The sequence below is a fragment of the Ixodes scapularis genome, unplaced genomic scaffold (genome assembly GCF_016920785.2).
Source record: "Ixodes scapularis isolate PalLabHiFi unplaced genomic scaffold, ASM1692078v2 PGA_scaffold2__306_contigs__length_199485367, whole genome shotgun sequence".
Taxonomy (NCBI): domain Eukaryota; kingdom Metazoa; phylum Arthropoda; class Arachnida; order Ixodida; family Ixodidae; genus Ixodes; species Ixodes scapularis.
Window position 1 is genome coordinate 82,570,036 of NW_024609857.1, and position 144,179 is coordinate 82,714,214.

At 45.0% G+C, this 144,179-nt stretch overlaps 1 protein-coding gene, 1 long non-coding RNA gene and 1 pseudogene across 2 annotated transcripts; 2 read left to right on the forward strand and 1 right to left on the reverse strand.

The window, feature by feature from the left end:
* Positions 1-16,686: 16,686 nt before the first annotated feature.
* Positions 16,687-17,724, forward strand: LOC120844307. Its single transcript, XM_042291464.1, has 2 exons — positions 16,687-17,303; positions 17,355-17,724. The coding sequence occupies exons 1-2, from the start codon at positions 16,687-16,689 to the stop codon at positions 17,722-17,724; spliced, it is 987 nt and encodes a 328-aa protein (XP_042147398.1).
* Positions 17,725-61,998: 44,274 nt separating this feature from the next.
* Positions 61,999-64,526, reverse strand: LOC115309085. The gene is made up of 3 exons (XR_006077907.1): positions 64,442-64,526; positions 63,663-63,737; positions 61,999-62,066 (listed from the first exon to the last, which is right to left on the reverse strand). It is a non-coding gene; the product is annotated as an uncharacterized LOC115309085 (long non-coding RNA).
* Positions 64,527-66,164: 1,638 nt separating this feature from the next.
* Positions 66,165-101,611, forward strand: LOC120844308 (annotated as a pseudogene).
* Positions 101,612-144,179: the final 42,568 nt, after the last annotated feature.

A 144,179-nucleotide genomic window follows, 5' to 3' on the forward strand; every position in this document is an offset into this window, starting at 1 on the left:
AGGCAGGCATTAGTTTAACTTTCTGAGGATCTTATCTTGAGGTGAGCTACATATTTAGACAAATATCTGAATATTTCTTTTTTCATTTGCTGGAAAGTGAAACGTGTTTTTTCATATACATGCTTTATATGCAAATCTAAGTAGGTTTTAAAACTGTATATGGTTTCTGTGGTGCACAGAAATATGTAGTTATGGCACTACGTTAACCAGATATAATTATATCGAAGTTATTCACCTTTAACTCAACTAGCCTGTGGTCTTGAAGATGTTTCACGTTGTACGGGATAGAATAAAAGTATAATGGAAAGGTAGACGACATCAATAAGATATAAAAAAACATCACTCGAAGCGCATATAAAATCATTCATATGCATTATAATTTTTTTTCTAGACACAAAGCTCAAGATATTAACAATCAAGTAGCAAACATAACTAACAAGGCATTATGTACGCTAGTTTTTATTTCAAGGTAAATTTTACTATATATTGATTCTCAATCTCAATCACATTTCTGTATTATAAATGTCAGTCGAATAGTTTCACTAGTTTCGCCCCCCTTTTTTATTGTTACTAATATAATATTCGGAAATATTAGAACACAAACTTTTCATGAACCGATTCCATCTATTTCTGACGTAATTTTATTTATCTATTCATTGATATTGCTCTCTCCTTCGGGAGATGTGGTAGGAAGGGGTATATAATGTTTGTATAAAATATATACATTTCTAGTCATTTTAAGCACACGGGAAAAAGACAATCAGTGTCATCATTATGCAGTATCGAATAAGAAATAAAGCAATACAAAGAAAGAACCTACAAGAAATACCGTCAATTGCAGGAGCATTTTTTATATGACTGCGTAGGGCATTCCAATCATGAACGGTCCTTGGTAAAAAAGAGAGCTTAAATACATCGACCCGACAACTGTATTCTTATAATGATCTACAAAGAAAATTTCGCGTGTGGTAATTATGAAGAGCAGGTCAAATATATATAGAGGTGTCAATATTAAATCGGTTGCTTAGTAGGTGGAGCAAAAATTTTCATCTTTGAAATATGCGTCTATGGATTAATTGCATGTTTTGTTGTACGCGTTGTGGCAATCGAGTTTAACTTTTTTAGTAGAGGAACGCGAAAAGAAAATAATTTTCGCTCGCGCCAGAAGCAGAGAATTTTCCCGTCTCTATCTTCAACGATGTTCATCCATTCCCCCGATTCTACACCGCTCTCTCGACGAGAGTATCCAACCAAAATTTATTTCGATTCATTTCGCGTTCGGGCTCACGGCTTTCGGTTCAGTTCCAGGGATCAAAAATAACGGTTCAAATCGGTTTGAACTGCTAAATTTAGAATATATTTTGGGCGCCATTTAGGCAATCGGCACTATTTCTGCTGTGAAACAAGTGACTATATAGCTTGTTTATTGTTCATACAATCCACTTTCAATTTCAAGCGCCAAAAAGAAGAAATTACTGTATTTAATTTCGACGCAACAGTAAAACTAAACCTATAGATTAACATACAAAACGTCGTGTTTATACAACTCTACGAAAATTTGGTTACCTCAGTCACCTATATTTTGCCGGAATAGAAAGGGTCTCACGAAGTTTGGTATGTCGCCCAAAATGCTCATGATTGGTACAACTTTGCATCGCAGTATTAAAAACTGAATCCTAGTTGTGGTTCTGAACTAAGGAATAAATTGCAGTGCATAAAATTGTGGAATGGGTACATCGGTCGTCATACATATATAATGAAATATTGTTTACGAAATAGGCTTTACAATATACAGGGTGCGGTCGTAAGGACCAACACATTTGGCACGCTTTACAAAATTAGAATTGGAAACGTACATACTTGAACTTTCGCACTCGAACAAAGCTGAGCAAGAAGTTTTATGCCCATATTTTTACAGCTCAAGTTTGAGGTAGTGAACTCTCAGAAATAAAGCAAAATTGGAGGCCGTGTAATTGCAATGGCCCATACCAGCCAGCCTGATTGTCATCTGCACTCAGGTTTATAATCTCGCTCCCCCGTAGCTTGCTGAATGAAAAAACGCTAAACACCAAAGGCAGAGGCTGGTGATGAACAAGATAATCGCGATAATTAATACTTTTAACGCATTCATGCAGTCATAAAGCTTACATGACTTCATGACTGCTTCTAGCAGTCATGAAGTTTACATTTCCGCTAGAGAACGATACGAAAGGACAATGCTCGAAACTACGCCAGCGGTTGAGTTTGTGGTAACGAGCTTTTTGTTCGCTGTATGGCAGCGTGAAACACCTATCACGGGATATGCCAGAATTGACTTTTGGCTCACATGGTGGATCTGAAGCCAAAAAGACTAAATAGAAAGAAAGAGAAAGATAATAAATAGTTTCCTTTCCAACAATCTGATATTTGGCTCGAGATTCGATCGGCACGGCTCATGTGGTGAAAAGCATAACTGTGCTTCGCTTTACACATTTATGTAGAAAAATGAATGCCACGCGCGCAAGGCCGAAGCCATGGAAGGCACTAATGCAGCGGTTCGGCACTTGAAGCTCGGGTTCTTTACCCTTGCCCGTGCTTTGGGCACTTATAGTGTGGATGCTCTCTCTCCACCCACATTGTAAACAAAGAGAATGACCACGCGCATTATAGAGAACCATGGATAAACAAAAGCACACTTCCCCTAATTTCAATCTTTGCCTCGAAGCCAATACTGCGCAACTTTACAAATTGGGCATCTACTTTTGCTAGTGAACATCGCATTTCACCAGGAAAGTGAAGTGTTCCCTGGTGACGTCATTCCAGTATATGCACGTGGTAATTGCCGTTTGTTCTTGCGGAGAAAATCAAACCAGGTAGTCAAAAATGCGCGCTGCAAAATCTTCGAGCTCAGTGCAAGCCATGCATTTGAAAGACACAAATTATGCTTGGTTAGTGCCGCATCGCGTAGAACGCCTCCAGCGTCTGGAACCAGGAGAAACTCGCTTTCAGGAAATATTCTTGTTGCAATGAAAGTAGATTCCGGGCCATGCTTTCTGGTCTTTGCCGAAGATGCGGGCAGAGAAACCTTTACAAAACAGAATCTTACTAAACCCCCCCCCCCCCCCCCCCCTTTTTAAAATTTTTCTTGCTCCTCCAAAGAATACTTTTTATTCCTGGAGGACTCCCTTTTGCGTTTGAGGGTGCTAATTCAACAACTAAAATTGTGCCACTTGTTAACAGTAATCTTACATTTCTTTTATTTCGCACCCACAAACTGAAGTTTAAACAAAATACCGAGGTGCTCGAAGCTTGGGGAAGAAGTTGAGAACGACACTCCTGTGAGAATTGGAGCGGCTGGTAACGGTCCGGTGTCCATCTGAGACCACTAGGATCTTGCTTTTTAGGTATCCCTCCCATATAGAGTGTCAATTCTATGTAACGTCAGATTAATAAGTCACATTTAGTCATTTCAGTGCTTCTATTCTCGGGGCCAACTATCTGAAGCAGCGCAGCAAAAACGAAAACATATTTGGGTGACTCATGATGTGTGCGGGTAAAATTGGTCGTGTAACGATTTTCGTATTTTCAGTAAATACCGCTAAGAACTAATCCCTTACATCAATAAATTGCAAGAACACCCATTATTTTCTTTCTCTGCGCAATGGCACACACAAAAAAAAATTAAAAGAACGAAACAGCTTCCCCTTGTCAACTCGCAAGTAGAATAAGCGGACACGTGAAGTGACGCTAATTATTTACTCTCAGTGTTCATCACAGTCATGCGCTGGGATTGGCAAAGCATAGGCCATGGGTTGAGCTTCAAACGTTGCTATAGTTTGGCTATTGTCATCTTTTATTGAACACGAGATATTATGCGAATGTCTGGCGATGTTGATTGTCATGAACCCGAGCATGCGATCAATCGAGTACGTCAGGGTGCAACACGACTTGCGGTGCGAAGTCTTTATGTCATGTGACGTTACGGTGTCGACAACGTGAATAAAAGTAGTGACGTTTTCAATTTTAATCGCCTTAACGCAGTGAGTCACATGAGTACTTCGAGTGACATGACGGGGCCACGTCGCGTGACATCACAGGACACCATGTCTTGACGTCACGTCACCACGTGGCACATAATTATTCATAGTGCTAATGCAAAAGCGCCATGAAAAACCCACAGTTTATCATGCATTCCAATTCTGTAGGTAGACGAATTGATCAATGCATAGAAATACATCTGTCATTTTTTTATTTTAAAATATTCATTTGTAATACAAAAAAAACAACGTTAATTATTTTGAATTGACTACCTTTACAATTCTTTCCGGTTCAGTTCCAAGATGGCGGCAGGGATTTCGGTTCGGTTCCGTTCCGGTTCCGCTAAAAACAACTGCTCGGATCCCGTTTTCCGTTCGGTTCGGTTCCAGTTCGAGACACTGCTCTCGACGCGCATTCACCGCCAATTTATAAAGGGAGGAATTGGGGAATCGCTGAGGAATAAAGACTCCGTTCTTAAGTGCATTTGTCTCGCTAAGTGCCCCTCTAAAAGGATATTTTCGAGCTTAGAGGCCTGAGCACATCCTTTTGATAAAAATATTAAAATAAAGAGGCAGATGGGTTCGGCGGTGGGGGGCTTTGGTTTGCGACGGATCCAATTTGAATCTGTTTCTTGCTGATTCGCCAAATCTCCAATGTGAAAACCCTATTCTCCGTAATATAATCTGCCTTCGAGGTTCTGGGCTATTTAATCGTGAACACTTGCTCGTTCCGTTGCCTGTCACAAAAGCGTGAATTGTCCGCTAAGTAATTGGAAGTATTAGTCATCCTACAACCGCTGAAAGAAGAGGCAGCTGTGCGAGAGAGATATTAATCACGCAGACGTTTAGCGTGGGTGTGACAGGCGTGCATGCGCAATTCATTTCGCAGTTCCCCTGTCTTGCATATAAGAATAGCTACTGGCTTGTCAGAACGCGAATATTCTGCTGAAAAGAAGATTCAACAACATCTTTGCGGATGAACATCGTGAGCAAGTCTCTTAGTTTTTGAGAAGCTTTGGCTGTTGTTGACAGAGTCATCGAAGAGAGAAAAAAAAAACATATTTTGGATTGAAAAATGTGAGTGGGTGGTGTCTGTTTTGGCTTAACTTATTTTATCAAAAGGAAAGAGTTCACTTGAGCATTTTTCGAGGGTTCGATAATTTTATGATACAGCGGGTCATACTGAAACTAAATATAAATGAAATAAACTGTTCTTGGAAGGCTTGGTGGTAACCAGCCGCACTACGGAGAGTTACAAGGAAGTATAAACGCACCGTTTGAAATATTCTTTCCGTATTATTAATGAGATTTAAATACAATATATTCTCTGACACTATGTGTTAACGCAAACGTAAGTGTCGATTCTTAAAAAAAAATTAGCTTCAATATGACGTGGAATTTACTTGTAATAAAATATTTTCCGGTTCAACTTGCTAATTTAAAAAAAAATAGGGTGTTGGCGAAGAAATATGGGGCTTGAAAATGTATTTAATATATAGTGTCATCTAATATAATTCACGCAACACTGGGATGTTATATAATACAGAAATTTCTTCGCAGATGTCACTTTAACAATGCCATCGTAATTTAAGAACAAATAAATCAGTGCATGCTACTAAGCGAAACAAGATATAAAAAAATGAGGTAACATTAATAGTGTTGTCCATTCGAAAATGAAGATTACTCGGTAATATTTGAAGGCTCAATAAGCACACCCTACACGAAAATCAAGGAGGCTTGCAGTGGTTGTGTGAGCTTCTCGAAATTAGGGTTGCTAAAAGATGTATCTTATTAATGTGTTCGTTCGAAAACAAAACATGCAAAGACCTGTCAACAGTAATTTTCAGCACAAGTGTTGCAGCGGCTTGTGCTTTTTATCGCAAAACAATAGCATCAACAGCCCCATGGAGCGAGCCGACGTTATCAGCGTTCCAGCCGCGAAAAAACTGATCCTCAAAAAAAAAAAAAACGGCACCGAATTGAGGCACAAATTCCCATTGGGTGCCCCGCGTCGTAGTTTCAAGGAACGCCACCGCGCATAGAAGCCCCCTCCCTGGCGCTGCGCCCTGTCCGCCGGTAAAAGGGAGACGGCCGCTGCTCTCGTGTCAGGTGTGCCCAGACGGACCGGGGCGGGGGGTCGCATAGTTTGCGCGGCGCTGTGGCCCCTTCTGCTCCTGTAGGAGTCGAGGAATATTGCGTCGCCTGAGGCATCTCTATTTCGTCGGTGGCCGCAAACTCGGCAGTAGTGAAACAGGGCCGTCCATGCCTCTACACCGCAGAAGAACTAAGGGAGCGGGCGATAATTCTTTTCCTTTCACAACTCATATTTTATTATATACTAACAACAACAGTATTCACCTTCAACAAATCTTGCTACTCTGCCAATAAGAAATTTCATCATTCTGTGTGAAACAAAAGAAGGTATCGTACTTGCTTTGAAAAAAACGTACGATCTTCGTTGTTCTCCTATATGTTAATTGCACTTCCAGTTCTTTTTTTCTTCTTATTTATTAACGTTGACTAACCCATATAATTTTACCCGCATTGGCTGATGACAAACCTCACATCGCCTATTTAAAACGGTGATGTGAATTTTCGGGGACGATTATAATGGCAATTTAATATGCTTGAACTTTGCTAAAGGTAAAATCAAGTGAGCATTTGACTTTTGCTTTTTATAAAAGAGAACATTATTATAGAAATTCGATCGAATAGTTTCGACCACCCCTGCTTCCGAACCCTGCCGAACAACTGCAGACTCGGCTCTGAACCCCGGATAAGCCTGCTTAGAAGTATGTTAATTCAATGTGATTTGGCACGATATTAGAACTGTGCATCAAGTAACCACCATGAAACGAAGTTCAAGAGCTATAAAGACATATACCACAATTTATTTGGGTCCATGGAATACATGTTTAGCAGCAGGTTGTGAAAACATTAGGCTGTGAAAGGGGGTTCGACAGGTGCTATTCTAATTGCTGATGCGCTTGACGGTGAGTTGTTTATTTTCCGAGGTTTCAAACAGACAAGTTCTTATCATAGGCTGCACTATAGGGTCTTGTGAATATTGCAGTAGTTCGTACAATGCACTAAAAACAAGCGTCGTGAGAACGCGGCTTTACTCCTGAAATTGTTCTCGCTTATGAAAAACCCGTTCCAAGGATACCTCTATAGCTATGGTGTTTAGGCAAGAACTCGACATACTATTAATGGCATCACACAGGATGTTAAAAAAAAAGCAAACCAAAGCGTCAGCGAAGTCATTGTGAAGCGAGTGAAACCTGATCATCACAGAGTGACCCGTTAAGATCGCTTTAAGCCACACAATTGAAAATGCGTGATTTATCCTATTTCGTTGTACTATCGCCGCTTACAAAACACATTAATAGACAACAGATGAGCCTTACTCTTTAAAAGGAAAAATTTATACGCTGGAGATATGGGCTGTAATGGCATTGGTCTGATTCATTTTGGAACACCTCTTGGGGAGGCCAATCATTTATTTTAGAGAAGCAAAATATTTGGAGCATAATCACACACTTAATTTTAATTCGAATCACTGCGAATATTATTTTCTTATTCATGTATTGACCTGTTCAACTAAAATACTGTCTGCTTTGCCTTCCCACTTCCGTGGAACCTTTTGCTAGTATAAGTTGCACGGCCGGTTTGATTACCTCAAACGCAGAAGATGTTTAGTTGGATGCGGAAGCACCAATGCGCGGCAACAAGTGGCCGAGTAATGAAGGACATTGTGTAAACTGCTCAGGATGGCTATTTTAGGTACGAAATGAAAGATAAACATAATATAGTTACTGAAAGAGCGATAATGGTAGGGTGTCCTTTGAAAGACCCGACCTCCACCACGCGCTCCATGCATTCCGCAGTGCTTTGGTTTCGCGCGCGCGCTCCAAGGTCACGGGAGGAAGAAGCGTTGTCGAAGCTATGAAGCTAGCGACGGAGGTGCGATAACAGTAGCTCCTCGCTGCCGTTCTCACCTTGCCAGCGACTACAGTTGATTCCACTGTAACGATGTTGGAATATGAACATTTTAAACACCAAAATGTTAGTATCGTTCCAGATCAGAACAATTGTAGTAAACTGCGATTCTATAAAAAAAAAGCTTTGACCATTTGACTATAAAAATCAATAACGTTTTGTACGTCAAACTTCAGGAAAACACACATCGCCATTTGAATGATAAATATTCCCTTGTAAACAATCCAGTGGAACAGGTTAAGATTATCCCCAAGCCTCCATTCACTTCACCTTACACCAGTGATGTTTCGTTAATGTGAACACCCTACGTTCCTCCCCCCAACCCCCCCCCCCCCCCCTCCAAAAAAAAAGAAGAAAAGTTGTTTGAAATGAGTTGTTTATAATAACGAGACAAACATTCATGTATTTCCCCAGTTTGTCCCCGAAAATGGTATCCATATAACGGGGTATCCATATTAACGAGATCCATATTGTCGAGGTATGACTGTATACGTTTAATTTACTCTTTTCGCTGTGCCATAGAACAGATGGAACCGGTATAAAGACGATAACTAAACACCAGATTTGACATAAAGGATAAACCTATCGAGCATATATATTTACCAATGGCAATAATTATCCTTGCGCAACTTAAATTCGAAAACGCTGATTAAAACAAAATTTGTTTCCTCTTTATGTCTATACAGCCTTGATGGAGATGCGCCTCAACGGGTAATCGGTCTCTTAGCTGTAGATGAGAAATTTAGCCAGTGCAGTACGACCGCTGACCTGGGGTTTTTAACGTGCATCACGCAGTAGTGATCACACGAACGCGTGCCGGTACGAAACTCATCCAGATCGAAACGGGCGGGGGCGGCGGGGATCGAACCCAGGAGGTTCCCAGCGCAAGCTTTCGCTCCACGCTCCGAGCTGAGACGCGTTAGCCCACTCGGCCACTTCCTCCCGTAAAAACGCTGATTATTTTTTATTTTATTTTTATATTCCTTTGCAGCTACCTTTAGCGGCGGTGGTGTGAACTTCGGGGACAAGGGGTGACGCGGGGCGTGCCCGGGCGTTGACGTGGCTCGCCGCGAAGATTACAAAGCCTCCCCGACGTTTTCTTTCCCGCTTTCGTCTAGCGCAGGAGACGCTACGGTGAGCCTGGTCCGGCGCCTCTCTGTCGCATCAAATTAAGGAAAAGGTGCGAAATTTCGGGAGCTTTTAGTATGGGTGGAGTTCGTTGCAGTAGTAATTGAAAGCCTTCACCGTGACTCGTCCACTCCCGGCCAGGGGAAGAAGTCACATTTTAACTAATGGGTCGTAAGGTCCATAAGAAAGAGAAAGGTTGAATTTTGAAGAAAAGAACGCGAAAGATGTAAGGGGACTTCGGCTTAGACTGCGGACGAGTAAGGATGGCCACCAAAGTTGTGAGTGGTATCTGGTTTATGTAAATAAATGGATATAGTCAAATGCTAACAGCGAGTTGACCCATCACTCAGGGTCGTCTATGCCACCACGCTCCAGACCATCGGAGCGAAACTTGCCTCCCACAACGCTGGGAGGAGCGACAACTTAACAACACTCTAAGAATTGCCTGCTCGTCTACTTACCCGCAAAACGCTCAAAGAGCTAATCTCTGCTGTCTACGAAATCAGCTCAGCGAATGATGAGTCTGAACATCCGTTTAGACCTACAAATGAAGTCTGCACTGTGGCATTACGCAATGCAGAGCGTCATGCTTGCATTGCATAATGCCGCAGCGCAGACTTAATTTCGGGGTCTAAACCGATGGTCCGCCTTATCATCCGCTAAACTGATTTCGTAGATCGCAGAGATCGGCTTTTTGAGTGTTTTGCGGGTAAATAGACTCGCAGGCATTTCTTGGAGTACTCATTTGAAGAAAATAATATATTTAAATAAGACAACAATTTATCGTATCGGATTTATTAAACATTTTACTGTAAGATGCGTTTGTTACATCAGGACTCAACCAGCTTTTATTATTATTTTTTCAATATGATTGGCACTTGCGTTTGTTACGTCCCACTATGAAGGAGTCCTTCCCTCTCAACACGCGAGTGGGCTGCGGCCAAGCCAGGCACACCGAATCATAGTCCCTCTTTTGATGTTGTCGCTTCACTGGAGTACACCATTGCGCGGTGGGAAGTGCACTGAACGAAGCTCACTAAAGTGCTAGAACGGATCACGAGCATGAGAAATATTTCGAAATTCGCGAATACTCTCAGTGTTTGATAAACAAATAAATAAAAAAACTACGCTGTTTGAGACGATCATTGAAAGCTCCGAACATGCGCACAAGCTTATCGTATCGATACGGCAACGTAGCTGGGTCTGCGCTATTATATTTTCAGAATTACTAAAGTTAAACGAAGTTTCGGCGCTACGTATAGGCACAAATGCCTCACATTTTCTCGCGAAATGTAGCATGAAGCACCTTGGCATAGTTTGTCTCAAAAGGCGCAGAAATCGCATTTCTGCACATGGCATGTGTCAACACATTTACACCGCTTCGCGATACCACTTGGCTGCGACTTGTATTAGTGGCTCAGTCCAGCGATGAAAATGTGTTCCACCACTAATATGACGTGTCACTTCCTGAGTTGATATAGCGAAAAAAATGATTGCGCGTGCGAAACATCAAGTGAGATGATTGAGACAATTTTATGGTGACTAACAAGGTGAGAATGTCAAGAAGAAAATAGCCTCACCTGTCCGGCCACCAGCGCGAGTTTTCCTCTTACGACATCTGTTCCGCGGCCCGTGCACCCCGGAAGCACGCACGTAGTCAAATCACGACGGAAGGCATTAAGCCCGTGTTAAAGGCCGGGCGCTCGAATGATACGACCTGCCGTTCTCCCGCTGTCCGTGACATTAGTTACACCAATGACTAAGGCAGCACTCACTGAAGAAGGCACGATACAATATCAAATAAAAAAAAAGGCGGAACACAGACCAACACCCTCAATTTCTCAAAATTACAAAAACAAATATGTGGCAGCGTTTTTTTTTATATTTATTATTATTGAAGACGACTTTTAACCCGGTGTGTTTTACGGATATCGCACGGCTCAAACGCAAGATAGCACGCAGCAGAACAACCATTTGTGTATAAAAAGGTCCAGGTGGGATTTATTTATTTTTATTTGAATAATAATGCCGGCCTACTTTTGTGGGCCAGGGCATGTGAGTACATATATGACATATACAACAGCACAGCTCTAGTTCTACGTGGCTTCAAAAAACATAGTTGAGAAAAAGTAAAATACATATAGTACAAACGTTTCCCAATAAACAGAGGTAACACTTGGCAAATGGTTAGTGACATGGATTTAAAACTCCATCTAGGGCGCTGACAAACGAGTCGAAGGTGGCACTGCCTGTAATGTTGTGAGGTAGGCCATTCCAGTCTCGGAGGGTTCTCGGGAAGAAAGAGTAGTTAAAAATGTATTTTCTACATTGAAACTCTCGAAGAAGATTGTCACGCTTCTGCCGTGTGACTCGACTCAACTTGTACACCAGATAGTCTTCGAACTTTATTCCAATCTTATCGTGTATTACTTTATACAAAAAAGTCAGACGCTTCACTTTTCTGCGGGCCGAAAACTGGGTTAATCCGGATAACGGATAAAGGGATGACACAGACGTATGCATGCGGTATGCATTATAAATAAATCGCAGTGCCTTTTTTTTTTTGCACTCCCTCAAGTTTGTCAATCAATGACTGTGAGCACGGGCCCCATACAATGTCCGCGTATTCCAATAATGGACGAATCAAAGTAGTGTACGCAACAAGCTTAGTTTCCGGGGTACAATGTCCCATAGTCCTTCGAAGACTCCACAGTTTACGAGACGCTTTTGCGATAATGTTCTCTAAGTGAACAGACCAGCTTAAAGTAGATGTTATGGTAATGCCCAAATATTTATGAGAAGTGACATTTTCTAACGGTACTGAGCTGATAGAATGCCAAACAAAATTGGAGACTTCTTTGGTGTTACCGTCATTTGCACGCATTTTTTTACGTTCAAATCCGTCTGCCATGCTTGACACCAGGAAAACACAGATTGTAGGCTGCTGTCTAAACATAATTGATCGGAAATGCATGACATTTTGGCAAACAAAACACAGTCGTCGGCGAAAAGATGGTACTGAATCCCGGGCTTATCTACACGCAGATCATTTATAAACACTAAAACAAAAACAAAGGACCGAGCACATGATATGACTAGCAAATCCAGGGACTCCGCTTTCCCAACAGTCACGTACTGTCGACGGTTCGCAAGATAGGAATCAACCCAACGTACAAGGCAATCGTTATCGAGTGTCTGCCTAATTTTGAACATTAGTTTCCGATGCGACACCCTGTCGAAAGCTTTCGCAAAATCTAAGAAGATAGAATTCACTTGGTGATCGTTATCCACTGTAGGAGCAAATTCATGGAATGTGTGGAGAAGCTGGGTAACTGTTGAGTAACCACGTCGAAACCCATGTTGGTCTTTTACCGAAGATTCTGTCGATTCTAAAAAAAGTTGCAATGTGTTTAAAGAGAAAATGTTCAAGAACTTTGCTACATCTGCCAAGCAGCGAGACAGTTCTGTGATTCGAAACGCACTTTTTATCTCCACTTTTATAAATTGGCACAACTTTCACTACTTTCCAGTCTTTTGGCACTTTGCCAGTTTTTAAGCTGCAAAAGTATATTTCATAAAGATACTTCGAACTCCATTCCGCATACCTATGAAGGAATGCGTTAGGAATCCGGTCCGGGCCGCGTGACTTTTTAACGTCCAGCCGGAGAAGGCTATCAAAAATACCACTTACTGACACTACTAACTCGTCAATGGGTGTAGACGGCATAAAAGCCATTGCAGAAGCTCCCTTTCTTCTTTTTCCTGTCGCCATCTTGGTTTCACCGAGCAGCGGCACAATTTGGCACGAAGTCGCACACGGAAATACAGCGAGTTTTTTTTTTTCACTTCCTTCTTTATCACGTTTGCACCTTTATTCAAGGTGGAAAAACAGGTAGCTCGGCCCGAGCATTAAGACATTAACGCTATTGCGAAAGTTTCTTTCTGGCTCTAATGAGACACTAACAAGGACTCTCTTCGAACAGAGGTGTGTGAATAGCGGCGCCACCCAGAAAGCGACCATTTTGAAGGCATTATTTTATAAGCTCCCATAGCCAGTGTGTTCTGGACGAAGAAAACAACTGTTTGGGCGCAATTTCGCGCAGTACACGTTTACATATAATAATCGACAACGTAAGTTAACGACGCGGCGAAGAAAATTGTTCCATGATGTGGAAAGTGCTGCCTTCCAAGCAAGCTTGTTTTCTTTTGCGTCTCAAAAGTAAGTAAAATGAAAAGTGAAAAAAAAAATATATATATATATTTGAAGCAGAAAACTTTATTACAGCTATATTTATGCGCGTAATCCGCGCAAATGTCTTAAGCACTAATCATGACGTGGCACAAGCGTTTGGATGCCCTTTACTGTGAAAGTTTCCGCCAATGAGATCTCCGTCATTTTATCCCGCGTCTAAATGACCGTCAATCACCACAGACGTGTAATGCCTATGAAAAAAATTACACCAAGTTTCGTGAAATACGAAAAATGGCCTTGACAATGGGCATCAGGGAAGAGCGTCTGCGGCAACTGACGGTCTCTTTTAATGCCAGACAGCCAACCAAGGTCGTGACCTTCTTTAACAAGGATATGCAAATCTTGTGCCACGTCATGGTAAGTGCCTAAATCTATGTATTAATCACGTAGAGGTGTAGCTATTATATGTATCTATATAGGATGGATGCTTTAACATTTTTATCACTCTCGTGCTTCTTTAACCCCTCATTCGTGGTTGAATAAAACATTCCTGGGATTATTAAAGTCTCAGCTGCGGTCAAAAAAATCGGTTAATGCAGTAATAAAAAGCAAACCAATAGCTAATTAATCAGCGACGTTACTTTTTGTGGCATTGAACGCCAGTGTAAGATTCCTCTGCAACTCAGGATATTTTCCCAAACAACATCTTCAGAAAACGGCCTTCTAGGTGTTTCAAGACGGTGTTTATTTCTTGCGATTATGCGACGCAAGGATGGTAGAGTACCTACCATGAAAGCTAACTATGAATGGCAATGCTCCGCTTTACAAACTACTACTAGAATAAAATTCTAATATCTTAAATTACGTTTTGAAGGTTGCATTATACAATTAAACGTGATGGTAGAACGTCTCCTGACTCAAATAATAGCGCATTTTCTTAGCGATATCTATTTTTCTAATATTTCTTATCTATCTTACTTCATTTAATCATAAGTGACACATACATTTTTGTTTACGGTGTTTACACACATAATTTTGCTTTGTATCGTGATACGCATTTTACCTGGTTCTTCGGTTGGGAACACTAAGTTAATTTTATTCCTTTTTTTTAATTTATTGTTTTGTAACTCTACGTGCATATTGCCGTTTCCTTCAGAGGCTTTCATTTTGATATTGCACTTATGGCTGAGACTGTCTGTTAGTTTGACGATGTTTTTAATGCTTAGGTTCCAACAGTGAACTATATGTGACTGGTAATTGTTAAAATGCTTGTGTTTTCCTCTGAATTACATTGTTAGTTTTATTATTCATATAGTGCTTTTGTTTCGCAGCTTTATGTATGGCGACTATGTGTATGTCTGTGTTTCGCTTTGTTCGGTTTGTGTTTTCGTGGTAAGCCAAAACCAAAACGTGTTTTGTGGATTACGTGCAATAAAGGTAAATTCTAACCCGTATCTAAAGCCCTAAAATATTGTGACTAATGATGTGTTCGTTGGGCAGTAACTGGTCTCACCGGTGATTAAAGGAAGAAACACGGCGTTCCCGGTGTTAAATTGACCTTCATAAAAAAGCAGGATCCGCCGTACTCTGTTAGAGGATGTAAAAATGTTTTACGTGAATATATATTTTGTAAAACACACACTCGCACAACTTTAAAAATATCTACGCAGGGCGAGCATTATCCTAAACAGAGGAGGGAAAAGGGTCGCGGGTTTCCAATTTTGCACTACCAAGTTAAAGAGCCACAACTGGAAATATATTAATGACAACGGAGTACGTTCACATGCAGAAAGCACAAAGAGCACCGGTCCAGAGACATCTCGCTAATTTAGAGGAATCGTTTAGTTCATACGGACCGACCAAGGGGTACTTTCTATCAAGACCCCGAACTCTTGAACGTGCTGTGTTTCGTCTTAATTCCTAACTCACCGACACGTGTGTCTGCGTATCTCTTACGAAGAGAAAAATTCGTTTCACCGAAATCCGATCCGGAGGTACCGCAATCAGTTTCAAACGAACCGTACACTGAAGCCTGCTCCCAAAACTTTCCTTATTACATTCGTTGACATATTTGAATAAAACAAATTAGGAAACAAAATAATCGAGCTTTATCCGGCCCGTTTGTGTGAACGTCTTCGCAATTTTAGTGCCACTGAAGACAAAGTAAAATCTTAAGTACCACAGACGTGTTAGTTCTTTAATGCTTAAATTAAAATATTTTCTTCATTTCGAGGGTTCCAAGCTAGCGGGACAGTCACAAAATAGAAATTGTGTGTTCTCGCTTCTTACTCCGTGAGCGAAAAAGATAAGGTTTAACATACTTTCCCCATTTGGGACACGGAACTTTTCCAAAATTTTAATTTAGATTTCGGCAATAAAGCCATTTGTTGCTTCGCCTAAATATTTATCATTTGAATGTATAATTTAGGACACCGTTGAATACGGTTGAGTGTATACTTGTATTTCAGAAGAAATATATACTGTGCCTAAGCAGCTGACTAGTTCGGCTTCCTTAACTTAATTGAAATGGTCATAAAGGCGTTCAGATTTCCCCTGTGCAAGCGTGAGCAGACTTTTTTTAAACTTAGAGATGCTCTTGCTATACCTAATATGCTTTCAGCTGGTCACATACAAAATACAAAGAACTCCGCGACACGGCGACTCGCAGGCATTTCCTTTTCTATCGGCAGCCAATCAAGTGTTTCATTCGCCGATACGAACGCCAAAGAACAAATTACGAGCGTAAGGGGCTCTGAACGGGATGAGCCCCATCTGGCGTTTTTTAAGCCCTCGGGGATCAATGTCAGTAACAACTTCAGAAATGCAAAGCGTTTTTGCTAATTATGTTGACGTTTGTAGACTAGTGGTTCCTGTTGTGTATTGTGTGAATTATTGAACACTGTCCAGTTTCGGTTTCGGATGCTCGGTTGGCAACATGGTGTCCTTATGTGTGTATATAAAGTATTGCGTCCTGAATAAAGTCAAATTTGGGGGTCTTACGTGCCAAACCAACGGCGGGCATCTGGCACGCCCCAGCGGAGGACTGAGGATTAATTTCGACCACCTGGGGATCTTTTGACGTGCAATCGAAAGCTCGGTTACACGGCGTCTTCTCCGCAATAAGCCTCCGTCATATTGCGGGCACCTCGGCCGGGATTCGAACCCGCCACATGGGGATCCGTAGGCCGACGCTCTCGCCTCGGAGCCACCGAGGTGGCTTGGCGTCCTGAATAAACGGTTCTGTTCTGTTTGGCATTCCGTCGGCTGCTGGCTCGTCATTACATGGCGACGAGGATGTCCTCCCTTTCGATATGTAGCGCGTAAACGGCGCCGTCCCCAACGAGCCTCGCCATGGCCTTCGCCGGTCTCGCCCCTCCGGAACCGTTCCTGCCGACACCGGGGCTCCCGTCCGTACCCTGGCCGCAATGGCATGGCATGTTCAACGTGTACCTGCTTGCGACTGGTGCTGCCGAATTTCTACCGGAGCGACGTAAGGCCCTTCTGCTGCACTGTCTGGGAGCCGAAGGCCAGCGAATTTTCAACACACTACCTGACACGAATCCTCCAAGCACCGCCCAGGACACCGGCAAAGACGCAACGAGCAAGCCGGACGTCTACGCCATCGGCGTCACTTCCTTGGCCCAACACTTCGCTACAACCAGCAACCTGGTCATCGAGCGACACCGCTTCCACCGGCGCTTCCAATCTCCAGGCCAGTCTGTTCATGACTTTGTTGCCGCGCTACGTGAGCTCGCAACGCCGTGTTGCTTCGCGTCACTAGAAGAGGCACTTCGAGACCAATTCGTGACCGGCGTGTCTTCTAACCGCGTTCGTGAACGCCTGTTGCTGGAAGGTTCGTCGCTGCCGTTTTCCACCGCAGTCCAGATAGCCCTTCAACAAGGACAAGCGGCCGAACAAATGAAAGAATTTTCCGCGTCTGTACAACCAGTGTCGGCGCGTCCTAGCAAGTATTCCGAGCCCCCTTCACAGTCTTCACGCTCACAGCACGTTACGCGAAGTCACCAGCAGCATATTCCCCGAAGCGCTACCACGTCACGCGCTGCTCAAGGGAACCGCCCCTCATCTCGTGACCGCAGCGACCGCCGTCGCTCGCCTTCAGCACCGCGCGCGCAGTCGCCGCACTGTTTTCGTTGCGGCTCTCGTGGGCACCGCGCGTCATGGACTCGTTGTCCAGCACAGGGACAACGCTGTTTATTATGTGGTCGCATTGGACATTTCAAAAAAGTATGCAACCAAAAACGCTCGCAGTCGACCGTTCGCGAGGTAGTGGTCGACAATTCGTCGGAGGATGATGCCGTTCAGGTCCTTGTTGCTTCAGCGTCCTACAACCTGCGCAATTCATATCGATGTTCAAATCGGGCAGTTTAACTTGCAACTTCTAGTTGACTCTGGGTCATCTGTGTCCATTTTGTCGAAATGAGTATTCGACGAAAACTTTCCGGGTCTAGTTCTCCTGCCTGTTCCGCGTGTCACCGTGGAGACTTCTCGAAAAGGCCCATTTCACTTCGAGGTTGCTTCTTCTCCGAAGTCTCCTTTCAAGGACGCCAGGCGCAACTTTTCTTCTACGTTGTAGAGCATGGAACTTCGCTCATTGGTATTGATGGTATCAAGGCTATGAACTTGCGCATTGAAGGGTCCACTATGCAGTGCCTTCAAGCTTCCTCCGTTCCTGAGGAACAGACCTCCAATGCTGTCGGCCTTCCGCCACTGCCTTCGGCCCTTGTTCACTTCACGCCTCTTTTCACTCAAGACTTAGGCCTCGCCAAAGGCTTTGTTCACAAAGTCAAGACGCGCTCTTCGGTCCAGCCCGTAGCATCAAAGCTTCGTCGCCTGCCTTTGTTTTTGCGACCTCGGGTGTCAGCTGAGCTTCAGCGCTTGGAAAGCCTTGACATCATCAAACACATCGAAGCGTCGGAGTGGGTTTCTCCCATTGTTGTCATTCAGAAGAGAGATGGGAGCATTAGACTTTGTGTGGACCTTCGCGAACCCAACAAGGCCATCGTTCCCGACATGTTCCCCCTGCCACAATTGGAAGAGCTGCTTCATGCACTGGTGGGAGCCACCAACTTTTCAAAACTTGACCTAGCTTCAGCCTACCACCAGGTCCTCCTGCACAAAGACAGCAGAGACTTAACAGCCTTCATCACCCACGACGGCTTGTTCCGCTTCAAAAGAGTTTGTTTTGGGTTGGCCTCAGCGCCAGCTGCGTTCCAACGCCTGATGTCGCAGATTCTTCATGGCTGTCCTGGCGTCCTTTTTTATATTGACGACGTTATTGTCTTCGGCCAGTCGTCGGAGGAACATTTGCAGAACCTGGCCAAATTCCTGCAACGCATCAAGGATGCAGGCCTTAAACTGAATCACAAATGCGTTTTCAATGTCACAGAGTTGACATTTCTAGGTCACAAGGTGACTGCCCAAGGCATTTCGCCCCTCCCAGAAAAGGTAGATTCAATCGTGAACACGCCTGTTCCAACCAAGGCTGCAGAACTCCGCTCCTTTCTAGGTCTCGTGGAATATTATTCGAGGTTCGTTCCTCACCTAGCTGAAGTCGTGGAGCCAATGAGAGCTCTTCTTCGCAAGGAACAACCGTTTGTGTGGACCTCACAAATTGATGCCAGCTTTTGCAAGGTCAAGCTCCTGCTTTCTTCTGACCTGGTGCTTCGTATGTTTGACCCTGCTCTTCCAATTGTAGTCTCGACAGATGCATCTGAATGCAGACCAGGAGCCGTTCTCCAGCAGCGACAGGGCCAGACACTTCGCACCGTCGCTTTTCCTTCGCGCACCCTTTCACCTGCTGAAAGGAAGTGTGCTGTTGGCGAAAAAGAAGCACAGGCCTGCATTTGGGCATGTGAACACAGGCATGTGTTCCTCTGGGGACGCCCATTTACTCTCCGAACAGACCACCAAGCCTTGGTTTCGCTTCTGTCTTCACGTGGTTTGGGACGACGTCCGCTTAGGGTCGCACGCTGGTGTGCAAGACTGCTCTGCTACAATTTTACAGTCGAGTATCAGAACGGTGAACAGAACAGTGTAGCTGACGCTCTGTCTCGTCTTCCCGCCCGACCAGGGACCCAGAGCTGGTTTTTGAGGAGGAAGCTGTCTGCCTTGTTGAGCCTACGTGTGTCGCCATGGAACAGTTCCAACAAGCAGTTCTGAGTGACGCTGTTTTGACTCAAGTGAAGTCCTACGTCACAGATTCTTGGCCTCCGCACAGAAGCCTTCCTGAAAATCTGTTGCCGTTTTTCAGAATTCGAGAAGAACTGTCAGTGGTAGATGAAGTCCTAATAAGAGCAGAAAGGCTAGTTGTTCCCTCGTCTCTGTCGGCCCAGCTCATTGCTACGGCGCATGAAAGCCACCCAGGAATCGTTCGCACTAAGGCAAGGCTTCGCGAAAAATTCTGGTGGCCGGGAATGGACAACCAAGTTGAGACGGCCATTAAGAGCTGCAGTTCTTGCCAGGAAGCCGTCAAGTCAGCCAAGGCATCAACTGCTCCAATGCAACCGGTTGAGTTCCCCGAACGACCATGGCAGAAGGTTGCAATAGACATAGTTGGTCCCCTGGAGAGAGCCCCTCAGAACTGCCGGTTCGTGATTACTCTGATCGACTACCACCCCAAATGGGCGGAAGTCCATTTCAGCTCGGAAGTAACATCAAGGACTGTAATGGAGTTCTTGCTCAACGTATTTTCCAGGGAAGGCTACCCTGATGAGGTAGTATGTGATAATGGTCCACAATTCACGTCCAGGGAGTTTGTCCACTTTCTGCAAGAACGGTCCATTCGGCTCTCGCATTCATCAGTGTACTATCCCGAGGCCAATGGCCAAATAGAACGGTTCAATCGCACTTTTAAGGCATTCATTCAGCTGGCTGTTTTGGAACGTTGACCGCTGCGACTGGCTATAACCGAGTACCTCGGAATCTACACGTGCACTCCGCATGTTAATACAGGGATTGCCCCTGCTGTTCTCCTTCATGGGAAATTGCCAAGAACACGGCTGAACGTCGTCGGTTTTCCATCACCGTTGCTCAAGGAGGAACAAGCAAGAGAGCTGTCAAAGTTGAGACAGCGAGTGAAGCGTCACCAGCTGTACAGCAAACAGCACACCGACAGAAGGAGAGCAGCAAAGAACACAAAGGTTGCTGTAGGAGATCACGTCAGGGTTAAGAAGCCATCCGTTTCCTTCAAGGGTAATCCTGTTTTAAGTCGTCCAAAAAAGGTTGTCAAGCAGCGTGGCCCGTCGTCCTTCCTTCTCGACGACGGACGTACTTGGAACGCCTCCAAGTTGTGCAAGGTGCCTGCAGTTCCGGCTGACCATGACTGCATTCAGCCAAGTGACAGATGGCTGCCCCGCAGTGCTTCATCTCAGGGGCAAGTACGAACTACGCCGCCCGAGGAGAGTGTGCCGTCCCAGGAACCGGTGCCGCCCGAGGAGCCTGTGCCGCCCGAGGAGCCTGTGCCGTATCAGCAAACTACGCCACAGGAAGAGCCTGTGCCGGGCCAGCAACTACACCGCCTGAAGAATCTGGGCCGGAGCGTTGAGTCCAACCCTACAGGGACAGGCGTCCACCTGCTAGGTTCCGGGACGATGCCTAATGTTGCCTTCCGGTTTTTGTACTATGTCTTCTGTTGTGATTGTGAGCTGTAAGTAAGTCACATGCAGTTCTGTAAAAAATTGTATAATGTTGTTTGTAAGAATTGTATGATATATATATGTATATATTTTGGGTATATATCTGATAGGCAAGTCATTTCTAACAAGCCATTAACCAATTAACCTACTTACCAATTGTCACCCAAACAAATTCAAGGAAGAAAATATGTTGTGTATTGTGTGAATTATTGAACACTGTCCAGTTTCGGTTTCAGATGCTCGGTTGGCAACATGGTGTCCCTGTGTGTGTATATAAAGTATGGCGTCCTGAATAAACGGTTCTGTTCTGTTTGGCATTCCGTCGGCTGCTGGCTCGTCATTACAGTTCCTTCTTCAATTTTCTCGTCGGCCTAATGCCGTAACCTCATTGGCGGCGGAGCGATGATTTCCACGCTCGTAACTTCTCGCGTCACTGACTATACGGCGAGCAAGTGTTTTTGAAGATCTAAAAATGCGTCTTCCGCGCATGGGGACGGAAAGAGAAGTGAGCTGATAAGAGGCCGACATAGGGTACGCACAGGGATCACGCGATGACGAAGCAGCCAAGAGCGCGGCGCCTTTGGTTGAGGATTGGGGTGGGGGAAGGGGGGGGGGGGGATAAAAAAACGCACGAAGAGTGCAAGAAGCAGACGATTATCTAATCCATAGTTTCCTTGAAGATACTGATGGAGCAAACTTAAAAGTGAACACTCCGGAAGAACCTTAAAAATTGTACTTGTTTCACTAAAAGACTTCAGAGAAAACAAGGCCTGTAACTGAAACGTTGAATGCTTTTCTGAGCTTTCTCATCAATGTATTGTTTAAAAAGATAAGGGTGCTTTTTTTTTTATTGGGGGGGGGAGGGGGAGAGATTATTTAATGATGTGAGGAGCGAGATACTTTTAAATATTTTGCTCTGGCAGACGGAGAAACCTATGACAGTCATCTTCAGTAGGCACATAGGTAGATAAGCAGCGAATATACAAAGTGTAACTAGAGTTATTGCGATTCTCCAATTAAAACTTCTATAGCGAAAACTCCTAACGAAAACACCGGGAGGGGGCAAGTGAGCTGGTGTGAGTTCATCATTGTAGAATTACCCGAGACTCCGCTGTCGACAGAAAAGCGACAGGTAGAAGGAAAGCTGTTTCAATTTGAGATCTCTTTCCTTCTCTCTGTTGCTTTTCTCAGCATCACCGCAGTCTCCGGTAATTTTACAATTATGAAGGCTATTCGTAATCTAGCAAGAGGCAGTTTACCTGCGCTAATACTCAACCTAAACCAATTTATTTCGACCTCTCGTGTCATCACGTCAAGAGAAGCATGGTCGCTTCACTGGATGTCGCATCGAGAGAAGCCATCAGAGTTCGCCAAATAAAAATGAATACGCCGAATGATACAATATTGCTACAAATTACTCTAAACACCAAGTGAGCGTCGCACGACGCTACCCCGGCTGCTAGAGATGCTACAGAGTTTACAAGCGTTTCTACTCGGTAACGACCAGTGGTGTCAATGCCTTTGCAGACGCAAGTTCTATCCCTCGAAGAACACGGCCATCAAGACTAGAAAAACAAGTTGCAATAATTCTAGAATTCCATTCACTCGGTGTAACACTGGACACATTGAGCAACGGGCTACGTCTGGCGGAAAAGATTGTAACGCTGATTATTTTTTTAATTTCTTCTTTCGAACGAGCCACTTGCCTATCTGGTTTAGGGGATTGCCGCGACACGCCCTAACCACTCCTTGCAGGAATGTGTGAAACATTCAGAAATGTGTGGAACATTCCGCTGTTTGCTCTATGTTATATAAATAAAGTTCTGTCTTCGCAGTGTTGCTTTTACATACGTCACTTGCCACTTTAACGAGCGACAGCAGTACACACCAAACATATCAATGGTTGTTGCTTGACGCCATTTTGCTCAAAGGCGCAGAGAAGCGCGGATATTTCTAAGACAAGTCTTCGTTTTAGTCCTGGAAGTAGTTTTGTTATAATTTTTTTCTTTTCTCTCTCCTGCATATTTTAGGAGTGTCGCAAAAAATGTGGCGGGAGGCGGGTGGCGGGAAGATATATGTTTTAGCTTACGTTTCTTTTTTGTTATATTTATATCCTCATGATGCTCTTCCCAGAAGGAAACAACCAAGCCACCGGTATTTGGATACACACTTCGTTCACCCCATCCTGAGAATGCGGTGGAAGCTCCGTGCTCGTCAAACCAGGGATGCGTCTGTCTTTTGTCACGTGATTACTCTCCCGCCCATGCCAACGCGCAAAAAAAAACGGAATCAGGTGATGAAAGGAAGGAGGTTGATAGATCCTGACCGTGTGTAGCTTTTACAGGGCTATCAGGGTTGGGGCGAATCTAATATAGACATTTACTCCCAGATTATTTTTTTTTACTCTGCCTTTGCAGCAATATGTGATATTTCCTTCTCCCTTCAGCTCTTGAGTCCTTTTTTTTCTTGTAGCCTTGAACGTTACACTAAATGCGCATTCATTTTGAATTTTCTTAAACATAAACAACTCATAAAGTATATTAGTGCATACTTAAATATATTTTAAATTTAAGGAGTATACTTTCTATGTCCGTCGCGTCCGGTGGCTTCAAGTTATTGTGCCGGGTTACGGATCCCCAGTTGGCGGGCTGCAATCTCTTTTTTTTTTCTTTATTGTGGTGGGTTGCAGTCTCTGCCGAAGTGGTCTCACTTTCACGAACACTCACTGCTGACTCACGCCCTGTAACCGAGATTTGGGTTTCACATCAAAGGGTCACGAGGTAGACCAAAATAATTTTCAGTCGTCCGCTGTGTTGTGACACACGCCTTTTTGCTAGCTTACCAGGTAAACTTACAAAATTAACTTTATAAAATACTCAAAACTTTTTTAAATTTCCTTCTTGTTATAGCAATGCGCGGAGTGCCTCCGGTCACTAAGACGTAGTCAAATAAAAATTATATTTTCAATAGAGCATAACTAAACTAAGACCATGTTTTTGAGCTTACCTGTCGTAGTGTCATTAAAGCTTAAATAACGTATGTTAGAGTACGCCTTTTTTTCTGAGAGGTGTCATGACCTATCCTGTCACAGTGCAAGAGATGTTAGTGCAATAGATAAAAAAGTTGATGTCTTACGTCTTGATATGTTAAGCCTGATGTCAGCGGCCCTTGAGTCTCGCATCTCGTACATGGAGGCGACGTTCGAACAATCACTCGTTGAGAAGAAAGCAGGGACACAAAGGTGCGGCACAGATGCTTTCCATTGCACAATAGAGTCTCTCTGATTTCAAGCGTTGCCTGTCGCAGACATCCACTCAGCAAATAAAGTGAACGGCCCACTATTGAGCAAATCAATTAGCAGCCTCCTACAATTTCCCCAGTGTACAGCGCGAAAAAACTGCGGCTTTTTTTTATGCAAAGTGAATTTTCTTAGTGCCAAACTCTCATTATTCGCCAAAGTAAAACATTAACTGTCTAAACCAGATGCCAAAAATTATCAAACTTATACGCGTTATCTCAATCAAAAAAAAATTTCAAACATTTTCTGAAATTTTTTAGGGAATAAGGGTCACGTTTTCGCATGTTTCTGGTAACTTGCGCCATTCAGCCACGTGTATGTGAGAGCTACGGTGGGCTCAATTTCACCATTGAAGATTTCAGGAAGTCACTTTTGAATTTTGGATAAGATGGCGGTAAGTTTTGAAACAGTAAAATCTGGTATGAACCGGAGGGCAAGGGTAAGGCGATCCGTAGTTAATTTTCGCAGTGAGAAAAATCATGTTTTCGATTCCCTGCACTTAACGACTGCGACCTTTGATGCAACTAGAATTGCCCAGCGCGTTACTAAACATAAGGATTACTCCCATTGATATGTATTGAAAAAATTAGATACAAATTCTCAGCTGCGCTTTTAACAAATTGTAAATATCTATGTTTTCACCACAAGGGTTGGTTAGAGTGATTAACTCGGACGTTTGTTTCCGAGGGGCGTCCCGCAAACATATTACCCGTGCTGTAGATGACTCTAGTTGCGAGGCAAACAGAAACTGCCATAAATAAAACATGAAATCCTTTTTAACAAGTATTGAACTGCAGCCTGAGCGTTCAATCACACAAGAGGCCACTGCGGACTTTCCGCAATGCCGACAGTATTAAAAACCTCCCGTTACTAGAGCAGGAAAAACGCGTAATCCTTCGTCAACTTAATTTCCACTATTCTCATTCGTCCGTAGCTAAGCTCTACTTACGTAGAGAGTCCTTGACCCTTCAGCCCCCCAGAAAGTAGACACGAGGTCGGCGACGTGCAGCGATTCTTTTGTTTGCTCAATCTGGCATTTTTATCTTCCTCGGCTGGCCTGGCTGCACTCTCGGCAGCAGCGCAGGGCCAGCAGTCCTACTTTGGCATTCAGATCGTGTGGCGTATCTCGACGGCTCATTGTAGGTCGCATTAAAGGAAACATGCTTACGCACGGCTCGGAAGCGCTTTTGTGGCTATTCGCAGGCTAATTTTGCGCACGCAAGGTCAAAGTTACGCTCCGGAATCGCGAGCCTTCCGCCAACTACGACCAATTATGAAAACACCCTCGCTCACAATTGCGAGTGTTGTCTTCGTTGCAACGAATCTCTAATACGGGGAGGTTCGGTGGCCGCGTGTGTTGACGCACCGCTGCACGGAAACTCACACAGCGCACTGAGAGGTCATAAGTTCCTCCCTGCCGTTGTCGATGCGCATCCGCCGCGAGGATAATCACTGAAAGTAGGTGATTGTCATTAAGAGCTAGAAGTCGCAGGTGCTGGCTCATCACTTTTCCACTTCTGGCAGCTTGCTTCCAGCGTCGTTCTTCGACGTTCTTATCGGCTAATGCCACATTCTCTGCGGCCTCGACCCGGTAATAAGTTGCTCTTAACTCTCACGTCCTCCGTGTCTTAAACTGTCGGCGTCTATGGTAGTCGCATGGACCATTCCCATAACCGCACTCTGCGCATTGCCGTCTTTGTCTTTTAGGCTGTGTGAACGCGTTTAGAATATGCGCAGTAACTTTCCTTCTTAAAATAGCAGACGCCGCGCAATCAACGTACAATCTAGTGGCTCAACATTTTTTACCTTGGTGATAAGCGCCGGAAAGGTGTTTAGCACCGTGCAATTTCTGACCACCTGCATTGGCAAAACGATCAGCCAGGTTCTAAGCGCGTTGTTGCTGCCACGTACCACGGCTGCTAACTGCAGAGTGTTTGTGCTGGTTATGCGTGCTGAGCTTAAATGCGTGCAGAATGTTATTTTGTGTTGTGTTTTTTGCGTGCTCTGTGTAGAGATAAATAAATCACCAATTCGTTGGTCGTCGCACAATTGAGATATCATTCTGGCATATTTAGCACGATTCACCAGTTATGTATAGTCCTTATTGGCAACCTGCAATGCTGTTTGGTTTGTCCCAAGCAACATTGGGAATGTCTTGGAGTGGCTACTGCATTGTTCAAACGTTAGCTATTACTCTGGTGGCTGGAGCAAGTAATGACTGAGTAGGTTAGCAAGCCTTGATCGCACAACATGACAATACGGCGGAAGCTACGGCCCTAGCGGGCCAATCGGAACGTTACTACGTTCGGAGTGGCGCGCAAGTCGCTTTTACTGTGAAAGAGGCTCTTCGCTACGTCATGCTCCAATATGTGTGAGTTGCGTTCGCATAAAAAGCCGTCGGCACGCAATGTGTAGTATCGATCGACGTAATGGCTACACAACATTTGACAAAAATTTCAGCACCGGAGAATCCTTTAGAATGTTATGTGAAAAACTGAAGCTTCCAGGAGAACAAAGTGAAGGCAGTTCTCGCAAAATCCGCAAACCCCCCCCCCCCCCCCCCCCCCCGAACTGGACTTGGCACAGCTGCATCAGCAATTTGCTGCGGACACTTTGGCACAGGCACTTGAGTGGTAATTAGTCGACCCTTTAGCTTGTATCGCCATTTGGGTTTCTTTGATCCTCTGCTCTGAGATCAATGTCGTGCCCTTTCCACCAGAGATTGGGCCGCTTAATTTATCAGATTATTACTTTAAGCCGTACTCTGAATAAGTTGGATTATTATATTAGTCTGTTCTTCGGATTATGTCGACGAAATGTTACAAGTACTAAAAGACCACGTCATTCATTTTTAATAACGCTGATGCAAATATTTGTTAATTGAGAAGTTACATTTGCGGTCTCCACTTAAATATATAACAAATAGGAAGGACAAACAGCCGTCAAGTAAACCAACTTGCCGAATTAAATTTCAACGGTGGACTAGCTACTGAAGTTAAGGAGCAGTGCGCAAGTTATATCATTCTTAAAGCTACACACTGACAGTAATTCAAAAAAAAAGTTTCGGCTTTATATTACTCTTTTCCTTCGTAGTTTTGTGACTGTTTTACAAAACGTATCTTGTCAAGCCCTAAAGGTATGACAGACACTTGAACCATTTTGTAAGGACATACACTGGCACAAATGATCGGGTCATTTTCGTTTCCTTTTAAAAATGCGTCATAGGCCCATAGAGGACTATATATCCTTGACTTACAGAGCAATAAAAGGGTCACTTATCTGTTCATATATTTAACAGCACTGGAGCCCTCTACTGGAAGCCATCGCATAAATGAAATCGACGTTAAGAATGCAGTAAAAAAAGAATAAGCATATAGAGAGTTTTAAGAAAAACGTCGTTTAAATGCATCGGTAAAATATAAAATTAAGGATATTGTTACAATATAAATTTGAAGTGAACTACAGTCTTGTATTGCCGAGAAAAAAAATATTTGACAACATCGTGTTTAAATCCCTATTGCTTCATTAATGTGTTGGGAATTATCCAGTTCGATCCGGTGCATGAAAAGATGATATATTTTTCTACGCTACTTGGACATGAGCACTTAGTGATGTGCACTTAGACCTGCATCTTCTCTGCATTTTCCAGATGAAATGTCTCATAAATATCTTGTCAAAATTAGGTATTCTGTAACCGTATAAGCATCTATTCGTTTTCTTTAATGAGGGATGTTACACCTACCAATCTGCGCAGATATTTTTTTCGATTGTGAGAATTTTACAACTAAGGCGATATTTATTTTTAGGTCGGCAGAGGTTTGACTGGTTTAACCAATACAAACCGTTCTGAGAAATCAAGGAATCTCGTAGAGGACACCTTCAACATAAAATTGCACAAAGGCTTCCTTTTGTACTTCATCACTATCATACCTCTAACTTGTTCAACGGTCTACCCTCGAACATATCTAAATTAGTTTTAATATACCGGCTTTTAACAATACAAAATACAATAGTACAATATTTGAGAATTTTATAACGGTTAGAGTGTAATATGTGCTCGCATGCCACTAGGACTCACTACAAAGGGCCATCGTCAACCAATGAGAGACCCGGTCCTCAGGTCATGTATTTTGCTACTCCTACATTTCTGGGTCTCCGGAGCACAAACGGAGAAAAACTAATGACGAGAGATAAACTTCATCCATATAAACAACAAAAAGCACGCTCTGAGAGACGACTTGCACAGCTAGATGCTTCTCCAACTCCAGATGCACAATGGCGCTACCTAACGAGCCCAGAACTCTTAGATTTTGTCCTTTATTCCGCTGTCTAACGCACGGTAAAGTAACCATGTCTGCCTGTTTCTTTTTATTATTATTATTTCTTTTTTTTTCGATCTCAAAGACTCAGTTTTTTCTCCTTCGTTTCCGGGAACATCAATCGGCCACAAACAGGTCGTCCAACTTCCATTTCAAAATTTTGCTTGTAAGTTATAGCGACAGGGCCAAAATAAACGAAGGAGAGAAACAAAATCGCAGCTTTATTTTAGTTGTTTTCAAGCGCTCTTTTTAAACTTTGCCTATATATTTATTTTTGTATAAACAAACAAATATTGCAAAACTGTTTTTTTTTAATGCAGTTTAGTCTGGGATAAGCTTGACGAACGTTAAGAATTGAGGGCGAGGACTTTTCTTGGAAGCTATTGCCTTCTATTGAATGTACCGCATATGTTATTCTCCTATACCTTTGGGGTGCCATAGTCATGTACAACAACGCGCTAGACAAACTTGAGTGAATAAATTTCCAACGCAAGTTGGAGTTTTATGTTCGGGTTAAAAGTGCGCGAATAAAAACAGAATGGGCGCGCACTGTCATTGCAGTGGATGCATTCATCTTTGTGGATTAATCAAGGGACGGCAGACTACAGAACCCGAAACTTGTGATTTGCAAGCGGGTGCGTTTTTGTCGCATCACACGGAGCTGAAGAAGCAAGAAATCGATCATGAGGTCCCTAACTGTGTTCTTTCGGTTTTTTCTCTCTATAAAAACTAGGTCGCTCGTCAATATATATATAGATATTTTTTTTTGATCTGCTGAATTAACAGTGCTTAAGCACAAAAGGCATGATGCACTGCGTAAATGCGGAACCTGCCGCGAGAGATGTACTTCAACGATCTGTAATTCCTGAATTTTATGTTCTTCGAGTAACTTCCTTTACTGCTCTTTAAAAATAATTCGATGTTCAAGTCACCGATTACCACGTCGAAGTAAATGCAACAAGAATCATATTCGCAGCTACTGTTTTTCCTTGAGGCCAACACTGGTGAATTATGAATTCAAAAGATTTCTTTAAAATAGCAAATTTCAATCAAATTAAATTAGTGCATTTTTTTCTTTAGGGAGTTCAAGGTCAGGTTGTCCACGTGAGCGAAGTATGATTTATTTTAGCCAACCTGCACAAACAAAAATCTCTTTAATGCAAATCGTTCCTGGTGAGCGTTAGAAAAAAAATCTATTACCCGCACCCCCGCTATGGTCACTTGAGTTGACGACAGCAGACTTATGCGCACTCATCTCCGCATACAAACTCCCGCTTTTTTAAAGATTGTTTGCTGATAGCCTCTATATTATCACTCAATTACCCGTTAAGAAGTAGCGACTACTGATGTCTGTTTAAATTACAGCTCACAAAAATGCTCTCCCATTAAAATTGAAGCCTTTATTGAAACGTCTATTGAGGTCCTGTTTTCCAAGCGGGCACCGTGTTACGGTCGACATTTTTTGCCGTCGCTTGACAGGATCCGTGTGTTGTTAAAGTGCCTATATGTAAAGAAATTTGGGTAACACTAACTATGATGCACTTGGTCGCTCTTTACTACAAACAATTGTTAAAAAATATGAAAGTTAATGAATGAGTAAGGTTTATTCAGACGACAATTAATGTCTCGGAACGTGAAGCAAGACGCGACAAAGACAGCTGACAAGCTCCATCCTCCCTTCTAGTTTTGCAGCAGTTGCAACGCGCATATAAATAAATGGTTCACTTGAATACATCGATTCCATATACTTAAATGTAAAAGAAAACGACTGCTCGAATCCAAAGTTGTATGATGAAATAACCACACAAACTACGAAAAGAGTGAGAGAGCGTTCGAACATATATTTAGATAGGCAGCAATGGAAGCAACACTTGACCTTTCGTAGCAAGCTCTGTAGGAGGCGGAATATTGGTTTCAAGCAGCCACTTTCGATTTTTGAGCAGATGCCGACATCAGTTAGCACGAAACTCGAAAACTAAAAAGTGGTTGCTTCGCTAAATTAGTTCGTCTTTGAAAAAGATTAAGGGATCCCCTTTGATAACGAAGCATATTCCTTATTATTTTTGGTCAAAAGAGTACATCGGGGGCAGACAGAATACGGACCCATCTTTTTAGAAATAAGGCACTGGTCAGAGTAGGTTACATTTTCAGTAGGTACAGATATAGTTGAAAAATCAATCAAAGCGCAGCACTACAGTTGGGATAAAGCCTCTTTTTCCTTACACTTTTAAACCCGGTAGTTTATTTAGCATATTATTATAATTTTTGCAAAATTACAACAAAAAAAAAAAAACAGCTTATCCGCTAACACGTGTCTCAATAAAAGTGCGTCCTCAAAATCTTATGAACATAAAAAAACTGAAGAATCTAATATCATAAACTGCAAAAAACTACCACCCACAAGTATTATGAAAACCTATACCTGTGCTTTAAAAGTGACTCTGCACTTTAGCGGCCTTGGAAGCAAAATGAAGTTAAAGGTTTTAGTTCTTTCAATCGACAGCTGCACGGAGAAAATCTTGACTATCGTATTTATTCAAGCATAGACCCGCATTTTTTTTTCTCGCAGCAGTTTTTGTTTTTTTAAGTTTAATTTGAGGTCGACTTGCCTTCAAGATTAAAGAAGGTATACCAGCAATAGTACGGAATATAATTTCCGGGCCTATCGCGCTAACCCAGGCACTCACCCACGAGCCTCTGCTCCAAGCACTCCGGTGCAAACCCTGAAGCTCGCAGCGCGCGCTGATGACAGCCGGCAAGGACGCTGGAGGTAGACATGATAGTCGAGTGATCTTACGAGAAGTACGCGACCCTTTTTTTTTTGTTTGTCGCAGTAGTTGTTTTATCACTTTTTAACAATATTTTCTTGCGAGTCCGAGATGCTGACATCACAGACATCGTGTGAGAATTTAGACGATATCGGTGATTATCCCGCCAGCACATCAACCGGCCAGCGCGTGTGAAGAACAATCTCAATGCTTCGTTTCATCTTAATTTAAAACGCAGTCAACAATACGAGCCGATGGCACCAACCAAACATTATCAATGCGCGACATTATGAAATTCGTCCATCTTCCTGTACGTGTCCTCTTGTCGACTAAACCAACCAAGTAAAGCGAATGTCCGTTGCTTTTCCTGTTTAGCATACATCTGTTCGTGGTTGTATCGGTTCGAGCCTTCGACTGTGCTCTGAGCTAAGATGAAACAGACTATACGGTGATTAGAGACGTTGTGAAATGCGTATGTGTACCACATATTATCCCTTTTTTTCTCTGAATATTAGAATGGACAATTAATTAAATAATTTTATATTTGTCTTCGCTTAAGCCTATCTGGCGGAAGTATGGCACAATTATTAGTAAAATGGCACTTTGGTGCAAGATGCGCCAAATTTGCGCCAAATTGTGTTGATAGCGCAATTCGGCGCAAATATCGCCGCGCTTCCATCACTGCATGTGCAATATCGATACATTAAAATGCTCTGCTCATTTTAAACCCTACAAAAATGGGAAGAGTTCTAATAATGATGAATGTTTTCAAAAGTCAATATAAGCATTTATGTATTAAGAAACTTCCATCTCGCCAATTTTGCGAATTCTTTCGAATATTATATTGTAGACAGTATAATTTTTTGCTGTAGTTTATGTGTTGTACTATCCACAATTACATTTCCAGAACCATTTTCGCTCAGGGTTACATCTGCGTAAATTCATGTATCAACTCTCAAGTTTTCATACTTTCGTATGGTAATAACCTAATAATTATCTGGTATTTTTGGAACATTACAGAAAATTAATATTTTCATGTTATACGATCACAGACTATGCACTAGTGTCGAGCGAGAAAAAAACAACAACAACAAGGGGGACGCGTCTCTTGGAACACTGCTTTGTTAAAAGAAAATATACCGGCGTATCTTACTCGCCATTTGGAGAAGTGGAAGATAGTTACTCAGCGTAAGACATTTAGAGAACAAATATACGCTTCTCAGGTGCTTCAGTTTATACTGCCACATGTGTTAAACAATTGCTTTATTAATAATCTGAATTTTGACTCTCTAACCTTTGGTTAGACTGTTTTGATTGCTTTTATGTTTCGCACAGTGTTCAAGTGTATCTTCAATGTAAATTTGTTTTCTTGTGTATATAAATCTTCACTGTTAAGTACATGCCGTTTGTATAATTTTTCCGTATTACGCATTGGCATTTTCGGCACACTGGTAGTTGACTATTAGAAAAACTCGAGTGCTAGTCGAGCTGCACACCGCAGCTTTTTTCCTCGGGCCCCCCATTATAATTGATGAAAATAAACATTAATATTATTAATAACAGAGTTTCGGGCATTTAACTGTCTCTAAGTGAAACACTGGCTGTTCTAAAAACTCAATGGCTTCAGTTGTTATGCTGGACTACGGGCTAGACTCGCTTGAAGTTTTGTTTTGACTTTCATAACTGCCGAAGCCTTTCCTACAAATCAAATCTGCGCATGTTTACCAATAATAATGACTAGAAGGTTTAGCGGAAAGATCCGTTGTTGAAACTACCTTGACCCACTTTGGCATAAAAACATAAATATCAGCATCATCCTTTCTTTTAAGCACGATTTGCAAAAGTTAGTTGACGTTTCCAAGAATTCTCTATTCTTGCAATATTTTTTCTTCCTTATTATTGTTGGAACTGATTGATTTTTTTTTTTACAGTCTAATTAAGATAGCGGTGAGATGGCGCCGGTTTCCTCTATGAGCTTGTAAAGTGGGGCTTGTACAGGAGACATATCGCACATTTTGCTGTGAATATTAATAAAAGATTACAAACTGCCCCTTTCCGACAACCCGAAAGGAAGAACGCAAGTTATAAGGCTGGCTCATGTCTGATTTAGTCAATATGTGATACCAAGACGCTACTCGGATACTTCACGTCGTCCATAAAGCGTCGAGATTAAGTGTGTCGCAAGTGTCGTTTGCGGCGCCGACCACCGGTGTTCGAGGTGGTGCAATGGTCCGAAAACGCCTTTCGTAAGAATTGAGCACTACAAACGAGGGCGTTCGTTCAGGATATCGCGAGGACGAAATGGAAGGCAAGCGAGAAAACCACGTTTGGAAATTCTTTCAAAACAAAAGAAAACCCGCTTCCAAACTTATTAATGTGCACTTTAAACTTCTGGGTGTTTTGAAAGAGCGGAAATGAACCTCTAAGGAGCCTCGGCGCGGCAGTCAGTACTGCAGAAAAACCTTAAAATTTCAAAAACGCCTGCTCAAAAAAAAAAAAAATGTATGCGAGGTAATGTTTCTGGTGACCATAAAGAGAGTCAGTCACGGCGAATAATAAAATGCTTCCAGCGGATCACGATACTCAGAATACGAGACAACTAGACCTGAACAATGCGAGTGGCACAGGGACACAGAGCATGTGAAACGTCATACGCTTGATACCAGAAGACATTGCAATTTTACATAGTTATTCGTGGGATTCCTTCTTTTAGTTATTTATTTATTTCAAAATACAGCCAATCCCATTGGTATTTTTGCAGGTACTCGGGCGAAAATAATTTACACCGAGAAGCAAATGTCAATATAAAAGAATAGCAAAAATATCGCGTGATTCCTGTAACAGAAAAAAAAAAACGTATCGTTTTATAAATTGGCATGTAGTTGTTTTTCAACTGCATCACTAAGCAATTCAACACTTGCACAACTAACTAAAGTGCCTAGCCTATATAAACTGTTCCAGTCCCTGATGGCTGAAGGAAAAAATTAATTTTGTAAAACTGTTGTAATTAAATGAATACTCAACGAATGTGCCGGTATGTTTATGTCTGGTGGCTGTCGCTTGCGATCGCTCAACGTAGTTGTTTTTTTAATCTATTTTAAATGCATAGTTTAAAAGGAGGAACATCAATTTTAGTCGATTGGGTCTTACAGGATAAACGACCTTCATTTGCTGCCGTGTTTTCCAGGAACGAGAACTCATTGACTTTTTCGCAAGTGTGCGTATCCGGGGACACACATAGGTATAAAAAATGGCACATGGTGTTGGTGAGTGAGACCTGGAACAATGGGCGAATATGTGTGAATAAGCGGGGGTAAGTCAGTGAGAGGAAGAGTGCAAATGGGTAGAAGGAACAAATCTTTATCGCGAGAATGAGCACTGTAGGGAATACCTGTAGCAGCTTCCGAAAAATAAGCAATCGTTTTTCAAAACTTAACATTCAAGTTTTTTTTTTAAGGTTTTGACAAAAGAAAAAGGGTTGTTGGCGCTTTAGACAGAAGCAGGTGAGGGGCGCCTGAAACGAAATCACTCCGGATTTAAATATAAAAAAGTATGTGAAAAATATAAATGTTTTTTTTAAGTTATAAAGGGAAACCAAATATGCAAAAGCCAGAAAAATCGGAATTCATAATGAAATTTATGCGGAATTTTTGGAAAAAGGAAGATAGATTAGTGGTTTCTTGGTATTGGGAAGTCTTGAACTTCATTCACTCTCGGTTTTCATAGAAGGCATCACTCCCATGGGATGCAGGGTATTCAACTTTTAAATATCATAAGGTTAGAGTGTCTCTTGTGTTGAAGCTTAAACTAGTCCACAATTTCTACAATTCAAAAGCATCAAAATCAGGACCCGACTAGTTGAAGAAGAAAGTTGCTGCTCTTGGTAGCATGTTTACTGTATTTTCTAATATGCCTGAGAGCCTTGGGGTTATTGCCATGCCTATTTTGCTGCTCTTTTTTTTAATACGTTGTATTTAAGAGAGTTGTACTGCAAACAGGTAATGCTAGAAATTTGTGAAACCTTCAGATCCGTTCTGACCGCAACATAGGACTAAGCGGTTATCGCGTTTAGTACAAGACATACTGCGAATGGGGAAATCATTCGTTTATGGCACTTTCCGTAATATTGCCGAGACTACATTTGGACGCACGTTGCTACTCTATCAATAATCAATCAGCTCGATATCCGGGACATAGAGTGGCCGAATTACGTTTGCGAAATCGAAAAGATCCCTTTACGGGGTTATTCGTTACAATAATCCGCTTATACCTATTCGAAATTAAAACCGACAAACACGTCTTGCAGTGAGTTTGTCGGTTTTCGTTTAAGAAGTTTACGTATTGCAGACTTCAAAACTCCTCGCGAAACAAAATAGTGTGTACCAGAATTTTGTACCATATTCATAAGTTCAAGAATCTGTGAGACATCGAAGTGAACGTATCAAATAATAATTGGGAGTCGCTAATATAAACAATGCTAGGAATCTATATTGGTATTGAACTCAAAAATGTTGTCCAAAATATGAAGTTAAAGTTAAAATTTTAAAAACCTAAATATATATTTGTGATTTCCAATATCGTCGATAATGTTCTAGGTTTTATTTTAAATAAATACTGACGTCTTATTTTCGCCTGCTTTTGACGAGAGTTGAAGGCCACGTTTTGAAAAAGCTCATTCGTTTTTTTTTAGAAACGGCTTGCGAAGTTTATGGAAGACATACCTTTTTTATATTTGTTTTCTTGGCCCTCTATTTTGCTTACCCCTGCCAACACCTCCTAGTCGAGAGCAGGATTTGCCTATCATTGTTTTCCGTACCTCTCGCTCATTATCTTCTCCCCGTCTCCTTGCGATACCCTATGTATTCCTGCGATGAAGAATGGTCTGGCGCCCACGGGAGGCCAATTTATCTTGCAAACAGTCGACGCCCTTTGTAATGCTCCTTTTAAGACTTGATTTTACGAAATTTGACTACCTTGCTAAGCCGAACTCAGTTCGTTTTCACATTGCCGAATTCAATTTAAAAAAAGGAAAGGTAGCTCCAATTTAGTGTTCCGCATAAAAACGAAAGTTTGTGTGTTAGCGCATACAGGACGCGCAGTGATTGGTTTCGAGGAATTACCTTTGAGGTATACACTTAGAACAGCCATTTACTTACAAAAATGCAATATCCAGTTTTTTTTTCACACTTGACAGCTCGTTGAAGAAGATCCGTGTTCAGAGGTGAATGTTACGGATGAGGGTAATGTAATATTTCGCGCGGAATAAATTATTTGATAGGTGAATAATACGCCATATTTTATTAAAACTTTTCTAATAATAATCACTATATATATTTTTTTTGCTTATAAAGTCTAATAGTTCTTGCAAAGCTAAACGGAAATACGTACGTTTACTCTGATTGATGCAAGCAATTTCCAAAGGGCAAACTAATAATACTGCGATTGCTCAGGTATGAGTACGGGACACAAAAAAATATAGCGTGCTGCCCGGCAAAAAAGGCTATTTCAGTAATTGAGCTTTTAAGATCCACAACTGTTCAAGACCCATGGACTAATTAAGAAGACAAGCGATCTTTAGATAATATTCCTTCGCGATAACCTTCTCGACCACGGCGGGCGTCAGTTTACGAGTGGAAATTTTTAACCATCATATTCATTATCTTAATCCGACTAATTAGCTTATAAAATATCACCCTGAACTGCCACATTCTAAATTAGATAACTGCTGCCCTGTGTCAATGTATGGCATAGCTGTTGCTAAAATTCAGACATTTTAATTTTGATTCGCGCTGTACTCTTGCACATTTAAAGGAACGCTCAAGTGGATTCTGAGACCCTCTCTATATGAGGATAACTCAATCTATGGGATCTAAGCATTCTAAAAACTCGAAATTCCACTCATGGGTGACCGAATGTCCATTTAAAAATCTAATCCAGGATCGTGACACACCCCTCTTCCTGCACCTTGGAGCAGACACCGGAGGGGGGGGGGGGGGGCGTCAGACGGCATTTTCTAACAATTAAAGCTGAAGTAAAAGTGCACGCAAGCTGTTTTAATACTGGCATGGTAACCCATTAGCCGGGGGAAAAGCTGGACGGAAAAAGCAATGATTTGGAGATTCGTGTTGTCCATACCGTTTTCCGCCGATACCGGATTATCCTGTCAATTCTAACAATATTTGTTGTATTATATGCTGCATACACCCAAATATTGTACATTTTTGTCAAATCTTTGGCACACCGCGCCCCAGGCAAATCACTATTTTCATTGGTCAAAATTTACGGAGGTGGTGGAAACACTAGGTCAACCCCCCCCCCCCCCCTCCCTTAAAGAAAATAGCGCCTGTGCATATCTATTGCTGTGAGTTTACTAGCACGCCTTGCCATGTAGAACTTTTAATTTTATTGACTAAAGCCCAACAAAGACTAGGCCATCAAAAACTAGCTTCTACGAAAAGCACTTGAGTGTCTCTTTAAGACGTTATTAGACTGAGATACCCTAACTATAGAGACAAATCAGCGGGGAAGTGTGGTTTTACGTAGAAAAATTATGTCTTCAATTTAAACATGTTTAAAGCAACCCTTGTCGAGAAGCAGTGTTACCACTGACAGGTTAAGATATAAAAAAAAGCAAGACGCTCGAGCATGGTATTATTGCTCCTCGGCTAGTTTTCCGCACCCACGTAATATTACTGCATCCAACGAATTACTTTCCCGTATCAAAGTTTCCATCAATCTTTTTTTATTAAAAGATGTAAACATGTACATGAAATATACAGCACGTCAACATAGTATCGCAATTAGAGGTCTGCCTAAAATTCTGGGGTTTTCAAATATGCAAAGAAGTTTGTGCGAAAAAAAAATGAACATATGCATGAAATGTTTTTTTTTTTGTGGAGAGGAGAAAAAAACTACCGTGGTCATGTTCTCTGAAAAGTCCTTAAATTAAGACATTCCGATAGAGTGGTGTTCTGCACACCAAAGTAATGTTAGTGCCCGAGATAAATTACTGCCCCGAGAGGCGTGTAACCTTCGCCAATCTACACATTAGGAATGATTCACTTCACCAACAAAATTTAATGGCATATAGGAAATGTGCGAATGATTATAAAAGCAACATCTTTTCTTTTTTTTAGTTATAGAAACCGGGAAGTATTTGTCAGGGCACTAAAAATACCTGTTTTTATTTGTACATGTTAGCGACAAATATTTGATTTCTGAAAGATTTTGAGCTATATGTGCGGTTCTCAAGATTGAAATGCCGTCATCAATCAAACTGTTTGTCAGATCTTTGAGGAACTCAATAAAAATAAGATTTAAGCTAAAGCAGTATGACTGGTTCAAGCAACATATACATCATGGAATGTTGTTTCTACCTTTTACCAATCGTTGGACTACGGACAAGTTTTGGTATACCTATTGGTTTTAGCTCTTTTTATTTTCAGGCTCGGTGAACATACAAAAAGCGTGAATAAAGATATAATATAAACATTTAGAGAAACATCCATATTTTTTGTTTCCTTAGCATAATTGCGTGAGTCAAATATTCAGCTCGCTCGAACCCCAAAAAATAATTACTCAGTATAATTCCTTATAGACACTAGATCGAAGCTGCGCCCCCTTATAAAAATCTTGATGGACATTTATTGAAAGGCTTTTCACTAGTAACGATATCGTTATCAAGTTGGATGCCGCAAAATATATGCTTCGTACACTTTTGCTGGGTGTCTATATCATAAGTAAGACTCGTAGCGTTATTCAGGAATGCAACTATCAAAATAGTCGCAAAGACGCAGGAACAAATAAGTTTGCTGCTAGCGATTACTACTATAAATGTGACGGCGGTAGAAATTAACCATTGGGTTGAAAATTAAAAAAAAAATAATATTGTAGCGCCTTTTTAACGTATTACTTAGTTACGAAAGAATGTATTCCAACATAATTTTACAATTGACTTGGCCATCACTGCCCTGTTATTGAATAACAGAAGCGCAGAGGACGTGATCAAACAATGGGAAAAAAGGGGATGGGCGATTGCTATTCACATCTTTCTGGTCAGTCAAAACAGAATCGCCAAGAAGCGCGCGAAATCGTTACAAGGAAAAAGCCTTTCCCCTACTGTGCCGCAAACCTCTTTAATATAAGTTCAAGGTTTAATGTGGACACCGCGCCTTCTAGGAGCCTTAGAAATCCTGTTACCTGATTTTATATTTATTAGCCTAGGTACAGTCCAATACATGTCAGCACATAACCCAATGAACAGGGTGTTCAAAGCCAGAATGACATTATTCACACTTAAGAGACGGCTGTTGCTCCTGTTTTAAAGGATTATATGGCGCGAGACCTGAAACACTGATAAATACAGTTTGCATGCTCAACCAACGCCAATTTAATACGTTATCCTACTTTTTTTTTCTTTATTTTTAAAAAAAGAATAGCGCAAATTTTAGTTTTAGCTGGCGGCAAAGAAGAAACGTTATTGCACTGCTTTATATTTTAACCTACTGAAACGTACTTGCTGGTATGTAAAACTTAAGGGATAACTTTAAAGTAAACAAATTAGGTTCCAAGACAACAGAGGTTCGAGCATAAACAAAGTGTCAAACTCTCCCTAACAAGCAAAGAAAACATTCTTTTTTTCAGATGTATATTTACATTGATTTTAAAATCGTTCATTTATATGCCAGTTAATCAGCGCTGCTTATGATGATGGGATAGTATTAATGTGGAAACGTTGCCATCTAGTTTCATTAAAGAAATGTGTGGTTAGCATCTTGTCAGATGAAACCTAGAATCCCAACCCCTACCAACAAATTGTCCCCCCATGTACAAGACATAGAGTAAATAATTTTGTGTTATTGTTTTTCCTTCAAACTAATTAGGTAACAGATGAGAGCAAATAAAGGTAGACTTACGTTGATGCCTTTCTAATAAAGCGTAAATATATGAAGCGATTCATGGATTCATGTCAGGCACCTCTACTTTTTTTTTCAAATCACCACTTTTAATTATAACGGCGAAATAATACAACACAACCCCTATCCATAGAACCATAGCTACAATGTATCGTTCCGGCATGCAGAACTGAAGGCGCTCCTAAATACCGTTTTTACAATATGAAGCTCTCCTCATCTGAATAACTTTAAGGTACGGGTAACGACAGGCCACCATAAATACGGGAGCGAACAGCGGTACCCGGTAACATTCAACAAGTTGACTTGAGACAGACGCAGATTACTTACTCTGGTGCAGTGACGTTCCTCGCTTCCTGTCAATACACCCGTCGCAGAACTGAGACACCAGGTGTATGTTCACTACCGTAGAAGACACCACCACGTCTGTTGTTTGGATGAACCAAAAAGTAAGAAGGTCGCAGGAGGGGAGCGCCCCACAGGTTGGAAGCAGCAACAAGATGCGTGCACACTATTTGGCCGGAGCCGATCGCCCGAGCAGCGCTCGCTATCCCAGCGGATATCCAGACATGCGCAGCAGACAGCTCGTGGGACCCCGACCGAACCGGGCAAACCCGAAGAGACGAATGAATGTGTCCCTCAACGCGCTGGCTCCGTCGACCGGCGCTGGTGGAGAAGGCGAGGGGGAATCCCCGTGGGGAGAGGGCAGATAGTAGGGAAGGAGGACGCGCTTGAATGGAGGAGAGGGTAGACAAGGAGAACGGCCGAGGGAGAAAAGAGAAGGCCTGGAAAAGTGTGGGCGGCCAGAGTCGAAGGACCGTCCGCAAGGCCCGTTCGGCAAAAAAAATGTGGAAGCGACCGAAAGATGCTGGGGAGAAGAAGGGATCACTTTTTCTTCCATTATCTCTTGTGTTTTTATTTTTCTCGGTATCATGATGATTTCGGGTGGAGCGTCTTTATCGCAATGTTCTGGACGCTTTTGCCAAATATTAAACTTAGGCGTATATATATATTTTTTTTTTTCTTATGTTCGTAGCAGGTGCTCCGATTCCTTCCTTTCTATTTCGCTCTCCATTAGAGCTCTCCTGAATTTTTTTTTTTTCAGGCTATAAGCATACTCTATTCTTTTTTTTTTTTTTTTTCCTTTTTGTTTTGGTATTTTGTTGAGACCACGATAGCACATGTACCATGTTTCGGGAAGACAAGGCTTTTCACTCCTAGTCCCCACCATGCAACTTCGGGTCTGTGGTGCAATTTCGGTTTCGGTCAGACCTCAAAAGTATAGACCAGCGCTCGGAGAACATTCACCGAGTTATTTATTTTTATCTTTAATGAAAACCCGAGCTTAAGAATGCGATTAGACGCGGATTTGACCACTCCAAACTTTTGCGCTCTTTATATTAGCGCACATGACCGTGGGACTTGAAATCCGATTATCCTTTTTAACTTTAAATGGACCGTAATGGCGTTCCCGCAGAGGTGTTCTTTCACTATTTGACTCCATGCGCGTTTCTGTGCTTTCAATTTTTAGGAGACTTGAACTCATCGATCTCTTACACTTATCTCTTCCTGCCCCATTCGCTTTTTATCACCCACTGCGAGTAAACGCACTTACTACGCTTGGAAAGACTAAAAAATTACATTCTGCTTTACTCAGCCATAAATCGTAATATTTTCGGCAATGACACTAGCACAAAAGGAAATTACGGTGTGATGGTTACGCCAAAAAAGTTATATTTGAACGTTCACTGCTTTCGACATTTAGTAGATCGTTCTGATTACTCCCATAACGATACCCGACACTCCGTCGACGCTTTTGTTCATGTATCATATGGTTTATACGGTGTTGTTATCGGAAGTACCGGGACGTTCTACTAAAACTCTCTACTATGCGGACTACGTATGCTGGGCAAAGTATGACTTACCGCCCAGTGTCGCCTCGGAACTAAGCATGCTGGACTAAGTGCGACTCGTATCCAACGGCTGCCTGCGGGTCAAATATACTGGACTAACTATGAATCATTCTTATTAGTCGCCTGCGAAATAAGTATGCTGGACTAAGTACGATCTGCCGCCGACAGTCGTCTGTGGGCCAAGTACTCTGGACTAAATAGAGCATTTAAAGAAACCGTTTAGCATCTTCGATCGGTACGGATACGATCGATGCGATCACCAAGCGAAGTATGCAAAGACGCGTCCTCGCCTCGGTCACAAAAAAATGAAATTTCGCTTAGCAAAAAAAGGACGAGTAAGCCGGAATTATGGCCGAAATGAACCGTCGTCGAGCACTGGAGGAGCGACGCGCAACGTTTTTGGCCGAGAGAGATCGTAATAAACGAAGATTAACAACAACAACAAAAAAAAAAGGTACTAGGCGCACATCGGAGATATCTTTTATACATATATACTAAATAACCGAAAATAACATCTTCATAGTGGACGAGTAATCAGGCCACTTACGCGTCGCTTTATTTTCAAGTCATCCAAAAAGCACGTCTCTTTTATGAGTCTTTTTTTGTGCGTGTTTTAAATTCTAACGCAAAAGCGCATAATGTGTACGCTGCTTGATCTTCGGAAGTTTTATATTTATTTTTTGTATATTTTAATGCTTGCAGTAGCGCTTCGGTGAGAACAGTTTCAGTCGCAGTTTTCTTTGCTATCCTGTATGTAGCTCCCTCAGCACTAAAGATCTGACGACGTGCCAAGAAAGTACTCACAAGTGTTCTAAATAATATGAATATTAGTGTTTCTAAGCTGGAAGAGTGTTTTTTTTCCCGACCACACCGTACTAAAGAAAGTCAAGATCGGTTCCGGCCGCTGCGCAAGGTCGCATGTGGCCATACGATAGATCAGAGCTTGCGTCTCACCGAGGCGCTACTGCAAGCATTAAGGAGATACAAAAAAAAAATAATATAAATTCTTCCGAAGGTGACTTAGTGTTTAAAATGTGTGCTTCTGCGTTAGAATCTAGAAAAAAATAACACAAAAGAAAGCAATTTAATAAGACGAGGCCTAGGAGGACTCGAACATAAAATGCGTACGCTGCCTCTATACGGTGACAGCCCACACCACTCGCCCACAATGTAGACGTTATTTCCGTTTGTCTCGGATATATATAACGTATGAAGTGAAAAGTCAGCCCGAAGAGTGAGACGACGAAGTAAGCTCGAGCCCGGCTCCCGACTGGCAACGAACGCGTTGACCGAGCGATCCGGTCAGTTTTTATTTAATTAAATGTTTACTTAGTCCAGTTGCTACTGGTGATCCGGACAGAGCGACATCCACTTTTGACCGGCTTCGTGACCTTGAATTCTCGGTGAGCTTTCCATATGTTGTCGCTTTTAGGCAAAATGAATATTCAAGGCGATACGACTTAATTTGAATCACTGACTACGATGGTAGCCTAGTGAGAAATCTCAATTGTATGATAAATTTATGTATAAAAACACATATGAATCATACAAGATCTATAAAGACACATGAGAACAATATAAGAAACTTGTGAGAAGTCGGTTATAAGTTTCTTACACGATTCCTATATGTTCTTATGTCACTTTTATGATTCATATATGTTTATTGGACACAAGACATTTCTGATACAAATGTCTTTTTCACATGGGTAGTGAGTGCAGCCCCGATAAAGTTCCCGGAATTCTGGTCATCCGATTCAGAACTCTGTTTTCTACCCTCCGAGTTTATATTTCGAAAGCATCGATTATATCATCGCAACCAAAGTTCCCATTACGTGGTCTCCGCTCTATCCCAGTCTGCGACAGCCACAGTATGCGATATCCTGCGGTCGCCGCCACAGGACCAACCCTACGAGGCACTGCGTACCGAAATGATCCGGCGCACGACGGATTTCGAATATCGCCATTTTGGGCAGCTCCTAGCATCCGAGGAATTGGGCGAGAGAAAACCTCAGCGCTCCTCCGACGCATAGAGCAACTCCACGGAGACAAGGAAGTACCTGTGGATACCTAAAAATTACGCGTTCTCTTCCTCTAACGGCTTCTTCAACAAGTGAGAATGATCTTAACCGCAACGACTACGGAGCCCCTCGTGACACTGGAGGACATGGCAGATCAGCTGATTGTCATCTCCTCTCCCGGCGTTTCGACTGTTCATGAAAGATGACTCCACTCATGACTCAAGCACCTGCACGTGAAGAAGAATCGGTCACAAGCGCTTTACTTGCTGAGAGCGTATTCACGCATGGAAAAGAAAATCGAAGACCTCAACTGCGATTTACCCAACATGCAGCAAGACTCTATAAAGTTGCGCAGATCAAATGTGACCGCAACAAGTCATCGAGAAAGACCCAACAGTCAAACAAGCCACGAGAAAATCGCTTCTACCAACCAGCAGCAGTGCTGTTATCACTATCTTTATAGAAACACCGCCCGATTATGCCAACCTCTATGTTCCTACTCGGGGAACGACATCAACGCTCACTGAAGGCGGAAATTTCGAGACCCCTGCTTAATCCAGCCGCCTCTTTTACGCCGCAGACCGCTCAACCAAACTTCATTACTAGGTCTATACTGAAGCTCAAGGTAGGGTTCTGCTAATTACGCCGGAGGACCGTCGATATCGACAAGAAACTCCTCCGAGTACAGCGGTCAATGGAGCTACTATTAGGCCATTTGGAGAAAAGTCGTTAACTTCAGAGATAGGGCTGAAACGGAAATTTCGCCAGATATTTTTCACCCCTGATGTTCCCCAAGCCATGATAGGCCCGAATTTCTTATGGCGATTTGGAATCACAGCTGATCCGCGCAAGGGAGGACTAATAGGTGAGACTTGGGGAAGGGGGGGAGGGGGGAGGGGTGGCGTTAGGCATCCGGTTGGCCTGGGGAAAAGCGCGCAAGGGCGGATTAATAGGTGAGATTTGTGGATGGGGGGGAGGGGGGAGGGGGACTGCTGAAATAGGACTTTAAGGCCGATAAGTAGCACATATTTATTTCTTTTACCCTCTATGTGATATGTCACAATAAATAACTTTTGGTTGATATATATAAATTTTTTATTAAAAGATTTAACCTTGGGGGGCTTAGGGGGAAGGTCGGTCTCCCTGCCCTCCCTAAATCGGCCCCTGCACCTGCGTCGTTACCAGCTTCATTGATACCAAGAGAAAACTTTGCATCCACGCTGTGAAGGCAAAAACACCGCTTCTCAATCCCTTTCTCACAGATGAAGTAACACGAATGAGCCAGAGAAGCTCATTACGCATTAATTTTCCTCCGTGTTTGAAGAAAACACCGTTCAGCCCCCGTACAATCATCGTATTACCCACCACATTAAAAGCACATGCCCTTCCTTTTTCGTGTGCCCACGCCGGCTTCCGTCAGAGTGAGTTCAGATGGGAAAACACGAGTTCGAGTACATGTTAGAAATCGGGTACAAACGGCCATCTCCTAGTCCCTGTTCCTTGGCGCTCAACATGGTACCAAAGAGAACAGGGTACTGGCGACCATGAGTCGATTATTGGGAGCTAAACAAGGCTACGGTGTCTGGCCTCTACCCTATACCGGATCTGGATGATTTCGGTGGATTACTCCACGCCACGAAAATATTCTTGAAGATTGATTTCGTTAAAACCTTTAAGTAAGGTCAGATCGAACCCGAAGCCATACCCAAGGCTGCTGTTATAAACTCGTTTGGATTGAACATGATTGTAAACCTGAGACTGGGGCAGAAAGAGAACACAACAGAAGGTAGTAAAAGAGGAGGCATTGCCTCCTCTTTTACTACCTTCTGTTGTGTTCTCTTTCTGCCCCAGTCTCAGGTTTACAATCATGTTCAACTTACACCAGCTCGCCTGCACTCTGACTATTTTTCCGTTTGGATTGTACGAGTTAGTATCGATGTTTATTCTTACGACATCATTATCAGTTCGATGTTATGTCCCACTGTGTCCAGCGTGTGTTTCTTCAGTCGAAAAGCTCCGAACAATGTCCCGGGCGCTCCCGTTGGAAGTGCGAGCGCTTCTTCGCTTCACCGCGTGGCTATCTTGTATAGCGCAATACGATACAAAGTTCATACGAATGCCTTTCGACCTCCATAACGCAGCCCAAATTTTCCACCGCTTTATAGGAAAAGTCCTACGTAAATTACCCTTCCGCTTCTTATACCTGGACAACATCATTCATGGATGGTCTTTAGTTTCACATATGATGAGCATTCCAGTCACCTTCGACAGCGTTTCAAGAAACTAAAAGAGTACCGTTTCTTTGCGAATTCAACAAAGTGGGAGTTCGGGGCAAAAGAGAAAGATTTCCTCGGACACCACGCAGATTCTCATGGAATTCATTGCCCTCTAAGGTGGCCGTTATTCGCGATTTCCCATGTCCCACAAACAGCTACAAAACTTTGAAAGTTTCTGGGGCTTGTGAACTTTTACCGTCGGTTTGTCCCTCACTGCGCCCACATCTCCCAGCTTTTGTACGAACGGCTACAGAACCCGAAGCCAAAAGCGACACCGCTGCGATAGACTCAGCAAGCTGATGACGCTCTTACTACAGTTTAGGCGGCCATCGCGGACGTCGCCATGTTAATGCATCCCAGTAGTGACGCTCCTGCCTCCCTCATTGTCGACTCCTCGGATGCTGCGGTCCGTGCCGTTCTGCAGCAGCTCGTAAAGAACACCTGGCATCCCTTCGAGTTATTTTCCAAGGCTCTTACGACTATTGAAACTCGATATAGTTCTTCTGGCCGGAATTTACAGGCTATTTACCTCGCCATATGACAATTTCGACACCTCATCGAGGGCCGCCAATTTATTGCACTTACGAGCGTGAAGCGTTCACATATGACCTAACATCAAACAGGGCAGCGCAAACACTGCGAGAAGTCCGACAACTTCTTTATATACCCAACGTTTGCTACCGACGTTTGCTTTGTCAGCGGGTCTGACAATGCCACCGCAGTTGCACTCTTTCGACTAGGCCTCAACCTCTACGTATTCGAGTATTCCCGGTTGCCGTACGCGGAACTGAGTAGCAGCTGAACAAGATTATGCTGAGCTCCAGCACCTACGAACATCGTATAAGACCCTTGTTTTTGAAGATGTTCACAGGTACTGTTCTTCTGACACAGTTCTCTGCGACGTGTCTAGCGGCCACCCCCACCAGTATATTCCTCTCTTGTTCAGCCGTAAAATATTCAATTCCATACATTCAACACCTTATCCTGGTATACGGGCCACCCAGCGACTTGTTGGCACCCGGTTCGTCTGGCCAAGTATGATCCCAGAGGTGCGGGAGTGTACAGGTAAATACACTCACTGTCACCGCGACAGGGTTATCGTCACACGGTAATCCTCTTAAAAAGGTCATGGAACGATTTTTCAACTTTTTCTTTCTTATCTTTCCTCCTCAACTCACAAATTGCGCATTGCACCAAACAGTTCATGAAGACTGAAAGGAGGGACTTCCCTCTTTTTCGGACCCTCCTTTGTGTACTCGGATTACCCATTCTCAACCAAGATGATTAACCCGTTACTCAAAACTCGCAGAAAAGTTGCTTTCCCCACCTCGTTCACCCCTAAGTAGACAGCACTGTGGAAGCTACTTGCTTGTTGTACCAGCGACACTTTTGTCACGTCATCACGCTCTTTCGCGCATACCTAGCCGCAGAGAATAAGGTCAGGTGATGAAAGGGAGGCGGCTGATTGGTCCGGCAAGCACCTAGCTTCCACCGCACTATCAGCTTAGGGGTGAACAGAATAAGTGAGGTCCGGTATCGTGTGACGTGCGTTTGGGCCTGATGACGAACTTTGGCTATCGCGGATGTATCGCAGTGAAAGGCAGAGAATCATGTCGTATTACACCTGAAACTGCGGTGGAAGAAATCGGAAGAACTTTCAGTAGAAGGAACAGACACAGAGAACGTCTCAAACTCAGCTAACTGGTTTATTTCTCAAACAGCCTTTAAGTACCCACGAATATTTTATTTTTTTTTCCGTGGGTACTTAAAGGCTGTTTGAGAAATCAACCAGTTAGCTGAGTTTGAGACGTTCTCTGTGTCTGTTCCTTCTACTGAAAGTTCTTCCGATTTCTTCCACCGCAGTCTCAGGTGTAATACGACATGATTAGCTACCACCAGCTCGCCTGCACACTCACCGTCTTTTCACAAAGGCAGAGAGCTTTCGAAGGAAAGAATATACGAAATAGTCCGCTGTGTTTTTAAAGTTTCGTATCAAAAATCAGGCTTCTAACTTTCTACCTTCATACTTTGGCCCACTAAACGATATACCAGGGGTGGTCAAGCTGCGGCTCGCGAGCCGCATGCGTCTCTTTGAATGTTAAAGTGCGGCTCGCGGCTCCCTCCCCTACCCCGTCCCTTTCCTCCCCCGCCTCCCTTCGGGTCACACAAGCACTTCCCCAAAAAGGGAAATGGAACGCGTTTTAACTCGAACGACAGGTTGCGGTTTGGTAGTCTTGTACTACAGTTAGACTGTTTTTGAATGGGATAGATTGAAAGAAGTTCAAGTTTCGCTTATTGCTCTAGACAAAAATTTGCCTCTCCCCTCCCCCCGCGCTCTTGGAAGTTTTGGGGATTTGTTTGCGGCTCTTGGGCCGGGTCAGCCTGGCCACCCCTACGATATACTATTAATAAAATTCCAATATGAATTCATTTAACCCAGCTCAAAGTTCGTTTCATCGGATCTTTAAACACTTTATACCCACAAGACGCACGGTTTAGTCACATATATGTCAACGTCGTCGGCCCACTACCTCCATCGCACGACTGCCTTTACTCCTTGAAAGCAGTCGACAGATTTACAAAATGGCCAGAGGCGCAACCCATGAAAAACAATACGAAACAAACCGTCGCTTGCACCCCTCTTGTAATGAGGATGAGTCATTTCGGGGTACCACAAACTACAACTACGGACAACGGACGACAGGTTGAATCATCTAGTTTCGCAACTTGACTCTCTTCTTACTGGGCCTCCACCACATCCATACTACAGCATATTACCACATGTTCAACTTCAATGGAATGGAAGAGCGCTTTCAACGGCAATTGAAAGCGCCAATCAGAGCGCAGGAAAAAACACTACGATGAGCCGAGGTTTTGCCCTGAGTTATTCTTGGCATCCGCATGGAATTTAAGAACGATTTAAAGTGCTGCACGGCAGAATTTTTGTACGTAACGTCACTACGTTTACCAGACGAACGATTTCAGCAGACATCAAGTATTCAAATGCCCAACTCTGAAGATAATGTTCATCGGCTACGAATATTTATGCGGGACGTACGACCTGCTCCTTCACAAATTCCTTCCGCAAGAGCTACCTTCATTAGCGCAGATACACTGCTCAACACAATGGCGTCAAGAAGCCTCTCCAGGCCCCCTATAACAGCCCGTTCCCCATCCTCCGTCGCTATAATACACTCACTGTGCTTACGAACAACAGAGAGCAGGTGGTGTCCAGCAGTCATGTCAAATAAGCCAATTTTAACTCTGACAGAATGCTACCTGAAACAGCTTATTTTCTTGCAGCACATCTCCTCTGGAGACTTACTCGTCGAGCTATTCCCTACTGAACATCGAAAGTCATCTGATGCTTAATCTCCTGCACTATTCTAGCAACCGGAAAAGAGACCAAACCGCTTAGTCACTATGCTTCCTAGCTAAAAGAGGGAGGAGAGTCATTTTAGTGAATAAGCAGCCCGAAAGGAAGAGGGCGAAGAGAGCTCGAGCCCGGCTCTAGATTGGCAACAGCCGCGTTGATGAACCGATCTGCACAGTTATTATTCATTAAAATGTGTACGTAGTCCAGTCGCTACACATATTAACGAGATAACGTTTAGGAGCTTGCGTCGCAGAAAATCCGCCGTCGGAGACGGTGACGGTGGGACCAAAAGATCCCATAATGCAACGCGCGCAGCCACGTGAATCACGTAACCTCCCACGTGACTGCACGCGTTGCATTATGGGATTTAAATTCTAAAATTCGGCGGGAAAATTTTTCTGCTAAATTTAGCGGAAGATTTTGCAGCAAAATTTATTAGGTCAATAGGATCATGACGTCACAATCACGTGTGACGTCACATGACACGTGACGCTACTGACTAGATCACGCCCACGTGCTTGCACGGCTTGGCGACGATCACGCGCGTTTATATGAGACGGCTTTGTTAACGGGACCCGAGAACACTATCGCGTTCTACTTATAAAGGCGAAGCTTAAGCGTCCCCCAAATTTCTTCGTGGATGCATGCCTGGGACCCACACGCGTCGGTCTCCAAGTACGCGATGACGGTTCGTTTCGGTATTATTTCCACTTTTTTCGTCCTGTTCCGGCAAGCGGAATTGCATTTTTCCGATCGAGGCTAGGACACTTTCTTGCACACGTCGTTTCGTGATTGCATTGATCGTATCCGTACCAAACGGATGTGCAAGACGGTTCCTTAAAACTATCCTGTATGACTCGCAGCCGACGGTCCCCTTCGGACTAATTATGCCGGATTTAGTGTAGCCGGCCAGCGCCTGCAGCCTATGGACTAAGCGTCCTGGAGTTATTATGACGGACTCAATATGACTCGGAGCCGACGGTCGACTACGGTCTAAATATGCTAAGTATAACTTGCCTCCAATGATCGCTGCGGAGTAAATGTGCTAAACGAAATATCACTTGGCTCGGACAGTCGCGTGCAGGGTGTAAGATAGACAGGTGGGGAAACGAGAGCCAAATGAGCGATCGGATTGTGTCCCCTTGGTTTTCTCTTTTTCTGTGGCGCCATCTATGTGGAGCACCGCGAACTCTCACTCCGGGTAGGCGACCGGTGGCGACCAACTAAACTGACGGAGATGATTTCTCGTGGATTTTCAATCGAGGACTGTCCTGCTTTTGGTTTATTTTGCGCACTCTCCCATAGAGTTACGCGCGAATCCGATTCCTACTTTTTTTCCTCTTGCCGCAGCGCTATCTGTCGCAAATCGGGGGTACCCGAAGCAGACGAGTACACAATCCGGTCACGGCGCTGCGGTAGGCTTCTATGGGCCGTTTCCCCACCTGTCTATCTTACACCCTGGTCGCGTGCTAAAGCAGGCGACTGTCGGCGGAGTCATACTTGGTTCAGTTGCTTTCGCTCTCGTTCATCTTCTATTTGTGGCGCCGCAATAAAGTTAACCAAAAACTACTTGTGGCTGCAAGCGAAGGTGGCGGTCTGCGGATTCAATGAACCGGGGTTCGATTCCCGTTGAGTTCCATGATGAAGCTATCTGAGCTCAAGTGTGTGTTTCTAGTTATTAAAATGTACGAAATGTTGACCGTTTCTGCCTTCTATATGCTTGGATCATTATACATTGCCTGCTAAAGGCTATGAATGCTTTATGTTGTTTTGGTCTGCGTGTAACGCTTTTTAATCACACTTGAGCGTTACACTTTTCGATGCAATCCACCCCATAAACGAACTTTGTGATAAAACTGTGAATAACAATGAAGATGTTGCTGCTCTCAGTCAGCGAGGAAAAAAAAAAGAAATTTGCTGTGCGCAGTTTTTCATATCCGCCGAAAGTCTGCCATGTGCCAACTTCCTGCGCGCTACAAAAATATGGCACACACCAGGCAACACCAATGCCGCTGCGTCCGCCTGACAGTAGCGCCTGTGGTCGCTCATTCAATGACCTGGACATCCCTCGTTTATGTTAATATATTTTAGTGCCGACTATACTTTGACATCATGTACATGTCGCATTACATTATTACTGATGCGCTAACATGGTGTGTATCTATCTAATCCCACGGTCGGAAGTTTTATTTTCAGAACAAATTTGAACACATTTAATGCAAATTTTGAGCTTTACTCCTAGTTGTTTATTTGACCCTGTGCCACATACGGCAATTTGTATATGCAAGCCAATCTGACGGTGAAAGATAGTAACTGTTTATTGTTGACACTGTTTAATCTGCGGTGTTGTGCCGGAACAGTTTCTCGATGAGGTTTTTGCGGCATTATGTTGGAAAAGTGCGAGTAAGGCTGGCGAACTGATGGTATACGTTGTTCATTCCCTCTAAGGTCACAAATATCTGATAAATCGATGTACAGTGCATTATTGATGCGTTTTTGTTTATGCTTAAAACACTGAATGAACCATCATCTCCCCTGGCAACTCTGTTCAAAAAATCATCAACACAAGGATCACGAAATAATAATATCACTCTTCGTTCGTCGGTTAAGCGGAGCGGTTGTCTCCTACTGCTTTCATGTCCCCAGGAAAGCAAATAAATGGTGTTGAAGCTATTTACGTCACTCCCTTCCCCGTAACCTTTGGATAAACGCTATTTTAAAGTTCAATCCGCCACCACCCCCTTCCCTCGCAACGCCCGGAACAACCTGCGTGCCGTTGCGGCGATTTTTCGCTTCGGTGTACTGGAGAGTTATCCCACTCAGTGCTCTGGCCCTGGTGGGAACACACCGAGTAATTTAGCACAACTGAGCGCCATCAACCACGGCGCAGTCCAGCACAGAGAAAGGAAAAGATGGAACGGCAAAAAGAGTGAGAAAGAAAGGCGTTTCTTCAAAAAGCGATTGAGATGCTGGACAACCGCTATTTAACGCCAACGTACGAGCTGAAGGAGTCACATAGAGTTCGTCAGGAACGTCAAATCCGAGCGGGGACCTTTGAAGGCCACGCCACCACCCTGCAGGCGATACCGGGTTGTAACTTAGGCGAGGCAGTTGAAAAAGCTGTACACAACCAGTTGGAAGGCGCAGCATCTTGACAGATGCGTAAGCACCGGCTTTTTGTATTTACGAGCCTCACACTGAGTGGCATACTTGACCTTGGTAGACACCTTGAACAGACGAAACAGGTTTTCTAGAGCTGGCGAGAGTCTGTCGGCCAGCAAATAGTGAACTAGCTAGAAATAAAAAAAAAAAAAAATAAAAAAAAAGCCAAAGCGTCAAAAGCAATATTCCTGCCACTCTTAGCTTCTAAGTTATATAACGCATAAAATGCAGTATTTTAAAGGGAGATCGTTTAAAATTATATAGAAGACATTAAACCGTCGTTGTGGGAAATGAATAGAAACGTTTTGTTTTATCAAAATACCCGCTACATTGAGCAGGAAAACCGGGGTCATTGGTACGTTGCGCCAATTTTCCCGCTACATTCAGTGGGCGAACTAAATTGGTCTTTTGGTCTTGGGACGTTAGGTCTCGGGACATCATTTTTCCCGTTAAATTTAGCAGAGAAAGCGAAATGTTGCATAGGCAAAGTGACGTCAGGTCGCGTTACGTTCATTTTCCCGCTAAATTTAGCGGGTACTCCGAACTGATGTATAGGTCACGTGACGTAAAGTTTTCTGCTAGACTTAGTGGGCGAATTGTATTGGTGTATGTGTAACGTGTCTTTAGCTCACGTGACGTTGATTTCCCTGCTAAATGTAGCGGGGAAACTGGTTATGTTTATATCATGTGACATTGATTTCTCTACCAAATATAGCGGTAAAATTGAAATGACACATAGGTCACGTGACGTCAGGTTACGTTACGTCAATTTGTACGTGAAATTTGGCGGGAAAATTCAGTTGGTGTATAGATCACATGACGCGAAGTCACGTGAAATCAATTGACTTAAAATCGGCTAAACATCACTTAAAGTTCCCCGCTAAATTTAGTGGGAAATACAAGGACAGACGGTAAAACGTACGGACGGAGAGACATACTTTTGCAATTGGGGGTTTCCGTTAAAAGCATTTCCTGCTTTAATACATCGTTCTACCGCTGCGGTTAAATTACGGACGTGCGAATGCGATGGAATGTCCTGCCAAGAACCAGATATTTGGCTACTGCGAGAAACTGAGACATTTTGTTTGGCGTGAATGGCCAAATCCAAGCACGTTAACCCTTGTTGCAGCCATGGAGTGAAAGCATCGCCATAATCCACGAACAATGACGCCGTTTTCAAAGGTTCACCCTGACAACGCGCAAGAAATAGACAACTAGGTTAATATCGCTGTTGACAATGAAACGTTGCAGTTTTTGGTTGACAGTGGCTCGCCTGTACGGATTTTTGGTGAATAAATTTTCGGAAGCATTTCGCGGACCGCAGGCTCACTGATACTTCACGGGCTCTGCTGGATTGAACAGAAAAGTAGATCGAGGTCAAAGACTGTTTTCTAGCTGACCTCCCCTTAAAGCGCACCAGCACGTGCGTTTGGTCTCACAATGTGGAATACGCACCCCCTCTTCTCGGGCGGGATGCAATAAAAGCAATGTGCTAGCTCAACATTTACGACGACATTCTTGGCAGCCTACGCACAACTTTGCAGTCGTCGAAACTGCTGCAACCTAGTCTGCGTAAAGAATTCTTGTATCCAATCTTCAAGTGAACTAGAAACACTAAGCTACTCATGAACCACGTCTAAACTGTCTAAACTTTCAGGTCATTGAAGAATGGAAAAATAAAGTGAACCTATCAAATGGGCTTTATTCGGTAGAAGACTGGATGATTATGACAGTAATTTGGCATACAAAGCCATTCCCAGGTGTATAAAGCCAAACACTAAAATATTCAGGTTGTAAAGGCACGACCATCACAACCGGCTGTACAATGACAGCCAGCAGAAAAAATATGCGCAAAAGCATAACCTTTGGATTCTGCCAGTTCCAAGACCAGCAAACGCGCCAGGTTGTACAAACCAGTGTCCTCGTGATCCGGTGTAATAAATAGGAGAAAAAGATGCCGACGAATTGGTAACACGTACATCACCACCAACATGAGCAAGAACGCAGGAAACCATTCCAATGATTACGCAACCTTGTCCGCCGTCGAGCACCGCCTTTGACCCTGTTGGGCGAAAATTCCTCAGTGTCCCGCTACTGCCATGCGTTTACTGTCATTTCCACTAAAGTTGCTGATCAATTGGACTGTTCCGAACCTAGACCAGCGGTTTCAACGCACTTAAGTACCAACAGCCATATGATTCGAACGAGAGCGTAATGGTCACTAAATGCGACAAGAAACGCCGGTACAACAGAAACCGTCAATTTTTCCTAACCTATCTCATTTCAGGCCAACGCCCCTGGTCGATATCGGAGGACAAATCTCGCCTTCCCCCTACACTCGCTGACAGACGATGCTCAGAGCCATATTCCACCCCGTAGCGTCAAGTGGGTCAAATATAGTAATCTTTCACATGCGCTCTCGGAACGTAGATTGGGGTCGCGAAAAACGTTCCTGTCGACCTTTATTACTGTGGCGTAACCTAACCTTTTATATCCATACTTTCTTTCGCGCTATGATTTCTCCGTAGCTATGCACCACCGACGACTAATTGACAACTAGATTGATATCGCTTTTAAAGACGTATTCACAGCCGTGACATTCCTTGCATTCAGAATATCGATTCTCATCCTGAGTTCGCGTATATAGTTCAAATATTCTCCGAGAGCACTTAAACGTATAGCGTGACGGAGTCACCGGTTCGTGGTGTAACGAACCACATCGTTGTTTCTGGTCAATGCCACTTATGCGTGCCATCGTCGTCTGAAGAAGTACTTCAGGTGAGAATTCAGAGCTTAAACGTATGATCGAATTGGGTGTCGTTAACTACCCTACGATCCGTAGGGTAGTTAACGACAATGCCAATCCAAATTGTCCACAAGAAAGATCCATGGGGCGAGTACCGGACGTTGCAAAATATATCCTGCGAGATTAGAACCTGCTACCCGAAATTCACTTCCATGTAGAATATCTGTGTAATCCACAGAATGGTCAACCTGGTTAAGGAATACTTGTGCCTATCTCAATTACTCTACTCTAGGTGCTGTGTTTCAAATACTTTCTGAGGTATCTTGGTATCATGCAAATACTTTTCAGCGAGAGTATTTGATACTCTATTTTAATTACTATTCCGAGTATCTGGTACTCATCATTTTAAATACATTTCCGACATTTCGGCATGTTCCGAGTTTTTCGGTATAAAGTGGCGAGGGCGTTGCACGAGCAAAAGTGAATATTCTTTCGAGCAACCAAATCCTGTTGCTAGCCCCGATTAGCTACGGTGATTGATTGAGATCGTGAAAAAATCGCTTTTTTGCCGATTGTGACTCATATTTCAGCCCGAAATTCGTACAATGAAGGTTTTCCCCTCGCCTTTCCAAAGGCGCTTTTTATTTCCATAGAGTTTCCATCCGAAAAAATCCTCAAACAAAAGGGGTGGTTCTACGGAAGTAAAGATGCCACCCTCAGGCGTTGCGCCTGAGGGTGGCATCTTTACAGCAGAAGGGTAAACGACCTGCGACAACAATGCAGACTTGAGTGCCGAGAAAATAACAAGTAGAAAAAAAAGAAATAAACACACATAAAAAATTTGTTTTGCTTTCTTAATACGCTTCTTGCATAAGGCGTCACTTCCGGCTGATTTCGCCCAGTACGCCATATTGGCGGGTCTTCGGCGTCAGTTCGCTGTAGCAGCGCTGCCATCTCCGCATTTTGGAGTGTCTTGTTTTGTGCTGCCTAGCAATGTTAATCTTAGGCGCATATGCCGCGAGTCTCACCGGACGAGTTCGGGTGTGGTACGAGCAGAAAGTGACGATGTGTGGATCCGTCAATTCGCTTCTACTCGACGATGGGGACACTCTCGTGGATGTCAACTTGTATCCACGAGTGGAAACGACGGACATCAAGGACTATCTCGTGAACGGAACAAGTTTCTACTCTACGGAACAGTTCAAAGCTTCCAAGTCCCTGGAAGCGCATAATTACTTAACAAGCGGATGGGTGAGCCAGCCCAGGCTTAAAGTCCTGCCGGACAAGAATGTCGTCTGTGTCGCGAAGGTAAGTAAATCAGTAACCACAATGCATTTTTGGGTTTGTGTGGCATGGGTCCGGTATTCACAAAAATAGCAGTATTCTGAACCTGTGTCGCACGACTAAGGCTCGCGTAATTAGCGGAAAAGCGCTGCGTTACATCGTGGGACGTGGTTTACCGCGGAGCGGCATTACTCGGAATTGTCGGTCTGCGCCTCCAACATTTCACTTGAGCGGGACGCGGGTTTTGAATAAAAATTATTGGTGCGTATAAATGTCAGCGTCACGCTGCTTGACCAGCTTTTGCTTTTAAGTGGCCTCGCCGCGAGCGGAAATCACCCAGTCGCGTTCATGAGTGTGCGAGCGCAAGCATCTAACCCCGAAAGGTGCCTTAACCCCTCGAGAGTTTGCTCGAGTTAACAACAAAATGATCCTACTCAGCCACGTGGCCACGCATCTACGTTGTCTCCTGATGTGGGGGAAAAGTTACCAACGAGCTTATACTTAGTTCTGTAAATTTTTGCCCAACCCAAACCGTTTTCGGCCAGTTATACCATTGGCCATTTTGTGTTCGATGTATTGCGTGCACAGAAATGATGATGTACCCTTATATATTTCAGGTAAAGCACTCCCAGACATTTAGCGGAAAGCCCTTGCTCCCATAGGTCCTCCTACGACCAGACGGGGAGGTCCTGACCGCACACTGCACCTGCATGGCCGGCTTGGCTGTAGCCTGTTCCCATGTTGCGGCTATCCTTTTCTACATGGAGGTGGTGGTGAGGCGCATGAATAGTCAGGCCTGCACAGATGGGGAAAATGCGTGGCTGCCACCAACAGTCAACAAGTTGGTCTGCAAGACTGTAGCCGAGATAGACTTCGGTTCGGCATCCATGAAAACGAGGCAGCTGGACGAGCAAGCTGCCAGACCACCACAAATCTCATGAAGCATGTGCCCAGGCCCAGTCAGGCCATGATAAGTGCATTCTACGACAAGCTGAAGGAAGCTCCTTCCAAGCCAGCGCTGTTAGCACTGGTACCAGGGTATTCTGCTCCATACGTCCCAGCAGAAGGGAGATACAAGGAGGTACTCCTTCGCAACCTTTTCAAGGGAGGTCCTCTACCTGCATGGGAGGACATCGAGGAGGACTGCGAGGCATTCGCAAGCTGTTTGAAGGTCGACCAAGAGGTAGGCAGGTCATTTATTACTTTGCTATTCCAACAGCAATCATTAATCACCCTGTTCGCAACCGGCCTAGTTTCTAAATTGCATAAACTCTTTTTTGCATAAAAACCTTGTCATTACTCAACTCCACAGCCAGGCACGTAGCCAGAGGGTTGGTCCGGTGCATTCCCCAAACTCTGTTTTGCTGGAACCTGCTCTCCCCCCTCACCATCTACAACACTTTGTAATAAAGAGTCTTCCCCCCCCCCCCCCCCCCTCCTGCCTTTCCCTGTCTGCAGCATATGTAGCCATTACTATTCCAAGCTTCAGCTGAATTGAGACCAAAGTGGCCACGGTCTTTAGGTCTGAACAATAGAACATAAAGTTTTGATCAGTGAATTTATGCTGCCTTGGGAAAAATTACACGCATCTCGCTGCCAGACTTGTAGTCATTACTCGGTTGCTGGCTTCATTTGGTTAAGACGAAGTGCGGGCACTCTGGTGAAGACAAAGTGCACTTACTGTCATTGTATAACATGGGTGTCCTTTACACTTTTTTTGTGCACAAAACCTGTGCATCTTACCCCGATTTATGTTATGATATAACTCTCCTTCAATGTTCCCCAATTTTTCTCGCAGGTTGCAGACAAGATTGAGGAGAACACAGGAACACAGCAGCGATCAGCCTAGTGGTTTGCCTTCAGATCGGGTAGAACGACGGCGTCCACCGCAAGAGCTGTGTGCCACACGTCAATGGATGCGCCAGCACTGAGCCTCCTAAAGAAAATATGCCACCCGGAGAAGTGTGTATTCCAGAGTCCTGCGACAACCTGGGGCATCGAACACGAAGATGAAGCTCGACAGCTATATACCGAAGTGATGGGACTGTCGCATCCAAGCTTCACCTGTGTGAACACTGGACTGTTAATCCGCCCAGACTTGCCTTTTATCGCAGCCACTCCAGATGGGGCAACAGAGTGCAGCTGCTGTGGCCTAGGGCTCGTGGAGGTGAAGTGCCCCTACCTCCAAAGGCACTGCACACTAGAAGAGCTGCTACTATCTCTCCCAGAGTGCTTGGAGCGGGAAGAGAGCACTGGTGTGGTGTCACTGAGGACCACCCACACATACTACTACCAGGTACAAACCAAGATGCTTGTTGCAAAGAAGAACCACTGTGACTTTGCCCTCTGGACCACGGAAGCAATGTTTATTGAGAGGGTATATGCCGACGCTGCCCTTCATGAACAGGTTGTGATTAAGTGCCAGACTTTTTTTTGTAAAGGTGGTACTGCCGGAGCTGTTGTACATGTCCTGGTCGCAGGCAGAAATCTCGTCTGGAAACTAAAAATTAACTACCTTCCAGCACATGTTCAACTGAGTGGAAGAGAACCAAAGACAAAATGTGAACACTAAAGAAAGAAAATCCAGCCCTACTCGAATTTCAGTCATTATTACACAGACTTCAAACAACACAAAAAATGACAGGCGTGTAAAGAGTGATCTTTCGAATTGAATGGTTCATGCATTTTATAAAGGGCTACACAGTCTACAAAAGTAGAGCTCATGGTTTCCTGGAAACCTTTGAAAGAATGCAAGGCTAGGTGAAACTGACACATAGGAGATGTAATAAATAGAGACAAACTAGGAGAATGTGCAAGTTTGTTGACTGCAGCTGGATTTTAGCAGAACACCAACTGCTGAAGCATCGCAATCTGAGTCTGATTCAAAGTGTGTAAGTGAAACGGGGAAAATGAATGTCGAACAAAAAATGAGATAACATGTTATCACAGTTTGCCCAGTGCTTTGCAACACAAAAGATAATGCTACTTTTAGTTACATCTGTTCCTGCACTCCACACAGAGGCAGTTAAAACTTATGCATAAAAGAGTGTACCAGTTTTGTGAAAAGTGTGCCGTTAATCCTAGGCCTAATAGTGGATGCATAAAACAACTCTAGAAACGGAGGCAAGCCGATACTGCTGGTGATAATTTCTGGAATAGCCTCGACAAGAGAGCTCGGTTATATTTTACGGTGCATATGGGAGGCCCGTGATAGGTGCTTTTGTAGAAAACGTTCATGGCACTAAACCGCAGACTTGTCAGAAATTATGTGAAAAATATTCAAAACTTTGAGAAACGACTACTGGACTAGACACTGATAACAAATCGCATGGTGAAATATGTTCAATTCATTACTTGAAAAACTGAATATTCTTACATCCCTACAAAAAATGGTTTGATGAAATCGCAAAAGTTAATCTTGTCATGTGGAGTTGGAGCAATAAGTTTATCATTATTACCAAACCTGGTCCCAATCCTGCACTAGTCTGAGGGAACAACAGAGTCGCAGAGATTAGTCAGTGCCGCACAGAGAAAGACCGTTTGGTCCAGCACAGTCAAGTCTTCGTCTCGCAGCAGCAGCATGTCGAAGGATTGGGTTGCCTTCAGGATTGGGTACTTGTTTCTCACAAGTCCAATCACCCTTTCCACATGTACGCGAGCATTTGCAATTTTTCTCGTCCGCTCCACCTTCCAGGGGGCCAGTTGTGCCTGCCTCCTGGTAAAGGCAGGGAGGTGGAGGCGGGCACCACGCAGGCGAACAGACTCCGCGATCGTAAACCCCCTGTCTGCCAACACTGAGTCCCCTGGAACAAGGTTGACTAGTATGCCGCATGACTCAGTTACAGCCTTGTCAGTTGTTCTCCCGCACCAATCACGTGAAACAAAGGTTACTACACCTTGGGGTGCGATGTCTATCAGATATTTGACTGTGTTGTGGTGCTTGTACTGAGACCACGTCAATGAGCGTGGATTCATTGACGTGGCTCTGTCTATGAATAGTTCAAAACAATCTATTACAACGACGACATCCACGCCAAACGACATTCGGAACCCCATAGGCATTGTTTCCTGAAGTTCTTTCTTCGAGGGCCAGGAGATGAAGGGCTGGAGACACTGGTACAGAGCGTCCAGCCAACGGTGAACAATTCTCGAGATAGTAGATTCCGAGACATAAAACCTTGAAGGAAAGCAAAAAAAAAATGTTTGTAAACCTAAATGAAAGAAGTTCTGTTTTTCCCGTCCCCGTCGTCTGTTTCATGCTTTCACGTATTAGTATTTATTTTATGTTCCCTGCAGTGCAAGCATCTTATATTTGATGACTAAGAACATTCAACCGGAAACATCAAAATAATTGAGGCATGATCTTGGAACATGAGGAATTGAGAGATCCCATTATGGTTTATTCTGACTGCTGCACATTTTGGCTTGGCAACTCACTTAGTCAATGGTATTGCAAAAAATGTGAATGCCCAGTTGAAATACTGAATTCACTTTCGAAACCAGACATTTTTGCCTACATCCAAAGAAACAACCATCAAGAAGCAGCTCTCGGCAGAGTTACGTAATTAAGTTATATGACATGCAGTAGTCGTTTAAATTATGCAGCGCCTTTTCCTGCCTCCTCTGTAGGTCCCACTATGCAAGAAACTATCCAAATCCCCATATGTATAAGGTGACAAATCTTTCCTTACCGGTAAGCAAGGTCCAGCATTTGTGCGTTGAGACGGAGACGTAAGAACAGCACCATCATTTCTTCAAACTGGCTCAGGCAATTGAGGGGTGTGTGTGACAGGGAGCCCTTCGCCAGGTCAAACACCGCCTAGAGCACTTCGATGTTGGGGAGGCCTGTGTAAAACTGAACCAGCCCCTGGTTTTGTTTTAATGCCTCCTCATCCAGCTTATGTGCGGAAAGGTTGACCATTAGCGCGTGGATCTCGGCCGTCTGCACAAGGCTAGTAGATTCGATTGCTTCAATTCGCCCAAAAGTGAGATCGGTCTGCACTCCTGAAAAAAAAATATACAAAGAAAGAATTCGAGCCAGGCAATACATATTTAAAAGTGCACACAAACTAAAATATACAAATCTCGTTCAACAATGAGTTGAGCATGATGGATAATAACAGTAAATGATAATTGCATGTTTGTATCTGGAATGACTGGCTATATTTTTCGTTCCAAGCGGTGCACTCGAGCAAGCGCTCAAAGAAGCGAACGGAGAGTGTGATGCGTCATGGGATATTCGCCGCAAACAAAAGCACACGCAAAAAAAAAAAAAAAAGATTTCCCGCATTTGTGATTAGCAAGGCTGGCGGGGTTATGAGCTTTGACGTTGTTAGCGTTGTGGTGGCGTCAACAGTGTCAACGCGTTGCAACCGAGCCGTTCAAAGTACCCGTGGGGTGACAAGCGTTTCACGTGCGAGACCAGTCGTGCGCGTCGTGTTTGTGTGGCCCACTCCAATGGTGCTTCAGGAGGATTTCCTTGGGAACATAAACTTGAACAACACGAGTGAGGTCGAGGGCACCGACACCGTCCTCCCTGTATTCATTTCAGAAAGCGAGCAGCAGGCGTCGGACCCTTGTCGGAAACGACAAACGTGCGAGCCAGATCCACAGGGCACGAAGTTTCTCGTTGTTCGGAAACTTGTTTATTGGCATAATGCTGTTGATCAGTCGTTACCACAGTTCTCAGCCATGCAGAAGCGCGGCGACATCTCAACAAGTCCATCATGGCAACTTGTTGGCTTCTTTCGCAAAAGGGCAAAGAGCATGGGCAGGGACTTCGCAATCGTGTGCAGGCCGAGGTAACTTGCAACAGTTGAACATACTTCCAAAGAGTGGCGCTGCTTCAATGTTTAGTGCGGCTATGTAACGGTTCCTCCTACATCATGACTACACAGCAAGATTCCCAACGTTGCTAGATGACCTCCCAACTAAACTTCACAAGCATCCACACGGTGCACATTGAAAGATTGTTCAATTAGCTTTAAATTAAGTTTTCTCACGCCTTCCAACGAAAGACTGCTGTTTTTGAGGTTATGGTGCAACATGCAACACATTTAAGCTAGAAAATGAGAGCTGGAATTTCGTTTCCGTACCCCTTTAAACTACCTTTATCTAATTAGTTCTTAGTTTTAAAAATAAAAATTTTACATAACAAGTTTGATTACGTGATTTTAGCTTAATTAGCGAGAGAAACGATGGAAAAAGCTTGACAGTTTGCTGGCTGTGGCACGTAGACACAAACATTCCAATGTGAAGAATTCGAAGACAAAAATGTCCCTGTCTCTATACTAGAAGTGCTGACCAGGATTATTCTATGACTAGATTTACTCCAGAGGTTGACACGAAATGCAAGATTCGGTCACTTATCCTAACCTTTCCGGATCTCGGCTCAAAGAAAAGTTTGTACCATCACCACTTAAAATCAATATTATCACAAGAATGCTGCGATATTTCGGGCAGATCAGGTGACAACACAACAAGAATTTGCTCGTGACATCACCCGACAAAGAGCCGCATGCTGAGATCACTACAGCTTCCCGGCCGGCGTAACGAGCCAGACCATTTTTTAAATTTTGCGGATCGCTAAAATCAATTTACCTGCACTGCAGCTGGCTGTGTCGACAGAACTCGTTCCTGGTTGACTGTATGAGTGAGTTTCGAGGACTGCCACACCTGCATAAAACATTAATTTGTTAGCCCTGCACTTTTAGGTTAGTACATGTATTCATGCCAACAACGAGTTGTCTCCTAAACACTGCAACTCTGTTTTTAGATTTACTTTGGTAGAAACTATGCCTGGTTCATTCTTTCCTTAGGCTAGAATGATAGCCGGTCACGTGTGATCACGGCTCCAGAAGTAAATTCAATGATGATTCAAAAGATTGAATGATTCGACGGGGAAGACTACATTAACAGCTGGAATGTGAAGAGTAACCACACAGCTATGTCAGTTATGAGGTCAAGAAATCAATCTCATTCTCAGGATGGGTAATGGTGCAGAAGCACTAGTGTCAATCGTGTTCACGGTGAAAGGTTCAACTTGTCTTTCTTATTCAGGGGTGCGGTCAAGGAGGCGTAGAGGTTCATTCGACGGATAGGTTAAACGAAACATGTGGGCCGACATCTCGTACGATCTCACATCACATCACAACAACACGACAAGAGTGATGCAACAGTTTGGGCAGATGCGCTTGGTTAAAAGCAACAATACGACTAGAATGCTGTGACATTTCGTACAGATCTGGCGACAACACGACGAGAATTTGGTCGTAACACCACTTGAGAAAAAGTTGCATGCTGAGATCACCACAGCTTTCTGGCCTGTGTAACGAGTCAGACCTTTTTTTAAATTTTGCGGATCGCTAAATTCAATTTACCTGCACTGCAGCTGGCTGTGTCGACAGAACTCGTTCCTGGTTGGCTGCACGAGTCAGGTTCGAGGACTGGCACGCCTGCATAAAACATTAATTTATTATAATGCAATTAAATGCAAGGTTAGTACATGTATTCATGCCATAAACGAGTCGTTTCCTAAACACTGCAACTTTGTTTTTAGATTTACTTTGGTAGAAACTATGCCTGGTTCATTCTTTCCTTAGGCTGGAATGATAGCCGGTCACGTGTGATCACAGCTCCAGAAGTAAATTCAATGATGATTCAAAAGATTGAATGACTCGACGGGGAAGACGACATTAACAGCTGGAATGTGAAGAGTAACCACGCAGCTATGTCAGTTATGAGGTCAAGAAATCAATTTCATTCTTAGGATGGTAATGGTGCAGAAGCACTAGTGGCAATCGTGTTCACGGTGAAAGATTCAACTTGTCTTTCTTATTCAGGGGTAAGGTCAAGGAGGCGTAGAGGTTCATTCGACGGACAGGTTGACCAAAACATGTAGGCCGACATCTCGGGCAATCTCACATCACATCACAACAACACGACAAGAGTGATGCATCAGTTTGGGCGGATGCCCTTGGTTAAAAGCAACAATACAACAAAAATGCTGTGACATTTCGTGCAGATCCGGCGACAACACAACGAGAATTTGGTTGTGACATGTCTCGACAGAGAGTCGCATGGAAGGACGGCAGGCAACTGACGACAATTCGAATTCTATATTTTAGCGCGAAGGAGCAGAGTTATTCAAAGAGGACACATAATACCATTTCGGTCTCGTGTCTTTCCAAACCGTGCTTTTTGGTGTCTGGCTTTACGCCAATTGTACCTGCGTCAAACATGCACTTGGGATGAGCACTTCACACTCAAGACCAATAATTCACTAAGCTCTGCTAAATATTCTCACAACTAATGATGGAGAGATCTTTTTACCTGTGCATTTTATTAGCATACTTCTTCTTGTGTCCAAGAGACAAGCTGGGAGCCCAGTCCGGATAGTCAACGTCGAAGAGGTCGGATGGTTTGCCTAAGGATTTTAATGGTGCGTTTCACCAAATCAGGAAACAATAGGCAGGAAAGCATGACTGAGACAGCAAGATATCGATTGTATTTGGCACGGACCACGAATAACCCGGAAGAGCTGGCACCGGTGCTCGGCGCTCACTCGGATTTCCTTCATCCAAACATAATCACACGTCTAGTATCATAGCGCGAACAAGCCGCCGTCGGTTTTGCCTCATTTTTCCGAAGTATTCAATAAAAACGGCAGGAGCAATAGAAAGTGCTCATATGGGTCTTTAACTTGGGCAGCAACACCTGTGTTGGTCTAAATCATGTCTCAGCAAAACGCCAAAAAACGCCGATGTCGTGTTCGCGATATGTACAATTACACGCGGAGACCGGCGTTCGCGCACAGACCTGAGTACGGGGAAACTCTACCTGCTATGCTTTTGAAGTGAATCAAAACACTTACCAGTCACAAAATGAGCTCCGAAAACGCGGTGGTGTGAGGCCGCGTCTTTCATGTCGGATCTGTTGATCCTTGAGAGCCATTCCCGTCGCCTTGCCGCCGATAGTTTTGTGGTGTTCGGACACTCGGACAGTCGGAGAGCCGGGAATCGAAAGAATCCCACCGGTGGTGTGTTTTCGTCATTATTTTTCTTCCTGGATTCATTATTGCAGCGAAATACTGCGCAGTTCACCATGGCCTACTGGTACGATGCGTGCAACGGCGCCTGGACCTGCCCAACCAAGATGTCAGCCGCCACTCACAGCCCGGCTCTGACGTCACACGTGTGACGTATGTGCAAGGAGCGTATATTTGACTTCGCTAGGGCAAAACGTCCAGGTTTTCTTTTGTTTCTTTTCTTTTTATCGTCAGTCCGTCACCTATTTCTCTCGCGAACACTGTCTGTAAGTGAACATTAATAATCACAGAACAGTACAGGAAACGAATAACGAGCTGGATTACCTCTCAAGATGCCAACAAAGTGTCCGCCAACGTAGAGTGCCTTTATGAACGCAACCTACTTGAAGAAGGTGCGACCACTGCCGTGGATTTTATGTAGGTTCTCTTTGTTATCCATTCACTCATTCGGGTATCCCAAGTTCGTTTATAGTGGACTCCCCCTATAGAAAATATGTATTGTAGTTAAACGATGCATCTAAGGTGCGCCGTAGGACGCGATATTTAGCACTGTCACTATTGGCGAGGCCCTCTTACCCGTTTTTCTCCCACACACCGCGGTGTTTACCGAACACAAGGTCTGTGCACATGTGCACAGGCCTTGTGGGGATGTACATGTCATCGTTTTTAATAGAGCGCAGCGCACAGTGTAATGTAGAAATACCAGCAATTAGTGAAGTGACATTAAGTCCCGGATTGCTCCTAAAAGCAGTCATCGGAGGATGTGAGCTTGACCAACTTGGGCTTTTGTGCGGAGCTTGGCACCGTGCATGCTGCATTGTTCATGCAGGCCGTAGTAGTAACAAAAAAACTACCCCCCCCCCCCCCCCCCCCGGAGACCACGGACTCCAGCCGAACGCTAACGCCGCGTTCGGTTAAGTCAGTCGAGCGCTGAGTGATTGTATTTGTTGTCCCCATCCATGTAGTTCTAAAGTTAGGCGCTTGGGGCGCCATGGTTTCATCTTCTGATTCTTCTCCCCGATAGGTAAAGCGACCTCTTTCTTGTTGTCCCCGGGAACGCTTTGTAACATCAGTGATATTGCCATGCGCGTTACCCAGCGAACGCGTGCCGGATGGTTACCACGCTTGGCTCTCCCGCGGAGGCTCCGGGTCCGATACCAAAAAGCGGACTCCTCTTTTATTTATTCTTTCATCTTGTAAATCACGTAAGTTCGAGAACCTTGTCGTCTGATTGAGTTACGACTGTTCTACGCGCCGAATTTTCTACACCGAATGATCCAGAAACCAGCGCGTTTACAAAAGGTCTTCCGAGTGGCGGTCCGCAGTCAGACTCGCCCCAGCGCTCGATCCTGCTGTTTCGCCGACACCGACGCTTGCGACGCCAGCCATTCTCTATTCTGTTTTGGGCACAAGTTCGCCCCATTAAACGTTTCGTTTCTTCAGTTATTCGCCGCCTCATCATTTGTCATTCGTAACAATATCCTGCTCCTTATAGTTGGACCGCTTGAAATAGCCCTACAATACTTTTTTTTTCGTTTTTTGCTGTTGCGTGATAATAAACCATTCTGGTAACCCAGATTTGCGCAGCTGTATATTTGTCGTTGTCACTGACGTCGATACAAATTACGCAATGTACATTTCTGAGTATTTGTACTCTACTCAAGATACATTACAGCGAAAGCAACTTGAGTAATATTTTAAATACTTTATGAAGCAGGTATTTAGTGACTTAACTTCAATACTTTTATCGAGTACTTTCTCCGACACTGGGTTAAGGCATATCTCCGAATTCCAAAGGAGTTTATGGTTATCCCGGAAACATCTGTCACTACCTCATTCGCTCTGTATGAACATATTCGTCTTTTGGTTTAAGAAGATCCACACAGACCTTTCAGATGTTCATTCATAAAGGTATTGTTCACCTGCTTTTTATCTTTACCTACGTGGATTAACTCTTGACTGCAAGCGAATCACCCGAAGAGCACATCTTCCCCAGGCATGTCAGCCTGCGCTTCAGCAACTCCTGATTACGGGCTCACCGCTAATTGGTAAAGTGCACCATTGGTGCGACTGTCTATGATTTTTGGGGGTACCGCATGACACTCGCTGGAATTGTGCATTTCTAATTGAAGGTGTAACTACCCTATTGGAAAGACCATTTTGAAAATCTAACTGGTCAGACTGGTATTTGGACTGATCTAACTGGTATTTAGACCGCTCAGACTGATCTAACAGGAAATCAAACTGGTGAAACTGGTAGCCAGACTGGTCTAACTGGTAACCATATTGACCTACCCGGTCACCAGATTGGCCGAACTGGCCACCAGATTGGCCGAACTGGTCACCAATTTGGCCGAACTGGTCACCAGACTGGCCGAACTGGTCCAACTGGTAACCAGAATGACAAAAATGGTCACCCAGATTGGCCTACCCGGTCAAACTGGTCACCAGTTTGACTCCTCTTTCTCACTTTATTTATTGGCTTTCTCACTTTGATTTATTGGCTTTCAAATAATTACGGCATGATCGAGCGTTTACTTTTTACTAAGAGATTCATCCCCTGAGTCGTTCAAAATACTCTCAGAGGTATGACATTGCTGGAAAAAAATCAACATGCTGGGAATCTGTTTTATTGCCTAGGCGGTCACCGAGAAATTCCGTACGCTCAAGACGACCAGTATAAAAGAAGGAAACCAAGAGCTCGGAAGCAATGATCGGGTTAGTGTGCCGTTGTATTGATGTTTGTATGTGCTGTGTATGTGTATGCGCTCAATGTATGTTCCGCCGATGTTTGTAGTAGGCGTCTTGTGTCTACATTTGTGTATAATAAAGATTTCCGAAGCAGAGTGGCGGCGTAAACAAATGAAAACATTTTTTTGTTGAACCAGCGTGACAAGTTCAACCAGTATGACCAGTTCAACCGCCATGACCAGTCAACCAGTGTGAACAGTTCGAACCACCTTGACCAGTTCAACCATTATGAAACTGGTCAAACTGGAGCAATAACCAAGTTTGAAACTGGTACCAGTTTGAACTGGTCTTTCCAATAGGGTAATTCGAAACTCTCCACAGCCAACTTCTCTGCGCAAAGTGCGGGATATTCTGGGGCTAATCAGCATTCACTGGTGCTTCATCTCACATTGTGCAAAAATTATCAAACGTATCAGACCTTCTCCACACTTTGAATAAGTATTCGAAAAAACTACAATCGCGGTGGACGCGTTGACCATGGTCAATCATGTCATAGCCGACTCCACATATTTCATTACGATAGTCACCAATGCGTGTCATGTGCGACTTGCCAGATATTTCCATGGGGGCATAATGAAGCAGAACTAATGAAATTAAAATAAGTGGTTCCAGCTTGTGTTTTTTTCAGCAAGGCACAATACAGGACGTTAAAACGTGAGTTGTTCGCAGTTTGCGCGACCACATTTCGTATGACACTTGGGGAACTTTATTCCACCGAGGTCACCGAGGTCACCAAGGTTACGTGACCCCGGTGGCGTCACGTGACATCCGTGAGGTCACGTGACCCCCTGAGGTCGCGAGGGTCACGTGACCTAATGGTTACGCCGACGCCGCTCGGAGGGAGGAGTAGTAGGCAGGATGAGGAGGTGAGGAAGGGGGAGGAGGGGTATACGCTTTTTGAGTAGCCTTCTCTCCTCCTCCTCAAGAGCTGCGCTCTAATTCAGTGTTGCAGGGAGTTTTAAGCGGCTTTCATTTTTTTATTACACAGCATATCTACCCCATGTCACCCGAACAATAAACATGCGAGCAGACGCACTCTCTTTCATCGGCAGTGTCCCTCGTATCTAGTTGCTATTTTTGGAAAAAATTAACTTTGGCCCAACAGGAAAGCACTGAGTTTCAAACTGTACGGTTGTCCTCTACTCTGCTGCTGTAACTTGCCACATTTATAGTTGCCAATTTCAAGACTACCTGCGATATGCCAGATGGAAAACCTTGCGATTCATATCTCAACGATTTTGACGACATAAATTTTCTGGACATCCGCGGTCTTAACCATCCGTGCCGCAGTATACAACGCAACGCCTCGTTACGTCATGGTAAATTTTGTGGAGCATAAGAGCTGACATCCGCCTTTGAACCAAATCATGTTGGAAGTTCAAACTTTCCATATAAGTCGACCCATGAGGGCACCGCTGCACGTAGTTAGACAACCAGATGCAACATTTGGTTATGATGAATTGATAGAGTGTTTTAACATTGACGTGGTTGGCCCTCCGAATCGTTGAAGCGTTTTTTTTTATAGTTTTGCATGCGTAAATTGATTCCCGCAATGGTCAATAAAAATTGGCTTGTGTGTGCGTTTATACAGCCTGCAAGTTTGTCTTCCTCAACGCGCGAGTAGTGTCCCAGCTGTGGATGAGAAATCGCAAATTACAGAAAAAGAAATAAATTGCATAAACAAAACGAAATGTAGAAAACAATGAGAAAAAAATTGTAAAGAAATCTTTTATTCACCGACATTACAAGAAACACCGGCTCCTCGTCTCCACATAAATTGTGTGGTTTGGTTGCCTCTTTACCATCAGGACCGACAGTGGCCGACATTTTTCCATTCAATTTTGCACGGCCCGCAACAATCTCTTAGGCGTACGTCACATAAAGATCGGATCGTACCACTGTCTAGCACATATAGCGGTTTAAAGACTGAATCCATCAGTAAATATAGGAATGAGTAAAAAAGTTATTCTCACGCATTAGTTCCTACAATCTTCTTCGGAATTCGTGGTACTCTTTGATTGCAGAGTGGCGTTATTGACACGTCAGCACAGCTCGTCTTCGATACCAAGCTTGGATTGCCTGAATAATTTCTTACTTGCATGCCATCTCCATCTGGTAACATCTCGTCATACCATCAAAACATAAGAACTTAATTTGTAAAATCTTGACCACCTGCTCTCCCTCAAACTAACAGACCGTATAGCATATATTCATCGGTGACGACCTGCATACCTGCCCACAAGTATTCGTGAGAAGGGACGTAGTGAGAACACCTCTCCCGCTCCAGTTTTGGGAACCGTGTAAAGTTATTTCCCAAAGAAAAAATACCTGTACGGTCAGCATGAACGGACGTCACCATATCGTCACGCCCGATCAAGTCAAACCAGCCTAAGTTATCCCTTGGATATATTTATAATATTTTCAATTCCACCACCACCAGCAACCCAAGTCGACGGAACCTTCGATCCACGCTGGTCCGACAACACCTTTACGAAGAGCAGAACCACACATTTTGCTCCCCGCAACTAGAAAGGGGGGGGGGGGGGGGAGGGAGGCTTTGTAGAGCAACGGCTGTCGTAGCCTGTTGAGATGTCGCCGCCAGCAGACTCAATGAGTTTAAGGCAGAACAATGGGAGCGCTGCAGTATCAAGCCCAGTAGCCTCGCCAGCTCTTAAGAACCGCTGTCCTCGTGCGCCGATACAATAATATCAAAAATAGAGTTTCTCCAGCTTAGTGCTTTGTGACATAAAAATGGAGGTGCAGTGAACCAGAATTTAGGGGTAGTAGAAAAAGCGTCGGTAGCGCCCCATCGCCAGTGTGAAGTCACAATGTTGAGGGCCGCGGGTGGAGGTGTTGTCGAAATACGGAGGACATGATATGTGATATTGATTTATATTTATCTGAGCTCTAGAGCGCACGTTTTTGAATGGTGTCTGTGGTGTCTATGGTCGTTTCTGCGATTTTTTTGTTTATGTAAATTTCTTGGAGTTATGATTATTCGTAGGCCGGAGGTTTCTCGCCAACCAATGGAAACGAAGACAAAGAAGACGGATGCGCACTGCTACGCATTAGCATGCATGACAGGATACCTCGGTTTTCTTTCAACTGAATGGGCACACGTTATCGCTTTTCGGCGTGCCGAAAGACGATGTTTGACGCAAGCAGTGGGAAAGAAATATGAACCGTAAGGACAAGCCCCTACCCGAATCATAACCGGCATGTGAGCTGGCAGAGATGCTCCTGAATAGAGCGCCAGCGCCACCAGGTATGTTTAACAGGAAGCGCCTCAAGTGGAGGCCTCCGCTCTTTCTACGACCGCTATTCTAGTTCACTGCAGTAGAGGTGGGGCGAGCAATCGCTTCTCCCAGCGGCCAAGAGTGGTTTCACACTTCATGCCTCATGTATTCTCATCACCATGGTAAAATGTGTAAACTGGAAGCACTGCGATGATGCCAAACACCATTTAACTCGTTTGAAATTGTATTCCGAATACCACAAAGCAAGGAACAAAAAAAAAACATTGAAGAGTTTATGTTTCAATACGTGGTTAAACACTATCCGTACATAGACGGAACCTCTAATATTAATTAGCATTTTTATCTAGCCGTGATGTGCAAGGTGGTGCTTCATCCACATACCTATTGTGCTGCGATTTCTGGACATTGATGGTGGGACCGCTTCCGCCCGTGCAATAGCCATGTAGGTCATCCTTAGAACTCCATAACTGAACGATGGGCTTAACTTCCAAAATAATTAACTGGTGTTTCAAAAACTGCCGACAAGGTACCCAGATATCCCAAGAACATTTCGTGGTCTATTTAGTGCATCCATATCCTAGACCCCACAAGATGTCCTTGAATGGAGAAACACAGGAATGTAAATCACAATACCACCTTTAGTGCAGGACTGGTTAACGCGATAATTAGGCCAATGAAAGCTATTATACTGGCGACTATCTATAGAATCACTTAATACCTTGGGCTCAACCTCGGAGAGCCTTTTTGTGTTAGGGAGACCTTCATGCATTGAATTTATATCCTGGTTGACCAGGATGTAAGTAGGGTATTTAAACAGTGCACGAAAAGCGATAAATGAATTCTGCTCTAGTGCACGACTGAAAAGCCTTTTAAAATAATTAATTTGAAAATCGGCACCCTCGAATTTGCACATTGAGTCCAAATTCTTGGAATCTTACTGGCGCTCAGCGGAACACTTCATGGAGTATTTCGTCCTGCGTGATCTAGGTCCAAGTGGTTAAGCTGAAACCGTAAAGGACTTTTAGCCTTAATTAAGGATCTGCTGTACGGCCGAAATGAACTCTGTGCTGCTCAATGACAAATATAGCGCACACCCAGAACAGCCTTGGTTGAAACATGCCACTAATAGACGGACCGTGCATTACGGTAATCTCTAGCTATAGAAAATGCAACCGTTGCTCTCTGAGGGCTGACGAGGTTCGCTTAAAGCAGAATAATCCTTAATTATTACAGGCTGCATTACGAGGAGCCGGATATTATAGCACCTGTATTTTGGGACCCAATCTCTATTAAGCCCAGAATTATCTTGTAATTTACGTTTTGACAAACGCGGTACTGTCACCCACAATCCTTACACTTGAAAATGTTACCCAGTTCTTCCATATATTAAAGAAAAAACAGTGTGCAAATAAAAAGTGAAACGGTAAATAGTTTTTTTCTTCGTAACGGTAAGAAATTAGTATTGCCTATTCATTTCTGTCTCTGGAAGACACACCGCGAGATTTTATTCGCGAAAATTTAAAGAAACTTTGCTTGTTTTCCAACTGGTGACTGTTGCTCTCACTATTACTGCCTGGCTATTTGACTGGTCCTGTGGCTCACTGTCTGGTACTGGTGGAAACATTCAGGAAGATGGAGGAAAACAAACAAAATCTAAAATCTAAAAGCCAAGTAAATGATTCTCTCATATTTGCGAGGACCTTCAATTTTAGAAGTTTACTTCTCCTCAAAAAGATGGTAAGACTCGTCATAAGATATTCTAGAGCACTCGTCACGTTCAAATAAAAGTTCTGACATTTATTGTTCAGCTGAGGGCATGTCACCTTCCCTCGTGCTTGCAGTCGACTATTTTGCCTGATACAAAAAAAAAACAACTTTTTTTTAATAATAAAAAAAAAAAAACTTGAACATGGCAGATTATTAGTGGCTGCGCTCCCATCTACCGGAAATAGCAATAACTCTCTCAAAAATTCAAACACAAATCACACCCGTAATTATAGAAACCATGAGGTCAAAGTAGGTCTTTGTGCAAATGTTTGACATAAACTTTCTATATTTATATCAAAGTCCTTGCGGTTCTTCTGCTTCAGAACCTTTTCAGAAAAGCAAACACATAAACGTATTCTGTCGTTCCGGCACATATTCGTCAAAGCAAATGCTAACATTATTTTGTTGACAGTATTAATCTAAATACTAACTGGACTGGACATACAGAGCATAAAAAAGCGCTCTATGGTTAATTTCTGTTATCTGTCAATAAATAAACATATTCCGTTATTTGCAGTTTATTCGCTTGCACAACACCCTTTGTCAACATCTATGTTTGCCCAAATTTGGTCTTTTCGCAATAACAGGGAACGGGAGTACGCCAGAACATGACAAACATACGGTATGAGGTTGGTGGCACCCTTACGAATCACAGAGCACTTCCCAAAACTTTCCTCTTTTTTGTATTTTTGCCAATACAAAACCGCTTGTCCGTCACCCCTCCTCACAGACTACGTACCCTCCTTTTGTAGTTCCTCGGCGTATTCTTCTTCTTGTTCCTGCTACCACTAGGAGAGAAGACTAAGCCACAGAGACGAAAAATAGGAGGAGCCGGTTTTATTGTTCTTTTCGCGTCTCCTACAAAATAAAAAGAAACAAAAACGTGACGTAGTTTTTTGAACGGCCGCAAGGTTTCCTGGGTGGTACTGGCTTCAAAATAGTTTCCCGTGCCACTTTTTCCCTGACTTGGCCGTTCATTGTTCTAACGCGAAAGTCTCTTACTTTTGCATTATTTAGCAGGCTTACTTTTGCATTACAGACGAATCATGACCCTGTCCAATGACCTACCGCCTTATCTATATGTCAATTCAAAAACGCTCATTCGCAAGTAATTGTCTTCGGAACTACAAACGATACATGTAAGTTGCTTTCTGCTCGACAATATTCGGCGTAAAACATAAGATAGCCAAGTTCCAAGAATTCATCTCAAAGTTAAATAAATCGATGCAGGCATCAATACTTCAATGTAGACACCCTTTAGTTGCAAGTATTGCGCTTCAAAAGTGTGTATTACATGAAATAATTGTTTAAAGGACTTTATCATGGGTGTGTTTCTGGAAGAATATTTTTAAACCCTTAAAAGAGTAAAACGAGTTACATATGTGTGAGCGCCGCTCTATTGGTGCTGGTGTACCTACTAAACAAGCTGCTCCAAGGACTTGCACCCAAGACTAAATTTGTTTCGGCACACCTATTTCTACCTAATACACCATTTTATATCGTAATATATGGTGCCCTTCTTTTGAACACCTGTGATTTCTGAATGGTGTAAAAAAGATGTGAAGAGGACTGAATTGAGGTAAACAGCATTTGTGAAGGGTCTTCGATGCGGTGACACCAGCATTATCAATGTTGTTTCAGCAATGGTATCAAATAATTCTTGCCCCTACCATTGCTTTTACCTTGGAGAGATATAATCTAACCTAAGACATTTTGCATTACGTGAAATATTTACGAGAACAATACACCGTACGTGTAACCCTCGGAAATTGCAGAGGCGGGGCACCTGTGTATGAGTGTCTCCGAAGTGCCAAGTATATAAGACGATGGGGCTATCGCCAGGGTCATGATTGGTCATGATTACTCTTCAGTACGTGATTCATTTGTCTCTATTTGTTGTTTCTGTGTCTAAAAACTCTATGTGGTGCTTTTTGGTCGTTTACGAGTTTTATTATTTCTGTGCTTTCTGGTGATTGTTGCTTTTACACTTGGTTCTCGGAAAAAGTCTCCTCGCGCCAGGGGACAAGCTGATTTACACCATTGAGAGTGTAATACTTTTAGTTTAAATAAATGTTGTCAAAGACTAGCCGAGCATTGCAAATGTGTGCTCCTGGTTCCCAGACTAGATTTCTCACTCCTTGTTTTACACCCACACTGGACTAATTAGCACCTGATGCGTGTCTTCTTGGAGACGTGTATTAATGCTGACACCAGCGGTAGACACGATGAGGAGGAGTTGGCAGTAGAAATGGGCGAGGATAGTGCGAATCTAATTTATTGTAATAACCTCCGCATATCCGCCACAGAGAGGCCGTATTGGTGTGTTTTGGGTGACAGAAAACATTTTCTGGCAGATAGGTGTTCTATATGTGTATCGTGGCCGAGTCTCCATCTTGCAGCGCTTTCAATGTTATAGTACCTGCAGTATCGCTCGACAGACTTCTGTCCGAGGGGAATAAACTCTCTTAATTAAAATCTTCCGCGCCCCTGGCTTCTGCCTCCGAGCAACGTCGCCCGGTCGCAGGGGTCCGGTCATCGTGCCTCGTTCAATTAAGCCCGTCAGGTCTCTATATCCATGTTAATTTAAATTTATTACTCGTAAGGTGAACGCTATTGGTGTTACATAAACGAGGAGAACAATGTGCATGACTGAAATGGAGGACACAAAGCTTAAAACTAACTATATACAGGAAAAGGTTTTACGAGTTAACTGCAAAAATCAACAAAAAGCGGTGTTGACCAGATGTAGGTATCAAAGCAGACCATTGACTAGAAAATAGTAAATTGATAAATATTCCAGGGTACAGGCTTATTGAAAACATTTGCAAGGCAATCATAAAATCATCGATATTTATTGTTTTGTTACCGCATTACTCCTGCACAGGCGTCCAGTAGGGGCGCTGTTTTTCTTTCAGTGCTTGTTCACCGATAGGGAATCAGCTGGAGGGTTATACCCTCCGTGTCGCCCACTTCGTGTCCTTCGCCTGTGGCCATGCCTTTTGAAAGTGGAAGATGTGTCATCTGGTTCAGACACAATCGTTTAGTTTCGTCTTGAAGCGTGCGGCGTGCGTTTGCTTCGGAACATGTCGCGTATGTTTGTTTTCTTTTTTTTTTGTCCGGTCTCCTCTTCAGTTGCTCCGTATCTGGTACATCAATCTTCTTTTAGTCACCAGAAGGGTAGGGTCTTTTGGTGTCTATTGTTCTATCCGGCTGGGGCGCAGTTTAGGGATCTTGCAGTAAATTAACAACCTGAGGACTTTTAAAAATACTGAGGTTTGGGAATGCATACCAAGTTGTACATTTTTTTTTTTTTGGTGCACGTGTTTTCGGGCACTTTTTTGTTTATAAAACGGTAGGCGAATTTTTTTAGGTGCCCCTTGGAGTTTAAAAAAAATTTTCAAATTTCCCAGAAATGGATGGGACGGCGCTATCTGGAACCGTTTATTTTTTATTATAAAATATTTCTGCTGTGCGAGTTGCACTGACAGAAGAAAATAAAGATTTCTATATCAGGCGCTGTTTTATTTAAAGATATTTCATTTTTGTTGTCGTTAGCTTGTTCGTTTTGGGTACAGACGAATGAGAAAAACGAAAACGTGTTGTTTCATTGAAGTTTGCAAGCAAATTTAAACCTATACTTTAATCTGCATACTTTGAAGTGCCTGAAGTATAGCGCCGTGCTTTTAAACGACAGCAAAATCTCCGACTCTAGTATGTAGGTAAACGTGCATGAGGTTCTAGGGAGCTCATTTGCTGTGTCGAGCAGTATTCTACAATATGTCTATAAATTATAAATATACCCTAAATTACCTTCGAGTGCACTGCATTGATTCAAGGATTGGCTTAACAATTATAAGCAAAATATATTTCGGTGCCAACACAGAGATCACCGATATAAAATTTCGAGATACTCAGCACATTAAATACTACGACAGCACAAGTAATAAAGCATTTGAAAATATAGCGGCGCATGCTTACAAGATTATAATATTTTTTCGAACGTACACAAGGGAGCTTTCGGCGGAGGGAAATGATATTCCAAAGCACAAAAGGCTTTATGTTTATAAAAAAATAGTTGTGCTAAAAGAATTTAAAAAGAAGCAGAGAGTAATTAAACTAAATTAAAATGCAACGCGCATTCAACACCATGCAACGCGCGTTCGGCACCGGCTAATTTTATTTTACCATTAGAGTTTTGTTGTGCAATTTCTTTCTGCTACATTTGTTTTTACTGGTCTCTGACGTATTAGAAAGAATAGCTTCGTACTTCGTTTATTATGTTACTCTTAAACAAACAACTCTTATTTTATCCTTTCCTCCTACAGGTGGCCGGCGACTTATATGATAAATAAATGAATAAATAAAATAACACAATGCATCGTAAAAAAATTAACCTCCGCATGGTTCCCCTGAGCAAATCTCCGAAGTAGCTTATCGAAAAATCCAACACAGAAAATTACGGTCAAAATTGTGTTTCTTTATAAAGCAAAAAATAAAAAATAAACAGCAGAAGAGTAGTTTTTGCTTGCTTCCGCTGGAACTCTATAACCTCCCTATCAGTTAAGGTGAGTTATAAAACCACTTCACCTATACCTCACTTGTCGCACTCTAATTGCAAATCGCCTCGGCACTGTTTGTTGCATTTCAGTCAACATATGTTTCTTTCATTCCAGTTAACATCCGTTTGTTTCATTTCAATTAATAATACAAAAAAATACCTGCAGTTGGCATTATCACTCTCCAGGACTCGTCCTGTTGTAATTTAATGCCGACTGAGCTCGAATGTTGTTTCATGGGGGTTTTTCGTATTTACTATGCGAAAAATATGTTAAAAAGTAGGGGCATAAGTTATATGCATGATGTCACTGAAAAATAAAAAAGGTGCTTTTCATTATAAACAAACTACATATCGCTGTACGCTTCTTTACCCAATTGTAGCGGTAGAGGTTTGGACACTTTGTAAACGTTTCAGAGTTTGTCGTTATCTGGTTTAGCATTCATAAGCAATTTCAGAAATTTGTGATTGATAAATGATGGCTTAAGAAACCAATGAATACATAAAGATGAAAGACATCACCAACCGAAAACAAGTTCTATTTTCTCATTAAATGTTTCGAAGAATGAGTTATACCTTTACTATAAGACAACGCTCCCTTTTGAATCTTTTGCTTCTGGTCCAGACGCAAAAGATTGCAGCTGGCTGGTGTCACTTAACTTTACTGTCATGTCAATTGTCCGTGAATTGACTGATTTTGAAAAAGCGGAATGATATCGATGTTCCTCTACTACCGTACTTAGTTGAATCTGCAACGCATCAGAAATGGCGAGGGACATAATAGGATGCAAGGAGGACGATATCAAGTTTAATTTTTGTAACCCAGAAAACCTGCGCGGGATACGGAACAAAGGAAAGGAGGCTGGCACAATGCATTTGGTACGATCACTCGGCAGTGACTGAACGAGTAAGTAAATATGAGCGAACGTTAAGCAGTATAGAATGAATTTCAAACTCAAGCCATCGAATAACCTTTTCGAAGAAACGGAAACTGGCAGATAGACTCGTTCATGTAATTGCGACTGCATTCTGCCTATACATGTATATATCTACTTTTTATTCTAGGACACATACCGTGTAAGTATAAACGGTGTTTATTTATGTGCTTCGTGTAATGCATTTTTGATTAACGTTACACTGCAATATAAGACGTTGTCATTCAAATCATTATAGTAACATGCAAAGGAAGACCGACAGCCTCAACAAATGTTTTTGTTAATTTGAGTATCATCCAAGTCAACATAATTTCTGAATATTCTGAAACAATGCGCTTTTCGATCCTTTTTAATTCCTGTGAATAGATGTACTTTAGCTCGGGCCTTCATCCGCATCAAATTTTGTCCCAAAGACGCAGTTTACAAACGGTTTTAGTTTTTCTTGTACCTTGAATGTTGTCAAATGTTGCCAATGTTCATTCTTTGATAACATTAAACCTATCAAGAGCAGTAAGAGCCTTTCTAATATTATTGACACTCTTACTTTGCAGCATAAACACAAATATATAAAGTAAACTATGTGTTTTTTTTTAATTTTTATTCTAGAAAAGCGCGGCTTGCCTGATACAAAATCACGTATGTGTAGCTCTTTGACGTATTTTCTTATAAATAATTGATTTTTTAGCGAAAAAATTCGCCATTTACCACAGGAGTTACCAGTAAAAATTACTACCATATTAAGATGTAGGAAGCGCATATTGTGTACTTAGTATATTACACAATGATCTTCCAAAATTATTTATTCCGTTTTTACTGAATATGGTATTGGAAATAGTGTCTAAAAGTATGTGTTAATTATAGACTTGAGCGTGTTGGTAATCTACATTGACTTAAAACGAAAGAAACACAAAAGAGGACGAAACAGACGACACAGCTGTGTCGTCTGTTTCGTCCTCTTGTGTGTTTCTTTCGTTTTAAGTCAAAGTATGTGTTGTTTACGTCAAATGCCGAGCCAGGTACGCAATTCCCTAAGGCCTAAAGAGACACTGACACCCTTTAAAAAATTTAAATTTTTTATCAGGCGATATAATATGGTGTCAGAATACTGACCACTTAATATTTGGCTATAGAGTCACGTATAGTTTTAATGAATTCAAGAAACGGAACTGCTTGAAACCGAAACTGATACCTGCGCATGGATCTCGGAGAAATATATAGAAGCGAGTGCACTCTAAGAAAAAATGGAGGAAACCAGTAGCAACGGCGCGTCTTCCTCTCTTCTACTGATGCGCCCCCAAGCACACACGAGAAAAGGGGAGGAACGAAACATTTTTCTCCTTCTCCAAGTAGACGGGAGAAAGCTTTCGCCCTCCCGACTCATCTTCTTTCGGTTTTCGTTTTTTCGAGCAGGTCGCGCAATATGTTTACTAAATAGCTGTTGAGTTGATTGAGCTTCAGCGGCAGCGAAGGCCGCCTGTAATTCGTCTTCTAGTCTAAACGTGCAGAACATTTCGGTTACATTGACGTTTTTATCACTAATTTTATCAAACGAGCAAACGAAGCCGCTAGAAACAGCGAAGTTCCGGAGCAGTGCCAGCAGCGCCACGTACACTGCGTAAGATGGCCGTCTCCGGATTGCGGGACTCACGCGGCACGCAACTAAAGTAGCCACAGTAGCGAAACCACGCGGAACTGTGTCGACGTTTTCGACGTTATGGAAATCGCAGGAACTGCGTCCAAGACAGGCAGGTTTTGCTGCCGGCTGCCTCGGTGCCTTCCGTGCTGAGTCGGTTCTGTTTTCCGATGCCAAGTGCAGCCGGCGTTCAACGTGGTTCTGTATTTGTGCGTGTCAGCAACATAGCAGCAACATCGTGATGGCAGTGTTGTGGGTTGTGAACAAAAGACTACAATTATCGCCGATGTGGCCGCGTGTTCGCGTATCAGTGGTGTAACAACAAGATGAGATCGTAAACCGTCGGGCATTGATGCCGCTGGTCGGGCCGTGATCGGAGGGGGCGGGGTGTCGCAGGTTGACATTCCGCTTTACATTAAAAAGTTTAATACTACTTGAGGGATTAGGTGCAATCGATCGACGTCCGGATAGTCATGTTGGAACGCTGGTCTGAACAGTAAGCTCCTTTCGTACAGTGGCCAATGTGACTGTCGGTTGTCTCATCCCCGAGAGCGATTGCGCTCTGGGGAAAGGACAACAGTACGAAATCGTGACGGAAAGTACGTATATTTAGTGTATAGAATTTTAGCATTAAAAAACAATAGTAGATAAAATCGAAAAAAATCTACCCTTTATTTTGCTGTTTGAATATACTACTGTTCCTCGAGAAACTGCGCTTTAAGTGGCGCGCTAAGATGAGCACTAGAAGTTTTCGAGCTCGCCACGGCATAGCTCCGTACACTTAACACCTGCCGCAAGTCGCGGCTTTTACTGCATTCAAGTTCATCGAAAAGCGATTTCTCAGCCCATGAGGCATCACCTTTAGCTGAGTGAATAGCCGCTCGACAGAGATTAATTCAAGGCGGCAATTGGAGCTTTGCGCGAACAGCACAAATAGACAAACAAACACTACAATAGAAATACAGGCTAGGACGTGCCGTGCGGGGAAACAAACTCATGGCTTCGAACCGCACTGGAGCGGTTTGATTTATTGCTTTCAAATAATTACGGCGTGATCGAGCGTTTGCTTTCTAATAAGAGATTCATCCCCTGAGCCATTCAATACACTCTCAGAGGTATGACATTGCTGGAAAAAAATCAACTTACCAGTGATATTTTTTATTGCATATTCAGTCACCGAAAAATTCCGTACGTTCAAAACGACCAGTATAAAATACGAAAACGCAGAGCCCGTGTGTAGTGTTCGGGCTAGCGTGTTGAGCAGCTGTATTGATGTTAGTATCTGCCGTGTATGTGCTCAATGTATGTTCACCTGATGCTTGTACTATACGTAATGTGTGTATAGTAGAGATCCCCATGCGCAATAGTGGCCTGAGAAAGTAAAATTATTTTTTGTAGAACATGAATTGGGGTGGTGGTACCTAGCGCCACCTAGCCTAGCAACTTGCAATGGATGGATGGATGGATGGATGGATGAATACGGCTGAGCCCTTTGGATCGGGCGGTAGCTTACGCCACCTAGCCATTTTGTTTTACCATTTAAGCTTAGAATATTTAAATGTGAAATCTATATTCACTCCGCAGTGCAAAGAAAGTGAGGCTATGAAACCCCCTTGCCATCAGTGATTAAGAAAATACCTAGTTTTCTCTCGATTTCTGCCACCATTCACTTAATCTTTGCTTGGTAATCTCTACAGTCTTGAAATCCACTCTCCCTTCGCTGTCTCTAAAACCCAATGACTTTATTAAATCTATGTTGTCTTCGGTAGGCATAGGGTGAAGCCCTTTACAGTAGAGTATCAAGTGCTCAGCCGTCTCGTCCTCCTCTCCACAAGCAGTGCACACTGTATCAATTTCCTGGTACTTCACTCTGTATGTTCTGGTTCGCAGAACACCCGTTCTTGCCTCAAACAGCAATGAGCTTCCCCTAGAATTGTCATAAATGCTTTCTTTGGCAATAACTCTTTTGTTTAATCTATAGCTTTCCAGAGCAGTCTTTGTCTGCATTCCCTCTAGCCACCGATCTCTTTCTGTGGCCTTAACTTTCTTCTTAACTGAGACTTGCTCTTCCGTATCTTCGCTATAGCCCAAAAACCTTCCTCTTAATTTCCTAGTGCGCTGTCTCCACTTTGTGTCTACACTCCTCATGTATAAATAGCTGAAAACCTTTCGTGCCCATTGCTCCCCATCCATTAGCCTCAACCTATCCTCAAATTCTACCTTGCTCACCGCTTCCCTGCTCTCAAATGATGCCCATCCCATGTCTCCTTGTACTCCCTGGTTTGGCGTTTTGCAATGCGCCCCCAAAGCCAGTCTACCTACTCCGCGCTGTTTTATTTCTAGTTTCGCATGCACTTCGGATTTCATGCATAGCACTGCGTTTCCAAAAGTCAAGCCAGGCACCATGACCCCTTTCCAAATCTCTCTCACCACCTCATACCTGTTGTAATTCCAAAGTGCTCTATTTTTCATTACAGCTGCATTTCTGTTGCCCTTACCTATTATATACTTTTCATGGTCTCTGAGATATTCTGCACCATCACATATCCATACTCCTAGATACTTGTATTTACTAGCTCTCTCAACTGTAATATTCTGTATCTTCAGCCTCTCAACTTCATCCTCGTTAAAAATCATGACTGCCGATTTTTCGCTACTGAATTCTAAACCTAATTCCTCTCCTTCCCTACCACAGATGCTCATTAATTCCTGCAACTCTGTCCTGTTGTTAGCCATTAGTACAATATCGTCCGCATACATCAATCCCGGTAAGGATTGCTGAATTTTTTGGCCTAGCTTACTGTAAGAAAGCTAGGGTGGCAGGGTCAAGCAATTACTCTGCTTGACCCTGCCATCTGGTGGCAAGCGATTAAACCTTGTTTCACGCTACGCGATAAACAGCGGCCTCGAGTTTGTTCTTTCAAGGGCGGCTTTTGGTTTCGCGGATTGGTTTGCCATTTCTGCGTGATGTGCGGTTGGCGGAAGAATTGTGACTCGAGGAATAGCAAAGGTGAGACGCAAAGTGCGCGAAGTAACTGGGTATCGGTTGTCTCCGTTTAACATCGCAGTGCTGTCGGCGAGAAGACCGAGTAACTGCTTTCGAAGCGCAAGTTTCTGTACCTGAGGGGGGAATCTGGCTTCGGAAATAAACACAGTTCGGGAAAAGCTCGTGTTACGCTTTTTTTTGCTGCTCCTCTCGTCCCGTACAAGAGACGTAGCGTCCATGTTAAGCCTTATTGAGCTCGATTTGCTCGATTCACGGCCGCCATAATGAGATGCAGGCGACGGAGGAACTTTGCCCCCGTGCTTCAGGGACGAAAGTTTCTCTCTTTCTAAAGGAACATAGGTTACAAGACCGTTCCTCCCCTAAGGGAGGACTATCCATACCCTTTTTTCGAAGAGTGTGAGTGCCGGAAGTGCCGTAGCAACACCCGACCGGGTTTTTATTATTTGTTTTCTTTTTCCTCCGTTTTTCTTTCTTTTCTTTTTTTGGCCGAGCGCGAGAGACAAGGCCGGTACCGTTTGCTGCGCGATCGCTTTGCAGTAATGCTTGTTCCGCTCGCGGTTCTGCACTTCAAGATGAGTTGTTTTGTGCATGAGGAGTTGGGAATGTGTGGTGAATGCCCGTGATCGGCTCCGAAAAGAGTGCTCCCAATACCTTGCGTGTGGAGCTGCCTCGCAGGTTCTGCATCCAAAAGTGGCATAATGCGGCAGAGCCTGCACAAGTTCCCGAAAGATCAAAGGGATCGGGACCAATGGCTGGCTGCAATTCCGGCAGAATAGTTACGGGCACCTCGGACCGCGGACGCTTCCCGATGTATGTGCTCCTTGCATTTTGTACAAAGTGACTATACTGAGGGACCGCGAGCCCCCGCGGTTGTCGCCGTGATGGAAGTCAACCTCCACCTGCCCGTGGTGCGCCCTGCCAGCTTCACTGCTGCAACGGAGGCTCTGGCGAAACCCCCGCCTGGGGGGAAGAGCCCTAACTTTGGGGCTCCTTTCAGGAGAGGGAGGATACAGAGCGGAGTAACATCTCCTAGCCTTCCCCACTGGGGAAGGGGAGCCTTTGGATTTGCTTGGACACCCGATGGTCGAGGCAACCTTTTTAAGGGGAAGGCTGTCATAAAGGGTAGCGTCGTCTCGAGTCTTCCTGGGTTGGGTGGCAGGAAATCTATCCCCCCCCCCCCCCGCCCCCTCACCTCTCTTCCAGGAGGGGCCCTCGCACTGGGGCAGCCTCCTGGGGAGCCGAGAGATATCAAAGTAATCAGTGCGGCGGGAACGATCGGCGCATGCTTGCCTTGCGGGTCCGCCGAACCCACTGTGAATCACGCTCAAGACCCAGTAGCGGGATAAAACGGGGTCGAGCTCTGATGGGTTCTCCCCCGTTGGGTTTTCCCACGCTATTTCTTTGGCTAGTCCGGTTTTTTTTCCTTCCATTTGGCTTTTTGATAAAATTCACACTTGATGCTGGGATCCCATTCATTTATATCAAATTGGCATTAATACCAGTTGTGAGCTCGAGGAATTTTTATTTTTCAATCGTTTTCACAAGCTTCGCCCAATGAAATGACTACACTGAGTTCCCAGGATTCAAAAAGGGAGTTCTATACCAATTAGTTCAGCGACGATAGGTCCAGAACGTTTGTTTCGGCGATAATTGTAAAAAAGAAAGGTGTAAATAGCGCTATATGTTGGACAAAAAAAAAAAAGAAAGAGAAAAAATGGTATGCCCACATTCGGGGATCGAACCTGGGTCCGCTGTGTGTGAAGCGGACACCTTTCCACTGAGCTACTCTACAACATAAAATACTAGTCTTTCCTGACACCAAAGACGTGTGGACAAATACCATTGACTACCAATACTGGAAACTGGAGCCAAAATACATGGGGTTGTCGGGAGACACAGAAGTGCTGCCATCTCTCGGTGTGGGATGGTAAACTATGAGCTCGAAATTAAAAGGATAACAGTCATTCACTACACTATTTTTTCTCTTCACACTATCAGGAATCGTGAATATATGGCAAATCGGTGTGCCGATTTCGATTGAGCAAGAGCTGATACACGGTATTTCTAATGATGAGGTGCGCTTCATATTAGCACTAAGTATTTAAATTATATGGACCTATGTATTAGACCTGGTACAAATGACCTACTGGCAATTAGTGACTTTCTAGTAAATTGGCAGTTTATGGACCACTCTAAAGGCTATGGCTGTTACTAGCTGTAGTGACTGGCTCTTTGCAGTTAGAAATAAAGCACAGCAATTCAAATATGTAATTGCTCCATGGGTCATTATTTTAAATTATATGAGATTCACTTCCAATGAGGCTGGAAATGCTACACGACGTAGTAATTACAGCCAGTAAATGCTACACTGGCTGTTTCACGAAGAGTCAGTATTTATGAGGAAGTAGAAATGGTGTCCGGTTCAGTATTACCTGTCCTTTGGGGGGCCTGGTTAGCCTCTAATGACTACAATGACTATTAAATTGCATTTCTGAGTTATTTGGACGAGTATAAACTAGATTGCCTTCCAAGGGCTATTAATGGCTCTGGGCCAATATCCTAAGCTATTTCGGGGCATATAGACCAAGCAGCTGTTTATTAGGTAGTTCCATTTGTGATAGACTTTAATGATCATTAGTGATCATTTTGTGATATTTGTAATGTTATGTCTCGTATTGGATTTGAATGACTATTATGTGATATTTGGTTTGATTTCCTAATCATATCGCGGATTTTGGTTCCAAATGACTTTTGATAACGGTCAATGAATATTTGTAACTATTTTTAGTTATTTTATTGCGCGCGGACTGAGTTGGCTTTAGAATGGCTAATTTTGGCTTTTTGATCAAAATTTGACATTACAGATATGTAGTTCAAATGACTTCTATTTACTTTTAATGACTTTTGGCCACTATTTTGAGTTATTTGATTGAGTGCAGACTGGGTTGGCTTCATATGGCTATTATTGGCTATGTGATCGTGTTTATAAATTATATGCAGATTTGGGGTCCAAATGACTTCCGTGACTATCAATCACTATCACTATCAGCCACTATTTCGGCTTATTTGTTGTGTGCAGACTGAATTGGCTTCCAAGGGCTACTGTTGGCTATACATTCATATTTCTAATTATATAGCAGATTTAGGGTCCAAATGACTTCTAGTGACTGTCCATGGTTATCAGTCCCTATTTCGAGTTATTTCATTCTGTGAAAATGGAGTTGGCTTCATATGGCTATTATTTGCTATATGATTATATTTATAAATTACATGGCGGATTTGGTGTTCAAATGACTTATACTGACTATTAGTGACTATTGGTCACAATTTTGAGTTATTTAATTGTGTGCGGGCTAAGTTGGCTTCTAATGGCTATTATTGGCTATACAATTATATTTTTATTTATATGGCAGATTCGTGGTTCAAATAACTTCCAGTGACCATCAATGGCTATTAGTCACTATTTCGACTTACCTGATTGTGTGCAGACTGAGTGGGCCTAATTGGCTATTATTGGCTATATGATTATGTTTATAAATTATAAGGTGGACTTCTAGTGACTATCAATCACTATCAGTCATTAATTAGACTTATTTGATTTTATGCAGGCTCAGTTGGCTTCCAATGGCTACTGTTGGCTACACAATCATATTTTTCATTTATACGGCAGATTCGGGGTCCAAATGACATCTACTGACTATCAATGGTTATTAGTCACTATTTCGACTTACCTGAGTGTGTGCAGACTGATTTGGCTTCAAATGGCTAATATTGGCTATATTATCATATGGGCTTTGAGGCCCATCATCGGGCAAAAGAACCTGTTCTCCGCGCCCGGCGCGCGACGCGCGCGCGAGGCACGCTCGAGGTTCGGGGCTCGGCAGTCAGTTCTCTGCCACGAACAAGTAAAGGTGTGTGTTCTGAGATCTGCAAGCAAAAAGCGCCGAAAAAATACAAGGACACAGACGAAGGGAAACAGGACAAGGCGCTTTTTTATATAGCCACACACACACACAAAAAAAAAAAAAACTTTTCTTTCCTATCTACTCAGCCCGCGTTTCAAAAATTCAAACTCATTTGTAGATAAGGATACCGACGTGTCACTTATACAATTGTTGTCTCTGGTCCTAATTGCATACGCCTCGTGTAATTCCCGCGACATTTTATCTTTGTATCTAGCCAAAATCTTGATGTCATTGAAGGCCGGGGTGCAAGAGCATCTATTGCAATGAATTGCAAGGTGCCCCGAGGGCGTCGTTCTTGTAGAGGCAGCGTGCTCTCGGGTGCGATCATTAACGCACCTGCCCGTCTGGCCCACGTATGTCATCCCACACGTCATGGGGATTACATAGACGACGCCAGTGGCACATTCAACGTACTTATTTCGATGTTTGGTAGTGCAGGGATCTGAAGATGGCTGTGGTGAATTGAAATTGGGTTGTGTGTGTGTTTATACAGCCTAGAACTTGGTCTGCCTCACAGGGGCGACGAGTCTCCCAGCTGTAGATGAGAAATTTAGCCAGTGCGGTACAACCGCTAGCCTGGGGTCTTTAACGTGCATCACGCAGTAGTGATACACGACCGCACGCCGGTACGATGCTCATCCAGATCGAAACGGGCAGGGGTGGGGCTCGAACCCAGGATCCCTGGGTTCTGCAGCGCGAGCTTTCGCTCCACGTGCTCCGAGCTGGTGTGCGCTAGACCACTCGGCCACCGATCCCCCGTGGTGAATTGATCTGGCGACAAAGTCGCGCCATCTTATTGGGCGCTGAAAAAGCTACCGGTACATTGTAGCGCTGGGCTACCTTTTTCAGATTGTGCGTTACATTGTGCACATATGGAATGACAATAGGCCTCGTGGTCGGTCTATCGCTGTTTGATTTCCGATTACCTTTAATCTTTTTGATTAAGCTTTCTGCCACTTCAACCAAAGCTCTCAACGGAAAACCAGCCCTCTGCAGGCGTTCTATCCGAACCTCGAAGCTGCCTTGCGCACTGTGCAAACATGACTTTCTGAGAGAAGCCCCCAGGCACGATCTGGCTATGCCCCTTTTCACTACCTTCGAGTGGGCGGAATCAAAAGGAAGGATGCCCTTCCTAGTTCGAGGCGCGTACTTTCAACAAACATGGTCCCCAAAAAACGACAGCTCGAGGTCCAAGAATTGCAGTTTGCTTTCTTTTTGTAACTCATGCGTGAATGTCAACCCGGAGCAACACAATTTAAACACGTCTAGCAACTGAGAGACTTCACTGCAAGGGGGCCCCGCCGAGCGGCTGAGGATGAGGAAATCGTCGACGTATCTGAAGATCTTCACATTGTCATCGTTCGAAATGTTCAAAGCGATGTTTTTTCCACAGCTGCCTAAAAAAATGTCACACAAAACAGGTGCAACACTGGACCCGATGCAAACGCCTTTTCTTTGTACATAAAGACTCCCCTCAAATGGCGCAAACGTATGTTTTAAGTAAAAAACCAGGAGCTCAAGAAAGCTATCAACATGGATGCCCGAAGAATTCTGGAAAGCGACAACTCCGTTCAGGTCTATGCATTGTCTCACGGCCGAGAATAGGGGTTCATGAGGAATCGAGTAATATAAATCCTCGACGTCGATGGAAAACCCACTGCGCATGCACTGGCCCCCTTGCCTCAAAAATTCAATGACACATTCTGAATTTCGCACTATGAACGGGTCATGCAACTCAAGCGCGCACAAATGTTTGCGCAGGAAATTACCCATGTGAAACTGCCAAGCGCCTCTTTCTGTAACAATGGCCCTAAAGGGAACTTCAGGCTTATGTGTTTTAGCAGTAAAGAATATGTCGAGGTTCAATTTCTTGCTTGACTTCACGCTCTTTAGCAACCCCGATATTTCCAATTTGCTGCATAAGTCCTGGGCCCGAGATTTCACCTTTGACAAGGGTCCCGGAGAGACTCGCTTGAAATTCTTGTCGATGGCCTGGCTTGCCTTCGCACCGTACAGAGCGGACGGAGCAACGAAGAATCCTCCTTCCTTGTCAGCAGTAAGTAGTAATCCTCCTTCCTTGTCAGCAAGAAGGACCAACGAGGCAGTGAGATCCGCCTCGTTGGTCCTTCTTGCGGGTGAGCAGTAGCACCGAACCCTACATTATTTGGCGCTCCATGCGAGGCCTACTGCTCCCCCGCGGGTTGGACCGCAGGCTTTTAACCTGTTTTAGGCGTGTTAGCCTGGTTTTTCTTGTGTTGTCATACCCGATAGGCCCACGTGGTCGTTCGACTAGTCTTCGGCCACCGGACGCCATCTTTGCCCTCGGGACTTGGCTGTTGTGAATAGTGTGCATATTGTAGTATATTGCGTGTTTTTCCGTTCTTTTGTGTTTCGTTTTGTTCTGTTTTTTTTTTTTTTTTGTTTGCCTGTTTTTCTGCGGTTGCTACTGCGATGCAGACCCGCCATAGAGCCGCCGCAGACCAAGGCGAGACCGGAGAGGGGCCTGACTCGACGTCCATGGACCTGATGGCTCGGGTGGCCAACCTGTGCGACACGGTCGCGCAACGCCTGGTCCTGGCTGACCACGGACCCCAAGGGCAAGGCCAACCCCAAGTGCCGGTTCCGTTGTACACGGGCTACGACGACCGGAAGTCCGTGGCCGACTTCCTGGCCGAGCTGGCGGCCTATAAGCTCGCCACGGGAGCCACGGACGAGTACGTCCTTGCGCGGGTGCTGCCCGTGGCGTTCCAGGCTAGCGCCGCACGCTGGTGGCGCATCGTGGCCTCCTTCCTCACCTGGGAAGACTTTCGGCGGAAGTTTCAAGATGAGTTTCTTCCACCTGGGTACCAGTCTCGAGTCCAGCGAGAACTGGAGCGCCGGACCCAGCACCCGGACGAGGCCCTCGTCGAATATGTGCGGGTGATGCAGGAGCTCTATGAAAGAGCCTACCCAACGGCGTCGGAGTCGGACAGGGTTGCTCGGGTGATGCAGCAGAGCCACCCAAGATTCCGGCCCTACCTGCATGGCCGCACGTATTCCACCCTGAAGCAACTGGCCCGGGCCGCTCACGGCATACAAGAGACGCTCCTGGCCGAGCTGCAGTATCGGCCCCCGCCACCGCCTGAAGAAGCTTTTGAGCCGTCCTGTGCCTGGCGAGCACCCGGGCCCAGAAGAGGTCCGACTCAGCGCCAAACCCTGGATGGCGCGGTCTGTCCCCCCCGTGCGCTGGACTCCTACGCCTTCGGGCAATGGGAGCGCGGGAGACCACTCGATGGTTCGGACACCCGGCTACGTGCCCGGCCGGCTGGATCGAGACTACGGCAGGGTGAAAGCCCTTTAAGGTCCTTCCCCCACAATGCCAAACCGGGGCGCCGATCGCTGGTCCAACGAGGGACACCAAGAAGGGCCGCAACGACAAGCGCAGGCAAGCCCGACGCACGGCCCTGACCGGCGCAACTCGGTGCGGTGCTTCGGCTGCGGTCACCATGGCCACTTCCGGCGTGACTGCCCACCCTGCGGCGCAACCGTCCTGCACCCTCGAGAAATGAGTTGACCCCTGAACGCCTGTCGGCCGCGATGACCATGGACAACTCGGCAATACTTCCATCGGTATGTCGAATTCAGCCTGACCTTGAGCTAATTGAGCCCCGTATGACAGTTACAGTGCTCGGAGTAGCTGTGGCAGGGCTGATTGATACCGGTGCGAGTCTGTCGCATATTGCGGACTACCTGATTGAACGCTACACAGAGCAGAAAGCCAACTTGCGCGAGACTAACGTGGTCTTACAGCTAGCGTCAGGACCAGAAATGCTCGCGAGTCAAGCCGTGAGGTTACAGATCGGGTTCAACGAGAAAAAAACACCGTCAGCGCTTCGTTTGCTTACCTGGTCTCACGGTACCGATTATTTTGGGGCGAGATTTCATTTTCGGGAAGAACCTGGTTCTGGACTTTCCGAACAAAGGCTACCGGTTAGGTAGTGACTCGAAACTGATCCCATTTACCAGACGAGAGGATTGTATCGTCAGTGTCGATAACGTGGGCGTTAGAACGCCTGCTTTGCGACTCCCATGTGCGGTAGGCGATTCTTTGCAGAAGTGTCCTGCTACGGACCAGCAAAAGCGGCGTCTCCAAAGACTCCTGGAGGAGTTTTCGCCGATGTTCACGGAGAACCCCGGCAGAACCGGTGTCCTAAAGCATTCAATTGACACCGGGAATACACGGCCTCTACGCTGCAACCCTCGACCAATAGCGTACACAAGCGAGCCCTGCTGGACAAGGCGCTTCAAGAGATGATCGACACGGGTGCAGTACGTGAATCACAGAGCTTTTGGGCCTTCCCGATCGTCCTTGCCCCCAAGAAGGATGGAACGGCTCGGCTTTGCGTCGACCATCGACGCCTGAATGCGGTAACCGTTCGTGACGCGTACCCGTACCCCTCGATTGAGTCTATCATGTACAACTTGGGAAACGCGAGCTTTTTCACGACTCTTGACTGCAGTCGCGGTTTCCTCCAGATAGAGGTCGAACCCGCTGACATCGAGAAAACAGCATTCACATGCTACAGAGGGTTGTACGAGTTTGTGCGCATGCTTTTCGGCTTAAGCAACTCTCCTGCCACATTCCAGCGTCTTATGGACATTGTGCTTGGAGTCGCACGGCACAACTACGCCAAGGCATATATGGATGACGTAGTAGTCTTCTCACGCACGGTTGAAGAACATCTTGTGCACCTCCAGACTATTCTCGAGCGCATGCGGAATGCTGGTTTGACAGTTCACCCGGGAAAAATGCAACTGGCAACATCTAAGATTAACCTGCTCGGTTTTGTAATCGACGATGGATCGCTTCGCCCTAATGAGGACAAGCTGAGGGCCATAACTCAGTTTCCTCCCCAACATGATGCAAAGAGTTTGCAGCGATTTCTTGGCATGGTTGGATTTTACCGTCAGTTTATCCCCCACTGTGCAGAGATAACGCGGCCTCTGAACGAACTGCTGCGCAAAGGCGTCAAATGGTGTTGGACGGAGGCACAGCAAAATGCTTTCCTTCAACTGTCCAGAGCTATTGCTGAGACAGCATCTTTGAAGCTCCCAGACCTCAACCGTCCGTTTGTGCTGCAAACCGATGCGAGCGGCTACGGTTTAGGTGCTGTGCTGCTTCAAGACTTTGATGGTGTCTTCCGACCCGCTGCGTTTGCTAGTCATACGTTGACAGCAGCTCAACAAAATTACAATGTTTGCGAGCTCGAGTGCCTAGCCATCATATTCGCCCTGCAGAAATTCCACATGTATCTTGATGGTGCGCGCTTTGTGATCCAGTCGGATAATGCCGCCTTGTCTTGGCTTCAGCGGCTGGAAAATCCGGCAGGACGATTAGCACGCTGGGCACTTACGCTTCAGAAATATGACTATACCATTGTGCACAAACCAGGCTCACAAAACAAAGTTGCGGACGCTTTGTCGCGCGCTCCACTCGGCGAACAGCACGTGCCCGAGGATGCCAATGTTGTGGCTGCGATAGATGCTGGCTCGCGCTGGGGCACTTTGATTAGCCGAGATGAGCTTCGTGCTGCACAGCAGAACGATGGACTTTGTCGCAGGGTCTCTGAGTGGTTATCTTTACGTGACCGACGTGGCAACAGAGACGCTGACATGGGTTTCGACTCGTACTTGCTGGCCGAAGACGGTCTGCTCCTCCGGTACATACCTCAGATCGACGACGAGGAGGGTGGCTTCACAGACACTCCATTTCGAGCCGTGATACCTCGCCGACTTCGCACGTCCTTCATTAGATACTACCATGACTCTGCTTTGGCTGGTCACAGTAGGGGCTGCAAGACTTTTGAAAAGTTAAGCCGTACTGCAACTTGGCCAGGAATTCGTCAGGACGTGCTGAGGTACGCTCGTTTAGGCCCGGTTTGTCAGAAAGCCAAACCACGTGGTGGTCAACCCCCTGGTCTCATGCTGCCAGTCGTGAGTCGATCCCCATGGGAATGCGCTGCTGTCGACGTCATGGGCCCTTTCCCACGCAGTCCGCGTGGCAACCAGTACTTGTTGGTTGTCACGGATCACTTTAGCAAGTGGGTGGAGCTATTTGCATTGCGATCGCTGACGTCCAAGAAAATCTGGTCGTGTCTGATGGAGACGTTCACACGCTTCGGGTTTCCGGCGAAATTGATTAGCGACAACGCTACTTACTTTGCCAGCAAAGTGTTCCGAGACTCATGTGCCGCATTGGGCATACAACACAAGCGGACGTCTCCCTATCACGCACAGGCAAACATCACAGAGCGGGTGAACCGAAACCTGAAATCCATGTTAATAGCTCACACCGAACGTCACCCTGACTGGGACGCAAAGCTCCCAGAGCTCGCGTTCGCAACACGCACAACCGTTAACCGGTCTACAGGTTTTACGCCAGCTTGCCTTAATTTCGGAAAAGAGCTGACTTTCCCGCTGGAAAACACTTGCACGACCAACAACCGTGGCGCTGCTCGCTCATACGGTCAGTTTGCAGGAAGCCTACGACGCAGACTCAGGGACATCGTTCGTGATGCCCGGGAAAGCTTGGACGCCGCACGGCTTCAGCAGGCTGAGCAGTACAATCGTGGCCACCGGGACGTGCAATTCGAAGTTGGAGATCTTGTACTCCGGCGGACACACCCACTTAGTGACGCCTCCAGAGGTTTCACAGCTTCCCTGGCAAACAGGTGGGATGGTCCGTATCGAGTGCGAGACAAGGTCTCACGCCTCACGTACACGCTCGTTCATTGTGAGGCTGGACGACTCGCTGGACCCGTTCGTGTCACCAACCTCAAACGGTATTATGAATCGGATGACGAACTTCTCTCGCAAGTGGAGAGTGATGCCGATCCGGGTTATAATTAAAAATAAACTTAATTCTGCGAGGACTCTTTTTGATGATGGTGACGAAGACGAAGACGAAGACTTAGAAAATGCGCGTTGCATTAGGCTTTGACGAGAACTAGTTTCCGCACTATACAGATTGTGCGCGTAGTTCTGTGCGATATACACCGACAGTGTGCTCGCAAATTTAGCTAGTCTATTGCCGCGCCCAACGTACCGACGCTTTCTTGTAGAAGCCTCTCCAGAAGACAACTGTTGATTCTTTTTTTTTTCTTTCGTACTTTTCGAACCTTCGACATGTCTCGCTACCGCCTCAACCGTTGCCGGAGGTTCTCTCAACCCCTTCGATGAGCCACGTGGTTTCGGGGACTACGGCAACGCAGTGGGCGGCCGAGGACCCTCTACCGGCCCTAGCTACGCCGCCAGATCAGCAGCCCCGGCAGCGGCTACAACGACGGCTACGGGACACAAAAATGGAGACCAGGACCGCTACGAAGGTCCACCAGAGCCCGACGTTACCAGCGACGGCTCCGGAGTGCCCACTCGTCCTTAAGCGGCGGACCAGCATCAGGGGTCCCTGGTGATGGTGTTTAACTCTGAGAAGATAAACACCGAGAAGCTCTTCAACCTGCTCTGCCTGTACGGCAACGTCGTCAAGATCACTAAAGAACAAGAACGGCTGTGTCATGGTGCAGATGGAGGACCACCTGGCCAAGCAGAGAGCAGTGCTTCACCAAAACAACGGACAGTTCTCCAACGTCCGGATAGAGTTCGGGTACTAAAACCAGGTGTTCCTGAATGACGCGCAGCTGCCCTTTCAGCTTCCTGACGGCACGTCGTCTTTCAAGTACTTCATTGGCAACTGCAACAACCGCATCAGCAATCCGGAGGCGGCCTCCACGAACCGCACCCGGCCACCTGCATCGTCACAACCCCCTCCTCTTCTACCACCACCAACCAGAGAGGACAGCCACGGAGCCAGAGGACAGAGAAGGGGGGAGGGGAGGGGAGGAAAGTTTGTGGGCTTTGCGGCCCATCATCGGGCAAAAGAACCTGTGCTCCGCGCCCGGCGCGCAACGTGCGCGCGAGCCACGCTCGAGGCTCGGGGCTCGGCAGTCAGTCCGCTGCCACGAACAGGTAAAGGTGTGTGTTCTGAGATCTGCCTCGTTGGTCCTTCTTGCGGGTGAGCAGTAGCACCGAACCCTACACATGTTTATAAATTATATGGCGGATTTGGGGTCCAAATGACTTCAATGACTATCAATGACGATCAGTCACTATTTCGACTTACTTGATTTTATGCAGGCTGAGTTGGCTTCCAATGGCTATCATTGGGTATAGGCACCTGTTATTGACCTGGTTGGCTCGAATTGCCAAAAAGCGGCTATTAGTGCTTATTGGTCGCAATATTCTATTATTCTATACTTATGAATGAAAATGAATTCAAGTGGCTATTGTTAGCAATAGCATATCATCTTAATAATATCACCTTAAATCGCTTCAGAATGAACATTAGTGACAATTAGTGACTAGTATTCATGATGTTTTGAATATGAATTCATTCAAGTGTCTACTATTATTGGCTTGAAATGGCTATACATGTCTATCAGCGACTATTATTGGCAATTTATGGAATTAGAGTGTGTATAGACTTGAACGACTCCAGGTGGATAATATTGGCTATAGGCATCTATTCTTGACTTGGTTGGCTTGGATTGGCTATTATTGGCTATAATCATCTGTTCCTCACTTGAGTGGCTTGAATTGGCTACAAATGGCTTAAAGTGACTAGTATTTATAATTAGCAGCTATTTCTTTGTCTACAAACTGAAATGGCTTCATGTGGCTAGTTTCGGCTATTACCATCTATTTTTTACCAGACTGGCTTCAAATGGCTATGAATGGCTATTCGTGAATATAGTTGACAGTTCTATGCTATTTCGGTGATTATGATTGAAAATGGCTTGAAATGGCTATTATCGGCTATGAGAATGCATTTTTGTTAGATTGGCTTAAAATGGCTATACATGGCTATCAGCAACTATTATTTACAATTTATGCTATTGGAGTCTGTAAGATTTGAATTACTTCAACTAAATATTATTGGCTATAGGCATCTATTCTTGACTTGGTTGACTTGGATTGGCTATTATTGGCGATAATCATCTGTTCCTGACCTGGGTGGCTTGAATTGGCTACAAAAGGCTTAAAGTGACAAGTATTTATAATTAGCAGCTCTCTCTTTGTCTACAAACTGAAATGGCCTCATGTGGCTAGTTTTGGCTATTACCATCTATTTTTTACCAGACTGGCTTCAAATGGCTATGAATGGCTATTCGTGAATATTCATTGAATGGCTATGAATGGCTATTCATGAATATTCATTGAATGGCTATGAGTGGCTATACATGAATATCCACAATTATACTTGCTATAGCCATTGCTAGCCCATTGAAGCTAATCTGGTTAAAAATGAATGACAATAGCCAACTGCTACTAAAGGCCAGTCCGGTTTGTACACACTAAAATTGCTCATAACTATCAAGACTAGCCACTAATAGCCATTTATAGCTATTTCACGCCGATTTAATAAATAATATATGCTTTTATTCAATAATAGCCACTTCAAGCCAGTTTCGTCCACAAACAGTGGAATACCACAGAATTGTCAATTATACTCACTAATCGCCATTGCGAGCCATTTGAGGCGAATCTGGCCAGAAATACATGCTAATGGCCAACAATAGCCACTAAAAGCAATTCCAGTTAGTAAACATAAAACCTGCTTATAAATATTATCAACACTAGTCACTATTAGCCATTTGCAGCAATTTTAAGCTAATCTAAATGCATATAGCCAGTAATAGCTACTTGTAGCCAGTTTCATCCAAAAACACTGAAATAGCACATAATTGTCAATTATACTCACTAATAGCCATTGCAAGCCATTTGAGGCGATCTAGCCAGAAATAAATGCTAATAGCCAACAATAGCCACTAAAAGCCATTCCAGTTAGTAAACATAAAACCTGCTTATAAATATCAACACTAGTCACTACTAGCCATTTGTAGAAATTTAAGCCAATCTAAATGCTTATAGTCAGTCATATCCACTTGTAGCCAGTTTCATCCAAAAACACTGAAATAGCACATAATTGTCAATTATACTCACTAAGAGCCATTGCTAGCCATTTAAAGTTAATCTGGTTAGAAATATATGATAAAAGCCAACAATAGTCACTTAAAGCCATTCCAGTTGGTAAACACAACAATTGCTCCTATCAACAGTAGTCACTAGTAGCCATTTGTAGCCAAATCAAGCCACTGCAATAAAAATAAATGCTTATAGCCAGTAATAGCCACTTGTGGCATTTTCATCCATAAACGCTGAAATAGCACATAATTGTCAATTATACTTACTAATAGCCATTGTTAGCCATTTGAAGCGAATCTGGTCAGAAATAGATGCTAATAGCCAACAATAGCCACTTAAAGTCATTCCAGTTAGCAAACACTAAAACACCCATAAATATCAACACTAGTCACTAATAGCCATTTGTAGCCACCTCAATCAAATTTATCTAAAATTTGATGCATAAGCCAATAATAGCCGCTTGAAGCCATATTCATTTCTAAGTACCGAAATAGCACATAATTGTTTAATGACCTCATCAATATCCCTCAGCAGCCATTTCAATTCAACCTGGTCAAAAATAAATACAAATAGCCAACATTATCCAATTGAAGCCATTCCATTTCGTAAATATAAAAATAGCTCAAGCAATAATAATAATAATGTTAATAATAATAATGTTTATTGCACAAATATAGATACAATACATACATATGCTACTAGTTAGTTATCTACTAATAGCGGTTTGTAGCCATCTGAAGCCAATCTATTCGAAAATGGGTGCTTATAGCTAATAATTGCCACTTGAAGCCATTCTCATCATCAACACTCAGACACCAGATCATTGCTATTATACTGACTTACAGCCATTAGTAGCCATTGAGCCAATCTGGTCAGAAATATATTCTAATCGCCAACAATGGCCACCTGAAGTCATTCCAGTTTATAAACAGAAATAGCTCAGTTTTCATTACTCATTAATATTTGTAGCCATATATATCAAATATATATAAAAGTGGAATCTGATAGCCGATAATAGCTATTTGAAACAATATGCATTCACCAACGCCGAAACAGATAATTGTCAATTATCTCATCAATAGCCATTGGCAGCCATTTAAGGTCAATCTGGTCAAAGAAGATGCTAATAGCCAACAAAAGCTACTTGAAGCCGTTCATAAGAGTAAGCAAACAAAAAATTATCACATAATTATTAATAATAATCACTTCTAGTCACTTGGAGTCATTTCAAGTCGGTCTGACAAAAATTGATGCCTATTGCGAATTATGGTCACTTGGAGCCAGACTTGGACGTAGTTCAACTACTCTACTCAAACTACTGTAGTTTAACTACTTTTCCGAATAACTTGGTAACTTTCAATTACAACTTTATTTGGGTAATTATTAATTTTATTTAACTACGATTTTCAAGTAACTTCTACTGAAACTACTAACTACTTCCGTAATCTACTGCTAATTTCGCTCATCACAAAAGTTTGAGCACAGAAATAAATAAGGCAACCGCAGATGAATGGGCATTCCCCAACAAGGGGCCCCCTCCCATTCCGTTCCCACGCACTTATACTCAGCAGCCGTAGAAACGGCATCACAGGCGTCCTTGGGCCAAGGTGGCGCCGCGCCTCCAGCTGCAACCGTGAAAAACGGGGTCACTCCCAGGGTTATTGTTGTTTTCATGTTGTCTGCCTTTAGTGGGCTCTGCCTCAAGCGGTTTGGGGGTTCTACGGGAGACGTCACTGGAATGACCTCGCAGCTAGGCGCCTGCTCCCATAGTCACCTCGTCGTCAGCGCATGCTCCCTTGCAAAGCCGGACTCCCCCGCGCACAAACGCAAACACGGATGATCCGATCATGGGAGCACGTTCCCGCTTCCAGCTGCAAGTGTACGAGCGAGGATGCTTGTTCACGTAGTTCAACTACGCGTCCTTCCGACCTTCCACGCTAAGGAGACCTCCTCTTTGTTGAAAACAATTTACTTGTCAGGCGTGTCAGGCGCATCAGGATACCGTAGTCGCCGGCGAGGATTGCGAGCCACCCTTGAGAGATCCTTTTGTTGGACCCGGCATCAGCAGCAAAGTATACTTTGTTTCATCTTCTGTCAAACCAAAACAATTTTTTTTTTTTCAGTAGCGTAGCACCAGCACTGCAACGAGACGCGCAGTTGTCCGGATGATCTCATCGTCGTGGCGCGAGACTTGAACCCTTGACGGTCAGGTGCGCTCGCTCAGCGAACTCTCCGAACGTCGTGGGAATAAAGAACGGCCAGTCATAACAATTTTAACTTGCCGAAGAAAAAATAAAGAAGGAGGAGATTTCTTTTATAGAAGACCCTCTAGCCGAGGCAAACCTCACATGTTTCGTCATGGACACCTAAGATGCCGATACTCGCGTACGCGACCCTCCACAGCCAGCTTCTCAAATTCCACGCTGCCGCTCCATCCAGCGCGTCAATGGAACGCCTTTTTAGCTTGGCTGGGAACTTCTTTAGGAGGGAAGGGGGAAAACTCTCCTATCAAAAGCTTTGAAAGTCAATTGTTTCTGCGAGCGAATAAACTATTTTGGTGAAAACGAAAGCCATAAAATGACTGCATTTATTTTTGGCTCGCTGGGTTTTTCACGGATCAAAATTGCTGCTCATTTTGCTACCACAAAAATATAAAAAGTAATTTCGAAAGTAACTTCAAAGTAACTCGCTAGTTTTTTACAGTAGTTAGTAGCTTACTCAATTACTATTACAAATGCGTAATTTCTACTCTACTCAAATTACTTTTGGCGTCGATATTCAGTAACTCAACTTAAGTACCTTTTTTGAGTCATTTGTACATGTCTGCTTGGAGCCAAGGACATCTAATAAGACATGTTTCGGTAGGAATAAAACAAATAAATTAACAAGCTCAGAAAAGGTTAATAATTATTTAGATCGTACAAAATCACTATACAAATCCTAACTGGTCTATGCAACACACTGCATTTTGACATCAAAATACCAAGAGGTCCAATATCACGAGCTTATGCTCCCTATGCTCCATCAAAAAATGGGAATATTTCATAGACCATCAATTTCTCTAGTGAGTCAGACCCACTTGATTCATTTCGGGGGAAAGTGGCGAGTTGTCCACTCCATACCGCCAGGATCACTTTCTACTTCCGTATCCCATTTTACCCTGGAGTTTCCTGTATTATTCTCAACGGTATGTGGTGTGGATGTCCTACCTTGGACATATGCAGCTTTCTACTATCGTGGAGCTCGAAGTACGATAGTTTTAACATCGTATCTGTGCAGACTCTGGGGCGCTCGGCAAGCCACGCGGCGGCGAGTGCCGAAACTAACGGGGGGGGGGGGGGGGGGGGGGGGTCCCGTTAACCGCCTAGAAGTAGGACGGCCAAGCCAGGCTATTGGCATAGACTGTTCTGTTCGTCCGGGCTCCTGTCAGCCAAGTCACGATAATAAACTCTTCCCGCGTCCACGGAACGAGTCGTCTGGTCGATCACCTGGGGCGGGCGGCGGAAGACGAATGCCGCATCTGGCACCCATCGTGGATTTCGTCGCTCGTCGTGGGTGGTCTTCTCAGCCAGGCGGTTCGTTCTGCTTTTTCTAGTTTGCATTCTACAGGTAAGCTGTATACCTCTACCCAGCCAGGAAAATTTTCGTTTCGTCGCTGTAAGAAAAAACTCCCGGCGAGCAATTGAAGGCAAAACAGCGTATCTCCTTTGAAATCACGCATACACCTTACAGCTCAGTATCCGTTTCAATTAAGAAAACCATAAAACAAGCATCAAAACCACATGATGCATGATGCGGCGCGTGTGACCAATAGGGACACCCTCCCACGCGTTCTGATAAAGATTAGGTTTGCAGCTGCTTCGAAAGGGGTTGGCGTCATTCGAAGCCCTCATGTGAAGTGCAAACCGTAAAATGGATGATAACGGCGCCTGCTGCCGCGGCGACGGCAGCTTGCGACTTGGGGAGTGACGTCACTAGCCTTTCTTAAATAAAAGATTGATTGATTGATTGATCAGTGTTTTATGGCGCAAAAGCGTCTTAGGCTATGAAGCGCCAGATACAGACTATTGCAGAGAAGGTTTCAGAGGAGAAGGAGCTTTAGTAGCTGTGGTGGATTAAAACTATGTATATGACTTGTAATTAGTGATAGAGATGAAGTTGAATATAAAATTATAGCCGGTGTAAAAGACCGATAGCTCTCAAAAAGTGTAAAACACAACTGTGTGGAACAAGTGGGTCGTTGCCAAGTAGAATACTAAAGTGTAAAGGCGTATGCTCGTTGTATAATTGAGAAAAATGTTTCCGACGTTCTCGGTCATACGCTGGGCATTCAAGTAAAATGTGTAAAACTGTTAGAGGACTAAAACAGTTCTCACACTCTGGGGCCTCTTCTCTGCGCAGGAGGTGGCCATGAGTACGGTGTGTATGACCTATCCTCAGTCGACACAAGACAACCTCATAGAAACGTTCACGGTGTCGAGCACTCTCCCACTCACTGATCAATGGTTTTACAGAATGGAGCTTGTTATTAACTTCTTCATCTCATTCTTGCTGCCACTTCCTTCTAATACAATGCTTCAAAAGTGTGCTATAATCTTTGTATGGAATGTCATGCAGGTCCACTTCTTGCTCACCAGCAGAACTTGAAGCAAGGTCTGCTTCATTTCCGGGTATACCAACATGGCTAGGAACCCAACATAAAATTATTTTAATATTCCTTTTTGAAGCATCAATAATTTTATTATGTAACTCCATGATTATTGGGTTTTTCGAGGGCTTTAATGAACAGAGTGAACGCAGAGAACTCAGTTAATAAGTGTACACGACTGACTGCTTTCTCTTTGTTTCTACAATGTGATCAACTGCAAAACAGAGACCGCATAACTCTGCTGTGTGAAATAGTGGCTGTACACGGAATCCGTTTTAACAGCGAACAGAGGGGCCGACCATAGCACATCCAACAAACGATTCTGCCTGAGTACCATCCGTGTAGTATGAGTTGTGTCCAGAATATTTACTCTGAAGCTAAAAAAATCCTGTTTTATGTATTCTGGTGGAGTTCTGGAATAGCTTGTGGAACAGGAGTGACGGGCATTGTACTACTCAGTCCAATTGAATCTGCTTTGGATGCATTTCTCATACTAAAAGGTGGTATTACAGTGGGCTTGTTGTCAAAAGTACGTTTATATCTCATTTCTTCAACAGCTCCTCGAGAAGGGTGCAAGGGAACGGAACGGATTCTAAGCGAATACATAAACCCTAAAGCAAACCTTCGCTTCTCCAGAGACCATTCATTTGGCTCTGCGTAGAGGCTGGGGATAGGCGACGTGCGAAATGCACCTGTAGACAGCCGCAGTCCCTGATGATGAATAGGGTCAAGCATTCGTAGGGCTGAAGGCCTTCCCGATCCATACACACTACTACCATAATCAAGGCGCCAGCGAATCACCGATCTGTAAATTCGGAGGAGGCAGAGGCGGTCAGAGCCCCAGGAGGTGTGGGAAAGCACCTTAAAGATGCTTAGTGCTTTTTGGCATTTTACTTTGAGATATCTGATATGCGAAAGAAAAGTCAATTTACTGTCAAAAATAAGCCCTAGAAATTTATGTTCAGGTTTTGTTGGAATCAAAGCGGATCGCATGGACAATGAGGGCTTCACTGAAGTTCCCCGTAGGCGAGAAGAACAAACAGGCACTGTTTTTTCAGGTGAAAAGCTGAAGCCGTTCTGGTCTACCCACTTGAGCAAATTGTTAATTGCTATTTGGACCCTACGTTCGCACACAGCAAGGTTGCAGGATGAGACGGATATCTGAAGGTCGTCAACATAGAGTGAACACTGTACAGATGGTGGAATGGCCCGAGCTATTGAGTTCATTTTAACTATAAAAAGGGTCACACTCAAAACGCCTCCCTGAGGAACGCCATTTTCCTGGCAGAACTCTCTAGAGTAAGTAGTGCCCGATTTAACACGGAAGGTACGCATCCCCAGATAGCTCTTGACGAATGCTAGCATTCTACCACGAATGCCAAAACTATACAGGTCTTGCAGGATGCCATGACGCCATGCCGTGTCGTACGCCTTTTCCAAGTCAAAGAAAACAGACAGGCAGTACTGCTTATTTACAAAGGCCTCACGAATAGTAGTCTCCAGACGAACTAAATGATCTATTGTAGACCGTGACAAACGAAACCCACACTGGTATTTGTCAAGGATATTTTCTTTTTCCAAAAAATACATGAGTCGTTTGTTAAGCACTCTCTCCAGAGTCTTACTAAGACAGCTTGTTAGCGCTATTGGGTGATAACTGGTCGCACACGATGCATCGTTTCCCTGCTTTAGCAAAGGGATAAGAGTGGCCACTCTCCATGAGGATGGAAATGTGCTCTCTTGCCAAATGCGATTAAACAAATACAGGACTATGTCAAGTGTAGAGGGGTGGAGATGTGGAGATGTGTAAGCATGTAATAATGATTTCCATCTGGTCCGGCAGCCGTTGGTTTGACTTCATGCAGCACCCGTTCCAGCTCACTCAGCGTAAGGCGCGAGTTGTAAGCTTCTCGAGCACCACCGTATGTTCGAACAGACTGCCGCTCTGCCTGAGTCTTGTGTTTCAGAAAAGCAGCTGAAGAGTGCTCGGAACTAGAAACACGTTGAAAGTGTTTCCCAAGGAGATCTGCCCGCTGTTCAAGGCTCTCGGGGCAAAGTCCATTGGCAGAAAAAAGCGGTACTGAAAAAGCACGGTAGTTCCCATTGACTTTATGAATTTTATCCCACACTTCTTAGCTAGTGGCAGTGCTGTTAATCGAGGATGCATATCCTTGAAAACTTTGACCTTTAGACTGGCGGCGTATGTATCTCGCACGATCCTTCATTTGTTTAAATTTGATTAGGTTAGTTTGCGTTGGGTGACGTCTGAAAATCTCCCAGGCTCTGTTTTGCTTTCTATTCGATTTGTCACAGTCGGCATTACACCATCGTTTAGGACGATGGGGTAGGTGAGACGAGGTCATGGAGATAGCTATCATTGCAGCATGAAGAATGTGACTACTAAGCAGACTGGTGATTTGATTGAGAGACAGATTGTCAAATGATGTGCAAGCGAGCTGAGTAAAAGTACCCCAGTAAAAGTACCCCAGTACTAAAAGTACCCCAGTTTGCCTCTTCGAACTTCCAACGGGGTGTTCGCGTGGATAGTCTAGCGGGTGGATTGATGCGGTATAAAATTATGGGAAAATGGTCGCTTCCATATGGGTTGGGATCAACAGCCCATGAAAAAAGGGAAAATAATGTTGGGTCACTTAGTGACAGATCAATGGATGCGAACGAACGAGTTGGAGCGCTGAAATATGTAGGCTGTAGTTTGTTTAACAGGCATAAAGCAGTAGAAGAAAGAAAACACTCAATAATCGAGCCACGTGTGTCACGTCGTCCACTGCCCCACATAGGGTTATGAGCATTGAAATCTCCTAGGATTAGAGCTGGTTGGGGGAGTTCGTCATAAAGAGATTCTAGCTTTCTGCGAGATAAGGTGTAGCTTGGAGGAATATACACAGAACAAACAGTTATCAGTCGATCAGACAAGATGCGAACTGCCACAGCCTCTAATGTGGTATTAAGTCGTACCTCGACACAAGGGGTAGACCTTGCAACAATTATAGCTACAGCACCAGAGGTGAGGAATGAATGGAGACGGTCCCTACGAAAAACCTGGAAGCGCGTTAGGATGTTAGTATGATTATTGTTCAAATGAGTATCCTGGACCCGTTTGCTCGAAGCTGGGTAACTCTGACCGCGGTTAAAAGTTAATCGCGTTTCCCTACCTAGGTACCTCAGAGTACCTAGCCGCGTTCGACAAAAACTCGATGCACAATTTCTCCGCGTTTTATTATTATGCGATAGCTCCCACCACCTGCCGGTCGAAGCAAACAAATAGCCTTTTAAGAAACTTTTTCGCTAGTTTGGTCTTTATTAAAAAAATAAAACCGGCATATTATCGTAGTGTTTCTTTTTATGCATAAAAAATATATGTATATTTTAAAAAAATCATAAATATTTTGATGCATCCATTGTTTCGCCAAACACAGCATAAGTTTACAGCGTTGATTTCGGATCTGGCAACGGTTTTTATAGACTTGTTGTTTTGTTCTCGTATCTTGCAACGCACGTTTTCCGCGCTTTAGTTATCAGCTGATTTTCACTGTTTGTCTTCTCTGCCGTTTGCCCAACCGACCCGCCGACTTGCCCGCCGACTGACTGACAACTAGGGGTGTCGCGAACTTTTGTCGAACCAGATTTTTAGGTCGAACTTCTGGGGTTCGACTTAATCGAACCGGTGCGACGAACCTTCGAACTTTTCACCAGATTCGACCGGTTCGACTTAGTGGACAGTGTGGCCAGGCCTTGATACAAGCATGTCAAAATTTCGACAAAAAAAAATTTTGCAAAATGTTTTTTTATTTATTTTATAATCAGTTCCAATTAAAAGAAACCAATTCTAATCACTGAAGAAGTTAACTTAATTGTTTGTACTGTATTAACTCAAATAACCAATCAGCGCTGCCCTTAATTCATTCCTTAGCCATCACCATCCAATCCGAAGCCAACTGGCCAGCTTGTGGCGAATGCACACACGAGTCGAACCTCAATACAAGGTTCGTCGAATTTTTCACTAAAAGGTCGAAAAAGTCGAACCTGGTCGAACTCGAACCTCGGCCGGTTCGTGACATCCCTTCTGACAACTGATTTGCGGACGAATGGGCGAAAGGACGCAATGTCGGCTGTGACGCGACGCCGACATCGAAGAGAGCGCGTGTTCGCCCAGTACGCTGTTGTGATGAGGGGACGGCAGCTTGTGTTCCGTGACCGCTTGAACCCTTTGGAGGGGTTCTAAGAGGACGAACTGCAGGAGCGCTTTCGATTCGGTCGCGCGAGCATTGTGTTCCTCGCCGACCCACTGCGTCCGGACTTGGAGCGGCCGACGCCTCGCAGCCGCGCCCTCTATGCAGAGCAGCAGGTCATTGTCGCCCTATAGTTCTATGCCACGGAGAACTTCCTCATCACCGCAGGGGACTACATCCCCGTGCATGTCTCCACTGCTTCGCGGACTGTGAGGCGGTGACTCTGGCCTTGTCACGTCGTGCCCGAGACTTCATAGGGTAAGTGGTTTGGAGCATCTCCTGGCGTCCCCATACTAGGCGCATGTGCATGCCAGTTTTCCAAGAAGAAAGCCTGGGCCTAAATTGTTTGATGAGCAATTACCATTATTGCAGAAACCGTGTGTATAGAATTTTTGGTGCGTGAATACCTGAGTTCGTTGAAAGTGGTCTTCTCAGCAGACCTATTCTGCAATTTATTTTAGTGATGGACCGAATCTGCCGAACTTCAAATTCGGCAAAGTTCGGCAAATGCCGAACTTTTGCAGGAAAGTTCGGCAAAGATTCGGCAAAAATTTCGGCAAATGTCTGCGAATGCGCGAGAACGCGACGGAGCCTTGGATTGCAAATGGACGCCGTGCAGTCGTGCGGTGACGATCGTGCAGTGTAGTACAACCAGCGGTTACGGCGCGGTGTGGGGTAGTCAACACGGTAACTGTGCGTTTGTCAGCGAGTGTGGTTCTCTTCAATATTTTCTGCCTCAAGAATAGAAGATCGACCGCTAATTTACGCAGTCCACTGCGCAAGTGACAAATGATGCGGTGCATTCTGAAACATTGAGACATTGGCCGACAATTAAGGCCCGTTCACACTCTTGCAACCGAGTACGACCGAGAGAGACCAGACCGGCTTTTAAGCCTGTTATGATCTCTTAGGACCAGCTCCGTGCTGCAGCGCATCCGGTCCCAAGAAGTCGCAAAAGGCTTAAAAACCGGTCCGTTCGCTCTCCGTCTTACTCGGTCGCAAGAGTGTGAACGGCGCTTTACTTTAAAGCACTCGCAATTATAACAATTCTGTTTTGGGCTCAGGAGTAGTGTGTTCCAAGACAAAATAATATTGCTTTTTCAATTAGTGTTATTTCGCGATTTTCATGTATCTGCATAAAACTAAACACAAAACTACTATAATGCTCGACGTTGCAAATCCGACATTCACTCTCCCTATCTTCCGAAACGTTCGTGTGTGTCCTAACACCAGAAACAGTAATTTTAAAGGTTAAAAACGAGACGTTGCGAATATGGGACGCACATTTTCAAGCCAAACTGAAGTCAAGTGACTCAAATCGAAGAACATGCATATTTACAATATTATTATTCTCTCTTCTGGTGAAGGCTCAGCAACCGTTGCATTCGTTTTCGCGCACAAAACGGTGACTCCCAAAGAAAGCAAGAACGCAGCGTTGTTTCCTTCATTTTAGCAATGTACACACCGTACACACACAAGCAGGCTTGCATTGATGATGCCTACCAGCTCGGAGCACGTGGAGCGAAAGCTCACGCTGCAGAACCCAGGGATCCTGGGTTCAATCCCCGCCCCTGCCCGTTTCGATCTGGATGAGCATCGTACCGGCGTGCGGTCGTGTATCACTACTGCGTGGTGCACGTTAAAGACCCCAGGCTAGCGGTTGTACTGCACTGGCTAAATTGCTCATCTACAGCTGGGAGACTGGTCGCCCCTGTGAGGCAGACCAAGTTCTAGGCTGTATAAGCATACACACAACCCAATTTTTTTTTATGATTCCTCAAAACCGAAACTCTCGTAGCGTGATTCGTGACTGCGCCACGCTCGCTTCTACCCAACCTCGTTGTCACGCCACTTCTGCAAGGGGTCACTAAAATTGCCAGTAAACACACAAAAACGACACCGATACTATTATCTTGTAGAATATTACCTTATTTAGTAAACGTGTTACATTTAAGTTAAGAAAAAAAGAAACATAAAAGCTTTTTTTCGCCAGAAAAAAACTAAATATCAACGAGTCTAGTAACAATGTATATTTGCCGAATCTTTAGAAAAGTTCGCCAAAAGTTCGGCTTTGCCGAATCCGAAGATTCGGCACCGAACTTTCGATTAGGCAAAAGTTCGGCCCATCACTAATTTATTTACGGCGCCCCACCTGTGCAATGACCCTTCAGTTTTTGTTTCTTAAGAGGGCGCGGTACCTCTATTTATTCGTCCGTTTCAGCCACCAGATGGCGCGCGGCTCGAAACGTGGTTGAACGCGCAACTTCTAGATGGCGCCAGTATCGAGGTGTGAAAAGGCCCGCGTTATCCGCTGCGTGAAATAGATCCCGAAATGTGCCGTGTTCTCCCGGCGGAAGAAGTTTCTCCCTCCCTCGCGCGCGCTTGGTATGTACGCGCGGTGGCCGAGTCCGGCCTCTGCGCTGTGTGATGCAGTGGGTGGCGCTCGTTTCTGTTCGGAGGTAGGAATGAAAATGCCGGTCCCCTTTTTTACGACGCTCGTTTCTATAGCTTGTTTTTCTTTCTTTTTTTTATCTCAAGTGACCTACAGTACCGCCTGTTCGAAATCGTCCTTTGCGGTGAGCGATTGAGAGTCAGGTTAGCATTTTATTTGGGTCAGCACTACACGTTCAATGGAGACCTCGGGCGGCGATGTAAATATGCATTGCTCCCCAAAGTGTGTCCAAGGTGCGCAATGACAATTGGAAAGGGTATTGAAGGCGCGCGACCGTCGGTTGGTAAAATACGTGCGTTAGATTCACTTATTCAGTCTAATCATTTTTGCCAACGTCTTTTATCTGTTTCGACAAATGACATGGTCGAGTCTATTGATAACCTTAGCTAGATTGGACGTACGGAGTGTCCGGGCTTTAAATAAATTTGCTTCGTTTATGTGAATGAATAACTGTTTTCTCTTTTCCGTGCTCGGTGCTATGCAAAAACCGCTGAGATGTTATGGTAGCTCAGTGTGGCGGCGTTTTGCACGCTGACTCGCTATTGCATTCGCTGTGCACAATATGTGTTCTGATGAAATGTGCCAAATCGTATTTCCAATCGATATGATAGATTTACTTTGCTACAGTGTTAATTATATTTTCCTGATTTAAACTGGTTCGTCCCTGATCTGAGCCTAAGTTCAAATTCGAAGGGCAGACAGACTTAGCGTCGTAACAGCCGTAATGCGCAGAAAGAAATTAGTACCATGAAAGAGAAACAAAAGGATACGAGGTGGCTCAGTGTTATATAAGTAATGAGTGTGCAAAGGATGCCATCGTACGTGTTTTTTTTTTTTTTTTAACTTTGCACTGTTGGGAAACGCTCAAGGTACCAGCAAAGACAGCGAGCTGGCGTGAAATTTCCATCGAGCGGAAAACGAGTGTCATTTTTATTTCATCATGCGCTTTCATTTTGATATGGCTCAAAATGGGCGCGAAATAGTAACAGGTAAGGCAACAAAATTTAGATGTTAGGTCTGGAGCACCGCCATACTCAGCCGTGTTGGGGGCATCTCTCGCGAGTCAATACGGCAAAGGTATTGCGCGTCGAACTGTACGTGAGAGTTATCCATTCCAGCGAAACCTTGATTTCGCAAAACTATTGTGGCTCGAGTCGTGGCTTCCAGTACTTTGAAGCCACGAGCGAGAAATAAATGACAGTTGATTTTGAAGGACAATCGCGACGTGGAAACCCATAAAAGAGAGTTCCAATAAGACGAGAGCTTCCCCTTCTCTTCAAGTGCGTGGGTTACGCTCTCAGTCCTGCACCTGTGGTAACACTGCAGGCTCCTAAAATCGCTTTAAAAACGTTCCTGATCGCAACAACTTTTTTTTTTTTTTTTTTTTTTTGTCGAGGCGCTATTTTTTTTTTTTTTTTTTTGTCTACCTTGATACCCCATCAGCGCAAAAACTACCATAAACTAAAAAAAAAAATAGTGGGCATACAACGACAACGCACCCACTGGGACCCGAGTCAAGGCAAGAACAACTAACTACTAAAAGGGGAAAAAAATCATTTTCGCATACACAGACAGAACGCCTCCATCGAAAGAAATGAATCATGCGCTTGTTCTGCCAGTCTCGTTGTGCGTCTGTCAAAAGCCACAAAGGAGGAAGACAATCAGCGCCTACACCACTCCCCCCCCCCCCCCCCCCCCCCCACCACCACCACCCCTAAAAAGAAAAAAAGAAAGGTTTCTTGGGCGCGCGCGCGGTCGCCCAAGCGATGACCTTGGAAGGGTATGCGATTGTAGCACGTTTGTCCCCCGGTTGTGCCCCTGTCTCAAATGCCACGGTCCGTTTCTCCCAAGTGCCCGTCTTATCTTCCCGAGTATCAACTCCGCAGTGATTCTGAATCATTCCGATGCTTTCCAACGTTGCAAAACTGTTAGACGAATATTTGCACAGAAGTACACACTGTTCGCAGAACTATCTACGGCGCTAAAATTCAAAAGCGCCGTGTTGGATTCGGGAACTCGTGTAGGTTTAGCTCATTGTTGGAACATTCTTATTCGCTCGATGAACTCCACAAAACGTGTAAATATTAATGAACTTTCCAGAGAACGATAGTTGTTGTCGGGGTTCCAGGCGACCGGACAGGTCGCAATTATTGGCTGATTAAAAATTTTATTTCATAATCACAATCGTGTCACCAAGGGCACGCCATTTCCTCATCACTTCTTCTACGAAAAGAGTTGCTGTATTCGTAGCACACACAGACGGAAACGGTTGAGACTGTGCCCAAATAATATCTTCTTTTGGCAGGTACTGCGCAGCGATCACACACAATGCCTCTAACATAAACATGCTGCTCCACATGTATATTCACAAGATGCAATACATCGTTCTCCCAACTTTGTTGAAATGGGCATGAAAGCGCGTAACCGCCACTTTTTTGAAGTTCTACTTAGAGGTGAAGTGTTTACCGTAAAAAGTCGTTAATTATTTATTTTTTTTCGTTCCACTACAAAGCTCCATTCACTTAAATTTTTGTTTTTATATCGTCTCTACAGCGCTTTTACGTCGGTACTTTCGTGTTAGAGGACATCACATAATGTGCGAAAAAAAAAAAAACAAAAAAAAAACGGTAGGATCGATGCTGCATAGCCTTTTTTTTTTGTGGACATGAAGAAAAAAAAAAAGATAGTAGTTGTCTTCACTTCGCACTGCATGTTTTAGCACGGAAGTTCCTATTTGGTTATGATGTCTTTATTTTCTTAAAAATTGTATACAGTAATTTAAATTACCGAATTACAAAAACATCGAAATTGTATAATTGCTTTTCGTTGCGACGCCATGACGACAGCGACACTCGTGTTCCCTCGTGGTTTTCGCCAGCATTTCTACGATGAATTGCCAGGATCGCGAGATGCAACAGCGTGACACTCCGTCTTCTGTGACGTCATTTGTTGCACTTCGGGACCACTTTTGATGTATGGCCAGCGTAAGACGCTAAACACACCTGTCGGAGACGCGCTGCAGGCGCCATAGTACTGCTCCTAAAAGTAGCTGTCACGTGCTTTCCTCCGCGACTGTGATTCCCTCACAGCAGCTCTGACTGAGGGTTGCCAAATTACGGTGAAACGGAGTATAGACAAAACAGACCGGAAACGAGCTGCCAGCATACGATACTCAAACTCCAACAAAAAGGATTAGTTTCTTCCAAAGCTGGACGACATTTACCGGGCATCTTTAGAGCTGCGAAGCTCAAAATCACGCGTACCCATAAGATTTTTTTTTTCTCGCGTGTTTGTGATTTTTATGATGTCCTGCAAGCAAGAAAAAAATATATGTGGTGAAGTCACTCCGAGGGGGTACCGATAACTGCGAGGCACGAACATGAAGGATTCGCTAACATCCGTCAGGAGTGTGAACGGTAAATCGTCACGCAAACATATTCTCACAAGCTGCAAATATTTATTTGGCTTAGCAAGTAGAATATACTAACGACATGTGATTATTGTATACAAGATACCATTTCTCGGTTCTTCAAAACCATTTCCCTAGTCTGAACGGTCGCGCTACGGGCCGCGGCTAGCCGTGCCCTCGATAGACTACGGAGCTGCGTTGTGTCGTCTGCTACTATGCCGCCAACAGGAGAGCGATAGCTCTGTGTGCTCCACAGATGCGTGTTGCGGTATAACTCTGTACGTCTGTCCTAGAGGAAGACAAAAAGATAGGCTCTGTGACCCCCTCCTAAGCTAACAAAAACAAACAGAAGTATACTCGTTTGGACTGAAAGGTTTACAAAATAGTGACCAGACATTGGAAAAGCATATGTCACAGAACTTGGTTTATGAAATGGCATCATTGTTTCGAGCAAGAAATCACCTGCTCACCACTGGGACGATGAAATCGTCACTATTTATTGCGTCAGGTATATTTGCGCTCATGAAGAAAAATCTGAACACATCCTTCTACCGAAGTCCTATGTCGAATAATAAACACTTTTTTAAACATCTATGCACAAATAACTAATTTTTTTCTACACTTGTATATACACGTTAATTAAACGACGTCAAACCGCATTTTTGATTAGATCTTGATGTTTACACCAACTACATTCATATTTTTTAGGGCTTTATTGAACGATAACTTCAACTATAGTTAATGGAACACAATGACTCGATCTCAACAAAAACCTCAACGTGCGAAGCTTCCCACAGACGGTCGCTTGCGAGTATTCTCAATGTGAGACTTCAGAAGCTTTCGCTTGCCATAGGGAGCTTGATTTCGACTACAGCACTGCACGGGACCGGAAAGCGCGGAGCGCGCTGCTGTGGGGAGAGGTTGACTTACAAGATGACGTGTTACGTGGTCACGTAAGATGGCGTCATTTCGTGCAGCGTGATCACGTAAGATGGCGTCATTTCGTGTAACGAGATCATGTAAGATGACGTGTTTGTGTCACGTGATCACGTAAGATGACGTCAGTTCGTATGAACTGACGTCATCTTACGACAACGCCAACAACATTAGTGCCGTCCGGAACCATTGACCTTAGAAACGCGCCTCTTCGCTTGAAGAGCTGATATGCGTTGATTGTTATTTGTTTCTTTTGCCTACTACAGACCATTCAAAAACTCGCCTTCTGGGTGCCACCAACTTCGTCTACTGGGCTGTGAAGCGCTTTCGAGCGTGCGCAATACCTCTCTAGGCCGAAAGATTGTACACTAAGTATGCGTCCACAGCTCAATGACTTAGGCATTTTTCGTCAGGATAGATGCTCCCACGAGAAGAGCGTAATGGATATGTGAATAGAATTGGAAATTTGAAATGTTCTTGTCCAATCGCATTTTTTTTTTGGTTATCAAGGCTTTTTAGCGTCATCACAAGACGTTCAACCCATAATACACTGGTGATTAAAAAATAAGCACCGAAAAACATGCACCGATTTGCGCTCAAAAATAAACACCGGAAAAAACATACCGTAATCATTACCCATGTCACCTTTTTGGGTGATATGTGAATTTCCAGAAGAACAGCGAGTTATCACCCTCCCCTAGGAATACCCTGACTACAAAGCAGGCGACCCGTTTTTCCCCGCGTTAGATTGCGGTGACCACGAATCGTACGGAGGTCACAGGACGTCCGTGAAAAATAAAAAGGAGGCAAACAACGATCTACTCTGTGCACGCTTCATCCCCGATTTCCACGACCCCAAGGCCGAAGGAGGTTTGTGTGAAGGATAACGATAAAATAAAACTTTGCGTCAAAAAAAAAAAAAGCCCGTTTTTAAAAGAAAAAAAAAAGTAGAAACGAGCACAACGCGTTGACGGACCGCGAGGTTGTGGAACACCTCGCGGTCCGCTTGTCACAGGACGGTTGTCTTCGACCTATAGCTCCAAGGTGAATTTGCCACTTGCGAAAACACGGAGACCTACCCAGCGAGAACCAGGAAAGCAAGACACGCACACTGACGCCTCGGCTTGCAAAATGAAACAGGATACGGGCGCGGAATACGGCCGCGGAAGAACACCTCGCACAGTGCCGATCCGGCCGATCTCCGAACGGATGATTTCGCATTTCGTGGACAGCGAGCGCCACCGCACGGGAGAGAGAGGTACCTTAAAAACGACGAAAACAAGCACCGACACCTTGGTTCTTTATATTTGCTGTAGTTACGGAACAAATCGACTTACATGAATAATTTGAATGTTATTCGATTCCGTAATAAATTTAGAAGACATGAAGCGCAATACTTTTTATGTTTGAATTCAGATAATTTTGTAAATTCGCTCCGAACGCAAGAGCGCCGAATTAGCCGATTTTGACCATTTTCATGATTTTTTAAAGAATATAATTAAATTTATGATGAAACATTTGTTGCGCTTAGTGTCTCAATAATGACTGAATGTCTTTAAAGCCGAAATTTTCAAGAAGATCCGCGCAGCCGTTATTATCTGAGAATTTTTTTAATTTGGTGAAAAACCTCATGTATTCTCTATGGGGCTCTGAGGTGCGCCCCCTCTTAAGCTGTAGACTTGCTAGCATAAATATTTGCCAGCGTATCGATCCTGGAACATGAATAGTGTTGCTTCAGCACTCGATATTTGTTTTTTGGTTATGAGCGTGACATGCAGACCAGTAAACTGAGCAGTAAAATTACACGAACCAACTGGAGTGTACAAAATGACTCCCTTAGTATCTAATATTGGTGCAGGTGGAAATGCAACGAAATTACAAATAAAGTAGGAGTGCAGATATTTATAAACAGCCTGGTTTCTACACTCCCCACTATGCACTTGGTGCTACTGAGCTAGTCTTGCGGCTACTGAGTACTGTCATTCTGCGGACAAGGTTTTTATTGCTCGCTATTGATGAAGATGAATGATAGGTGTGTTATTTCTAAGCATGTGATCACAACAACAATACCATCGCTGTTAATGTCATAGTGCTACAGACTGACTCAAATTCATCTACAATGCAGGTGGCCAGGTGAAGCTGAGGGTCATGCCTTGCAACAGGCCTTCTTTGAGGTCGGTTGGCTTCCTTCGGTCGCGGGTGCTGTTGATGCCTGGAAGCACCCACGACTCTAGGATATTCACAGAGGGCTCGGTGTCAGGCAAGCTGGCCGATGGCGTTTACGATGGTCTACTGCTTGGAGATAGCGGCTACACCTGGCAAGCCATGGCTGATGACGCCCTTCTCTCCATCATCAGCGGCGGAGGTCGCCTACAATGCGTCGCATAGCACAGCGAGGAGCATCATGGAACGGTAAAGCCAGGCTATTCGTTCTTGTTCGACGCTTGAGAGTTTCGGCACCTTGAGGCACCTAAACTTTTTCATATTGTTGTGCCTGCGCTTTACATTTGTTACCGTTTTTATGTTCTTGCATAGAAGGCTACGGCTTCTCAGAAGCAGGAAAGGAAGGCGTATCTCTACACCACCTTATTTATACTACTCGCTATAACCTACTGCCATAGCCTGTATTGTTTATTCTAGGTTCAACCATTTGCCAGCTAACTTTTTATGTCACATTAATTATTCTATTTCATTCGCTCTTTTCTGTTTGAACTCCAAAATAGAAGTTAGAACTTTTCTGAAACATATCCTTCCTGTTGGTGCTGTATGACTGGGTTTATTAACCTACAAGTTTTTACTAGGAGTTCATACTTTTAAAAAAAATAGCAGTTGTTAGAAACGCCTAAATGTAAAGCAATTCTTAGAAAAAAAAAAGCAATGCTTGCATGTGAAAAAAAAAATTACACATTGGCTTATGCATGTCTTGTTTTTGGACAGTTTGAGTACAGACCTATCCTCTTAAATACTGCTTATCTCAAACTGCATTTTCCTTGCAGGTTTTTGCGAAGAACATTTTCATTGTATCAGTGATGCGCCATTTGCCCCAAACTGATTACCCTGCTACCTTCTGCTACATTTAACCAAAATGTGAGGAATTCGCTCCAACATACTGCCAAAACTTAATGTCACTTTAATAATACTGAAAATATAATTGCTCGGGCCTCGCTGCCCGGCCGGACCGTTATGATATGCTTACGCAAGTGTTCAGGTTTTCAAAACTTTTGATTATCGTCTCCAATATCATACTATTCGATCACATTTTGTTTGAATGACAGACGGTATCTGGAAGTTTCGTAATAATTTTCATTTTAGTCGTCTGTTTATTCTGGAGGGTTAGCTAGTGTCGTTGAGTGCGCTTTTCACCGCGCTCTGGTGTACTGCAGAGAAGCAAACACCACGGAGTAGGCATCGCGATTTTGCATGTCCTGCTTTGCCGCAGCGCACCTCCGTGTTAAGGCACGACCACATCGGCGTTTCGGAGGCCTACGGCGCGACGGTCGTCGCTGCCGGTTGCCGGCGGAAACCAGTTTTCGGCTTCAACGTCACGACGTGCGGCGCCGCACACCCAACCGCTCCTTGCGCGGTTCAGAGCTCAGCGCCGCATGCCGCAGAAGAGAGGAGCCAACGGGAGGGGGCGTAGATAGTGACGTCGCGATGCCATGGCAACGCTCAAGCCGGTCCTCGACGCGTCTCGAAGCGAAGCACGTGTTCCGAGTCGTCTGCTCCCCCTATTTCCCCCCGATGCCTTCCCCAACGGAGCGGTTCCTTGAAACTAACGGCTGGGAAATTAGGAGAGGAATTCGGAATTACAAGTGAGTTTCTCCGTGGCACTTGTTGCATGTCGTCTCTGTTGTGACCGATGTCGTGTTGATTTGGTGACACTTTCGAGAGTAGCCTTTATCTCTGGCGCGCCGCCGGGGCAGCAAAGCCTCGGCGGCGCGCCAGACCTGTGCTGTCCTTCGGTGTTTCGGTAGAACCAACTCGGCGGGACCCAAAACCTGCGCCTCCTTCCCTTCAGAGCGCGGCGACGTCGCAAGATCAACGAGCAGGCTAGGAAAATTACATTCACGCTGATCACCAGGTCATTATGAACTCCTACCGTCTAGACAGCGAGTGCGGAACGGGAGAATGTAACGAAGAGCAGACGACGAAAGAGCGGGAAATCCGACGGGAGGCGCGATCGCGGGATCCAGTGCTGTCACGTGACGCCTGCAAAACGGAGGCCAATGTGGACTCCTCGCGTTGGGACGCCGGACGGCGGTGCCGCCCGGCGGCGCCGTTCACGCTAGTGTGGTCGGGCCTTTAAGAGGAAAGCACTCCTCCACAGCGAGACGCAACAGAATTCCTTCTTCAGGAAGGAATTCTGTTGCGTCTCTTCAGCAACAACTTCAGCTCGTAAATATGATAGATTGTGAGATCCTAGCGGTACCTTTTTCGAATTCAAGATTTAGTGAGGGTACTTCGGTATTGCAAGAACATTTATATGCGCTCGTTTGTATGTTTATTTATTTATGCCAACTCATTTGTTTAGCTATCAATTTTCTATAGGTGTGAGTAGATTAGAACTAAATTGACAGGAGCAGTGGATGGAATCTCGGGAAGAACCTGAATGAGTTTGGCGGGATTGTTTTTAGGTTTCGTTCACGTGCCGTTTTTGCTATGAAATTGTACAGATAAAATGTAATTTATGTTGATAATCAAATGACAAGTGCTTTGCTTTTTATCTGAATAATAAATTGCAGTTTTATTACAACCTACATACCCTTGCAGCACGCCAAAGACTGTCCTCCCCGAAGAGGTTCCCGTCGAGCCCGTGGCAGCGGGTCGTGACGAAAGCAATGAGGCTCGGTACGCCATCATTAGCCAGTTCATCGGTTGAGCGTAAGTATACCAATATATTGCGCATGCTGCTTCGCATGGTCTTGAGTGCCAGTGCACTGTGCTGGCAAGGTACTCCCAATGATGTAAAGTCGTCAAACATTGCCTTTTAGAACTTATCCTCTGTGATACAATGTTGATATATAAAATTTTTAATACGCTGTACATGCTTTAGTTATATTTCATCTCACCCGACGAAGGACGAGGGCCCATAGCAAATATACCACATGGTTTCAAACAGGCTCGCAATTGAACCCGGCGGCCTGTAGCATTGGGCTTTTTAGTCCATCGTAGGACGAGACGGAGTATAGCAGATCTGAATCCAGAAATCTATTGACAGTTGCGAGTAAAATGAACTTTATTTCTCAGCAGCTGTGTTGGCTTTGTCATATGTAAACAAATACATTCAAATTGCAAATTAAAAACAGCATAGTATGTCAACGTTTACTCTTCTCCTAATTGTTTTTTTAACAATTTGATTTGCAATTCTGCACGCTGTGTTTCCAGTCCAATTAAAGATTTTTAAAGTTTTTTTTGGTCCTCTAGAAATTTTTTGACTGATGGTAGAACTCCTCTGCAGCAGTTGCTGCTGCGATCGTTACCGTGGCAGCTTGCTTAACCCTTTCTGTGCACTCCTTCTCCAGCAGGAGATTCGCTCCCTCCAGCTGCTGCTGCCTCTCTGTCTCCTGCAGGGATTGCTGTGAAGCCTCCCGGCACCAACGTCAGCTGTACGGCACATTCGTTGGAGCCCGCTGCACCGCCTCCTGTGGCAGTCTCTCATGCAGCCCTTCCGCTCCCAGAGCGACCAGGCTGTGGATCTATTCCCCTGGAGCTGCGAGAAATGCACGTGTAAAAAGTGGTCAGGTTTTGTTCTTGTCAGTACGGGCAAAGAGAACACACTGGGCATAGTTTGTAACCTTGATAAAGATGCCGATGCTGTGCCAAAATTCATTCATACGTGTTGGTGCAGATGACAAAGTTTGCTAGCTAAGTTGGTTTATATACTGACATGCAGGCTTGAGGTCGGAGCACAGTGTCGTTACTTCTTGCACAATTGCCCAACACATGGTGTGGAAAATGCGCATTTGGTTGTGAAGAGCATTTGCAGACATCTGTTCCTACACTTTCACTGCTAAAGGTTCGAATGCAGCTGTGTAGTTATGTGATTAACAGTTCATAAAATGAGTGGTCACATTTCCAGTGAAATCTCGTTGCACTGTGCACATTGGTAGGACAACTTCAAACATTGCAGCACATAGTTTCACTGGCATTGATTTTACTCGCACAGGTTACCATCATGGTAGTCGTTAACTTCACAACTGGAATGAAGGTAGTGTTTGAGCCAATTTTCCTAAGTTGGTACAACTAGCAACAGAATGGTTGTGCTGTGTGTGATCTTTTAATTTACGTATTGAAAACCTGTTACAGTTAGCATAAAAAAGCCATTGCCACTTTGTTGCATTTAATTTTTATTAGATTATGGGAAACAGCTTTACCTCCTGATTTTTCATTGCGTGCCGTCCTATTTCATAAATTTCTAGCTTCGGTAAAACTCTTTCAGCCTTGCTGAAAATAATGAGAAATGTGGTAGCGCTTTGTCTTGTAAAATCTTGGAGTGTACTCTGGAAGACGATTTCGTGACTTATACTTCGACCCGCCTTTGAGCTTTCGTGGTTGAAATAAAACTGAAGCCAGATTCCCGAAGCTTTCTTGCGACAAAAGAGCTTGTAATTTTATCTTACGACAAAGTTACAAGCTTTTGAGTACTCAAAAGTTTGTAACTTTGTCGTAAGATAAATTTACTAAGTTTTTTTGCCATAAGAATGTTTCGGGAATCTGGCCTCTGGCCTTTATATAAAAGTACTCGGCAGTAATGCTATTCAAATGGCAACATGCCCATCTTGTTATCAACATTTGTCCTCGTCTTTTAGAGCTTCGCCTGGAGCGACAGTTCTGCTTTACTATGACCGGTTCCTTAGCACCATTTACTCGTCACACAATCGGGTCTAGAAACCAGTCGCAAAATCTTCCGTGTCACCTATCCTGGCAACCAAACCCACACAGATTGGGAAAGTCCTCGCCGATCGTCTCGAGGACGGCTTCGACGAGGGGCGTCAAGACATGGGGGTTTGGCCCAGCACCTATGAATTAGGGCATAGTAATTTCGTCTCGTCAACTACTTGCTCGAGTCATGAGCAAAAACAAAGGAGGTGGGGTTCACTGTTCAACCAAGTATGTAAATGAAACTTTCATGGGAAAATCAAAATGAACAAATACTGCATGAGGCCATTCTTTTAAACATTCAGTAACTGTGACATAACATTGCTGAAACTGTGGACTACGTAATCATGCAATTTTTTCTTCCTTGCAGTTTGGCCCGTCGGCCTCGGTTGGCCTGGACCATTGTGCTCTAAAAATGTGTGTTAATATTGTGTCCAAAGTTTTGGGTCCTCCACTAGAACGGTTTTACGAGTTCCAGACAGCCTGTTCAGAACTTGTACATAAACTGCAATAAATGGTCTTCTGATGCTGTAAAACTGCTTTTACTGCTGTTCTTAAAAGGTGAAAAGTCGACTCCCAGCAGAGGGCAAAGGTGCACGAATATACAAATGTCCACATGCACGTTTCTAGGTCTGATTGTCAATATATTATCACTAAAGCAATGCAATATTTTTTTAACTTAAGAGCACAATGAACTTGGCTGTGCGCTGTTCGTGCTTCTTGTATAAGTTGTACAGCAATCTGGTCTTCCTTAAAAGGTTCTTCGAACACTGCTGTAATTGGTCTGGGGTGCGCAAACAGCCCATGCCTGTATTTCTGTTTGGGTCGTGATCGCAGCACTGAACTTCCTTATAATATGATATTTTCGCTTGCCCACTACCCGAATAAGTTGTAATTGTTCATCCAATGTCCAATTCCTCTGCCGTTTCAGGCTGATGCTTGATGTCGCCTGACTCATTTTCGATTTCAGATTGGTTGTGGTCGTCTGCTACGTAATTATGCCTCTCCTTATAATCCTAACAAAACATCTAGTTATTCCAAAACAGAATAAATTGACGAAAGACAAGCGCAAGAGAAAACATGGACACTTTTTTCATGATAGAAGCTTTGTTTATTTCCCAGTTGTACAAGTCCGGCATCCGTGCCGGCAGCTTACATTGAGGTAACGGATATTTGCTTCCAAGGAAAGTTTTTAGTCCACATCTTGCCTTCGTTGAACCGTCTCCCGCTGCAAGGGGGTCGTCGGTTGTGGATGCGCTGCAAAAACAATACACGGCGAACTGTACTATAAACCAGACTCCGGGATTAGAGGCAGTTTTTCGGAGAGTTTTGTTTCGCTACCATGCGATTGCGGCTCAAGGTAGGTTTCAAAAGTGAAAAAAAAAGAAAGCTGGACGTTGATTACAACGCAAGATCTGTTGACATGACATTTTGATAGCGGTACGATCTCATAACTTTCTCGTGAAACATCGCGGCACTCACCTAGGTAATATATTTTGAAGGTCCCGCTGACTGTAGCATTCGCTGAAACAAGTCCACTTCAGAGGGCGATGTGTAAACTCGAACTTCACGTGACCAGTCAAGCGTAGCCCTGCTCCCACACACGCTCGCCGTCCGGCGGTGGGCGAGCTGCCATCGACTCCGACTGTAGACTCTGTGTTGAAATGTGCCTTTCGTGGCACGAGGATGACGCATCTTCGTAAAAATAAATGTTCCCAAGCGAGACGAGCAGCCGTAGCAGCCATATTGTCTGATGCTAGGTACTATTTGACTCCGGCGTCCCTACTCTGCAGGTCACGTGACCTAAAATTCCCCCTCGTAGGGAAATCCGGTTAACCGCGGTTAGTTAACCAGCTTCGAGCAAACGGGCCCTGAAGGCAAAACGCTAGTGGGTGATGAAGATCTAGTAGAGAGTAAACGTCGTCATAGTTCCGGAGTAAGCCTCTGCAGTTCCACTGGAGAACTGTTTCTGCCATCTCACAAACAGGAAAAAAAAATACTAAACCTTAAAATCTATTTTGACGCGGGGAGCAGTTTTCTTTTTAGCCGTATCTTTCGGCCTGCCGGTGGTACCACCGGAGGCCGAAAGTAGGGACTCCGAACTTGAGTGGAGTCTGTCCTCGTCGGACTTCGACCCACTCTCGTCCATTGGTTCAGCGGGGGTTGCCGCAGGCTGATCCTTACGGGCCTGCGACCTCGACGGCTCACCGAGTTTTCGGGCGCCTTCAGAGGTGCGAGGGGGAATTCCCCGACCTCGAGGCAGCTGGGTTTTAGCGGGCGCAGGGGGTCCACACCTCTGCGCTTGGGTGGACCCTGGCGGACCAGGATCCTCCCTTCGGTCAGTGAGGGGAGTGGCTTGTACCACTCCAGGTGAGGTTGAGGGGGACTTGGGGAGGACACACAGGTCGTCCGTCAACGTCTGCGTTCCTGCTGACACCGTTGACCGCGCACGTACCCTGCGTGCGGCATCGGCGAATGAACCTTGAAATAAAAACAAGTGTCGTTTTCTTGCTTCTGTGTAGGAAATATTGTCTTTGACTTTCAGGGAAATAATTTCTTTTTCTCTTTTCCAGACAGGACAGCTGCGAGAGTATGCCGGGTGAGGTCCCTGACAGTTGACACAAATAGTAGTGTTGTTACCACAGTTATCGGTGGGGTGGTCGGTTCTTGCACACTTGGCACTGGTAGCCTTTCCCCTGCAAGAGGCTGTTCCGTGTCCAAAGTGTTGGCAACGGAAGCAACGCCTTGGATTTGGGATGTAGGGCCGAACCCTACAGTTTAAATACCCGGCCTTGACTGTTTGAGGAAGCGTAGTCCAGTCGAGGGTTAATACTAAATGTTTTGTGGGTCGCTCTTCACTATTACGCCGGGAGGGTAATACGTCGCACAGAAACGACACCCTGACCTGAAAGTCCCTCAACGATCTCGTCGGTGGGAATTTCGATAAGGTCATCTTCGGAGATGACGCCCTGCGTGCTGTTGAGTGAACGGTGTGGAGTCACAGACACTTTGTATTCCCTTACTTCGTTGTGAGCCAGAAGTGCCGTACTCTGCTTCGCAGTAGTGACTTCCACAAGCAGGTCACCAGAGGGAAGCTTTTTCGCTTTGAAGTCCTTTCCTATCACGTTCTCTAGGGTCTTTGCAACTAAAAAAGGTGAAAGCTTTGAGAGTGGTTGGTTGTCGTTCTCGGAGTGCATTACCAAAACTTTGGAAAGGTAATAACTGGCATTGTAGGGCTTGCTTTTTTTTTATGTTTCTTCGGTCCGACCCCTTTTCAAGGGCCGATCTAGAAAAGATTTTGCTTTGGAACTTATACAAATGGGAGAAAAATTCAGCACCCATGGTGTGCCACCCACCACCGAGTCCAACAAAGAGAATGGTCAACAGCCCATGACAAATAGGGCTTTGCTGGTACCGTTGAGCCATTAGCACTTCCCCGGGTGCTATACCCAAGCGTGGTTAGAATTTAGAAAATTCATTACCACACAAGGTTGGCCCTTGTCGCCAAAGGAGATGAAAAGGGCGTAAGGAAGGTGGGGTGAAGAAAAGGGAGAGATTTATAAGTAAAAGAAAAGAGGGGATAGTAGGAGAAAAGGCGACGGACTGAATCATCCTGGCCGGGCCTTACCAGGACACCCGTCTACAGGAAGCAGGGGCCAAAGTGGTGTGTTGCCTCGCCCGGGGGGCCCCGAAGGGTCCGAACCTACCCCGGGCTCGGCTCAACCACCAGGATGCCCTTTTCCCTGGACACGTGCTCGCCACGCACAGCCAGACGTGGGTGGGTCTTACCCACTTTTTACTCAGGGTCCGTAATGTAGCCAATGTGGCTGGGGTCCGTGGTGTCGCTACTCACCAAGCACCTAGCACCTAAGGCGCAGGCGTTCCCTGCGGAACTCGAGGTCCGTGGAGACGCCACTCTCCAAACACCTGCTTCCACATGTGCCCCCTGCGGGGCTTAAATAAAAGAAGAACCCGCCTATACCCCGTTTCACCTTACGTACGGACGCAGCGGTTGCTACGCGCTATCTTAGCCAATCCCGTTCTGTGGACGTGGCCTGTGATACACTATCTGCGCGTCGCTGTACCCTCTCTTTAAGGTCACGTGACACTCACACAGCCTCCGATTGGCTCCGATGGCTCGTAACATCCGCTGCGCTTAAACCTAAGATGAAACGAAGTATAGCAACTGATTTCATTGTTGCTGCAGCGCTGCGATGAATAGCCCACGCATTGCTAGGACTCCCGAGGAGCAGCGTCAGTACTACACTGTAAATATTTTCCACAATTTTACGAACACTTTTGTCGTAATTTTGACGGACTTTGTGTCCGTTTCTTAGTTAACCAACAAAAAACCCTTTTTTTGCTATATCGAACCTGCAACTTTTTCCGTAAAATGTGGCGAAATTTTTTCACAGTGTAGGTAGAATAATATTGCATACAGTTGTGTACCAATGCATACTCTAGTAGTGGATAAAAGCATTAAAAGGGCTTTTAATAATTAATCCTGCTAAAAGAAATACCTTATAGTGAAGAGGTCAAAGGATACGAAGAATCCTACAGCACCCTCCAAAAGGAACAACTAGAAGAGTGGGGGAAAACACCGAATAGAAATTAAGTAAAAGTCCATAATTCACAGTAAACCACATAGGCTCTGTTCTTCCTCACTGAGAGTGAAGGTGACAAGTTTCATGTCTACAGACGTTTTCGAGCTTGTGATGATTGTTAGGGGGGTTCTGCATGAGTGCATATAAAGGGATTGCCAGAACAGTGAACACCACACCTAGAAGGAATGCTGTTGCTCTACGGTAGAAAACGGTTGAAAGGCGCCGCCACGATTCTTGTAAACAACTCCCTTCCGTGCTGTCTTGTGAACCTGCGGTTCCACAACGTTGTCTATGAGGTACAACAACACGACCCACTAAAGAAACACACTTGAGGTCACCTCTGGACCACCAGTAAAGGGTCAGAATTCTAGCCAATGTCAGAGCAGTGAGTGATCCGGAGCGAGCTTGGCTGTTGAAGAATAGCGTAAGCTGCCCCCCTTTTCTGAACACTTTTAACTGATCTTACAAGATCAACCTTACAGGATTCTCATATGGAGCTGTGATACTTAAGGTGTGCAGGACCAGGGCTGTGAAAAACACTTAAGTGTGCGATGGCTGGTTCCACTGGACACGCAAAGTACAAAACCCAGTGTTCCGCACGTTTTAAACTAAACGGCCGTCATGCTGTGTAAAGATGCGTAGCTGGTTTTTTATACTGGGTGTGTCAAAGAGTGGCCAAGCTCCTTAAATCGACCGCAAAATTCGGTTTCTTAACCTATCGCGCTACGACTTTGTGCAGCGTTGCCCACAGATGATGCATTTTTTTTTTTGTAAAATTTGCAAAGAGCGAACTTACTTGAAGAAAAGGTAAAGAAAGAAAAAGGCCTAGATCCTCTGGAAATGCGGCGAAGCCAAAGGTCTTCAAATAATACGGCGCCGTTTCGCACGGGACACAAAAGATGGCGCAAGCGGTCGCGATGCCAACTGCGCCAACGAACGAGAATACGGCGCCGAGAGCCGGCGTCTTTAGCAGACAATTTTTCGACTCAAAAGCAGCGCGAGCTTTTCTGATATCAGTTGCCAATGCATTATTTTATTATCCTTCCTGACAAAACATATCAATGAATTTGCAAATGAAATTGCAAATACCCCTTGCAATGCAGCTTCCGAGAGGGCCCTGACACGTAAACACGCTTTTATTACATGTACGACGACAGGCAGTGATTCCAGTGCGACGACGGTTTTATGAAGTTTATGTTGTAGATTTGTGAGTAATGTGACCAACCGCTATATCGCATAAGGAATTAAAATGCGTTATACATAAACAAAACATTCGTATTTTTTTTTTTTTTTTTTTTGCTCGCGCAGAAGACAAGCAGCCGTCGGCACAGGCTCGAAAACTCTATTCGAATTTCAGGCAATTTCCTGAACATCCAAGATGTCGAGGCACTCTTCAGCGCGTCGGGAACACGCTCGTAACGTCCATGGAAGGGTACTACCGGGGAAAAATGAAATGCGAACAGAGGAGCGCTTGGCTCGCGGTACAGGCTGCGCCGCCTGGAAGTGAGCCTAGGGGCGAGGGTTTGTGGCCTACTTCGATGTGTTCACGCCCCTCGATTGGCGCTCCCCAAGCTTCAGCAGTGCGCCTCTCAGTGCGCTGAAAGCTGTCACCGCTATCTTCGCCTGCTCGGCAAATGCAGCGCGCTTCTTTGCGCCGCACGCGCTGAGCCAGCAAAGATAGCGGTGATAGCTTTCAGCACACCAAGAGGCGCACTGCTGAAGCTCGGGGAGCGCAGAGGGAGGGGCGTGAACACGTTGGAGTAGGCCACGCACCCTCGCTCCTGGGCTCACTTCCAGGTGGCGCAGCCTATACCGCTAGCCACGCGCTCCTCTGTTCGCATTTCATTTTTCCCCGATAGTACAAGCAAAAAGCAAGAGTTCCACGACCGTAGTTATCGACGTTATCGAACATATATCTACCGCCGGTGTAAGCTTCGCCCGACACAAAATTTAGAACGGGGTATGTCCTGTTCGGCCGATGGGTCCACACCACAGGCAATCAAACTAAATTACTGCCGTTACTAAAATTGTTCCACATTGCTATAAGTAGAGCTCCCAGAGGCAACGACGTAATTGCGCGCATAAAAAAGAAAGCACTTGCCTTTTTTGTGAGGAGTATTCTCTCAGCGACGTTGGTACCACCAACATATTGCCGCGCGCAAGGTCACGGACTTGTAGAAGGTTCTCGTTTATTCTTACTACTGACATAACTTCTATCGTTTATCCCTGCTCTTGTTTTTCCAGAATGTGCATGTTCATTCTCGCCCCGAGCGCGCTACGCTCGACCCTTCTCCGCCGAAACTTCGAGATAGCGCTCACTCTAGATAAGAGGCCGCCAGCGACTTTGTCGAGGCAGTCTCGCCCCAGCGCTCGATTCTGCTGACACGCCGACTTCGACGCCCGCGACGCTCTGCTTTCTTCTGTTTCCTTCTTTATTTTTGGCACAAGTTCGCCACATTAAACGTTTATTTATTTCTGTTTATTTCTTGTTCATTGGTCACGACTCACCACCCGTGACATTCTGGTGGAGGTGCGGGGGTACCGATGTACGTGCAGCGCAGCCCTCCGAGTTCCCGCAGTACAAGTCCGAATCCAAGCTCCCGAGGACCCAACGAAGACCAGATCGAGACTCGATCAAGTCGCCGCACCCAAGGGCTAAACCCGGAATACGGACTTCTACCACCCAGGACCAGGCAGCCGACGATGGCCAACCAGTCGCAGACCCCCGCCGCTCCTGCCGTCGTCTACCTACCCGTCGCTCCTCGGACACCGGCTCCGTTCCACGGTGAACTCCACGAAGACGTTGAAGATTGGATCGACCAATTCGAACGCGTCGCCCGCCACAATAGCTGGACCAACGAGCAACGGCTGCAAAACGTGTATTTCTCGCTCGAGGGGACTGCCAGAAGCTGGTACGAAAATCACGAGTCTTCGTTGACATCCTGGGACATTTTCAAGAGCCAGCTGAAGGCGACATTCGTCAACCAGCATCGCCGAGAGAGAGCCGAAGACTTACTGCGTACCAGGACTCAAGGGCCCAACGAGAGCATCACCGCCTTCGTGGAGGATGTCCTGCGTTTAAGCGCCCGAGCCGACCCGGAGGCCACAGAGGAAAAGAAACTTCGAATCCTCATGCGAGGCGTCAAGGCAGAAATTTTCGGAGGCCTGGTTCGGAATCCCCCGACGACCGTCGATGCTTTTGTTTGCGAAGCCACCAACATCGAGCGCGCACTGACGGCCCGAGCAAGCCACTACCACCGACTCGCCGGCGCGCCTACTGCTCCAACCGTCACAGCTTCCCTACTGGACCCGAATACCAACGGTGTCGACAACCTCCGGGAGATCGTCCGGGATATCGTCCGGGAAGAGCTCCGCAAGATCCTACCTGCTGCAGATAGCCCGTCTTCTCTCTCACTCGCCGAAGTCGTACGAGAGGAGGTCCACCGAGCCTTCCAGGCGGAGACTCCTGTCATCGCAGCAGCACCCGAGGAGCCCAGCCTGACCTACGCCGCAGTGGCCCGAAGGCCACCACCTCCTCCTCGAGCCTATGTCGCTCCGCCCCGACGTCGATCTCCTGCGCCGCAGCACGACCGCCACCGCGACGACCAGGTCCAGTATGCCGGCCAGGAGCCCCGCGCACCTCGGAAGACCGACGTGTGGCGAACACCCGACCGACGTCCTTTGTGTTTCCACTGCGGGGAAGCGAACCACACCTACCGCCAATGCCCATACCGACGACTCGGGCTGCGCGGATTCCACCCGAATGACCCACGCCCCCGTTATGGTGAACGCCCTCGGGAGATCGACGAGTACCTTCGACGACCTCAGTCTCCCGAGCCTGCCTCCCGCCGAGAGTTCCGGTCGCCATCGCCACGACGTCCGGCTTCGCCGATGCACCGACCCCGACGTGAAAGCCTGTCACCCCTCGCTCCTCGCCGGGGAAACTAGGCGCGGCAACCCCTGGAGGTGGAGTTGCCGAAGACGACCGACGTAAAGAGCCTCCAAGAACGACGGAGCGCTCCCACTCTCCCGACGCCACGCATCGCAACGAAGCTTCTGCATCGGTGTCCAACAACCTAAACGTTGTTATCGACGGCCACGACGCATCAGCACTCGTGGACACCGGAGCAGACTACTCAGTTTTGAGTGGGAGGCTCTCCCGCCGTCTTCGAAAAGTCACGACGCCGTGGGATGGACCTCAAATACGAACCGCCGGAGGGCACCTCATCACGCCGGTTGGGAGATGCACTGCTCGCGTCGAGATCCACGGTGAGACGTGCCCTGTCAAGTTTGTCGTTCTGCAAGACTGTTCGAGGGACATTATCCTCGGAATGGACTTTCTCTGCGAGTATGGCGCCGTCATCGACCTCGGAGCAAACCGGCTGACGCTACGAAAACCTGCTCCACCGCAGGAGGACCCCAAAGCGACGTCATCCGTGGTACGAGTCCTCGCAAACCACGTGAACCTACCACCGCGGTCAAGTGTTTTCGTACCCGTCGGGGTCGATGAGACTTTCTGCGGCGATGTTTTGCTCGAAGGAAGCCTCCAGTTGCTTCTAGGAAGAGGGATCGGCATCGCAAGAGGCGTCACGGAGCTCCAAGACGGACACGCTGTCGCACTCGTAACGAACTTCCGACAGGAGGCCCAGCACCTTACAAGAGGCACCGCCGTGGGTCACGCGGAGGAACTCCCGGACTCAGCCGCAATCGCCGGAATATCAGAAGACCTCTCCTCGTGGCCACCCAAGATAACGCCGCCTTCGCAGTTTGACATCGATCCAACCCTGCCTACCCCACAACGACGACAACTCAGTGACCTACTCGTCGAGTTCAACGAGTGCTTCTCCACGTCGTCAAAGGTGCGCCAAACGACCGTTGCGAAACACCGAAAAACGCCGACAAAAAACTTGTGCAGCCTCGTTTCATGCAGCGATCCGTGCCTGGCCGGCTTGTATAGAAGGCGTACGCACCTTCGTCACTTATCTGCGACAGCTAGATGTCATGTTCCAGTCGGCGGTGACAGGAAAAACGCCGGACATGCAAAGCGATGCAGCTAAGCGACACGACAAAGCAACGCAAACAAGCCGAACAGCGGTCGGCTCCTGTCGACCGGATTCGGATTTGGATTCGGCGACCGGCGAGCTTTGATTATTTATGTTTGCTGCAAAGGTTTGCAGATTAGTTCGAAACCGGGTTTGAAATGCATCTATTTCTTGGCAAAAGTAAAAAAGTTGAGAAATTAGCGTGGCCGCCCCGTTATGGCCGCCCCTTCTACGAGCGGAACGCGATGGAGAGAATTTCGTCCCTCTCCAATGACCGATAGAGGGCGCACCACGCAAAATCGATGAAAAGGAAAGACTCGCTCGTCACAAGGAGGAACTAAGAAATTCTCTTTTTTTTCGCCACCTTTTTTCTTAGAGTGTAGCACAGAACCCGCAGCCACACAAGTCAAGAGTTTGCAGCGGTTTCTTGGATTGATGAGATTTTATCGCCAATTCATCCCTCGCTGCGCTGAGATTACTCACCTCCTGACTTTGCTCTTGCACAAGGGCGAGAAATGGCGATGAGAGGAGGAGCAGCGCGACACCTTTCTTCGGCTCTCGAAAGCAATCACCGAAGTCGCCTCTTTGCAGTTGCCGGATCTCGATCCCCCATATGTTGTTCAAACAGATGCCAGCAACTTCGGCCTCGGAGCAGTCGTTCTTCAGGAACGCAACGTTTTTCGCCCAGTCGCGTCCGCCAGCCGCACGCTGACAGCGGCCGAGTGCAAATATTCCATCACGGAAAACGAATGTCTCACCATCATCTTCGCTTTCAAGAAGTTTAACATGCATCTCGATGTGGCTTTTTTTTAGATCCAGACAGATCACCAAGCGCTCTCCTGGCTGAAGAATCTGCGCAACCCAGCCGGACGTCTTGCACGGTGGGCTTTGACTCTACAAGCGTACGACAGCTCCATCACGTACAGGAAAGGAGCGACAACGTCGTGGCGGACGCATGTCCATGGGCTCCTTTGCAGGTCCCTCCCACTGAGACAGAACCAAAGTTCCTGGGATTAACTGACATCGTGGCCAACACTTCGGAGTCACGGTGGATAATGTTGGTGAGCAGATTAGACCTCCGCAAAGCCCAGCGAAAGACGGACTTTGCCGACGCGTGTGCGAAAGGCCTGGAGCACAGAGAGCAGGCACCACCGGACGCGACGAGTACGACTCGTACCTGCTGAGCGATAACGGACTTTTTCGCTACATCCGCCAGGCAGACGACGACACCAATGGATTGCCTTTCCGGATCGGGATACCTCGGAAGCTGCGCAAGTGATTCATCACGTATTTCCATGATTTGGCATTAGCGAGTCACAGCAGCGGCAGTAAGACTTACGATAAATTATGTCATGTTGCCGCCTGGTCAGGAACAAGGCAGGATGCACTGAAGTATGCTCGCTGTTGTTCAGTGTGTCAAAAAGCGAAACCACGTGGAGGCTAACCAGCAGGATTAATGCAGCCAGTCATAAGCCAATCGCCTTGGCAGGTTGTTGCATGTGATGTCACGGGACGGTTTCCACGTAGTCCTCGCGGAAATCAGTATCTACTTGTTGTGACCGACCACTTCATCAGGTGGGTTGAACTGTTTCCCTTACGGAAGCTTCTTTCACGGCGAATCTGGGAAGATCTCCTGTCTGTCCTCACCAGATACGGCTTTCCAGCAGAGCTCATCACGGACGGTGCTCCGTACTTTCGGAGCGAGATCTTCGTCGACATATGCGCCGCGCTTGGAATGCGACACAAGCTAACATCGCCGTATCACCCGCAGGCCAACATCACAGAGAGGGTCAAAAGCAACCTGAAAGTCATCTTGATCTCCCACGCAGCCCGTCACAAAGACTGGGATGCCAAACTCGACGAGATGGCATTCGCAACGCGCTCAATGATCAACCGATCAACCGATCGACCGGTTTCACGCCTGGTAGCCTCAACTTTGGTAAGGAGCTAACCTTCCCAACGGAAAGCTTGTTTTTATACAGAGGTGTTGCGGGGAATGGACGCCCGTACGCGCAGTTCGCTCAAGACGTCCATCGCCGACTCTCGTCGGCCGGTCATGAAGCACGAGAGAACCTCGACGTCGCTCGTGTTCAACAAGCCGCCCAGTACGACAAAAGCCGCCACCCCGCTCAATTTCAGGTTAAGGACCTGGTACTTCGTCGGACACACCTACTCAGCGACTTGTCGAAAGGCTTCGCGGCATCCCTCGCCAACAGCTGGGATGGGCCATTTCGCTTAACTGAAAACATTTCTCCGCTGACCTACCGCTTAGCGCGATTGCATGGTAAACAACAATACGGAGCGGTTCATGTTTCTGAGCTGAAGTGTTACTTCGCGCCAGCAGCTGTTTCGTTGGTTCCGGAACAGCAAGCTGCCAGCCAGCCATCGGACTGCACTTGTTCATCTTTTTTGGCTGGCTGGGCTTCTCTTCTCGGAGGGGGGGGGGGGGGGGGGGGGGGGGGGAGGGAAGGGGAGGGGGGATTCATCTCCTTCTCGCGGGTCTGCCCTTGTTTTCACAAAGGGGCAATTTTGTTCGCGAGTGCCTCCGAGCTTGTTTGGCGTATTGCAACCAGACCCGTTAATTCGCCTTTTTTTTCTGTGTGTGCGTTCCGTATCTCCCTCGCAGGATCGCCACTACCATTAGGCATTTGGCGGCGCGTTTTCCGCCGCGCCGCGAGCAAGCCAGCGTCGCGTCCTGGACGGTGTCGGCCCAGGACCCTCTAGTGGGCTGGGCTTCGAGGCTGCGCTGGAGGGAGCAGCCACTGCCCGAGCGCAGCGCGGCCCCGGACACCGTCCCCGAGCCATCCCGGGGCAACACCTTGACGGACCGCCACCCACAGGAACCCGCGACCGTCTAAAACGAGGCGGAGCGCCACCTCCTGTGTACCGTCTGCGGGTTCTGGAGGTCCACCGCCCCACTCACCTGGCGGGCGCCCTGCACCAGGCCCGCCTGGCCCCAGACTGGGCCCGCCGTGCAGCGCCACCGACTGCGGCTCCTCCGGTGACCCCCGGAAGTTGGAGGTTGCCGAGCCCGTCCGGGTGCTTCGCGTAGCGCGCCCGGATTTGCTCCGCGACCCGGACCACGAACACGCCATCCTGGACCTCGACCTCTAAGAGGGGGGGAGGAGAGGGGGGCGGGGGGGGCGCTCGGCCCGCAATGGGGCGGCGAGCGCCGAAACTAATAAGGGGGGGGGGGGAGAAGGGGGGGGGGGGCGGTTTCCGTTAACCGCCTAGAAATAGGACGGCCAAGTCGGGCCATGGGTATTAGAGTGTTTTAGTAGATCGTTCAGTCACTCCCGCTGCACTATCCGCTAGCCGCTACGGCCTCCGCTATATGTAGCGTAGCGGAACCACCATTTTAAGTTTTAGTAGAACGTTCGCCACCCGCTATGGATTACGGCGTTACGAGAGCTAACGCAACGCCACTAGCGGCTCTTTCGGGCACCAAGGCTTGAGTAAAACAGATTTGTAAAGATATTCTTCGGAGATGTTTTATTAACGTCGTTATCTTAATAGAATATTTTGTTCTTTATTGAATAACGTGCTAATCGTTGCTTCTTTTGCAAGGAAATGTCTATTATGTTTCTAATTGAATACAACTGAAGGCCAAGTTATCCAAGCCAATCCGATATGAGTCAAGCGCCAAAAGCCACCGAGATAAATCTTCAAAAATAGATGACAACAACCGTAGTTCTTCTCTTGTGCCGTTGTTCACCGAAATGAAACGCCACGGAAATCCCTCACATCTGCCTGCTCGCTCGCTTCCTTGGTCGGTTTTGCCCTCGCGACAAAGCGGCCGAGCAGGAGGCCGCACCCTTCGCTCACAACACCACTAACTGCGAAGCTTGTTTTTCTTCTTTCCGTGGCCGTATTTGGAATGTCCGCCATGAATCGCTACCTGTTGCAGTCGTGGAACGGCTTGTCGCGGCTACTTCCCCTCAGAACCACGATCGCGAAGCGCACAGACCGGACAGGCGCGGCGTGGCGTGGCAGCCATCTTGAATTGAGTTCCTCGCTGACTCTCCTTCATCTCGCCAAGACTCGTTCTCGCGAGACCCACGCTAGCACGCCGCGCTACGCGCCGCGCTATTTCGGTCTGATAGCGCGCCTCCGCTAGACTCCGCAGTTCCGCAATGTTTCCGCTAGAAGCGCGCATGCGTAGTGGCGTCGTCGCTCTAGCGTGTAGCGTAGCGGGAGGGCCAAAACGATCTACTAAAACTCTCTATTGACTGTTTTGTTCGTCCGGGCTCCTGTCAGCCAAGTCATGGTAATAAACTGTTCCTGAGTCCATGGAACGAGTCGTCTGGTCGATCATCTGCGGCGGGCGGTGGAAGTCGAACGCCACAAGGCAGATGAGGGGGAACTCCTCGTTCGTTGCAATGCAGCCTGTCGACTGTAACCCGGAAAGTTTGCTGTCAATCTCCCAGCAGTAAAGGCAATCACCAGGCTTGAAGTCGGCATCAGCAGGGATTGGCCACATTCGCACATAATAAAGAAATCGTAAGCATGCATGTTCAACCCCAAGTACGCACTTCGTTCTTGTAGTTTGCGCGTTTTTTAAGATCCTATCAATTAGTGTTCGTAAGGCGAGCGACGTCTTCAGCCACGAGAAGGGGCGACGACTCGGCGAGGTTTTCGTGCAAATCGGCTCGGTGGTCGGGCGTGTTTTACGTAACGAATCCTAATTGTTTTGATCGGTACAAAATATTTTTTCGAAGAAAGACAGATTCACCGGTACCACGAACGATAGTCCTGAAGTCGAGGTCTCACGCCCGTCGTCCGCCGCCATCGCCGTCCGGCCCGCGATTCTCACGGTGCGCGATACGACGCCATGTTAAGGATTACGCAGTGAACGTACAAAATACTTCCGGTTGTCTGTGCAACTTTTTTTTCTATCAACGTATTTGCACACAGCGCGAGAAAAGTTTCTACTGTAGTAGGCTGCAGCAATAATAGTTTCTCAAATTTCATAAATCTCGGCGGGCATAAGCGGGCAAAAAAACCTTATAACTTACTCATGGAGTGCTGAAACTTTCACCACATCTGTACTACTGACGTAGTGGATAGAAGCTGATGAATATTTCAGACATAGCTCCCTTCCGGTGAAAAATGAGGCCAACAAAATCGACTGAGTCAACACTAGAGATGTTTGCCGGCGGCTGAGTTAGAGATGCTTGTAACATTTGGCGCCATCTCCCGATACGCGCAGCAAGCGTATGACGCACTCTGTCGTCTGCTCGCTGCGCCTCTCGGGATACGGTGCAACATGTTACAGGCTACGCTAACACTGGCGTCTCCAGACACGTCCGCCATTGAGCTCGACAAGATTGTCGAGATTTCTCACAGAAAGGGAACTGTGCCTCAAAATTTCATCAGCTAAATTTCACCACTCCAATGTACATTTGATGAAACATTTAAAATTCTATGCGGAGGCACTATTTTGTGGCTTGTTTTATAGTGCAGAGATTATACGCAGACGTCCCCTATATTCAATCAACTTGCATGTATTACCCGGCACTGTTTAAGTTAAACCAAATCTTCATATTTATACGCACATTAGAGAAGATACAATTTTATTTCTAGATCCATGCGTTCGGCAATTAATGCAAATTGTTATTAGAGAGTTTCGTATAGGGGCCCCTAACTCATAGGGTCACCCAAGCAGCTTGGGGCGTCACACTGCGCAAGTGCGTACTTTCCGCGCATTCTCAGTGTGACGCTCTAAGTTGCTTGGGTGACCCAACGTATAGGAGTCCCCGTTGTAAAACTCGTAATTTAATTAATCCAGGTTCGTTCGATGATAACATTCACTCCAATACTTTCGTCATGTAAGCACAATGAGGGCCGCAGAGCGCGCTGCGTAAAAAAAGTGCACGGCTTGTGTGGGGAGGTGTCTCAGCTTTGTTTGCACCACTGCTCCAAAATGATAACAACCACTTCGCATATCAATTCAATTTGGGTGAGCTTTTCTCTGGCTGTATCAAAATATGTATTAGCTTTTCCGAACCCGCAGAAAAGTGGGTGAGCTCTCCACTAGCGACCTCTACTCCGGTACTTGGACAAAATATTTACGCAAAAATATCCCCTGAGAAGAGGTCCCGAATGGCAGCACGAACAAAATGTCACGAAGTGAATTTTTTAGCACATTGTTTGCTTCTTTCAAATTATAGTGAATTGCAAAATTACAGATTTTGTTTAAGAAAAGTTCAATTAAGATTTGCGAAGGCTAAAGCATATATTGTAAAAAGATCGTAGGAAATAATTCACGAGAAGTTTTTCTGCCTAACAACGGATTAAATAATATAAGGAAGACATACCGCCAAGATATCCGAAGGGTGCGCGCAAACAAAGCCGCAATGGCGATGCTGCTGCTGCGTGTGAATGATGATGATAATGAAGATCATTACCCATTACCCCCTTCCCCCTTTCCCCCAAGGGAGCGGTAGTTGTTGAAAAAAAAGTGGTTTTTAGTTCATGGTCGGTTGGAGGAAAGTTGTTTGGGTCGGACGTCTGCACCTGCTTCGGCGACTCATGTGAAGGCCGCTGGACACTCTCTCGCCCACAGTATACCATCACTATTGTGTACGAGGCACGACGGAAACACACCGACGCAGATGGTCTATATCGATGTTAAGTAAAATATGCCACCGAGCATCTTGACCACATTGAAGGTGCTTTCGACGTGACAGCCCTCATCATCCAGTCCCTCGCTCATGAGCAATCGAGATATCCATGGGTCCAAGGTTCTGTCGAACACCAGTTCTTAATAATAAAATTCACAAAAAGTTACAACACGTTTTGTTGCAAGATGGCCTCCTTTACCCCGCATCTCCACAAAATATATTATGAGCAAAACAAGTAGTGCTCAGCTTTAACCGCGCTTTTTAATGGCTGCTCAATCAATCAAAGGTGCGCCCTCAACCAATGAAGTGATGATGATGATGCTGCTGCTGCTGAATGATGATGAGAATGATGATCAAGTTACAATATTTATGTTTTTTAGGCAGCAATCCAGAGTGTTTTAATCGCTTGAAAACCATTGGTATTAGCCGCATTAGTGCGTGATAAAAATTGTCACATCTTGTGAACCTTATTATTTTTGTAGCACCATATATCTGCAATTAAGATTTTATTTAGTGTTGAAGTACTTTTTGATATTTTTATATTTCAACTCTTTTTCTGATATGTCTAAAAATAAAAAGGGCATACCACCTCTAATCCTTCAGTCCAAAAATACATAAAATCCAGTACTTAAGGGACATATAAAATTTGTTTAAGATACATTAAATAGTAGCATCGGGGACTGAATATAGTATTGGTTATTAATTTATTTGCTAAATATACCGGAGCAATCGATATCATGCGGCATGACATTACTCACATTTTTCCCATTTCATTTAGCTGCAAAATCGACCACCTGACAATGTCACGCAAATTACCCCCGCTAATCTTCGTACAGTTATTATTCAAATCTCTCCATTCCCATCTCCGAACTGACGTCATTCTGCAATGCATGGCAGCTGTGCATAAGTCCACAATGTGACAACGGAATGTCATCATCCCGATTTAGGGTCTGGGATGAATTCGGTCCAACGCAATGGTTCTACGCCCGCGGCGCGGTCGCTTTCCCCGCTCACGCCATTCGGTGTCCGGTCGCCGTGCAAGACTCCTTCCGATGCCACCCGCTGTCTGCTCCTTCGGCTTCCTCGCCATTGTTCACATGGCCTCTACGCCAGACAGGCGGGCGCCTCTCTGCTCGACGTGAGAGGGTCGGGTCGCCGAACTCGCTTCCTTCTCTGCAGCACGTACAAGCCCTCGGGGACAGGCGCTCTCTGGAAGGGGGAGCCCACAGATGTACATTGCCGCCAGGCTTGAGCAAACGCCACCTTTACGTGTTAGGGGCCCGGCCACACTAGCGTTACGGAGGCTTGCCTTGTGCCGTCATCTGCAGGGGGCAGCCGGCAAAAAAAACAGTGTTGCCCTCATCGGCTTGCCGGCCGGCGCCGTCCGAGCAAACGGCCCGCGCGGGGTAGAGGGCTCGCCGTTTCTTGCCGTAGAAGGAAGAAGCCCATGGGAGGTGGCGTAGATAGTGACGTTGCGATGTCATGGCAACGCTCGAGTCGCTTCGCCGAGCATTTTTCAAGTTGCAAAAGAGCTCAGCGTGAGTGCGTTTGCTATCCATATTTCCTCCAATGCCTTTCCCAAGGGAGTGCTGCTTCGAAACTGTGTAACAATTTAAATGTTGGACCCTTGTCGCAACCAATCCTATCACTCATTCTGGAAAGTATTTCTGACGCCCAGCCGGCATAGCAAAGTTTGGTCTGTCCCTCAGGGATTCGATAGCACAAAGTCGGCTGCAACACGAACATGTGCCTTCTTGCCTTCAATGCTCGACGACGTCACAAGATCAAAGAGCTCACTTGAATGATCATTTTTACGCCGATCACCAGGCCATCACCGACACCCGCCATGTAGGTAGCGAGTGCTGTTTCGACGCTGATTTATGCGGAAGAAGGCAGCCGAAACGGAAGAGCCTAGCGAAGAGCAGACGACGAAAGTGCAACAGTCCGGAAAAGGCGCGCGCGCAACGTGATCCCGTGCTGTCACTTGGCTAAAGCGCGAAACACATGTACGACGAAGCTGTCGGATCCGACGTGCGAACTGCAGGAATGACCTTCGGGGGCGAGGGTTTTCGTAGCACCGGAGAGCGTCAAAAACCCTCGCCTCCGACCGTCGTATTGCCTGAAAGGACGCCAGATCGGACGGTTTCGTCGTACAGTCGTGTGCGATATGAAGGTGGACGCCGGGCCGTCGACCGCTCCGTGCTATCAGAGCCATGACGCGGCTGCCGTGGCAGCCACGTCATGGCTCTGATAGCACGGAGCGGTGGACGGCCCGGCGTTCACCTTCATATCGTGATACGAAAGCGAGGCGTCACGGCAGCCGCGTCATCGCACTGATAGCACAGAGAGGTCGATGGTCCAGCGTTCACCTTCATATTGCCGGCGGGTGTACATGTGTTTCGCGCAGGCCAAACGGAGGTCAATGTGGCCCCCTCGTCCCCCCGCGTTTGGACGCCAGACGGCGAGGCCGCCCGGCGGCGCCGGCCGGCAGCGCCGTTGCCGCTAGTGTGCACACTAGCGGCATCGCCAGACAAAAAACCGATAAAAACAGCTTGACGGGGTCTGGGATCTCTTTACATTGCAGCACCTTTTGAAGCTCAAGAACAGATGTTACATTAAAAAAAATCGCAACAAAAACATGTGATTCAATATACCACTCCTCGAAGCCACACACAGTACAAGCGGAGATCTTTTTTTATATTTAATGTGTATACGTTTATGTTGCTTGTGATATACCTTATTAATAAGCATGGTACATTATCATGTAGTGACCGAAAGTTATAGTTTCTGCGAGATCGAGGAAGCACATATGTCTCTGTACGGCATGTGTTAACATTACTTTTGTTCATTTTATGTCTTTAAATAATGTACGAAAAATCTACAAATGACTGGGATGAAAAACAAATCGCATAAAGTAAACGCTACTCGTACATGCGAGTCATCAGAAATTTATCGTACTATTTGTTTTTTGAAGCAGTAATAAATTTTGAAGATTTGTTCTTGTCGTTGCAGCTCACACGAGATGACAATTGTTTAAGTGAGACTGAATTAAATCACGGTAAATTTTTAGCTTAATATATCGGGGGTAAATCACTACGACAACGAGCTGCAATACCTGCAATTCGATAAAGCTTACCAACTAGAGAGTTGACATGAGATTCCCACGTCAGGTGCTCCTAAACAAATACACCATAAGTTTTATTTTTATGCACTAGTTCAATCGCGGAAGGGCAAATTTGGATTGTGTGATTTACCGCGATTGGTTTATTTGTAGCCCTAAATAAAATAGCCTCGTTCTTTTTTCTTCTCTTTTTTCTGGGGGAAGAGGGGGGTTACGTTGAGCAAATTTACCTTAAACCACATAGGAAACTTTCTTAGAACAGAGTTTGCTTCGCATAGTATTACATTAGCATCACCTGAGAGAATTATTTATACTAAATGCCGACCAACTTTGAGATACCTCGCTCTTAAGAAAGTTGACCACTACCTCGCAGTTAGAAACCCGATACGTGCCTGGGATGTACAAAGGGGACAACTTATTATGAAGGCACGTGGCCACTTGACGCTGCCAAGTGCCCCTTTCAGAAAGAATGGCTCCAAAAGGACAAAGGGCCTTGTGCGACAAATGGCGCTGGGAAAGTCATGTCCACACATTATGACCCGTAGATTCTTGTTTCAGGTCAAGAGACTCATGGCATCGGGGTTCCCGCAAGCATTGTTGACGGAGGTTGAGCTCCCTTCTCAGAAAGGCTATGGGCATCGAGAGGACTGTCGATTTCGACGAATGGTGGTGGTCCCGTACGTCCACCGGGTTTCCCATAACTGAAATAGGTTGTCAGTCGGTTTGGAATGGCGGCGCTTTTTTGAGCCTCACAGAAGGTGAGTCAAATTTTGGTTACATTCCGTGTAAGAGCTGAAGAGCGTGCGAAGGCCAGATCTGCCAAAAAAATTTTAAAATGTTTGTGTCATGCGTTTTAAGTGTTGTGTACCGAAGTACGCTGTCTTGTGCAAAGTTCTAAGTTGTGCAGACAGGGAAGTGTCTGAACGAAAGACTCCGACACCATGCGTACTCGTCCAAAGCAACGGTGGGCGATTTTCTCCCTTTGCATTGTAGGGACTGTCTGTGCCAGCCTGCCTTCACTTATCTTGGGAGGGCAGTGGGAGAAGGGCACGAGTGAAATTATCGAGAATTTTACATTCCACGTTGGGGGGCCAGCTGCGTGATCGAGCCATCTGCCGTGTTGTCGCAGAAAGAACTGACGTTCCTGGCATGTTTAATGAAGTATCCGAATAGTATTCACGTAACCTAAAGTCACGCCTTACCTAATAACAAGCGGCCGGTATGACGAGCGTGTTTCCGTGTAAGGATAGTATCTGATAAAGATATGATTTGTGTATATATATTTATTTGTTTTCTTCTTTCGTTTCAAGCAATACATCTAGATGCAAGTTCAGCTTCGTTCTGTCATGTTTATTCCTTCCTTCGTCCACGTTTTTTTTAAGCTGATTTTCATCAACCATCTATAATTATAACCGAGTGTCCCAGTTCACTACATTGTTGATGTTCTGTAGCATCTTTGATTTAATTGTTCTGGACAGTGCGTTCAACCTAATGAGAGGAACCGAATTGACGAATTTTGTTGACGAAACAGTGCAAAATTCGCCCCGCAGGGTACTAAGGTCATATAACTATATAGCTGCATGTAGACGTTTTATTTAGCTCTAATCAAGGGTTAATGCCCTCCTGCGTTTTAGGCTCAAGCAATTACAAGGTAGCCACCACGATGGGCTTATATATTTTCAATAGCATTTCGCCAGCCAATATATGAACGCAACTTTGCCTTATTCTTTTCTACATAGACATCCAGGCGCAGCTTCCTTTTTCTTTTTGTTTTATAAATTTTTCTCACGGACCAATTGGTATTGACATAAAAAAAAACTAATCTTTAACTTTACTTAGTTTCTTTCACGCTCTTTAACAAACTCAACGTATTGCAACGCTGCTTTTAGGATTTTAGAAATGCTCACTGTGTGTTTGGCATGGCTCCAAAAGGTCACGGATATAGCAGACTTGCTGTAGTAATTCGTAAAGCAATTGTTCTAGATAGAATTGAAAAATAAAAGGCGCGACGGGAATTCAGTGGGGATTGGGTTTATTCAATATGACTCAAGATTCCACTTCACTAATAGGCACTTGAAGGCAGACCTTTGTATCTTAAAGGGGTCAGAAACAAAATTTGGGGTGGGGTAATTAATTGTAGATTTGAGTCTTACTAATTGCATATGATTCAGAGAACCAAAAGAGAGACTGAAGAAAGTCAAAAGCCTCCATTTCGGCATAAAAATTCGAAAATATAGCGCACTTTTTCATATTTCGTACCTCGTTTGCTTCAAAAGCTTTCCGTCTTTTCACGGTGATACATCCGCGGTACCCGAAACAGGTCAGCCTACCCCAGCTCACGTCAGCCGACACCAGCTGGAGCAGTGAACACTATCACAACGTCACTCAGACGCACTCGCTCGTCACCAATCAATATGTCGAGGAATTTTTGAATTCACGTCCATGGCAAATAAGTGCCGTGACGGCACTTATCATGGCTTGGGAGTGACAAGTTTCATTGTGTTCCTGAAAAGGACGGTTCAAGCTTGGAGTCATCGCCCGGGTGCCCAATCACACGACGACCACGTGAGTTCTCATTTCTCGTTTGAGTTGAGGATTAAAGCTAAGGAGGAAAATGTTGAAAACTCGTTTCATGGCTCATTTTAACATGAGCGTTAAAAACAAGTAAGTGTTCAGAGCCCACACTACTTAGTAAGATATATTGGCCTCATCCCCAAAAGATGGGCAAAGAATAACATATGCAAACACGAAATGTAGAATATACGGCATAAAAATTGTGCTCCATTTGTCCATGGTGTTTCTACCTTAGTGTCGGTGTTTTGAATTTTTACCAAACCATTCCTTGGATTTGATACGAAAAAAAATCATGAAATCCGATGTGTAGCTTACGCTGTAAACACGCGTATACTTTCTGTGCAAGAATTTACCGCGTACTTAAGGTTCCTGTAAAATCATTTGTTAGCATAATTTTAAAAAAATATGACGCAGATTTTCAATCAATGTTTTCTTTAAACAGTTGTGAGTATTTTTATTTGAGGTCCGCACTTATATATTTTTGCACTGGCGCGATCCAGGTGCTCGTAAAAACAACTTTTCCATGGTCAAATAATTGAAACCAGTAAACTTGAAAAATACTCCAAATTGCCCATCTCGAATAGGGGATCCACAAGGGAACCGGATAGGCTGAAAAAAAGCTCAATGTTTAGGAGTCTTTTCATGACTATCGAATTTCTGATATGTTTGTTCATATAATTCTTTATTTGTATTAGAGCTGTGACCCTAATAATGGCGAAGAAATTGAATGCCACGATAAAATTATCACAAATATTTTTTTTGAAAAAACAGCATGAGGTTAATGACTCGGCGAAGGTCGGCCAAAGCTCGACGTCTAGTGACCGCCGCTCAGAATGTCAACAAGTAGCGGCGATTATAAACTGCAATGACAGAGCCAATTTTTCAATTGTTTATTTCAGTAGCTAGGATGCTGCACAAACGGCATTGACATGTTTGTATTTTTATTTGACAACACTTTCACTTTATTTGTGTAGTTGCTAATCCTTAACAGCGAAAAAAGCAGTCCTCGTTTATTTAGTTGTTTTCCTGGTTGACTTGCGGCAACTTTAAAGTGGGGATTTTAACCTAAGTAAAATAGCTTGTAAAGTTTGTAGATACACCTAGCGTGTTGATGATTTCACTTTAAAACAAAAGGAAAAAAAATTTGTACATTTTTGGTGTTGAATAGATCGAATGACCTCAGTTATTGCCGTTGTAAGGAAAGTTTCAGAACGACATAATATAGGCGCTGAATTTAGAAGGCACGGACAAGAAAATATTAAGAGATTAGGCTGAACATATGTGCCTTTAATTTTTGTTGTTTAAGATAGCACCACTGAGTCGTTGGCCGAGCGCTGTCCTAGTCCGAGAACGAGGCCTGTTGTTGTTTACGTTTTATCGTCTAGTCAGCGGCCTTCTAGGAGCCTGTTGTTCATGCTCCTATAAAAGTAAAACATAGTAGATGTAAGAAATCTCGAAATTATCCGGGCTTTGAATTCAATTTCTTATTACGGTCACACTTCTGTCGAAAAAAGATGGAGTTTCTTTTTTTAATATTTCCCCGGCTACAGTTTTTTTTTTCCTATGACAAAATGCATTCGATAAGTATTATTAATATATTACCGCCTTCTAAGCAATGTTGCAGTACGCGTGTTAAATATAGA

Coding starts and splice junctions, on each gene's coding strand:
- LOC120844307 (XM_042291464.1), top strand. CDS start 16,687: ATGGCCTTCGCCGGTCTCGCCCCTCCGGAACCGTTCCTGCCGACACCG. Junction 17,304..17,354: donor GTGTCGGCGCGTCCTAGCAA/GTATTCCGAGCC, acceptor CGTTACGCGAAG/TCACCAGCAGCATATTCCCC.